The sequence below is a fragment of the Amblyraja radiata genome, chromosome 28 (genome assembly GCF_010909765.2).
Source record: "Amblyraja radiata isolate CabotCenter1 chromosome 28, sAmbRad1.1.pri, whole genome shotgun sequence".
NCBI lineage: Eukaryota > Metazoa > Chordata > Chondrichthyes > Rajiformes > Rajidae > Amblyraja > Amblyraja radiata.
This window is the reverse complement of record NC_045983.1, coordinates 9,457,884-9,568,588: the sequence shown is the minus strand read 5'-3', so window position 1 is coordinate 9,568,588 and position 110,705 is coordinate 9,457,884. Positions and strand designations below refer to the sequence as shown.

The 110,705-nt window shown below is 42.0% G+C and overlaps 1 protein-coding gene across 1 annotated transcript; it reads right to left on the bottom strand.

Moving 5' to 3' along the window:
* Positions 1–2,902: 2,902 nt before the first annotated feature.
* Positions 2,903–100,653, bottom strand: rpa1 (replication protein A1). The gene is made up of 17 exons (XM_033045742.1): positions 100,484–100,653; positions 89,127–89,174; positions 83,930–84,002; positions 80,522–80,630; positions 69,833–69,921; positions 67,665–67,748; positions 67,144–67,276; positions 54,982–55,084; positions 44,322–44,390; positions 37,429–37,621; positions 36,869–37,008; positions 30,798–30,946; positions 26,288–26,417; positions 18,851–19,027; positions 17,982–18,089; positions 14,796–14,882; positions 2,903–3,398 (listed from the first exon to the last, which is right to left on the bottom strand). The coding sequence occupies exons 1-17, from the start codon at positions 100,514–100,516 to the stop codon at positions 3,294–3,296; spliced, it is 1,830 nt and encodes a 609-aa protein (XP_032901633.1). The 5' UTR covers positions 100,517–100,653; the 3' UTR covers positions 2,903–3,293.
* Positions 100,654–110,705: the final 10,052 nt, after the last annotated feature.

The following is a 110,705-nucleotide window of genomic DNA, read 5'->3' as shown; positions in this document are numbered from 1 at the left end:
CATTCAACACCATTATACCATCAAAACTGATCACCAAACTCGGTAACCTGGGCATCGACCCCTCCCTCTGCAACTGGATACTGGACTTTCTAACCAACAGACCCCAGTCTGTTAGGTTAGACAAGCACACCTCTTCAACCCTCACTCTGAACTCCGGCGTTCCACAGGGCTGTGTGCTGAGCCCCCTCCTCTACTCCCTCTTCACCTATGACTGCACACCTGTACATGGTACTAACACCATCATCAAGTATGTAGATGATACAACGGTGATTGACCTCATCAGCAACAACGATTAGTCGGCCTACAGGGAGGAGGTCCAGCACTTAGCAGCATGGTGCGCTGACAACAACCTGGCCCTTAACTCCAAGAAGACCAAGGAGCTCATTGTAGACTTCAGGAAGTCCAGGGTCGGCACGCACACCCCGTCCACATTAACGGGACGGAGGTGGAACGTGTTTCTAGCTTCAGGTTCCTGGGAGTCAACATCTCCGATGACCTCTCTTGGACCCACAATACCTCAACTCTGATCAAGAAGGCTCACCAGCGTCTCTTCTTCCTGAGGAGACTGAAGAAGGTCCATCTGTCTCCTCAGATCCTGGTGAACTTCTACCGCTGCACCATCGAGAGCATCCTTACCAACTGCATCACAGTATGGTATGGCAACTGCTCTGTCTCCGACCGGAAGGCATTGCAGAAGGTGGTGAAAATTGCCCAACGCATCACCGGTTCCTCGCTCCCCTCCATTGAGTCTGTCCAAAGCAAGCGTTGTCTGCGGATGGCGCTCAGCATCGCCAAGGACTGCTCTCATCCCAACCATGGACTGTTTACCCTCCTACCATCCGGTAGGCGCTACAGGTCTCTCCGTTGCCGAACCAGCAGGTCCAGGAACAGCTTCTTCCCGGCAGCTGTCACTCTACTCAACAACGTACCTCGGTGACTGCCAATCACCCCCCCTCCCCGGACACTTAATATTATTTATTCAAATCATTTGTTGTCGCTCTTCCAGGGAGATGCTAAATGCATTTCGTTGTCTCTGTACTGCACACTGACAATGACAATTAAAATTGAATCTGAATCGGATTTGCTACATAAACCTGCGATGCATCTGGATAGGGTGCTTTCTGTGGGGCATCTGCAGAAATTTTCGACGTAACATATTTCCTTAGTCTTTTGAGGAAGTGTATTTGTAATATTTACACCCAAATAACCATTTCCCCATCAGCACCAATAATGCAGACTGGAGCGTGTACTCACTTCTTGAAGGCGATGATCAGCTCCGTAGTTTTGCTGACATCGTGGGAGGGAATGTCATCTTGACAATGTGCCAACAAGCTCTCCTTCTCCGCTCTGTACTGTGTTCATCATTGTTTGAGATCCAGTCGTCTATGGTGGTGTCAACTGCAGGGTTGTAAATGGAGCTACAGCAGAATCTGGCTGCACAGTCACAAGTGCACAGGGAGTAAAGGGCTGAGAAAGCAGACTTGCAGAGGACTGGTGCTGAGAATTATCGTGAAGGATGGGCCACTTAAGAGTCATAGAATGCTGCAGTGTGGAACCAGGCCATTCGGCCTAACTTGCCCGCACCAGCCGACATGTCCCAGCTACACTAGTCCCACTTGTCCGCGCTTGGTCCATATCCTTCCAACCTGTCCTATCCGTGTACCTGTTCAACTGTTTCGTGATTGTTAGGGTAGCCCTGCCTTAACTACCTCCTCTGACAGCTTGTTCCATACACCCACTGTGTGAAAAAGTTACCCCTCAGACTCCCAATAAATCTTTCCCTCTTCACCTTAAACCCATGTCCTCTGGTCCTCAATTCACCTAATCTGGCTAAGAGACTCTGTGCATCTACCCAATTTATTCCCATCACTTGTATGAAATCTGATATCTTGGAAGGATTTGGACATCTTTACGAGCAGATTAACCAAGAAATAGTAACATCAAGTCAATACAACTCAGGTCAGAATTGCTTAGATACAAGAGTAGGCACATCAATCCCAGAAGGTGGATCGCAAGTGGCACTGGACCCGTCTACCTTCCAAAGCTTAGTATTCCTTGGATAGATTCAAGTAAGGATATAAGCTACCCAATCATGAGACAAGATCAAGCATTAGTCTTAACATCAAGCCGTCCTGATAAACGGATTAAATGCAATCAGCTCAGATATTATATCAATGCCTTAATTGAATCTGAAGCAAAGCCACATTTGAGGTAGGGAGGCAATGAAAGAGGTGAAGGCACATGGAATATTACGGCACAGGAGAATTCCATATCCCTCTACTCCGTGCATAACCATGCAGATAGTCTCTAAAATGCCACCATCAGGTCTGCCTCCACCACCACCCCAGGCAGCGAGTTCCAGGCACCCACAACTCTGTAAATAAACTTTAACCCACACATCTTTAAAGTTTGTCCCTCTCACCATGTAGCTCTGCCCTCTTTTATTATTTCGATCCTGGGAAAAAGGCTCTGGCTGCCTACCCTATCTGTGCCTTTTGTAATTTTATACACTTCTAAACTTGAACTTGGTCAAGACTCGTGGCAGATAAACCCCTCACACTGCCCCCACTATCAAATGGCAACGATTAGTCTCTAACATACTGCGAAACACTCTCCCAGCATGGCACTGGACTGGAAATCTGATTATTTGTTCTGGTTTCTCGAGCAGACTCATAAACACGGCTTTCTGACTCACTGAGCCACTGATAACAGAGAAAATAAAGCTGAATAAATAGGAGACCACAGGAAGATTGAGTAGGAAAGAACAAGTCGAAGAGAAAACATATTTTTGATGCCACAAGACATCAACAGCAAACATTACAAAATAGGCTGCTGTACATCATTTTCATCAACAAATCGTTGTTTCGAAACGAGACCATTCAAACAAAAACACTTCAATCTCTTAAGTTTATCATCAATGTTTATTACAGAGTTGAACTGATATAAGTTGTGCAAGTATGAAAGTGGAAGGATGCGAGTGTGGGGGAGATCTATGGCTTTATTGTCCATCCTGCATAGGTTAACTATACCACGGTAGGAAAGCCTATTTACACAGATGCAAATTCCGTCTCGTCATCTAGCACAAGTTGATCAGAATTCGGCACCTCTAGTTCTATAAATCACACGGCTAGCAATTCTACTGTCATTCTGGAAACGCAGAATTCTGCAACCGATCCCAAATTAAAATAGTCTTCCATTTACAAAGCACGAAAGAAAGTATATTTAATTGAATATCTGAAGCACCCGGTTTCCACTGGCGCTCATTCTTCACATCTACTCAGCATTCAGTAAGCTTATGTAGCTGCATGTTTCCTAATATTCATTATCAGCCTCTTGCTGTACTCCTTATGGTCCACTGGTTTCACATCCATCATTGTCGCTTTGATGCGAGATTCATCCTGCAAATACGAACCAGAAACAATTAAAATCTATATCACAGACTTGCTCTCATTGCCTTATTATCATAGATCACCTCCAGTTGTTCAACTTGCAATAAAATCTTCTTAATGCACATAAAAGATAACAAGAGGTGGTGTTTTGTCTCACTCAATCTACTTCTAAAGAGTGGCTGCCGGTGTAAAATGTTCCCGCAAATTGCTGCACTTTAACAAGTTGGCCGAAGTCACGATTTACCCCAAACACTTGTAGTTCCAATACTCTGACATTCCTTAAAGGTTCAAGCTCTGCTATATTCAAAACTTACTAGCCTGTGCAAAAGACTCGTCTCCTTCAAACATTGTAAAGTCAGGTGCAATTAATGCCGTCAGTCAACTTTCTGAACAGAGTTTCTGGTGGGAACAGGAACCAAGCCCATGCCTCCACCACCATTTGCCACATTCAGGTTGTAACAGGGCGCGAGTATAAGGGACAGGGAGTCAAGGAGCAGCTTTATCGGACTTTCGTTTGGATGCATTTCTCCAAGTGCTCTGGTTTCCTCCCACACTCTAAAGACATGCAGGTTTCTAGGCTGGTTGGCATCTGTAAATTGTCCCTAGTGTGTGTAGGATAGAACTAGTATACAGGTGATCGCTAGTCAGCATGGACATTTGGACCGTAGGACCCATTTTATATAATAACCACCAGCAGTTTCTCACTAAATATTAAAGCCATTCTTGTCCTTGTTCTTGTCCTTGTTTCGCTAGTACGACTGGTCCAAATTTAAACCCTTATGTCGAGCAATCTTACATTGTGTATTGCTCTATACAAGCCTCCATGATTCTTTTATGACAACGCACACTAAAGAAAACACAGGATTTTTATTTTACTAAGCAATAGTGGAGAACAATGGCAAATGAGAGGGCCAGAGAGGGAGATTAAGGTCTGGCTTGAAGACATGTTTTCTTATTAGCGTTCTTGGCAAAGATTCATTCAGTGGGACCTATCATTGCTAGAAAACCAGTACAAGGTTTACAGCAATGGCTAATTAACACTTTGGAGAGATACATATATGAATTTGAAAAGTTTTATGAAATAAAACCATTTTTTAAAATATTTTTTATTTATATTTTATATACATTTATATAAATATAAATAAAAATTGTTTTATTTGTTAAACATTTTCAAATTCCTTGAAATTATTATGTTGATGTGTTCTAGGAGCAGAATTAGGCCATTTGGCCCATCAATTATGTGTTCTGTACATACTACAAAAACCTCTAAGCTGTTGAAGTAAAGTGATACACACGCACATAAACTACTTGCAACATGCAAGGAATTGCGTGCATGCACAGATAGGAGTGCTGTAAAACTCCTGTGAGACTCGAGTATAAAAAGTACTGGAAGAACTCAGTGGGTCGGGTAGTATCTGTGGAAGGAATGGACAGGTGACATTTTAGATCGTGACGCTCGAGCAGACTGATAATCTGTTGTCTGAATATTCAGAAATCATGGAAGCGACGAGGTAGGAGATGGTGGTTGAACATATGGCTGTGGTGGCAAATCCGGTTCAGAACATGGTTGTGGAGCAGGAGAGCAGCAGGAATCACCGAATGGCAACAGTAAGGGGGGCTCTCACAACACTTCCATCGGAGAGAGGAAAACTTCTTCACGGTCGGTATACCATGAGGAGATTTCACAGTACAACAGTAAAATGTGAATGCAGGGAACAGCAGATGCTCGTTTGCACAAAGTGCTGGAGTAACTCAGCAGGTCAAGCAGCATCTCTGGAGACCATGGATAGGTGACGTTTCAGCTCAGTACCTTCTTCAAAACCGAAACATCATCTATCCGATTAACGCAGTGGAAAGGAAGGACATTAGCTTGGAGGATGTGGAATCGGTATGGGTAGAACTGCGAAACACTAAGGGACAGAAAACGCTGGTGGGTGTTGTGTACAGGCCACCTAGCAGTAGTAGTGTAGTTGGGGATGGCATCAAACAGGAAATTAGAAATGCGTGCAACAAAGGCAAAACAGTTATAATGGGTGACTTCAATCTACATATAGATTGGGTGAATCAAATTGGCAGGGGTGCCGAGGAAGAGGATTTCTTGGAATGTATGCGGGATAGTTATCTAAACCAACATGTAGAGGAACCAACGAGAGAGCAGGCTATTCTAGACTGGGTATTGAGTAATGAGGAAGGGTTAGTTAGCAGTCTTGTTGTGCGTGCCCCCTTGGGCAAGAGTGACCATAATATGGTTGAGTTCTTCATTAGGATGGAGAGTGACATTGTTAATTCAGAAACAACGGTTCTGAACTTAAAGAAAGGTAACTTTGAGGGTATGAGACGTGAATTGGCCAAGATTGACTGGCAATTAGTTCTAAAAGGGTTGACGGTGGATATGCAATGGAAGGTATTTAAAGACTGCATGGATGAACTACAAAAATTGTTCATCCCAGTTTGGCAAAAGAATAAATCAGGGAAGGTAGTGCATCCGTGGATAACAAGGGAAATCAGGGATGGTATCAAAGCAAAAGATGATGCGTACAAATTAGCCAGAAAAAGCAGCATATCAGAGGACTGGGAGAAATTCAGAGACCAGCAGAGGAGGACAAAGGGCTTAATTAGGAAAGGGAAAATAGATTATGAAAGAAAACTGGCAGGGAACATAAAAACTGACTGCAAAAGTTTTTATAGATATGTGAAGAGAAAGAGATTAGTTAAAACAAATGTAGGTCCCTTGCAGTCAGAAACAGGTGAGTTGATCATGGGGAACAAGGATATGGCGGACCAATTGAATAACTACTTTGGTTCCGTCTTCACTAAGGAAGACATAAATAATCTGCCGGAAATAGCAGGGGACCGCGGGTCAAAGGAGATAGAGGAACTGAGTGAAATCCAGGTTAGTCGGGAAGTGGTGTTGGGTAAATTGAATGGATTAAAGGCCGATAAATCACCAGGGCCAGATAGGCTGCATCCCAGAGTACTTAAGGAAGTAGCTCCAGAAATAGTGGATGCATTAGTGATAATTTTTCAAAACTCTTTAGATTCTGGAGTAGTTCCTGAGGATTGGAGGGTAGCAAACGTAACCCCACTTTTTAAGAAGGGAGGGAGAGAGAAAACGGGGAATTACAGACCAGTTAGTCTAACATTGGTAGTGGGGAAACTGCTAGAGTCGGTTATTAAAGATGGGATAGCAGCACATTTGGAAAGTGGTGAAATCATTGGACAAAGTCAGCATGGATTTACGAAAGGTAAATCATGTCTGACGAATCTTATAGAATTTTTCGAGGATGTAACTAGTAGAGTGGATAGGGGAGAACCAGTGGATGTGTTGTATCTGGACTTTCAGAAGGCTTTCGACAAGGTCCCACATAAGAGATTAGTATACAAACTTAAAGCACACGGTATTGGGGGTTCAGTATTGATGTGGATAGAGAGCTGGCTGGCAAACAGGAAGCAAAGAGTAGGAGTAAACGGGTCCTTTTCACAATGGCAGGCAGTGACTAGTGGGGTACCGCAAGGCTCAGTGCTGGGACCCCAGCTATTTACAATTTATATTAATGATCTGGATGAGGGAATTGAAGGCAACATCTCCAAGTTTGCGGATGACACTAAGCTGGGGGGCAGTGTTAGCTGTGAGGAGGATGCTAGGAGACTGCAAGGTGACTTGGATAGGCTGGGTGAGTGGGCAAATGTTTGGCAGATGCAGTATAATGTGGATAAATGTGAGGTTATCCACTTTGGTGGCAAAAACAGGAAAGCAGACTATTATCTAAATGGTGGCCGATTAGGAAAAGGGGAGATGCAGCGAGACCTGGGTGTCATGGTACACCAGTCATTGAAAGTAGGCATGCAGGTGCAGCAGGCAGTGAAGAAAGCGAATGGTATGTTAGCTTTCATAGCAAAAGGATTTGAGTATAGGAGCAGGGAGGTTCTACTGCAGTTGTACAGGGTCTTGGTGAGACCACACCTGGAGTATTGCGTGCAGTTTTGGTCTCCAAATCTGAGGAAGGACATTATAGCCATAGAGGGAGTGCAGAGAAGGTTCACCAGACTGATTCCTGGGATGTCAGGACTTTCATATGAAGAAAGACTGGATAGACTTGGCTTATACTCGCTAGAATTTAGGAGATTGAGAGGGGATCTTATAGAAACGTACAAAATTCTTATGGGGTTGGACAGGCGAGATGCAGGAAGATTGTTCCCGATGTTGGGGAAGTCCAGGACAAGGGGTCACAGCTTAAGGATAAGGGGGAAATCCTTTAGGACCGAGATGAGAAGAAACTTTTTCACACAGAGAGTGGTGAATCTCTGGAACTCTCTGCCACAGAGGGTAGTTGAGGCCAGTTCATTGGCTATATTTAAGAGGGAGTTAGATGTGGCCCTTGTGGCTAAAGGGATCAGGGGGTATGGAGAGAAGGCAGGTACGGGATACTGAGTTGGATGATCAGCCATGATCATATTGAATGGCGGTGCAGGCTCGAAGGGCCAAATGGCCTACTCCTGCACCTATTTTCTATGTATCTCTGTATCCATGTTCTCCAGAGATACTGTCTTGCCCGCCGAGTTAATCCAGCACAGCGCGTCCTTGATTTGCAATCCAGCATCTGCAGTTCCACGTATGCACAGAGATTAAAGAGGGTAGATCCAAGGATAAGAAAACTAGTTGATCAGAAAAGCTAGTAGAGGCATAGAACTTGGCTAAAACAGACATGTTACATTGAGACCTCAAAGGGATTTGGAAGTAAAATAAAAAGATTCTGAAACTGATATATGAATAAATGAGCTATAATGTAGGGCTCCAAGTGAGTAAAGATGTGGATGGTAGCAGCATTCAGAATGAGTTGCGCTGTATGGAGCTGGAAGCTGAGGGACTAGTTAGAATGGCATTAGAGAAACAATCTCTGTTTTAAAAGGTATGGATTATAGTCAAGACTACAGTAAGGCAAGGGAAAAGAAAAGAGGAAAGGAAGAGTCCATGCAGCACGGAAACAGGCCCTTTGGCCCAACTAGTCCATGCTGCCCAAGGTGCCTCTAAGCTAGTCCTAATTACCCTCTAAGCCCTTGCTATCTATGTATAGTGCATTCAGAAAGTATTCGGACCTTCACTTTTTCCACATTTTGTTACGTTACAGCCTTATTTTAAAATGGATTAAAATCATTTTACCCAGAATGAAAAAGCGAAAACAGGTGTTTAGAAATGTTTGCAAAGTAATTAGAAATAAATAACTGAACTATCACATTTACATAAGTATTCAGACCCTTTGCTATGACACTAAAAATTGGGCTTAGGTTCATCCTGTTTCCATTGATTATCCTTGAGATTTTTCTACAACTTGATTGGAGTCCACCAGTGGTAAACTAAATTGATTGGACATGATTTGGAAAGGCACACACCTGTCTATATAAGATCCCACAGTTGACAGTGCATGTCAGAGCAAAAACCAAGCCATGAAGACGAAGGAATTGTCCGTAGACCTCCGAGACAGGATTGTGTCGAGACACAGATATGGGGAAGGGTGTAAAACAGTTTCTGCAGCATTGCAGGCCCCGAAGAGCACTGTGGCCTCTGTCATTCTTAAATGGAAGAACATTGGAACCACCAGGATTCTTCATCGAACTGGCCGCCCGGCCAAACTGAACAATCGGGTGAGAAGGGCCTTTGTCAGGGAGGTGACCAAGAACCCGATAGTCACTCTGACAGAGCTCCAGAGTTTCTCTGTGGAGATAGGAACACCTTCCAGACAAACAACTACATCTGCAGCACTCCACCAATCAGGCCTTTTTGATAGTGGCCAGACAGAAGCCACTCCTGAGTAAAAGGCACATGACAGCCTGCTTGGAGCTTGCCAAAAGGCATGAGAAACAAGATTCTTTGGTCTGATGAAACCAAGATTTAACTCTTTGGCCTGAATGCCAAGCGTCACGTCTGGAGGAAACCAGGCACCGCTCATCACCTGGCCAATACCATACCTACGGTGAAGCATGGTGGTGGCAGCATCATGCTGAGGGGATGTTTTTAAGCGGCAGGAACTGGGAGACTAGTCAGGATCGAGGGAAAGATGAACGGAGCAAACTACAGGAGAGATCCTTGATGAAAACCTGCTCCAGAGCGTTCTGGACCTCAGACTGGGGCGGAGGTTCACCTTCCAACAGGACAACGACCCTAAGCACACAGTCAAGACAACGCAGGAGTGGCTTTGTGACAAGTCTGTGAATGTCCTCGAGTGGCCCAGCCAGAGCCCGGACTTGAACCCGATCGAACATCTCTGGAGGGACCTGAAAATAGCTGTGCATCGACGCTCCCCATCCAACCTGACAGAGCTTGAGAGGATCTGCAGAGAAGAATGGGAGAAATTACCCAAATACAGGTGCGTCAAGCTTGTAGCGTCATACCCAAGAAGACTTGTGGCTGTAATCACTGCCAAAGGTGCCTCAACAAAGTACTGAGTAAGGGTCTGAATACTTATGTAAATGTGATATTTCAGTTATTTCTTTTTAATTAATTTGCAAACATTTCTAAAAACCTGCTTTCACTTTTTTAAATATGGGTATTGTGTGTAGATTGATGATAAAAAATGAACTTAATCCATTTTAGAATAAGGCTGTAACGTAACAAAATGTGGAAAAAGTGAAAGGGTCAGAATACTTTCTGAATGCACAGTTTTTGCCCAAATGTCTTAAATGTTATTATACCTGCCTCACCACTTGCTCTGGCAGCCCTTTCCATTACGCAACACCTTCTGTGTGAAAGCATTGCCCCTCAGGTTCCTATTAAATGTTTCCCCCATCACATCAACCCTTGCTTTTTGTTCTAAATTACCCAACCACACAAAAAAGAGCATGTGCAATTACACTAATTATACTCTTCATGATATTATACACCTCTCCATAGTCACCCATTGGTCTCATATGAGCCAAGGAATAAAATATTTGGCTGCCCAACCTCTCCCAATAATTTATGCCCTCAGGTCCGGACAACATCCTCAAATGTTTTCTGCCTTCTTTACAGCCTGGTAATGGCATTGCTCCTATAGCAGGGTAACCAAAACAAAACACAATACTCCTTATGCGGCCTTGCCATCATTTCACTCAAACTGCAACATAACATCCCAACAACTGCACTCAGTGCCCCGATTGATGAAGGTCAGCGTGCCAAACGCCTTCTTCACCACCCAGTCTATCTGTGATGCCACTTTCAGGGAACTATGTACACATGTTTCTAGGTCACTCCATTCTACAGCACTACCCAGGGCCCTACCGATCAGTCCTACCCTAGTTTGACTTCTCAAAATGCAATACTTCTAACTTTGAATTAAACTCCATTTGCCATTCCGAGGCTCAGTTACTCAGCTCAAGAAGCTGCTGTAATACCCGATAGCTTTCATCGCTGTCTATGATGCCATCTATTTTAGTGTCTTATTAACCATGCCTTTTGTGTTATCATCCAAGTCGAATTATATAGATGACAAATGATAAGCTCACGAGACACACTCTGTCACAGACCTCTGGTCTGAAGAACAACCTTTCACCATCACCCTCTATTCTTACCATCAAGCAAATTATGTATCTAATTCACGAGCTCTCCCAAGATGCCAAGCAATCTAACCTTCCAGAGCAGCTTACCATGTAGGGCAGAACACAAAACAGGCAACATTTCAAACACCGTAAAGGACATTGATTTAACAGATCTGATATAGAAAGCCAAGCTCTGAATTAAACAACAAGGTCCCAAATTAATGGGCTTAGCCCAAGAGAGTCATTTGGGATATGGATGCACTTAAGAATTGGCACATTATAGGATCTGACAGAATTGTGAAAAAAATGTTTTGATTCATCAAGTGCATTTGGAGATCCGTGGAGCAGCCTTTGAATTAAAGGATGGAAAATAAAGTGGATACCAACATAACCTCGAACCCTGATTTTGCGCATTACAATCAGAGTACATTCTAAAATTGACAGCATTGTTTGAAGACAGTAAAAAACATTTTTCTTTATATATCATGGCATTGGCAACATTGCACGTGGGATTAAAAATTCATACTGCATCTAATTAATTTTGATAGGATACTATATGGTTTAATAATTTTATTTAAATTAGTTGCCTACCGCGGGCCCAAACCTTTCGGTTTGTTCAAGGTGTTTTATAGTGAGCAGCCTGCAAATTAATTCTTATCAAAGTTGAGTTAGTGCAAGTTCACCAGGTAGCTTCCACGAAGATGAACTGCCATTTGATGCGTTTTAGACATTACTTTAGAGATACCACGCGGACACAGGCCCTTCGGTGCACTGAGTCCGCGCCGACCAGCACCGTACACTAATTCCATCCTGTACACTGGGGCCAATTTACAGAAGCCAAGGAACCTACTGCTCTGGAGAAGGGTCTCGACCCAAACAGTCACCCATTCTTTCTCTCCAGAGATGGTCCCGCTGAGTTACTTCAGCTTTTTGGGTCTATCAACAAATCTGCACGTCTTTGGAGTATGGGAGGAAACCCATGTGATAACATGGAGAATGTGCAAACTACATACAGAGCTTCCCTAGTCAGGAACGACCCTAGGTCTCTGCCGCTGTAAGGCAGCAACTCTACCGCCATGCCGTCTTGGTGCACTTGGAGAAAGTGATATTTCACAGTAGTTATTAAAGGCATGTTGTTGGCTTGCAACTATTCAATAAACCTTTGGGAGTTAGAGCTGAATTCATAGTCTACCATGGTGGCGCCTTTTAATGTCAGGATGATCACTCAGGGGCACAATAAAATGAGAAAGGCACAATTACAGTGGAGTCTTAGCTTGATTGCTCACTATGCTACCGGCTGTCTGTTAACCTGGGTATGCATTAACATTATGGACACAGGATGAAAAACATGAAATCCAAAACAAGAATAAATCAAGGATAAAAGCCCGAATATTATTCTGTGACCAATGGCGGGAACCTGGAGGTGATAAACTGGTGGCGACAATGTAGGCACGGGTGCAGAGAGCAGCACAAGATAAAACAAATCGTTATCAGTACAAGCAAGAGCAAAACCTGGAAGAGGCAGCAACATCTAGATGGACTGCAAAAAAACACTACAAAGATTGAAAAATCAATACAATTAAACATAGCGAGGAGATAAAAGATGAGGAGGAAAAAGCCATAAACAAAAGTTTGAGGGTAAAGTGGAAAACAGATTGTAGAATCTCAACTTTTAAATCAACTGCTCAATATTTGAGGTCAAATATGACAAGTCTATTTTCCTAGGTAGACAAAAATGCTGGAGAAACTCAGCGAGTGAGGCAGCATCTATGGAGCGAAGGAAATAGGTGACGTTTCGGGTCGAGACCCTTCTTCAGACTATTTTCCTACATTTCTCTTTGACCAAGGTAGTGGAGAGGGAGCCATTTTGAGCCTCCTAAACTATAAATGGTTGATCTTGTAGCTCAAATCTTCTTTCCTGCTCCATTTCCAAAATCCGTTCCCTTGATATTAGGCAATACTTTTGATTGCAGTTATACATATTCATGATCGAGTAACTATTGCCCTGAATGCTAAAGGGACAGAAGAAATTTCTCAGCTCTAAACAGCTGATCTTGTGCTCTGAGTCTCGGATCTTACTGGGTTCACCGCATCTTCAATTTAAACATTCAAGATTCACTGAGATTCATCTCCGTCTTTTGGTTAACTTATGCTAGCAGCAATTTCAAGGACAGTTGCTGACACTAAACATTCAGCAGGACTCTCCAGCAAAGTTAATGCAATCCAGCAGATGCATAGATTTCCCAGCAGGTGGTGGAAACTGCAGTTGGCAAAAAAAATTTGCACAATGGTGAAGATTTCTTTTCAGAGCTACTTCCATAGTTAATATCTTGTGCTGAAAACGGTCTTTTCAAATCGCATCATAGCAGAAGACCTTTTCGAACACGACAAACTATGAAAGGGAGAGGAATGGGAGGAATTTACTCATTTCAAAGAATGATCGTCTCAAGGTTCTGAGCATCTTGACAGAGTTGATGCTCAGTGCCATATCCTCTTGCTGGAGGAGGGTGCATGCTCAGAGCTAAGTTTCAATTATTAAGGATTTTGATTAGCTTTTTTTTCAAACCACATCCAGCATTATGAACCTTTGTCTGGAGATTTATGAATGCTGCATAAGGTACATGCAAACCAAAGGAATTACTGATATGGGAATTCTCATAAGGGCGGCACAGTGATGCAGCTGGTAGAGCTGCTGTCTCACAGCGATAGACCCTGGGTCAATCCTGACCTCAGGTGCTGTCTGTGTGGAGTTGGTACATTCTCCGCGATTGCGCGAGTTTCCTCTGGGTGCTCTGGTTTCCTCCCACTTCTCAAAAACGTGTGGGTTTGTACGTTAATTGTAGGCCTCTGTAAATTGTCCCTAGTGGGTAGGGAGCGGATGAGAAAGCGGGATAACGTAGAACTAGTGTGAACGGGTGATCGATGGTTGTCGTGGACTCATGGAAGGGTCATGCTGCATTTCTAAACTCAACAAGGCAGAAGAATGGACGTGAGATGGGCAATCAATCTACTCACACTTGAACAGAGAAACAGGCTTGAGTAATAACAGTCTCCATTTACTTCCCCAATAGTTATTTGTTAAAGGTGAGAGGATGTCAGACAGGAATGATGGAGTGACCCCGCAGAGTAATCTTCAACAAAATCAGAAGTACATAAGAACTGGGATAAAAAGACTGGCTGTTGGTGCGTGGGAATTAATGTAAAAATTACAATATTGAACAGACCTAGTTTGGTTTAGAGGGCTTGTAGAAGATCTTAGCAATGGGATAGTCAAATAATTTGGGAAATTGTTACGTGTCAGACTTTAAAGGAATGGAGTCGAGTTGAGCATGCACTCTCTCCATGATATCCATCTGTGGAACTAGGGGTAATAAGCAGAAATGTAACCTAGAACAGGCTCTTTGACCCACAATCTCTGTGCTGAACATGATGCCAAGTTAAACTAATCTCATCTGCCTGCGCATAATTCTAATCCTTCCATATCCAGGCGCCTACCCAAATGCCACTATCATATCCAAGTCCACCAACACCCATGGCAGCATATTCCAGGCACTCACCACTCTCTAAAACAAAGCGTACACCTTTAAACCCCCCCACCCCCACCCCCACCACAAGCTATGCCCTCTAGTCTTCGACATTTCCATCCTGGGAACAGATGCACAAAATTCACAAAATTAATGAATTATTGTTAATTTGATTCCAATCAATAAAATGTCACAATCATCTCTTCATGTCAAATGCTTGTAAACTCAACTGGGAAGTTAAATCATCAGGCGTTAGCATTACAGGACTCCTTTACTGCTATTTTCATCACAGACTACCCTGCCAATAGTACATCTTATTGAAAATATAAATCAATATTATTTAAAACCTACTCTAGATTAAGATACTTACATTGTAGGTTTCAAGTTTGACACGGATTCTGCAGATGTAGGACCGGAAGTTTGCACCCTGGAAAATTTCTTCAAAGGCTTGTTCATTCTGTAGAGAAATTTTAAAAGTATAGCACAATTAAATCATGAAAAGTTCAAAATGTTGACGACCCAAAAAAAAATGCAACTTGACATAACAAATAGCATCCTGGATGTTGGGCAGAAAGGCAACCAAATGAACCATATTTTAGAAGATTTTGAGCATGTTGATTAAGTTTCATCACCATGAGCTTTGAATATGTTGAGGATGCATCTAGACTCCAGAGTACTGGGAAAGAGGGGACAGAAAACAACAGACCAGGTACATCTTGCAAATCCTCTCTCGATCTATTCAAAAACCAGTGGGAATCTACAAGGGCCAGCCATCCTCGTTATTTTTAATGCATTGTGATAAAGACTCTAACCCCAGCCCCAAACCAGAAAAATATCACCGAGCAGCTGGATATACTTCTCCTGCACCCACTACAATCATATTTCACTTTAATTATGTTTTATTTATTACCCTGTCATTTCTGCCTCGTTGGCTTTGTATTTATACGAGCATGAGCGCTGAATGCAGAAACTATAACTCAAGATCATACTGACACCCGTTATTCCAGTAATGCCACCAAGCTAAAAAATATTCAACTATTTGCATGAATGCCAGAAAACACTACTGAATATTTTTTCCAAATTGTTCAAATAAATGAAGGAAATGCGTTATATAACTGGAAAACTTTACCCACATAAAATGTATTTCCAGTTTAACTCGGTTGGTGACCAATGCCAATTTGAGATCAATAGCTGTTTTCCCTTCTTGAATCTTTTCTGACCTTACATCTATCTATACCCAAATGTAAAGGCACAAGTTGGGGGGTGGAATATCACAAATAGAAAGTACACTTTAAAATAACAATACAAGTTGGGCGGCACGGTGGCGCAGCGGCAGAGTTGCTACCTTACAGCGTCAGAGTCCCGAGTTCATTCCCGACTATGGGTGCTGTCTGTACAGAGTTTGTACATTCGCCCCATGACCTGCGTGGGTTCTCTCCAGGAGCTCCGGTTTTCTCCCAGACTTCAGAGGTACAGGTTTAGGTTAATTGGCTTGGTAAAAATTGTTAATTGTCCCTAGTATGCGTAGGATAGTGTTAGCGTGCAGGGATCGCTGGTTGGCACGGAATCGGTGGGTTGAAGTGTATCTCCAAACTAAACTATCTCCACAATGTATCTCCAAACTAAACTAAAACATGTGAAGATACAAGGAACTGCTAATGCTGAAATCTCGAACAAAATACAAAATGTTGGAGTAAGTCAAGCTGCATCTATGGAGGCAGTTTTGGATCGTGACCCTTCTTCAGATCTGATACTCCCCCTAACTATTCCCTTCACAGATGCTGATTGACCCATTGAGTTACTCCAGCACTTTTATGTATAACAGAAGTGGACATATGTGCAGGGATTTTGCAACAGTTTGAACAATATTTACTCTGCAATTCAATCCCAAACTATGCCAAGTTAAAGGTAAGAATCCAGAAAAATAAGAGCTGAAACTAAGTGCCAGAAGTACAATACCGAATAGCCAAAGGGAAGGAGAAGTTGACAAGGAACCTTTTGATGGAACTGCCTTGAATATACTCTTTAAAAGCAGTCCTTTTATCAGTGCTCCATTTTCATTTACTATTCGCTTTCAAGAATTCAGCAGGAAGAGAATTGGGCTCCAGCCATTTTTGATGTTAGTTGAAAAAGGAGGTACTAAGAATGAACACCATCTCACAGAGGGGACAATATCCACTCTGGCATCAGTTCCACATATGTATACACAGAGAACCTTAAAATACTAGGCTAGAAATATTGTTTTATTTGCACTGGTTTGCCATGTTTGGATTTCATAGACTTAGAAGATTAGAGGGCTGCTCCCAGGAGATGAAAGTAAGCCAGAAAGAAAGTGGCTGACACTTTACGATCCGACTGTACGCTCCTTCCCTGGGTAACGAATGGATTCCGCTTTTACAGATATCCATGAATTGATTTTTCACCCCATAAATCAGAAAATGCACAAATATCACTCAATATGGTAACCACACCTTGACAGTATTGTCATGAACCAAAAGTACATAATAAAATTGATGAGAAAGAACAACTACTAGTGGTGGTCGGCGTGGACTAGTAGGCTGAAGGGCCTGTTTCCACGCTTTAACGCTAAACTGAACTATTAAAAATGGAGAGTAAACTTTGGCTATCTATAAGAATAGCATGCACATATATTGGACTTTGAATTGAACAATATTATGGGAGTTCATTTGTATGTAGGATGTCCATTTGTCAGGTGTTCATGTCACAGGGATCACCAGCAAGATATTTATCTGTGCCCCTGGCTACTCCTTAGCAACAGAAAAAAATCAGAAAGGATATAAAATCATTTATCATTAGCATCATAAAATATGTTCAATTTATCAAGTTTGGATGAAATTGTCATTGACTCAAAACATTAACTCCTTTCTCTGTGATGCTGTATGCCGTTGAGCTATACCAGCATTTTCCCTCTATGTCTATGGCATCTGACTAGTCAAAGAATTTAACCAATAATCCACCAAATGATGGGAGGAAGCAAAAATAAAAATAAAAATACACGCTGAGAGAGCGCAAAATGGTCTTGAGTTAATTAGTTGAGGAATGTTCAACAGCAAGTGATGTTCAAGTAATAACCAGAAGACCCAGGAAGAATTACTGCCTTAACTTTGCGAAGTAGACCACCTTTCGTACATGAAAATACAGGAGAATTTCTGCATCGTTTCGAAATGCTGCATTATCATACCAGCTTACTATTATTTGCAGAATTTTCATGTGCAGGACCAATTGTTTCAATAAATTAGCACATTTGAGGCCTTTAAAACCTGCAGGAACAAATGGGGACAAAGCTTCGAAATGCCAAAAACACTCATTCAACGATAGTGGTTTTAAAAAAGCAAATATTCTCAGCCAAGAGCTCAGTTTTCAGCACTGGTACTCAGTGCCTTGGGAATGGAAAACTAGTGCAAGTTGATAGTTTCTTCAAAAGCAAGAAGTGTAAAATAATTAATGATCCAAAAAAAGGAAAAAATAGAAATTCAGCTGCTCCTGTCCAAAAATTGAAACTAAAATATATTTAAGAAATCTAATAAACACTCACCTTGTCCTTCAACTCTCCGAGATAATTGGCATTCTGACCAAGAATTGCTTCTCCTGTTTCCTGGAAACATGTTATCCATTGATTTTCTCCAAAATCTGCGAGATTTACCTTCAGGACATAATTGGAGACTGATTTACATCTAAAATGCTATTATATATTTTAAAATCTTTCATTGGGAAAAATTGTTAAAACGAAAGCTTTATATAACATTTCAAAAGTTTACCACATCTCTAATTAATCTGGATGACATTAAGAGAAAAGCCAAAGTTCCCATCAGTTACTGTAAAGTCTTGCACCAATTTCCAGCTCTCATTCTCCAGTCCAAAAAATTATGCAGCAATTACAAGAATGTTTAACAGTTGTGTGTAAAGGACACATCCATCCTGTAGCAACAGACTGACAGTAAAATTGGTGAGTTACTTGTACTCTACATGGTCAGCTCGTCTGAATTATGTATACTCATCACCTTGGAACTAATTATAAGCATTCAGAACCTTAGAAATTGCTGACACTTGGAACTGCAGATGCTAAAATTCTGGGCAAAACAAAGTGCTGGAAGAACTTAGCAGGTCAGGCAGCATGTGTGGAGGGAATGGACAGGCACCGTTTTCATTCATGACCCTTCTTCACACTGATTGTAATGGGGGAGAAAGCCTGTCTTCTCTCTGATTCGCTGAGTTCCTCCAGCACTGTGTGTTTCGTTTAGAAAATTATGCCGTGCAATAAGGGTCTCGACCCGAAACATCGCCCATTCCTTCTCCCCACAGATGCTGCCTCAGCCGCTGAGTTTCACCAGCATTTGTTGTCTACCTGTGCAGGAATTAAATTATTTACCTCGGGGAGAAAGTATGTTCTTAAAGTATACTTACTGACAAGATCATTCGATATTTGAAGTTGGGGAACTCACGATCACACTTCTCACACCTGTAAAGGCCGTTCTGTTGATCCACAACCTTTTTATTGCAATCTGCAGTCGGGCATGCCTGGTACATGCAGTTTTCCTTCCTTAGGTACACAATGGTACCTACAGTTGTGTAATAATCAGGCTGTAGAAGATATACCATTTGAGTGATTATGAGAGAAAAAATGACCAATTGATGATTGAATAATAAAACATGGAAAAATATATTTTTGCCCATCGAGTCCACGCCAGTTCTATGTGATCCCATTTTCGCCTCCACTCCCCATACACTAGGGAAAATTTACAGAGGCCAATTAACCTACGAACCCGCATGTCTTTGGTATGTGGGAGGAAACCAGAGCACACAGAGGAAAGCCACGCGGTGAAAAGGACAGCGAGCAAACTCAAAACACCAAGCACGTAAGATCAGGATCGAACCCAGGTCTCTGGCACCGAGGCAGCAAGTCTGCCACCTGCGCCACAGTGCTGCCGAGAAACAGTAACATTACAAAATGCTTGGGTGCCAATTCTCACGGCACAATCATAACATCGAATTGAACTAATAGTATATACAAACTTCCAAAGGACTGACTATCAGAGTGCAACTGTTTAAATTAGAAGTTAATACAAGATGTGCTCAACAGGACACACTGAATCATCTGCACTGGATTCTAACTCTGGCCTTTTGAGCAGTAATATATGCTTGGTGGGCCTTTCCTTCCACTTCATTTCCACTTTCTCAAGGGCAACTGAGGTGAATAAAGGCAATTCCCTCGTGCAGTTATTGTCCGTGAATCAGTTGCAAGGTGTGCTGCAAGGCAGGGCTGCCAACATTGGGTAAGCGTAGGGAGTGAGAAATTACAAGAGACCAAGCCCGAGGGAGCGTAGTGACCGGGGGTGGGGGGGACAGGGACCCCCTCCCATTGGTAGGGAGCTTTTGAATTTTTCAGCTTGAAATTGTGCAATCTGGTGCATACTGTAGCGAGTCTTTTAACTTACACTTGAATGCAATATTTATGCTTTAAATTGGATTAGCTATAACTAAGGTTAGGCCAAATTATATTCCTAATTACATTCCACAGTAGAGCCAGGCTCTGATCAACGGGTGCAGCACATGAATGATCTTCGTATATTCATGTATGGAAATCAGATTATAATCAAACACTTGGCCCAACCTGGGTCTCACTGCACACCTGGTACTACTCCTGACCCTGACTCCAGTTGCATACCTTTTCTCATTCCTGACATTGAGTCCAGCCTTACACCTGGCCCCCTATTCTACCCTGATCATAGCGGCTTACCTGCTTAGGTTCCCAGTGCTGAACACTCCCATTGTCCCAGCTTTGACTGCACACCTAGTACTATTCCAGACCTTGACTCTGGATGTGCGCTTAGCCTTGCTCCTAGCCCCTCTGCACTGAAAATATATATGGCCCACACATAAACCTATTACGTTCAAGTCCTCAGGTGCTTATCTAATGCGGTAATCTTTTATGGGGCATTTCACAGACCAAATTTTGTATAACAAAATTTGCTACATCCACTGGCTTCCTTGTTATCTAACATGCTAGTTACGTTGTCAAAGAAGTCATCAATTGGTTGAACACAATTTCTCATCCATGAAATTATACTCATTCAGCTGTATAAGCATTCTGTTACCATTTCCTTCATTTTCCTAACAGACTGGCCTGAAATCATTTTCACCCCCAATATTTTCAGTACCTTGCCGTCTTCTTCTCTGCTGGTACTTTTCCGAAATGCAAAGTTCAATAACTATATATTCACGCAATATTATTCACTTAAATGTGATCTTCAGAGAACATTCTTGAAACATATAAGATTGTTAAGGGCTTGGACACGCTAGAGGCAGGAAGCATGTTCCCGATGTTGGGGGAGTCCAGAACTAGGGGCCACAGTTTAAGAATAAGGAGTAAGCCATTTAGAACGGAGACGAGGAAACACTTTTTCTCACAGAGAGTGGTGAGTCTGTGGAATTCTCTGCCTCAGAGGGCGGCGGAGGCAGGTTCTCTGGATGCTTTCAAGAGAGAGCTAAATAGGGCTCTTAAAAATAGCGGAGTCAGGGGATATGGGGAGAAGGCAGGAACGGGGTACTGATTGGGGATGATCAGCCATGATCACGTTGAATGGCAGTGCTGGCTCGAAGGGCCAAATGGCCTACTCCTGCACCTATTGTCTATTGTCATAACATAATATTTTCTGTGGTATTCATAACACTACAATGATAAAAAGATCATTGTTTTGATTGCACCTACCAACATGCATACATTATTATATTACAGTTAATATGTACCGAGGGCAAATTTTTGTTCCAATGCTCTCCATTCCCAATTACTTTTACATTGAAGTGATTGAAATCCAAGTGAAGTTTGAATGTCATCAGAAAAATAAAACCTCCGGAATGGATGATATTCATTACGTGGTTGGTTGGAGTCAGTATCAGCACAATTACTATATTAAACTTTGAATCTTCAGATGTCCTGGTTCAAGCTAAAATTAATGACAAATAATAAACTGCTCACACATTCCACTGCAAGTATCTCTGTCACTCCTTTAAAATATGCCCCTTCTTTGAACAAGCTCTTAAACATCGCATCTGAATCAGTTTCCATCTGATTACACTCCTTGAGGATGTTCATCTACATGTTCAATTTATAAAAAAAACAAGATTGGGGACATTTCTATTCAACCTGTCAAAGGAATTTGGGGAGGTGGGGGTTAGAAATAGTCAGTGAGGTAAACAAACATAATAGTTGAGTGGCAAATGACAAGTGCTACCTTCCCAACATTTAACTGAAGGAAATAATGAGTTATCGGGGCTGTATGTTGTGAGAGACAGCCTGACACCTTGCATGTCATTTCAATATTACACTTATCCCATGCCCCTGGATATTCCAGAATAATAAATTAAGGTTTTGTCAACTAATTACAAATCAGGCCAATTACAAATCAATAACATTAGCTAATTCCGAAACACGAAGTGCTGAGCATTGGGATCCAGACATCACGGACAACAGTTCCCCGCTCACATCTGGCAGTGCTCTCTGTCTGAACCTGAGGCCACGGCGCGTTTTTCAAAGTGGGGAGGCTAAGCGATCACAGATCACTGGCCTTGGGGGTACCCGGCGATGGAGTGGAGCAACCGAGTGGGGGGAGGGCGTGGGAGGGGTTGTTATCCCTCCAACGGTAGGGCCTTTTTGAAATTTGATGTATTAAAATCATGTTTTAGTGCATTGTAGAAGTATGGTTTCAATGTTTGTTGTTTGAAGTATTTTTAAGAGGTAACTTTTTAAGGGGTAACTTTTTTCACACAAATGGTGGTGGGTGTATGGAGCAAGCTGCCAGAGGAGGTAGTTGAGGCAGGGACTATCCCAACATTTAAGAAAAAGTTAGACTGATACATGGATAGGACAGGACTGATACATGGAGGGATATGGACCAAAAGCAGGTAGTGTAGCTGGGACATGTTGGCGGGTGTGGGCAAGTTGCGCCGAAGGTCCTGTTTTCACACTGTATCACTCTATGACTACATTATACCTCCACCATGCATGAATGCTCAAAATCAAGTGGTCGAGTTTTATTGCCATATACTCAAGCATAGAAACATAGAAAATAGGTGCAGAAATAGCCCATTCGGCCTGAGCCCGAGTCAATATGATCATGGTTGTTCATCTAAAATCAGTACATCTTTCCTGTTTTTTCCCCATATTTTCTGATTTTGCGAGCCCCAAGAGCTAAATGTAACTCTCCCTTGAAAACATCCAGTGAATTGGCCTTCACTGCCTTTTGTGGCAGAGAATTCCACAGATTCACAACTCTCTGCGTGAAGAAATGTTGTCCTCATCTCAGTGCTAACTGGCCTACCCTTTATTCTTAAAATGTGACCCCTGGTTCTGAACATCGGGATCATTTTTCCTGCAGTTACAGTAAGTGAAAATCTAGCAGGCAAGCAGGATGCTTTCTCCAACCACCCCCATTTGAAGGCCATTATCTTCCACCGTTTCTAACCAGTGCTGGATACTTACTTCCAGCAGCCACTGGTTGACCTCCAGGATGCACCGAGCCGCAGCCTGGTCCATGCCGGTCACCTGGGCGAATTCGGCACAGAGACTCTCACGGCAGCAGCGCAACGCTTCCGATGCCTCAGACAGCCCGGGACTCTTGCACTGAGGCTGCTCCATGGCCAGAGCTGCAGCGGGCAAACACTCGCCAGCCCCGCAAACACTCGCCAGCCCCGGCTCCCCGTCCGCATCTGTCCCCGCCGCTGCTTCTGCTTCCATCCCTCCCTCAGCCCCGGCTCTCCAACACATGCGGCCCATACAGATGATATAAGTTTTTTAATTTTCGTTGATCACAGAATTTCTCACGACATAGCGTGAGAAATTTGTGATCAGTGTGAGAATGTGAGAATTTGGCGAAATGCGCAATTCCCATGCTCAATGCGTGAAGGTTGGCAGCCCTGTGCATGGTTTGAAAAAAAAAAAGTGTTATCCTCCACGAAAAGCAGAACTATAATTAATGTCTTCCTTGAAGTAAACCAATCCAAATGAAAATTTCCGAGGTATGGGTGCACAGCATTAAAAAAAGCAATAACATTACACCTACATGGATTTCTTGTCAATAAAACTACTTCCAGCAGCCCCATCACTTAGCCTGCATTTGTATCAACTTCATTCATTATTAATGCCAATGTCTACAATTATAGCAGAGAAACAAATAAAGTTGTCAGTCTGCAATTTAGTAGACTTCAATAAATAACACTATATTACCTTTTCCCACTTATTCACTGAAGATATCTACATTTGCCACTTATCCCTTGGAAACTGAAACTTTAATGCTCGAAATAAGAGCTTAACAGAAAGAAAAACAGTACCTAAACAAATGAATTGTTTGAGCCTTTTACTGTCTCTATAAATATATTTGAATAAGCCTTTCAAAAGGCAATTGCTTCATACTTTTGTGCAGAACCAAGTAGAGTATGGTGTACAATGCAACCTAACCATGTAACCATTCGGTAACGGACTCTCGTTTATGCCTAATTATTTTAGAATATTATCTGGAGGAATGCTGGATAATTATTTTTTAAATTGTTTGGAGAAAAAGATGTGTTGTATAAAGTTTAATGGAAATGGGTGGGATGGGCAGTAAAGACTACCAAATAAACTTATATAACTTTTATTTTGCATTCTATAAACCTCAAAGTGCATTAGCTGGGAGAGCGAGAGCCAGATGCAAAGTATAACATGCTACATTAACAAACAGTCCTCCCATTTTAGCACAGTGGCACAGCGGTAGAGTTGCTGCCCTACAATGCCAGACTATGGGTGCTGTCTGTACATTCTCCCCGTGACCTGCATAGGTCCTCTCCACGATCTCTGGTTTCCTCCCACATTCCAAAGACATACAGGTTTGTAGGTTAATTGGCTTGATATAATTGTAAATTGACCCTAGTGTGGGTAGGATAGTGTAAGTGTGTGAAGATCGCTGGTTCGTGTGGACTTGGTGGACCGAAGGGCCTGTTTCTAAACTAAATTAAAATTTATTACAAAGTAGATGAATTTTAAAGCAATGTTAAATCACTGTTTTGTATTGTTGTGAAAATGCAAATATCCAGGTATCAAAAGCAGACACGCAGAACAAGTTTCATCGTCTATGAGTTCACTCTTTCCTCTTCCAAAATAAAAGTTGGATGTTGAAGGCTTTTACAATTACCTTGTTTGGTTGATAAAATCAAATGGTTTAGATTTTCAAATTGCACTTAGATCATGAGAAACTGATAAACACGAACCAACGACAAAAAAAATCTCCCTTTCTTCACTGCCGACCAAGTTGTCTAAACTGGTCCTACTTGCCTGCATCTGGGGCTCTCCGACCAAACCTTTCTGTTTGTGTAGCTGATCAAGCATCTTTTAAATATACCTGCCTAACCCCCTTCTTCCTTGAGTAAGTAGTACTCCCTCAGGTAAATCTTTCCTTTCTCACCTTAGACTACTCTCTAGTTTTAAACTTTCCTACTGAGGAAACAACTATGACTATTCACCTCATGTGTGTACTTCTTGATACCACTATTGTCATTTCTAAGCATCCTGCACTCCAGGGAAGGAAGATGCCTCCACTTATAATGCAAATACTGCAGACCCAGCAACATGTCAAACTATGTTTGCACCCTTTTCCAGCTTAATGAAATCCTTATTGCAGCAAAGTGACCAAACTGTATAAAGCTCTGCAAATGTGGCCTTATCAACATCTTATACAGCTGTAGCACAACAGCCAACCCCTGTAGTCTTCCCCCTAACCAATGAAGGCAAGAGTCCCAAATGTCATCTTCACCACCGTCCACTGTGTCGCCACTTTCAAGGAACTATGTACTTGCACCCTCAGGTCCCCGTTTTAGAACACTCCCCAGGATCCTACCATTTATTGTAAATGTCCAGCCCTGGTTTGCTTGGCCAAAATGCAACACGCTTGCATTTATCCAAATTAAACTCAATATGCTATTCTTTGGCTCACTGGCCCACTTGATCACGATCATGTTGGAATCATGGATAACCTTCTTCACCATCCATTCCAATTGCAGTGTCATCAGCAAACTTATTAACCTGTGACACCAACATTCACACCCAAATAATGAACTACAGTGGACAGCACCGATTCCTGAAGCACACCACTTGTTTTAGGCATCCAATCTGAAAAACAAGTCTCAACCACCTGTCTCTCTGTATCCTGCCTTTAAGCCAATTTTGTATCCACTTGGTTAGCTATCTCAGGATCCCATTTGATAACTTTTCAGACCAGTCCACCATGTATTACCTTGTTAAAGTCCATGTGAACAATATCAATGTCCAGCCCTCATTCATTGCAGCTGCAAACATGGTCAGACACAGTAAGCTTAAGCATCACAACTTTGTAGTATTTTGTTATAGCAGTGTGTTAATAGGCACCGACCTGGAAACAAAAATCAAGTTTGCTTGCCAGCCTGCACAAAAATCATCATTAGTTGTTTTTGGGTGGATGGGTGGAAAAAGCATAGATCAGGTAAGAATGGCTCAGTATGACTACAATATTCTTGAGGCAAATAGCATGCGATGCACAGACCAATCTCCCAAACTGTTACCCGGGCAGTACATTAATGTGCAGAGGCATGCACAGAAATTAATTTAAAACAAACGAGTTTAGCATTCAGGAGGGAAGGGGACAAGAAAGGCTGAAGTGAGAGGAACACAAAATTAGTTGGATAAGAGTGTTCTGGTGCAGCACAGGCCTCAAAGTCATACAATTCACTCAAAATTCTCAGCAAGAAACTGTTATATAAAGCAACTTGTTGATATTTGGAATTACCATCATGACGGGTTGGGGCTCATAACAATCAGCCCATCTTTGAACTCACCTTATCTCCATGACCCAAATTTTCATTTTTAACTTCAAGCATCACTTTCCAGTTTGCGTTTCCTCCCATAGAACCACCCTTTACATCAGAAATAGATGTCCCTTCCATCACCCGGCCCTCAGAATCAAACCTGCATGATAAAGTTAACATAGGAAATACTCACATTGAGATATTTTACAATTCGAACAAATGTTAGATGCAAACAATAAACTCTGAAGTACATTAAGCATTCAAACATGGCCATGGAGTGGAAAAATTGAAATATTTATAACCTTAAGAGATCACCCTACAATCTTTTAAGTTTCAGCGTGTAAAGCAAAAACCTTTTACAGGAATCAATCTTCCGAGTCCATGCTGGACTGACTGCATGGCAAGTTTAATCCACCACACGTTGGGCCAACAGCAAATGACATGACCAGGTGACACAGAACTCAGGGAAAAATAACAATCTTTTCATGCCCATTTTCTACAATATTGAGTCTTTAATGCAACATAACTCCACAGGCACTAGTATCCTGCATTTCCTAAATTCAGTTCTCAGTTTACACTGACACCTTCATCAACATGTTTAAAGTGGAAAGAAGAATTGGAATCTTGGGAGTTTTTTTCAATCCAACACCAAAATGCCATTATGCCATTGTGTGTGTGTGTATGCTGGTGGGGGGGAGAGAAAATAGACCGAGAGAAAAAATAACAGTAAAGAGAAAAAAAGACAAAAGACAGAAAAAAGCCAGAGAGGAACGGCAGAAAAAGACAAAGATTCAGGTGAATTCGATACTCCGATAGACACATTCCTCAGCACACACCACATCCTCAGTGAAGTGGAGTCTTGATTCAATGTATCAGATAATGGTAGGCAAACGATATTCTTTTATCACTAGGAAGCAGCAAATGGTGGCACAAAACAAGTCTCGTGGATCTTCACCCAAATCCCAGGAGTCTACAACTGCCCACGAGTCAGCACTAATGTCCCTGGAGTTTGTTGGGTTTGAGTGTGGTGGAAAACAATAGAACAGCTGTCGATACTTCAAGTTCAAGTTCAAGTTAGTTTATTGTCATGTGTCCCTGTATAGGACAATGAAATTCTTGCTTTGCTTAAGCACACAGAAAATAGTAGGCATTTACTACAAAACAGATAAATGTGTCCATATACCATGATATAAATATATACACACATGAATAAATAAACTGATAGTGCAAATAACAGAAAGTGGTTGGTAATAATCAGAGTTTTGTCCGAGCCAGGTTTAATAGCCTGATGGCTGAGGGGAAGTAACTATTCCTGAACCTGGTTGTTGCAGTCTTCAGGCTCCTGTACCTTCTACCTGAAGGTAGCAGGGAGATGAGTGTGTGGCCAGGATGGTGTGGGTCTTTCATGATACTGCCAGCCTTTTTGAGGCAGCGACTGCGATAGATCCCCTCGATGGAAGGAAGGTCAGAGCCGATGATGGACTGGGCAGTGTTTACTACTTTTTGTAGTCTTTTCCTTTCCAGGGCGCTCAAATTGCCGAACCAAGCCACGATGCAACCGGTCAGCATGCTCTCGACTGTGCACCTGTAGAAGTTAGAGAGAGTCTTCCTTGACAATCCGACTCTCCGTAATCTTCTCAGGAAGTAGAGGCGCTGATGTGCTTTTTTGATGATTGCATTAGTGTTCTCGGACCAGGAAAGATCTTCAGAGATGTGCACGCCCAGGAATTTGAAGCTCTTGACCCTTTCAACCATCGACCCGTTGATATAAATGGGGCTGTGGGTCTCCCTCCTACTCCTTCCAAAGTCCACAATCAGTTCCTTGGTTTTGCTGGTGTTGAGGGCCAGGTTATTGCGCTGGCACCATATGGACAGTTGCTCGATCTCTCTTCTGTACTCTGACTCATCCCCATCAGTGATACGCCCCACAATAGTGGTGTCGTCAGCGAACTTGATGATGGAGTTCGCACTGTGGTTCGCTACGCAGTCATGGGTATAGAGTGAGTACAGCAGGGGGCTGAGCACGCAGCCTTGAGGTGCTCCCGTGCTGATTGTTATTGAGGCTGACACATTTCCACCAATACGAACAGACTGTGGTCTGTGGACGAGGAAGTCGAGGATCCAGTTGCAGAGGGATGCGCAGAGACCCAGTTCTGCGAGTTTGGTAACCAGTTTGGAGGGGATGATTGTGTTAAATGCCGAGCTGTAATCAATGAATAACAGCCTGACATATGAGTTTTTGTTGTCCAAGTGGTCCAGTGCGGAGTGGAGGGCCAGCGAGATCGCATCCACCGTTGATCTGTTGTGGCGGTACGCGAACTGCAGTGGGTCCAGGTTTTTGTCGATGTAGGAGTTGATTTGCTCCATGATCAACCTCTCAAAGCACTTCATCACCACCGGCGTTAGTGCCACTGGTCGATAGTCATTGAGGCATGTCACCTTACTCTTCTTGGGCACCGGTATAATTGATGCCCTTTTAAAGCAGGTGGGGACCTCAGACCTCAGAAGTGAGAGATTGAAAATGTCCGTAAAAACTCCCGCCAGTTGGTCCGCACAGGTTTTTAGAACACGGCCGGGTATACCATCAGGACCAGGTGCTTTTCGGGGGTTCACCCCTCTGAAGGATTTCCTGACATCGGCCTCTGTGACTGAGACTGAAATGCCATCGCAGCGAATGGGGTAGACAAAAATGCTGGAGAAACATAGCAGGTGAGTTTCTCCAGCATTTATGTCTACCTTTAATTTTTCCGGCATCTGCAGTTCTTTCTTAATCAATACTTACTAGAAGCAGTCAGTCAAGCATTTATAGAGAAGATAGACACAAAAAGCTGGAGTAACTCAGCAGCACAGGCAGCATCTCTGGAGAGAAGGAATGAGTGATGTTTCGGGTCAAGACCTTTCTTCAGACTTATAGATTTCAGATTTATAGAGCCGTGTCCCAAATTTAGACTAGAGTGTTACCTGGTCCGGGTGCAGATCAAGCATCAAGTTAATAAGTCAAAAGTGAAAATCTACCGCCAATGGCTTTCAAATACCATTTTGTTTTGTAAAGAGATTTAAATTCAAACAATTTTAAACTACTTTAATCAGTTCCATTAACATTTGATCTACACTTGCATAACCTTTACGTTTCAGTCCAAAGTAAAGCCTTGAAAAAGGCCACAAGGAAATCACACAACTTGGTGTCAACAGAATTAAATAGCACTGCTCCAACTTCCGCAATCACACGTTAGTGTTCTGTAAAGCTGGGTTCACATTAGGGTGATCTAAATTTCAAACCGTCTGGCTCCAAAATGCCCTTTAAGTGCAATTTCCCAAATATGACAGCATCATTTTAAGATCCTTCCAGGTTTGATTTCCATGTCTACATCTATCAATATAATGCATTACACAAATTGAAAACAGTTTTCCTACCCCCACTGTTGCACGCAGGCAGTGGAAAAAAAAAAATCAAGCTAGTGTTGTGTGCCTGCAAGATGAATTATTGATAGGAAACTACAAGAAAGATTTTCACTATTGACACCAACTGCCAGTTGGAGGCATTTTTACAGACTTACTGGCAAGACAAATGGTCCTACTGTAGATTAACACAGATCTAATCTAAAACAGTTGCAGATTATTAAATCAATTCCTGTTACTCATCGTTTAAAGCTGCAAAGTTTTCCCTCTAAAATTTGGAAGGTAAATTTCAGGAATGTATGCTTTTCCACATTACTGATCTGTTCTTTGGCCTTGTGTTGCTCATAAAATCAGCTCCCAAGGAAAAGATAAGAGACCAGCGATGCAAGTGCAGTCTTTGAATTGGAAGCAATGTCTTTGAATATTGCTAAAGAGGTAGAATATTGCTTAGATTCTCAATAAGCAATGATGTGAAAGGAAGCAGAGTTTAGGTGAGAAAGCAGATCTGGTTACAGTCTAATCAGCAACAGACTTCCTGAATGGCAGGCAGGCCTATTCTAGGTCCAAAGTCTAAAATTAATCTCATTCAGAAAAACATCACATACAACCATCACAATTGAGAAAGATCTGTGTTAGCATTGTATGTCGAAGTCAGTAAAGTCAATGCAGCAACAGTGGCACTAGTTACTTGTATAAACCATTTCCAACAGATGAGATATAGCATTAAAAGTATGTACTTTTGAAAGGTATTAAATATACTCACATTTTCTAGTGCCCCACAGCAACAAATTAGAGACAAGCAATTTATTTTTCTCCCTTTTATAATTTTGATAATTGAATCTACATGAATAGGGATCAGCAGTGCACCTGTATGTTAGGTGTCGTAACCAAACATATTGAACACAAAGTGCACAACAGTCTAGCACCAGATTCATTTAAACTATGAACTAAAAATGTTCTACATGGAACTAAAAAAAACAGCGTGGGAGCAACTCAGTGGGTCAGGTAATATCTCTGGAGGACATGGATAGATGACATTTCAGGTCAGGACCCTTCTTCAGACCTGGTAGTGTTCATATAATATATACACAAAACATTTTAAGAATCAAATACTACTATCAAGGAGGGAACAAAAACACACCATGCTCTCAGTTTGAATGCCTCTGGAATGTCAGGGTTAATCAAGGTGGTGCTGGAGCTCAAGATAGACAGAGATCTGCCTCCGAAATCTGAAAGGCGGGCTCCTTTAACAGCCACCACTGGTTGTTCTGATCCATCAAACTTCTCCGCCTGGAAAATAAAGCAAGAATCTTTAATTGAAGACCAGAGACTTCCATCTGTAATCCTGAGAAATTATCAAATGGCCAACACTTTCGTTCTGTGAAATTTATCTTCTTGATTACTATTGTCCAATGCGTTCTCAACATTAAAAGCTAGAAATCATCAACATCCCATCTCAATCAAATACCATCCGATCTACAAAACACAGAACAATGTAATAGCACACAATGTAACAATTTTTTTAAAGTTTAGTTTGTCTCCATCCACATTTCACGCTGCCTTAGTAAGGCCACTATCATAATCAAGGACAAGTCTCACCCCGGACATTCCCTCTTCTCCCCTCTCCAACGAGGCAAGAGATACAGAAGTGTGAAAACTCACATCCCCGGATTCCGGGACAGTTTCTTCCCAGTTGTTATCAGGCAACTGAACCATCCTATCGCCAACTAGAGAGTGGTCGTGAGTTACCATCTACCTCTTAGGAGATCCTCGGACTATGTTTAAATGGACTGGACTTTATCTTGCACTAAAGATTATTTCCATTATCCTGTATATATGCAGTGTGAGCGGCTTAATTGTAATCATGTAGTCTTTCCGCTGACTCGAGAGCATGCAACAAAAAAGCTTTTCACTGTCCTTGGTAAATGTGACAACAAACAAAACTAAAAGCAGAATCAACGTAACAGCACATGGTTACAATTTCTCCATGTTTCTTTGCACAGAAACCTTTAATTACAGATGCTCCCAGATTTACGATGCTTCGACTTACGATATTTTGACTTTAGGTTGGTGCAAACGCTTGGCAATGGCAGCGAGCCGCACATCACTTCCGGTCACGTGATCGAATTGTATTAATTGCGTTTTCGACTTCCGACTTTTTCGATTTACGACGGGTTTGTCGGAACGTAACCCCATCGTAGGTCGAGGAGCAGCTCTACACTTATTTCTTCAGCAATTATGTAATACACTCGAGAAAAAATGTTGGTACTTTAATTTGTGGTAAAAAATGAAACCTACTAATTACTGGCCCTTTTCCCTAAACCTTCAGTACAAGCAACCAGTACGTTATGGGCATTTGGGCAACAGAAATTTGCCCTTAGACAATTCACAAACCACGAGCTGAATATTTGAGATATGGGATAAAATTTGCTCGCAGAATTTGTGGAGAAAGTTTCATGCACGCATCTATGCAGAACACTTTTTCGGAACACATTTCTCTACCTCCTTCCCAATGGAGGTCACCTGTAACCTTAAAGTGTGGATTCATTGATTATTGAAACGATCTATCAGTGTACGTACACCATTTTATAGGCACTCCACAACTCTTTTCAAGGTCTTTCAACTGCAATCCCTATTCATGTTAACACATTGGTGAACCCACAGCTGCATTTTATCCTTGCTATAAGTGAATGCTGAATTCTGCATACAATTCTGGTGTAGCAAGCTCAATGTGACAATCTTTACTCCTTTTTCAATCTTTTTTTCCTAGAAAACATGCCTCCTGCTTTCCGAAATGCTCACTAGACCAACACCACAGTTCCACAATCCACGTTCTCATGAATGCAGATAATTCCCAGACTCCTAACATTTAAAAACATTTAGTGCCCTCCATAATGTTTGGGACAAAGACCCATCATTTATATATTTGCCTCTGTAATGCACAATGAGATTTGTAATAGTACAAATCACATGTGGTTAAAATGCACATTGTCAGATTTTAATAAAGGCCATTTTTATCCATTTTGGTATCACCATGTAGAAATCACAGTAGTCTTTATACATAGTCCCTCCATTTCAGGGCACCATAAGGGTTGGGACTCAACAATGTCATGTAAATGAAAGTAGTCATGATTAGTATTTTGTTGCATATCCTTTGCATGCAATGACCGCTTGAAGTCTGCAATTCATGGACATCACCAGTTGCTGGGTGTCTTCTCTGGTAATGCTCTGCCAGGTCTGTATTGCAGACATCTTTAGCTTATGCTTGTTTTGGGGGCTAGTCCCCTTCAGTTTTCTCTTCAGCATATAAAGGTCATGCTCAATTGGGTTCAGGTCAGGTGATTGACTTGGCCACTCAAGAATTGACCATTTTTTAGCTTTGAAAAACTCCTTTGTTGCTTTAGCAGTATGTTTGGGATCATTGTCCTGCTGTAGAATGAACCGCCGGCCAATGAGTTTTGAGGCATTTGTTTGAATTTGAGTGGATAGGATGTGTCTATACAATTCAGAATTCATTTTGCTACTACTATCAGCAGCTGTATCATCAATGAAGATATGCAAGCCAATACCTTCAGCAGCCATCATGCCCAGGCCATAACATCCCCACCACTGTGTTTCACAGATGAGGTGGTATGCTTTGGATCTTGGGCAGTTCCTTCTCTCCTCCATACTTTGCTCTTGCCATCACTCTGACATAAGTTAATCTAAAAGGTGAAACTAAAATGTTTAAAAACACCCGTTAATAAAATCTGACAATGTGCACTTTAACCACATGTGATTTTTTTTCTTTTACAAATCTCAAACTGTGGAGCTCAGAGGCAAATAAATAAATGATGGGTCTTTATTAATCTTCGTCTCATCTGTCCACAAGACCTTTTTCCAGAACTGTGGTTGCTCTTTTAAGTACTTCCTGGCAAACTGTAACATGGGCATCCTATTTTAGCGGCTAACCGATAGTTTGCATCTTGCTGCGTAGCCTCTGTATTTCCATTCATGAAGTCTTCGGCGGACAGTGGTCATTGACAAATCCACACCTGACTCCTGAAGAGTGTTTCTGATCTGTCGGACAGGTGTATGGGGATTTGTCTTTATTATTAGAGATAATTCTTCTGTCATCAGCTATGGAGGTCTTCCTTGGCCTACCAGTCCCTTTTCGATTAGTAAGCTTACCAGTGCTCTTTTTCTTCTTAAAGATGCTCCAATCATTTTGGTAAGCCTAAGGTTTGGCTGCTGTCTTTAACAGTTTTATTCATGTTTCTCACTCATAATGGCTTCTTTGACTTTCATTGGCACAACTTTGGTCCTCATGTTGATAAACAGCAATAAAAGTTTCCAAAGGTGATGGAAAGACTGGAGGAAAGACTAGGTGCTGAGAGCTCTCTTATACCTGCATTAAGGAAGCAATTACAAACATCTGTGAAGCCAAATGTGTCCCAAACATTATGGTGCCTTGAAATGGGGGGACTACAGGTGCTCCTCAACTTACGAAGGGGTTATGTTCCAATAAACCCATCGTAAATCGAAAATATCGTAAGTTGAAAATGCATTTAATACACCTAACCTACCAAACATTCTCTCTCTTCTGCTGTGCCATGTCCGTTTTTTTCTTGGGAAGCAGCACGATCTTGATGTTGAACACTTCTGCTAACATTTTGTTTAGCAATATGTATTCGAGATGCGTTTCTATGCACACAGTATTCCTTTTCATCAGCACATCGTAGTGATCAAGTGAGCGCAGCATTCTTGTCACTTTGAGAGCACTACTCCAGCAGCAGCGAGAGAAGTTTACTTCTCATTTTTAGAGAAACATTCATTTTCGTATGGGATAATTTAATCTCAAAGATTGACATTGCAAAAACATTAATTGGAGATTTTTAACATTTAATGATTTTTTTTTCAGCAGTTGCTGGACTAGCACTGTCAAAGTGACACAAATGTTGTGGTGTGTGGGGAGAACCGCACAAAAACGGCTGCTGGCGCTCATCGCTCCACTAGTTTCGACCGACCTAGTGAGAGATTGGAACCGAGAGAAAGAGAAGGAAAGAATGAGTTCCGAGCTACTCCGGCATAGTTGAGGAAGCCGGAATTTCCCGGCTAATGGGGAGGCGAGGGCGCAGAGGGAGGAGGAGGCGGCGGTGGAAACAGCACCATCCCGCCTCAGGCTGGCCCAGTGCCTAATAAGGGAGCAACGGCCTAGATGGGGCGTCGACAGCAACAATAATCGGCTCAGCCACAGCCGGTGCAGCTGCCCAAGAAGGCGTTGGTCAGCCAATCGTCACAGAGCGCGTCTTGTCAGTGGCGGCGTCCAAGCAAGCAGCAAGCAAGCCGAGGCGCGGCATCTCGCTGGCCGCGCTATCGGTTTAGTTTAGAGATACAGTGAGGAAACAGGCCCTTCGGCCAACCAGGCCGACCAGCAATCCCCGCATATTAACACAATCCTACGCACAACAGGGACATTTTTTAACATTTACCAAGCCAATTAACCTGCATACCTGTACGTCTTTGGAGTGTGGGAGGAAACTGTAGATCTCGGAGAAAACCCACGCTGCTCACGGGGAGAACGTACAAACTCCGTACAGACAACACCCGTAGTTGGGATCGAACCCGGGTGTCCGGCTCTGCACTCTACCGCTGCGCCATCGTTGTTTACACTCGTGATCGCGTGGCTGATTGGGAGCTGCTGCTCGCTGCCATTGCCCAGCATAACGAGAGTATCGTACCGCATATCCCTAGCCCGTGAAAAGATCAATATTCAAAACTCAAAGTACGGTTTCTACTGAATGTGCATCGTTTTTGCACCATCGTAAAGTCAAAATATCGTAAGTTGAAGCATCGTAAGTCGAGGAGCATCTGTATGTATAAACACGGCTGTAATTTCTACATGGTGAAACTAAAATGTTTAAAAACACCCGTTAATAAAATCTGACAATGTGCACTTTAACCACATGTGATTTTTTTTTCTTTTACAAATCTCAAACTGTGGAGCACAGAGGCAAATAAATAAATGATGGGTCCTTGTCCCAATCATTATGGAGGGCACTGTAGCTATCCCATTTTTACTGATCGAGTGATTAGTTTCATATTCCTCCATATTACAATCTGTCTACCAATTTTTGCCCACTCATTAAATCAGTCTACATTGTGGTTGAGTCTGAGTTCAATCTCACATTTTCCCATTCAAATCTGCTCCATTTAAAACCTTGGAATATCTTATCCATTTTTAATTCCAAACTTTTTTTTCCCGCTATTCTCTCTTTGTCTCCAATCTATGCATCCCGTTTGTGAATCTTATATTCATGATAACCCTGCCAGAAAATCTTGGTATTGGTTTATTATTGTCACATCTACAGTTAGGTGAAAAACTATGTTTTGCGTGCTATGCAGGGAAATCACAGCATACAAGGTATAATTATGTCCTTGGAGGTATACTGTCAATTATGCTAATAATAACCATGTTTCCACCCATTCCTTAAACAACAATCGATGCTGATGTTGTTGATATTTCTGATGTTACGGAAATGTATGAAATTTGACACAGAACCTACAAGTAATAACAAAGCTATACTCCAGCGATGATTTAGAATCAACTTTGTTGCATCCTCCTTGCCGTACAGGTCAGGGCCCTTTCTCTGATTAAAAGTTGGCGGAGGCACAGTGGCAAAGTTGCTGCCTTACAGCGCCAAAGACCCGGGATCAATCCTGACTATGGGCGCTGTCTGTAGGGAATTTGTGCATTCTCCCCGTGACCTGCGAGGGTTTTCTCCGGAACCTCAGATTTCTTCCCACACACCAAAGATGTACAGGTTTGTAGGTTAATTGGCTCAGTATAATTGTTAAATTGTCCCTAATACGTGTAGGATAGCGTTAGTGGGCGGGGATCACTGGTCGTCAGACTCGGTGGGCCTATTTCCACGCTGTATCTCTAAACTAACCTTAATCTCAAGTGATTTATTTTGCTGAGCTATGAAGGTCCCCAGGAAAAGTTAAAAAGCAAATTCCACAGTACGCGCTTGGTCACATCCTAGTTTCGAAAAATTGGTTTAAGCTGCAATCAGAAGATGTGTGCACACTGCTTCATTCAAACCTTGAGCACAGTTTATGCAAACAGAATTAACAGGGTATAACTGATTAGCATAAATTTAGTTGTAAGAATATTCACATTATCTTAAAAGTCTGCAAAACTACTAGTCAATTCTGGAAAAGGGTTCTTACATATTCTCCCCACAGTGTAGCACTGACAACTTTCCCAGACATGTCCATTAGGTTGATATTTCTCTTGGATACCTCGCGATTATTTGACCTCACTGTTATCTTACTGACGTCTTCAAATGACTTGCAGATTCCAATTACATCTGGAATGAGATTTTTTTGAAAAGTGAAAATTTAAAATAAACAGCACAGCATGAGAGAAAAAGTCAACATTTTTTAAATTATATTTTTTAATTCAAGTGCCCAGAAATGTTGTGTTTCAGAACCAACATGTATTGGAACCTCCTTTTCTCCATTTTCAATTCACATTGGCACTCTTAGCATCTCAATTTAATTTGTTTTACAGGAACTAGCGGCCAAATTATTTTCCATCAATTTAACCCATTTCCATATTTATAGATTTAAAAAAAACTATTTCAGCGGAGACGAGCAAAGAACGTCCAAAGCATATTTTCCATTAACTTATTTTCAGGCAGCACCATCAGTGACCAGAAGCAGTACTGTAACAGTCTGTTGTATTGTTAAACTACCCCACACCAACATTTCCCACCATAATTCCTCACCAAGCATTGTATCTTTGTTCATGTTTTCCAGCTGGTTAATCTGTACAAACTCAAATTGTACTGTGGGCAAGTCATCTGCGTCATCACACGGGATCACGGAAGTTTCATTGTTAAATGTCATCTCATAATCGTTCTTCACGGACGTGTACTGTTTGTTAGCAGTCTTCAATGTTCCTTTTGATACCAAATATACCTGGAATAACATAACAAGTCAACATTTTTAGACTCAGCTTGATATCCTGTCTCAAGTTTGACCACACACCTTCGATTCTTATATCTGGAAACAAAAAATTCTGCAGACAGGTTGTATATAAAATAGTGCCATGGCATGAGCGAAGCTTCAGTCAAAAAATTGATCATGATTGCTCACATCTTTAACGCTTGCAAGATTTTCATTTCAAACGGGGGAAACTGGTAGAAAAGGGAAAGCAATGCCTTTCGTACTCCCAAAAGGTCTTTACTCAAGAGGCACGCTGCATCGAGTGAATGAAGTGCTCCTACTCGATTTGACACTAGTGCCCAACAAATGACCCACACTCAGTAGATTACTTAAGATAGACACAAAAAGCTGGAATAATTTAGCAGGTCAGGCAGCATCTCTGGAGAAAAGGAAGACCTTTCTTCAGATCAGACCCGAAAAGTCAGCTATTCCTTTTCTCCCGAGATGCTGTCGGTCTCGCTGGGTTACTGCAGCATTTTGTGTCTATCTTCGGTGTTAACCAGCATCTGCAGTTCCTTCCTACACATCGAGTAGATCACTGGCCATGAATCAAAACTGATAATAGAAACAAATGTGCAAGCAGCAAGTCCACAATTGGGTAACATACTCATTGTCACTTTATTATATTTAAATTTTTTCCACCGGTTCATGCAAGGAAAAATAGTGAACAATTTCAAGAAAACATTTTCTTGGTAATTAACATCATAAATGATCGGAGTAGAATTAGGCCATTCGGCCCATTGTCTACACCGCTATTCAATCATGGCTGATCTAAATCTCCCTCCTAACTGCATTCTCCTGCCTTCTCGCCATAACCTCTGACACCTGTACTAATCAAGAATCTATCTATCTCTGCCTTAACAATATCCACTGGCTGCAGCCTTCTATGGCAAAGAATTCCACAGATTCACAACCCACTGACTGAAGAAATTTCTGTTCATCTCCTTCCTAAAAGAACGTCCTTTAATTGTGAGACTGTGACCTCTAGTCTTTGACTCTCCCACTAGTGGAAACATCCTCTCCACATCCACTCTATCTAAGCCTTTCACCATTCTGTATGTTTCAATGAGGGTCCCCCCTCATTCTTCTAAACTCCAGCGAGTGCAGGCCCGGTGCCAACTAACGCTCATCATAGGTTAACCTATTCATTCCTGGGATAATTCTTGTAAATATTCTCTGCACCCTCTCCAGAACCAGCACATCTCATAATATTCCAAATGCGGCCTTACCTGCACCTCGGAGCCTCAGCATTACATCCCTGTTTTGTACACAAGCCCTCTTGAAATAAATGCTAGCATTGAGTTTGCTTTCTTTACTACTGATTAGTCTTGCAGATTAACTTTTTGGGAATCCTGCACCAGTACTCCCAAGACCTTTGCATCTCAGATTTCTGGATTCTCTCCACATTTAGAAAATAGTCTACATCTTTATTCCTACCACCAAAATGCATGACCTCACACTATGCTACATCTGTCACTTCTCTGCCCATACTCCCAACCTGTCCAAGTCCTTCTGCAGAGCCCCTGCTTTCTCTACAATACCTGTCCCTCCACGTATCATCCACAAACTTGGCCACAAAGCCTTCAATCCCCTCGTCGAAATCATTAATATGCAACGTGAAGAGTAGCGGCCCCAGCACCGACCCTTGAGGAACTCCACTAGTCACTGGCAGCCAACCAGAAAAAGCCCCCTTTATTGCCACGCTTTGTCTATGCCATCCAGCCAACCTGCTATCCATTATAGTATCTGCCATCCCTCTGCAATTGGATCCTCGACTTCCTCTGCACATCCCTCTGCAATTGGATCCTCGACTTCCTCATCCACAGACCACAGTCTGTCCGTATTGGTGGAAATGTGCCATCCTCAATAACAATCAGCACGGGAGCACCTCAAGGCTGCGTGCTCACTGCTTTACTCACTCTATACACATGACTGCATAGCCGGACATTGCGCAACTCCATCATCAAGTTCGCCAACGACACAACTGTTGTGGGACGAATCACTGATGTCAGAGTATAGAAGTGAGATTGACCGATTGACCAAATGGTGCCAGCACAATAACCTGACTCTCAACACCAGCAAAACCAAGGAACTGTTTGTGGACTTTAGAAGGGGTAGGACAGGGACCCACAATCCTGTTTATATCAATGGGACGATGGGGGAAAGGGTCAAGAACTTCAAATTCCTGGGCGTGCATATTTCCGAAGATCTTTCCTGGTCCCAGCACATTGATGCAATTATAAAGAAAGCACATCAGCGCCTCTACTTCCTGAGAAGATTACGGAGAGTCGGTATGTCAAAGAGGACTCTCTCGAATTTCTACAGGTGCACAGTAGAGAGCATACTGACTGGTTGCATCGTGGCTTGGTTCGGCAACTTGAGCGTCCAGGAGCGGAAAAGAATGCAGAAAGTTGTGACCACTGGCCAGTCCATCATCGGCTCTGACCTCCCCACCATCGACTCTGACCTCCCCACCATCGAAGGGATCTATTGCAGTCGCTGCCTCAAAAAGGCTGACAACATCAAGGACCCACACCATCCTGGCCACGCTCATCTCTCTGCTGCCATCAGGTAGAAGGTACAGGAGCCTGAAATCTGGTACATCCAGGTTCAGGAACAGCTTCTTCCCCACAGCCATCAGGCTATTAAACTCGCCATCAAACAAACTCTGAACTAGAACAGCCTATTGCACTTTATCTGTTTATTTATGTGGAAAAATATGGCCTATTGTGGCGGCACCCGGTGGTTGGGCCACTAGCTACACTAACCCTCAGCAGTCGGGGGTAGGGTCACGTGACTGGGCAATGGTAGGGAGGAGTTGTCGCAGGGTATAGGGGTGTGTCCTGGTATATAACGAACCCTGGGACAAGCCCCCCTCTCTCTCTCTCTCTCTCCTTTCTTCTCTCTCTTACTTCGAGCTGACCAGCTCTACTCTCTCTATGGGTGAGTGTCCTTCCACCTCAGTAGGGGCTCAGCTCCAGCCCATGAGGCAGCCTCTCAGCAGTAACAACAACTTTGTGTTAGAGGACTAACGTGCATGTATAACAAACCTATTATGCCTGAATAAAGTAACCCATTTGTTCACCATGTTTGGTGCCTCTACACTATGCTATATAGACACACTGAACTGTTCTGTATTTATGCTTGTGCTGCAGCAAGCAAGAATTTCATTGTCCTATCTGGGACACATGACAATAAACTCTCTCGACTCTTGACTTGACATTTGATACCGTGGGCTCTCTTCATGACATAATTATGTCACGAAATAAGGAGATTGTCTGGAAATAATTAAATAAGCTCTTTTGATAAACCTTGCTTTAGCAATTGGCCAAACATCACTCAAAAACATCTGGGGTTAATAAAGTGAATGTTTATTCAAATGAAGAAATTTCATGATTTACAATGTGAAAGAAGCTAAAAATAAATGTTGCGCCATGGGATTAACTGGAAATATCTATTCTTACAGCTTTTATTTTCCCTATTCACAAACGATAAAATTCCTTCGAAATTATGCTTAAATAGTCAGTGCCTAAACAGCAACTGAGCTTTAATGATTCTGGTGATAACAGACGTTAATCCTTGTCCTGTTACAATTCGCCAATTGAGAGATCCAATCTATCACTATTTTGTCCTTTTCAAACCTTTCATATTTCTGAGAATCTTGGAGACTCTACCATAAAAAATACTTCAATAGCCCGAGACTCTCTTCACAATTATAACCCCCAATTAAAGGAGTTCAATTCATAAAAGTAATCATCCTCCTCTTCCAATGCACAAGACAAAATCACAACTATACATCTGGTTGGATGAGCTAAGAGAGTGAATAACTAAACTGATATGTGCAGGTGCAATTCATTTAATATTCTGAAGTCACACTGTCCTCATATTATTTAAATTTCCATTATAAACTCTCTCGTCAGTGTTTATAGGTAAAGTTGACAGGTGGAATAAATAGTCGCAAAACCCTTTAAAACACATTTATATTCAGATTTGAATAGGAGTTACAATGTAGTCAATTGAGGCAAGGCTTCAGCATTCAACTCTCAACTTTATCTTCGATTGTGTGGTTGATGATCAATTTCCCCCAACCACTGCTATTTTTGTTTTCCAATGTTGAGGCACTTTTGGGCAAGACAAAAGCATCCATGACATACTAAGTATTTCTTTCCCTCAAAGAGACATTTGATCTTGGGCTCATAACTTTCCAAGGGAGTCTGCCAACACAAATGTTGGATGCAGGAGATCCACTTTCTCTTCATACTTCATCCTGGAAACATTTCTCTTTCTCTTTCCAGGCCTCCTTAGCAAATGGAGCAGTACATTTCAGCAGTAATATAAAGCACACCCACATTCGCACCAGTCTTCAATTAGATCAGTGTTCAAGAAGGAACTGCAGATGCTGGAAGATCGAAGGTACACAAAAATGCTGGAGAAACTCAGCGGGTGCAGCAGCATCTATGGGGCGAAGGAAATAGGCGACGTTTCGGGCCGAAACCCTTCTTCAGACTGATGGGGGGTGGGGGGGAGAAGGAAGGAAAAAGGGAGGAGGAGGAGCCCGAGGGCGGGGGGATGGGAGGAGACAGCTCGAGGGTTAAGGAAGGGGAGGAGACAGCAAGGGCTAGCAAAACTGGGAGAATTCAACGTTCATGCCATCCGGACGCAAGCAACCCAGGCGGAATATGAGGTGCTGTTCCTCCAATTTCCAGTGTTGCTCACTCTGGCAATGGAGGAGACCCAGGACAGAGGTCGGATTGGGAATGGGAGGGGGAGTTGAAGTGCTGAGCCACCGGGAGTTCAGGTAGGTTATTGCGGACTGAGCGGAGGTGTTCGGCGAAACGATCGCCCAACCTCCGCTAAGTCTCCCCGATGTAAATCAGCTGACATTTAGAGCAGCGGATGCAGTAGATGAGGTTGGAGGAGATACAGGTGAACCTTTGTCGCACCTGGAACGACTGCTTGGGTCCTTGAATGGAGTCGAGGGGGGAGGTGAAGGGACAGGTGTTGCATTTCTTGCGGTTGCAACGGAAAGTGCCCGGGGAGGGGGTGGTACGGGAGGGAAGGGAATAATTGACAGGGGAGTTGCGGAGGGAGCGGTCTTTGCGGAAGGCAGACATAGGGGGAGATGGGAAGATGTGGCGAGTGGTGGGGTCAAGTTGGAGGTGGCGGAAATGGCGGAGGATTATGTGTTGTATTTGCCGGCTAGTGGGGTGAAAGGTGAGGACTAGGGGGACTCTGCCCTTGTTGCGAGTGCGGGGATGGGGAGAGAGAGCAGTGTTGCGGGGTATGGATGAGACCCTGGTGTGAGCCTCATCTATGGTGGCGGAGGGGAATCCCCATTCCCTGAAGAAAGAGGACATCGGAAATTGCTTTCTCCAGGTTGTTGGAGATTGAGAGGAGCCTTGGAGGATGTTTGTTCTCATGCTATTATTCCTGCAGTCTCAATACTCGCATATATGTACCCCAACCTGTACTTTAAACAAGACATTTGGTCAGGCTTTGTGCTAGAAACGTGACAAACACCTTCCACCTCTGCTGGTGCACATTTCTGGTGCACCGAATCAGAATTGAGAGACTTCATGTGAGTGTCAGCTGTGTGTACTGGAGGTTGAAGGGATAGAAGCATGAAAAGTCATGAGGCATAATGGCACACTGATCTGTTTTGTAGTCAATGCCTACTATGTTCTGTTGTGCTGAAGCAAAGCAAGAATTTCATTGTCCTGTCAGGGACACATGACAATAAACTCTCTTGACTTGGCATAGACAGGCAAGACAATCAGAACCTTTTTTTCAAGGCTGATATGTCAAAGAGAAAAGGGCAAAGCTTTATTGTGAGTTGGGCAAAGTTTAACATTTTTTAATTTATTTTTTACAGGGCAGTTGATGGGTGCCTGGAATACAGTGCCAGGGCTGGTGGAGGCAGATACTAGAGGGGCATTTAAGGTACTTTTAGATTGGCTCATGGAAACAGAATGGAACATGTGCAGGCAGATGAGACCAGTTTATCTTGGTATCATGTTCAGCACACACATTGTAACTCTTGATTCTCTTAGCATTATGGGCCAAAGGTCCTGCTCCTGTACAGTCCTGTGGCTATGTCCTGTGTGTAGGACTCTCCCATTTGTGTAAACATTCCAACATTCCAACTTCCATACCATGTGTAGAAAGGAACTGCAGATACTGGTTTAAACCAAAGATAGACATAAATGGCTGGAGTAACTCAGCCGGACAGGCAGCATCTCTGGAGAGAAGGAATGGGTGACGTTTCGAGTCAAGATTATTCCTTCTCTCCAGTGATGCTGCCTGTCCCACTGAGTTATTCCAGCTTTGAGACCAGCCAACATTTACGATGTCAGGCACCCTCTCATCATCACCCTTGGATTCTCATGTTTGAATGGGATCCCCACTCATTCTTCCAAACTCCAAGAGATGCAAACTAGCTCAAACTATTTGGTCTCTGTGGCAGGAATAACCCTTTCATCCCAGGAATTAGCCTGGTGAATCTCCTTTGTACTGACTCCAATGTTATTATAGTATTTTATCATTTCCAAAGTAACCTTATCTGCAGTTTCTCCAGCACCAGCTGAAAGGTATTTTAAAAATACAAAACTGTCTATTATTTCCATGTATTAAATGCTATCATGGATTATGAATTTCAAAGTAAAGGTATCTTTACCTTATTTACTTCAATGAGCGGGAAAAACCTGTCCACTTGATCAGTGAAAACCGTGGCTCTAATTTCACCCTGTAAAATAAAGCAATTCAAATCAATAGGAATTCCGCATCCATTTAAGAAGAACAAATTAAGCACAAAATTAATCAGCATTTATTGAAGCCATTAATAACCACCAGCAGGTAAAACAGCATTTCACTACACCCCTCCAAGTGTACAAAACACTATTCCTCAGTCAGGAACTGTCTCAGAGAGGTTGAGACCAATAAATTACTGTGCCGGTAAGTTGGCGAGAAATGACACTTCATTTGTGTGATAACTTTCAAGCACAATTTTTTTTAGTGCTGTTCATTAAAATACAATGGTTAAAGTACAGTAAAACTTTAATAATGTGACATCTGATTGTTCAAAACCATAGTGTAGAAAGGAACTGCAGATGCTGGTTTACACCGAAGATGGACACAAAATGCTGGAGTAATTCATCTGGAATATCTCAGCTCCCTCTCCCCTGACTCTCAGTCTGAAGAAGGGGCTCGACCCGAAACGTTATCCATTCCTTCTATCCAGAGATGATGCTCGAGTTACTCCAGCATTTTGTGTCTATGTTCGAAACGGTGACTGTTTGACATCTGGTTCACATATCGGCCATCTGGGAACTGGGAAGTGAATAGGGTGGCCTGCCAGAGTGGCGCAGAATACAGGTGAGGCTCCGGACTGTGTGCACAGAGACAAGGTTTGGGTTTGGAACACCAAGGGTCAGGAACATAGGTAGTTTATGATACGATAGAACTTTATTTATAGGCAACGTTTCGGGCCGAAACGTTCCTTCACTGATGCAGGGTGGGGGGGGGGGGGGGGGCAGGAAGATGAAAGGAAGAGGAGGAGCCAGAGGGCTGAGGGAGAGCGGTGAAGGGGAGTAAACAGCAAGGGCTACCGGAAATTGGAGGTCAATGTTCAAGCCGCTCAAGCCTTTAAAAGCAGAGTTCCTGGAAAATATATTATACAACGTGTAGCTTGTTTAAAAAAAGTGGGGGGGGGAGATTAATAAGTATCATTTGACAGTCCAGAAAATCTGCTGAGCCTGTATGGCCAGTCAAAGGTGCCAGACTATTAGTTCTACTCTATTCCAATAAATAGTGAACTTTGAAAATCACAGCAGCATCTAAAACAATATATTTGTATTGATCATTGAAAAATAATTTAAGCTATTGAAAATAAATGGAAGCTTTTTTTCTCCCCTCAAAGTTTCCTATTTAATGATAACATGTGTTGGAAGAAATTAAAAGAGTAAAAATAGTTTAATGCAACACATACAAGTATGAAAAGGCTCCCGACAGCTGAAAGTACCAATATTTGCCATCCCTAGTACATAAAAAGACAATATCCAGATCTGATCACTGTAAATCCTTCTGTTGAAAGCTTCTAATTAGGATGGAGAATGTTCAGAGTAGTAATGGAATACCCCTGATGATTCAATCTAAAATCAACATTGGAGACACAAGAGACTGCAGATGCTGGAATCTTGAGCAAAAATAATCTGCCAGCACCCACCCCCCACAGCTGTGCTACCATGATCTACAAAATTGAAAAGCAGCATTAACAGAAGGCAAGAACATTTTGTTTAAGTTAGAAAATAAAACTGAGATTATAGTGTTGCTAATGCTGCAATCGCAGAATAAATGAATCTGCAGATTCTATCATGAACTTGTAAGGATATAAAGTTAAAGTAGCAGTAAAACAGCAAATGTAAAAAAAAGCTACAAGTGAAAATCTCAGTTTAGAACAAGTTCAAAAACATAGTAAAAACTGAATGCTGGAACATTCAGTAAGACTGCAGCATCTGTGCACAGAAACAGGGCTAATATTTCAAGCTGATAAAGCTTTCGAAAATTAGGTGGATTCTATGAAGAGCGTACAATCCACTTTAAAATTATAGCCCAGTTGATAGCGGTGAAAATCCATACCCAAATGCAAAAATGCTGAACTCAAAACAGTATGAATCAGATGCAATACATCAAGACCTGTCAAAGGGAGAGGTGCTAAACTGACTGTGAACACATTTAGAACATTAACGCTAAGAATGCTTCAGGCTTACTTAGATTGGGAAGAGCACACTGTTAATATACCACATTATTTAGTTTCTGTATGACTTGCATCAACTGTTCAGGATGAAACAAAAAAAGATTCTGTACCAGATAAAGACGTTGCTCGGACTTGACCTGTAGGAGTCCGATTTTTTAAAACTTAGGTTAGACAGATACACCAGCGTGATTGCTGAGAGTTGGGGTGTGCCCTGGCCGAGTTACTTTTTTGGGGGTTAGAAAAGCTGGGAATTGCCAAACATGGAAGGATAAATATAAATTAGCCACATACAGGTCAAAAACTGACCATACCTAATCTCAAAGCAACCACGTACAAATTATAAACATCAAAGTATATCCAGAATATTATCCCAAAGAGCAAATCAGACCTGATATCCACACCCAAATTAAAAAGGCACCCACAGGCAGGGTACAACCCAACTCACAGCAGCCACCTGGATGTATATGTACAACATACACAAAATAAACCCAACTTGTACAGTTCAAGTTCGAATGGGCAGCAACTCGTTACCTGCTTCCCAGATACAACAATGGTATTTAAGAGACTTTTGGAGGAGGCACATGGATTTGCAGCGAATTGGAGGGAAATGTGCAGGCAGATAAGAGTTGGTCTTAGCATCAAATTTGGCTGAGACATCGTGGGCCGAAGGGCCTGTTCCTGTGCTGTTCTGTTCTACTATATAGAATGGAAGAAATAAATAAATTTCAGAGATCTGAGGGGCGGCCTGATTTATGCACAGGAAAGAATAGACGAAGATGAGTCTAATTAGAGTAATTAGATTAGGAATTAGTAATTAGAGTAAGTGAAGTCTTGTGTTGAGGATAAACACCTGCATGTACCAGTTTTGGGATGTAAATTCCATGCGTGTAACTTCAACCCCAAACTCTTCCTTGCTGCATTAATCAGATCCCTGCTGATATATTTCAGAATCTATAAACGGCAGTGAAGATTCAGGTGCACCCCTAACAAGGCTACACACTCAATCCTCTATCTGGATTGTATGAAAAATTCAAAATTACTCCAGGAAATTAAACCATGTCTACAATTTATTACAGACTTTAAAATTTGCAAATCAGAAGATCCAAGATTATACACAATTTATTATTTGCATCTCTTATTATAATAAAAAGATATAAATGCAAATTTTGAATGTCTGCCAAGAATCCTGTTGTTACCATGTCACCAGAAGTAGCATAAAAAAATCCCAGCAAAATTGTAGTCAACGGGAATGCGGATGAGGTGCATGTAAATCCAGTACAAAGGAAAATGGTGGCAACATTTGGTGGTTATTATCTTGATATCTTTTCTGGAAGCCTCATTACAGAAAGAATGTTGAAGTTTTGGTGAGGGTGCAGAAGAGGTTTAGGAGAATGCTGTCTGGATTAGAGGTTATTAGCTCAAGAATAGGCCGGACAAAATTAGATTGCTTTCTCTAGAGTCGGAAGTTGAGGAGAGACCCAAGAGAAGGATATAAAATTGAGGGGCATAGATAGCAAGTCAGAATCTTTTTCCCACGGGGGAAATGTCAAGTACGAGAGGGATCAAGGTGAAAGGGGGAAAAAGTTTGGTCGATGAGGGGAGCAACTTTCGTTAAACGACACAAGAGTGGTTAGTGCCTGGAATATGCTACCAGGGGTGGTGGTGAAAGCAAATACGATAGTGGCATTTAAAAAGCTTTTAGATAGGCACATGAATATACAGGGAATGGAGGGTTATGGATCACTTGCAGGCAGAAGAGATTAGTTTGATTTGTCATATCTGGCTGACATCATGGGCCAAAGAGCTTGTTCCAGTGTTATATTATTTTATGTTCTAAATTAGGATATTGTTGCAGGGATTATTCAGGACAATGTACTATAATGATTACCTTAGGTGCTTTTTCATTGACATTCACTTCATCAGAGGATCACTTGCAAAAATATTCGTTGAAGAATAGTATTATCTTAAAACTCCAATTCCAGAGACAAAGTAACCCTCGTCCAGTAACAAGAGGGGGGTCAAAATTATACGATAGATGAAAAACAAGGTAGGGTAACAAAATGACTACTGCCTGGTGGCTTTGACACCCTCATGAAGTGCTTCAACTGACTAATTATGGTCACAGATAACATTGATTCACTGCAATTTCTGCAACAAGACCACAGAAGACCTATCTTCATGGCCTTAACATTCATTCCTGGAACATATGCCAACACGGACATCTACGCCAGACTCCTTTGCCTTCAAATCATTATTCCAACCAAACTTATCTCCTCACTCCTGGACCCACAAAAATTCAGCACATCTCAAAATGACTTACCAATTTCTACAGATGCACCATAGAGATCATCTTATTGGATGTGTAACAGCTTGGTTGGCAACTGCTCTGCCCAAGGCAACATGGAATTGCAGAGCTGGGAACACAACCCAGTGTGCTACGCAAACCAGCCTCATCCCCCCCCCCACCCCATTGATTCTATCTTGACATCACGCTGCCTCGGAAAAGCAGCCATCAATCAAGGACCACTCATATCCCTTGTCGTTCCATCTGTACACCTCTCCCATCAGGCAAAGAAAGGAAAGCTTGAAAGCATGAACCACCAAATTCAAGAACAGCCTCTTCCCGCTGTTATTGGACTCTTGAATGGACATCATACTTGGGACACATTTTTTGATCCTCCAATCTACCTTTTTACAGCCCTTGCACTTTTTTAAAATCTGAGCTTTCTCTCTCTCTCTCTCAATACAATAATATACAATACCATTTATTTGTCATTTGAACCTCACATGAGGTTCAAACAAAATTTGGTTTCTGCAGCCATACAAGAAAAGAACCAAGACACACACCAACACAATTTACACAAACATCCATCACAGTGAATCTCCTCCTCACTGTGATGGAACGCACAGTCTTGTCTCTCCCTTGCTCTCCATTCTTCTCCCGATGTCAGAGTCAAAGCCCCCGGCGGGCGCTAGCAAGTCCGCGGCCATTTAAAGCCACGCTGGGCGATGTAAGGCCCCGCTCCAGGTCACTCTCAACCCCGCAATTCGAGTGGGAGAAGTCGCCGTTGCCGGTGCCCCGCAAAGCGGTCTCCCAGCAGGGACCCGCGAGCTCCCGGTGTCACCATCGACACATACATACATATTATATATACACACACACACACACACACTATACAAATGACAATAATAAACCAATATACTGAGCATTTAATGTCACTCAGAAGACCATCTAAATTTAAAGAGTTCCCTTGACATTCAATACAAGTCAGATTCATCCGCAGATGGAAACAGGCCCTTTGGCCCAACTTATCCATGTTCACCAAGTTGGCATTCCAGGCTAGTCGCATTTGCCTGCATTTGGCCCACATGCCTCTAAACCCTTCCTATCCATATACTTGTCCAAATAAATTCAATGTCTTTGCCATTCCCGAATCTCACGTTCTGGAGATCTCACCACTGACTTACTTGATCTAGCCAGATGGCAGAAAACATCTTGCCTTCTGACTCTCCAAAGCCTTCCCACAAGGTAGGCCAGGAGAGTAACAGAATGTTTTCCACTTGCCTGGATGTGTACAGAACCATCAACAAATGAATAAGCTTGACATCACCCAGATAACACTCAATGCTAAACAGTCACTCCAACCAGCAGTGGACTTCAAAAACCCGCCTCAACTCCTTTCACAGTATCCCAACTGAACACCACCACTCCAGAGGATTACGCCAGAAGACACATAGGAAGAGCATTGCTTCTAGTCCTCTCTCGTTGAGCTGCTGGTACATTGCCCTTATGCCCTACCTTCATGGTCACTGGATCAAATCCTGGTGGTACCTCCCCAACATGGACAGCATCAATGTAAGACCGTTTGCCAGAGAGCAATTTGGAACGGGCAGTAAATGCTGGTCTCGCTGGTGACCACAGACTGAATAATTAATAAAAATTACTGGAAGAGTCAGGGACAAAACTCATCTTGAGTTGTTTCAGGGTCTAAGGTCAACTGTTTAATGGAGACTATGATCCATTACGTTCCGCTGTGTACATTGCTCTTAAAAATCTGTTCAAAATTGTGGTAGACTAAACTTTAACGATGTTGCACAAGGACTCCAGAACAAAAGGAATCTTATCCTGTCTGGCAACATTTTTAGTCTTAAACACTTGATGGTCCTGAATGAGGTGAAATTTTTGAATTTCTTTATGAAGTGCCCCGACCCTACCACAAGCTATTCATTCTGTGCATCTGAGTGGGTATAAAACTTTCTCTTAAATATGTCTGTTCTATTTGCCTTATTCATTCCTTACATTAGTGAGTGAATGGCCATATTCTCCGCACTTGTGAAGTAGAGATTTGCACAGAATTCTTGCACTAGTCATAGAGCATTGAAACAGGCCCTTCAGCCCGACTTGCCAATGCTAACTAAGATGCCCCATCTACACTAGTCCCACCTGCCCGCATTTGGCCCAACATCCCTTGAAACCTTTCCAATGCATGTACCTGTCCAAATGTCTTTTAAATGCTGTAGTACCTGCCTCAACTACCTCCTCTGGCATTATGTTCCATATATCCTCCACCTTCAGCGAAAAACTTGCGCTTTGGGTTCCTATTTCCCCTCTCATCTTAAACCTATGTTCTCTGGTCATGATACACTGACTCAGGGTAAAATACTACACACTCACGTATCTATTTCCCTCAAATGTAGGCATCTTATTTATGTTTAACCTATCGATGCCTTATAGTTTTATAACCACCTGAATTTGGTTTATTTTGTTTCTGCCTTTCCCATTCCCAGATGGAAGGAACCCTGGAACTCAGAGCGAGTAATAACCTTTCAGTATTTGGAGTTGGGGGCTCCCAAGGAAGGCAGCAGATTGTGGACCAAAAGCTTGGAATAAGAGAAGGCAAGAAAGCGGTGCTATTCAATCCAATCATTTGTTATCTTTAGCCACAAATGTGTTCCAACTACTCTGGATGGCGAGAAAGAATTGGAAGGCAATGAGAAAAAGCAAATTAAAGCTGTGCCCAGGCAACAGTTTGAATAATACTTCCTGCCAAGGAAGTCATGTCAAAGCAGACTGCCTACCCACACTCAGCTACAAATTGTGGGCTCTCCAGCCAAGACCCAATCCAGGTCTGTAACAGCAGCACTAGCTGATCTTTGAGGGAAAAACGAGGAATCGCCATGTACTTAGCCGTGCCAGTCCATTACCATGGCAATGAGCACAACCATGGAAGCTGACCAAAGATGCACATAAAGTGCTGGTAGACAAAAATGCTGGAGAAACTCAGCGGGTGAGGCAGCATCGATGGAGCGAAGAAAATAGGAAATCTCCTCCTCTCTCCATAGATGCTGCCTCACCCGCTGAGTTTCGCTAGCAATTTTGTCTACCTTCGATTTTCAAGCATTTGCTGTTCCTTCTTAAAAATAAAATGCTGGAGTAACTCAACAGGTCAGGCAGCATCTCTGGAGAAAAGGAATAGGTGATGTTTCAGGTTAAGACGCTTATCCTTACATTCACCTACAGTGCCCTCCATAATGTTTGGGACAAAGACCCATCATTTATTTATTTGCTTCTGTACTCCACAATTTGAGATTTGTAATAGAAAAAAAATTACATGTGGTTAAAGCGCACATTGTCAGATTTTTATACATCTTGGTTTCACCATGTAGAAATTACAGCTGTGTTTATACATAGTCCCCCACATTTCAGGGCACCATAATGTTTGGGACACATGGCTTCACAGATATTTGCAATTGCTCAGGTGTGTTTAATTGCCTCCTTAATGCAGGTACAAGAGAGCTCTCAGCACCTAATCTTTCCTCCAGTCTTTCCATCACCTTTGGAAACTTTTATTGCTGTTTATCAACATGAGGACCAACGGTGGGCCAATTAAAGTCAAAGAAGCCATTATGAGACCGAGAAACAAGAATATAGCAGTTGGAGACGTAAGCCAAACCTTAAGCTTACCAAAATCAACTGTTTGGAACATCATTAAGAAGAGAGCACTGGTGACCTTACTAATCGCAAAAGGGACTGGCAGGCCAAGAAAGACCTCCATAGCTGATGACAGAAGAATTCTCTCCATAATAAAGAAAAAGCCCCAAACACGTGTCCGACAGATCAGAAACACTCTTCAGGTGTGGATTTGTCAATGACCACTATCCGCAGAAGACTGCATGAACAAAAATATAGAGGCTAAACTGCAAGATGCAAACTACTGATTAGCCGCAAAAATAGGATGGCCGGGTTTCAGTTTGCCAAGAAGCACTTAAAAGAGCAACCACAGTTCTCGAAAAAGGTCTTGTGGACAGATGAGACAAAGATTAACATATATCAGAGCGATGGCAAGAGCAAAGTATGGAGGAGAGAAGGAACTGCCCAAGATCCAAAGTATACCACCTCATCTGTGAAACACAGTGTTATGGCCTGGGCATGTACGGCTGCTGAAGGTACTGGCTCACTCATCTTCATTGATGATACAACTGCTGATGGTAGTAGCAAAAGTTCAAACAAATGCCTCAAACGCATTGGCCGGCGGTTCATTCTACAGCAAGACAATGATCCTAAACATACTGCTAAAGCAACAAAGGTCAATTCTTGAGTGGCCAAGTCAATCACCTGATCTGAACCCAATTGAGCATGCTTTTATATGCTGAAGAGAAAACTGAAGGGGTCTAGCCCCCAAAACAAGCATAAGCTAAAGATGGCTGCAATACAGGCCTGACAGAGCATCACCAGAGAAGACACCCAGCAACTGGTGATGCCCATGAATCGCAGACTTCAAGCAGTCATTGCATGCAAAGGATATGCAACAAAATACTAAACAAAATGGCTACCTTTATTTACATTATTGTGACCTGAAATGGGGGGACTATGTATAAATACTGCTGTAGTTTCTACATGGTGAAACCAAAATGTATAAAAAATACCCTTTAATAAAATCTGACAATGTGCACTTTAACCATGTGATTTTTTCTGTAACAAATCTCAAATCTGTGGATACAGAGGCAACTAAATAAATGACGAGTCTTTGTCCCAAACATTATGGAGGGCACTGTATTTATTTCCTCCAGAGATGTTGCCTGTCCCGCTGAGTTACTCCAGTTTTTTGCATTAATCTTCAGTTTAAACCAGCATCTGCAGTTCATAGAAACATATCAAATAGGTGCAGGAGGAGGCCATTCGTCCCCAATCAATAACCCGTGCCTGCCTTCTCCCCATACCCCTTGATTCCACTAGCTCCCAGAGCTCTATCTAATTCTCTCTTAAATCCATCCAGTGATGTGGCCTCCACTGCCCTCTGTGGCAGGGAATTCCACAAATTCACAACTCTCTGGGTGAAAAAGCTTTTTCTCACAGTCTTAAATGGCCTCCCCTTTATTCCTTCCTACACATGGAAGTTTGCCACCAGCCTCATAAAATGCACGTTTTAATGGTTAACACACGTTTTCCTTTTAACCTTCTACATGCAAGAAAGAATTCTAAAATATAAAAAGCAGCAATTGTTTAGATAGCTAATAAGTGGAGTATCATAAGTTACTTCCACATTGAGAGTTCCGGGTGAGAGGAGCATGAAGTTTGAAAAGATTTACATCACTGCTCTCCCATTGCGATCCGAACAGATGCCACCTGTCAGTTAAAACGCTTTCACTCAATCCACAAACTGTCAGCAGCTGAAACCAATTCACAAATAACTTAGCAAAACAAAATGGTTTTGAAATTGGAAATTGGATTATTCAAAACCATTCTGGGATTAGCAAAAGGGTTAAAGACTTCTTACATAAAATAGATCCTGTAAACAAAAGTGATAATTTTTTGTAGCTGTTAAAATTATATTCTAAATCAGCAGGGATGTACTAATGCAACATATGCACCAACCTTCAGAAACTTAACAGGCAGGCAACAGCACTGGATCAGCTAACAAGAGCTCGGTTTTTTTTGCAGGTATTTTTAGCAAGGCTGGATGAAAATGATACTTGAGAGGCGGTTTGTCAAATCAATTAGAGAGTAGCTCTAAACCCCTCCGTTAAGTGCTATAACCAAGATGGCACAAAACCAAATGTTGGATCAGTGCTGGCTGTGGCAACCGCAGAAAATCCAGATGATGGCATGTCTTCAAAAAGTGTGGGACAGTCTGGTGCCAGGCCGTGACATTTTTTGGCCTGTGCAGGTCCCGAACGTACAAACAAATATTTCAAAATCTATTACAATAATTTTAAATAGAATTTAATTCCACCCTTTCCACAGAGCTCCAATGATAATCCTAATACAGCCCATTAAAAAAAAATTAAAACAAATCAATGTGCAATTTTAAAAGTTTAATAAAATAAGTCCATCAATTCAATCAATAAGTTGACTAATTGTGCTAAGTATAAACAGACCAAACAAAAATGGATCGGTTTGGTAACCATTTGCAAAAGATCTCCCTATAGGACCACTTGAGTAGCAATGGAAGATTGCCCCCTGTTGACCATCGCAAGGTTGGCTGCTTAAATTGGAGAAGTTTGGCACAAACACCCCCTATTGGTGAACAGAGCAGAAAACTGATTGAACAGAAGCATTCATGCCGAGTAGGATTCTTACACTTTCATCCAGCAGCTCCATAGAAAATAGTTTCCCTTCTCCACGGGAGTTGCTCCACGTTCTAATCTGACTTTTATTGGTAACACGAGCCCGGATTGTCCACCTGGGGAAAAAGCAAGATTTAATAGAGCCTTGTTATTTCGCAACTTAAGCCAATTCAACAAAATAGACTCTGTAGAGATTATCCTAGCAATCTTGTTAATACCTTGGCACGTTTAAAAAAATAAAATCAATTTGTAAAACATTCTAATCTGTTTAGATACTTACGAAACATTGGAAGGAATTGATGCAACAAATTCAAGAGATACATGACTTTTCCCCTACAAAGTCAAAGAGATAATCTTTCTGCTGCACATTGAAAACGTTCAGAAATACGAGCAAGTTTCCTACCAAGATAGTCCCACTTGCCTGCACCTGGCCCAAGTCCTTCAAAACCTTTCCTAATATGAATATTCTCTTTATACAGTAACCACATTACTACTGTTCAATGTTATCTCAACAATAAAAGCTAAAAATCACCAACATCCAATGTTAATCAAATTCCATCCCATCTATAAATCACAGAAACAATGTAAAGCACACATTGTAACAAGTTATTTCTAGTTCAGTTTGACTCCACTCTATATTTCATGCTGCCTCGGTAAGGATCGCAGGTAAGGAACTTCAAATTCCTGGGGGTGCACATCTCTGAAGATCTTTCCTGGTCCGAGAACACTAACGCAATTATCAAAAAAGCTCATCAGCGCCTCTACTTCCTGAGAAGATTACGGAGAGTCGGATTGTCAAGGAAGACTCTCTCTAACTTCTACAGGTGCACAGTCGAGAGCATGCTGACCGGTTGCATCGTGGCTTGGTTCGGCAATTTGAGCGCCCTGGAGAGGAAAAGACTACAAAAAGTAGTAAACACTGCCCAGTCCATCATCGGCTCTGACCTGCCTTCCATCGAGGGGATTTATCGCAGTCGCTGCCTCAAAAAGGCTGGCAGTATCATCAAGGACCCACACCATCCTGGCCACACACTCATCTCCCTGCTACCTTCAGGTAGAAGGTACAGGAGCCTGAAGACTGCAACAACCAGGTTCAGGAATAGCTACTTCCCCTCAGCCATCAGGCTATTAAACCTGGCTCGGACAAAACTCTGATTATTAGCAACCACTTTCTGTTATTTGCACTACCAGTTTATTTATTCATGTGTGTATATATTTATATCATGGTATATGGACACATTTATCTGTTTTGTAGTAAATGCCTACTATTTTCTGTGTGCTTAAGCAAAGCAAGAATTTCATTGTCCTATACAGGGACACATGACAATAAACTCACTTGAACTTAAGGCCACCAGCATAATCAAGGACAAGTCTCATTCCGGACACTCACTCTTCTCCCCCTAACATCAGGCAAGGGGTAAAAATGTTTGGAAAAGCACACCTCCACAATCTGGGATAACTGTTACCAGGCAACTGAACCATCCTATCACCAACTAGAGAGCGCTCCTGACCTACGATCCACATCATTTGAAGGCCTTGGACTATATGAATCGAACTTTACTGGACTGTATCTTGCACCAAACGTGTTCCCTTTATTCTGTATCTGTACATTATGGATGGCTTGATTGTAATCATGTATAGTCTTTCCACATACTGGATAGCACGTAATAAAAAAGCTTTTCATTGTGCCGTGGTGCACGTGACAATAAACAAAACTGTTCATCTATCTCTGCCTCTCATGATTTTCTAAATCTCTAAGATCACCCAACAGTTTCACCATCAGTTTCTTTGCAATAACCCCACTTTGTAAGAAAGGAGGGGGAGAGAAAACAGGGAATTATAGACCAGTTAGCCTGACATCAGTGGGGGGAGGGAGTGAGAAGATTATTAAAGATGTAATAGCAGCGCATTTGGAAAGCAGTCACAGGATCTGTCAAAGTCAGCATGGATTTAAGGGGAAATCAAGCTTGACGAATCTTCTGGAATTTTTTGAGGATGTAACAAGTAGAATGGATAAGGGAGAACCAGTGGATGTGGTGTATCTGGACTTTTAAAAAGCTTTTGACAAGGTCCCGCACAAGAGATTAGTGTGAAAAATTAGAGCACACGATACTGGGGGTAAGGTATTGACATGGATAGAGAACTGGTTGGCAGACAGGAAGCAAAGAGGTGGAATTAACAGGTTCTTTTCAGATTGGCAGGCAGTGACTAGTGGGGTTGCCGCAAGGCTCAGTGCTGGGACACCAGTTATTTACAATATACATTAACGATTTTGCTGAAGGAATTAAATGTAACATCTCCAAGTTTGCGGATGACACAAGGGTGGGTGGCAGTGTGAACTGCGAGGAGGATGCTAGGAGGCTGCAGGGTGATTTGGATAGGTTGGGTGAGTGGGCAAATGCAGTGTAATGTGGATAAATATGAGGTTATCCAATTTGGTGGCAAGAACAAGGCAGCAGATTATTATCTGAATGGTGTCAGATTAGGAAAAGGGGAGGTGCAATGAGACCTGGGTGTCCTCGTACATCAGTCAATGAAAGTAAGCAGGCAGACACAGCAGGCAGTGAAGAAAGCAAATGGCATGTTGGCTTTCATAGCGAGAGGATTTGAGTATAGGAGCAAGGAGGTCCTATTGCAGTTGTACAGGGCCCTGATGAGACCTCACCTGGAGTATTGTGTGCAGTTTTGGTCTCCTAATTTGAGGACGGGCATTATTGCTATTGAGGGAGTGCAGTGTAGGTTCACCAGGTTAATTTCCGGGATGGCGGGACTGACATATGATGAAAGAATGGATCAACTGGGCTTATATTCACTGGAATTTAGAAGGATGAGAGGATATCTCATAGAAACATATACAATTCTTAAGGGATTGGACAGGCTAGATGCAAGAAAAATGTTCTCCATGTTGGGGGAGTCCAGAACCAGGGGGTCACATTTGAAGAAGGGGTAGGCCACTTAGGACTAAGATGAGGAAAGACTTCACCCAGAGAGTTGTGAATCTGTGGAATTCTCTGCCACAGAAGGCAGTGGAGACCAATTCACTGGATGTATTCAAGAGAGATATAGATATAGCTCTTTGGGCTAACGGAATCAAGGGATATGGGTAAAAAGCAGGAACAGGGTACTGATTCTGGGTGGCACAAAGGGCTGAATGGCCTACTCCTGCACCTACTTTCTATGTTAAGCCAAAGTCCCAATCCCAGCACATGAAAGACCCGAGTCAGAGAAATTAATTTTGCTCCAGTATTGGTGCTCAGCATACTGATGGGTTACATCATGGCATGGTTCGGATACTCGAAAGCATGCATGGGCATGCAGTGGATGTTTCCACTTGTGCAAGAGTCTAGTACCAAGGTCATAGAAGTTTGAAGAAAGATCGACCCGAAACGTCACCCATTCCTTCTCTCCAGAGATGCTGCCTGTCCCGCTGAGCTACTCCAGCTTTTTGTGTCTATCTTTGTCATAGAATTAATGGATGTTCATTTAGGAAGGAGAAGAGGAGGCATTTATTTAGTTAGAGGGTTGTGAATCTGTGGGATTCATTGCCACAGAAGGCTGTGGAGGCCGTTAATGGATATTTTTTAAGGCAGAGAAAGATTCCAGAATAGTACTGGTGTCAGGGGTTATGGGAAAAAGGCAGGAGGATGGGGTTAAGAGGGCAAGATAGATCAGCCATGATTGGTGGCCCAAATTGCCTGTTTATGCTCCTGTTACTTATGAACTTATGAAGGAAGGAGGTGGCTTTTTAATAACAAGGAAATTCAGATGTTGGCTTATACCAAAGACAGGCACAAAATGCTGGAGTATATGAAGGTGACATTCCGGGTCAGAAGATGGGACCCAACCAGAAACTTTGTGCATCCACATTCTCCAGACATGCTGCCTGGCCCGCTGAGATAATTCATCATTTCTTCGACTATTGAAGGTGGTGAATATTGCCCAGCCAACACAATTATTGACCTTCCCACCATTGAAGGGATCCACAGGAAGTGCTACCTCAAGGCAGCAAATAATAGCAGAGACCAATACCACCTTGGCCACACCTCGCTGCTACCATCGGGAAGGTACAGGAGTTACCTCCACATTCAAGAATAGCTTCTTCTATCCAGCCCTTAAACCACCTTGCACAACCCCACCTCAGCAACATACTATACAATTGTATAGGTTGCACGACATTCTATGGTTTGCACTATTATGGCCTGGTTACTTAATATTACTCATAAATTATTGTAATATTGTACATTTATTTGTGGTGGTGTTGTATTTTGTGCCTGTAAAGCTGCAGCAAGTGAGAATGTCATTGTTCCGTTCCCAGTGCAAATGAGTAAACACGCTTGTCCCTCAACTGTCTTTCCCTTCAAAACCTCCCCTTTTCTCTCCCTCCTCCCATGCTGGTCGTTAAAACATGCCTCTTTGACCATCTGTTTAGTCCCATTATCATGCAGGCTAAGCAGCAGAATAACAATCTCAACCATGAATCAGCACCTTTTAAAATTGAGACCCAGATATGAAGCAGGTAGTTTTATGAAACCTTTTGGTTCAGTAGTGGTTCTTCTACATCAGTAATAGGTTGCAAATCCATGTTTCTCCACAGAATTTCAGCATAATATCAAGGATAATATTTCAGCATTGTGCTTAATTAGTGGCGCTGTCTTTTGAATTACCCATGAACAGCGTGTGCTGAACAGCGTGTACTGAAAACCTGTGCTTGTTTCTATCTACATGCTGAAGCCGTAATATCTTATATTTGAGGATGCTGATCAAGTGCAGATAAGAGCACAAAACAAGGGCATCCAGGAACGAAAGACTACCTTTCCATGAACTGAAATTGGTCCTAAAGTTTATGAAACTCTCACTAACATCCTGGCCCCAGAGAAAGCAAGGAATGTTTCATTTGAGACCGTTCTCTCAAAACCTGATGCTCACTTCAACCCTAAGCCCATAGAGATTGCAGAAAGTTACAAATGTCACACAAAAAAACAGAAGTCTGGTGAGGCTGTGGGTGAGTACATTATCTCATTGAAGAAGTTGGCTCTACACTGCAATTTTGCGACATTTCTGGATCGAGCTTTGAGTGATAGATTTATAAGTGGAACGCTGGATGTGCGAATCCAATCAAAATTACTAAAACACCAGCCCTTACCTTTGATTTGGCATGCAAACCTGCTTTGGGCACGTAGATGGCATGTCAAAGTGCACATGAGTTTCGACCAACACATGCTGGCACAGTCAACAGTCAAAAGACAGTTCCAAAACACAAGCATGACAAGACAGGGAAAAGGCCTTCACAGCAAAGTTCTGGGAAAAGCGCAGATATGTGCTAGCGATGCAATGGTCAACACAAAGCAAATAAGTGGCAGTTCAAGGACTAAGTGCTACAACTGTCAAAGGAAAGGTCATATTGTAGAGCACCATCACAGGACAAAGCAAAACAAAAGGCTCGATTAAACCAAATGCGTGGGATTCACAACCTCGAAAAACAGTCAGGAAATAATGAACTTGGACTATATGGCATCTACACTACGAACAGTGGGTCTAGAAAGGAAGACTTTCAGACAAAGGTCAAAGTGAACAATCAATACATTATTATGTGTATTGACACCGCTGCTGATTGCACAATTATAAGCAAAGACACCTATAAATCCAAGTTTAGCAACATGCCTATCACAGAAACAAACGTTCAGCTGAAAACGTGCTCTGGAGAAGTATTGGAGACATGTGGACAGATAGTTTGTGATGTACAACACAAAGGCAAGATTTTGAAGTTGCCGCAGTTATGTCAATAGGCCAAGGTTGACGGGCAAAAATTGGCTCTGTTTACTAAAACTGGACTGGAAATCCGTGTTCCAAGTCGAAGCGCAAACACAACTGGATCAGTTGTTGCAGAAACATCATGCTGTGTTCAACGGCAGCTATGATGGCATAAAGGGTGAGCAAACACACATCAGGATTCGACCCGATGTGGAGCCTGTCCACTGGTTAAAACAGATCGCAGTGATTGGGCTACTCCAATAGTAGTGGTTAAAAAGTGGACAACACAGTGAGATTGTGTGGAGACTAGAGAGTGACCGTCAACCAGCCAGTAGATGATGAACAATATCCACAACCAACCCCACAAGATTTATACGCTGAACTTGCTGGTTCCGAGGTATTCTCTAAGCTAGATCTGTCACATGCATATGCTCAGCTAAATGTTGATCTTAAGAGCCAGCAGTACCTCACAAATAACACACACATGGGGCTGTATTCCTACACAAAACTACCCTATGGTGTGATGTCAGCACCAAAAAACATCCAAGCTACAATGGACAAGATTCTGCCAGGAACATCACATTGTTTGAGCAATCAAGATGACTTGCTGATTGCGACTGTTACTGAGAAGGAGAATCTAGAGACTCGGTGAAGTGTTGAAACGGCTTGATGATCACAATATAAAGTTGAAAAGAAGCAAATGTGCATTCTTACAGACGGAAGTAGTGTATCTCGGTTTGAAAGTGGATCAACATGGACTACAACCAGTGAAGGAAAAGATTGAAGCTTTTGCAAACGCACCAACACCACAGAATGTGTCTCAACTCTGCTCCTTCCTGGGTATGGTCACTATTACTCACGCTTCTTACCAGCGTTAGCAACAAAGCTAGCTCCTCTTCACAAGCTGTTGAACAGGATAAACATTGGGAATGGTCCAAAGAACAACAAAATGCTTATGATGCATGCAAGAGTTTGACCAGTGATGCATTACTTGTTCACTACGATACAAATCGCGAGTTAAAGTTAGCTTGTGATGCGTCTAGTTGTGGGGTAGGAGCTGTGATTCCACATGTAATGGAACACGGGCTAGAAAAACCTATAGCATTTGCATCACACACACTTACCAAGAGTGAGCGTAATTATGCACAAATCAAGAAAGAAAGAAGACCTTGGTATCATCAAGTAATTCCATCAGTATCTGTTGGGTAGGAAATTCACCCCGGTTATTGATCAGAAGCCACTTCTCGCTATTCTTGGTCCTCGGTCAGCAATACCTACGACGGCAGCCTCGAGGATGCAGTGCTGGGCAGTTCTCCTGTCATAGTAATGACTACAGTATTGAGTACCGCAGCTCAAAAGAAAATGCTATCGCTGATGCATTGTCGCGTTTGCCTCATGAAGAATCAGATGTGGGCAGTGAAGGTGTTGTCTACGTCACAGAAGTAGTGGACAATGACTTTCCAGTCACAGCAGCTGAAATTTCTGCTGAAACTCAAGGACACAGTGCTAAAACAAGCGTATGAACAAACTTTGTGTGGATGGCCAGAAATAAAGCCATGTACTAATGAACTAAAACCTTATCACAAAAGACAACATGAACTGTCATGTGTGCAAGGGTGTATTAAATGGGGTCACAGAGAAGACAAAGATTATTTAAAGAATCTCCATAGTGAACTCACAGGTATTGTTGGAATGAAGTCTACAGCCAGAGGTTGCAGGTAATGGCCAGGATTGGACAATGACATAGAAGCAATGGCAAATGTAGCATCTGTCAGAATTGTAGAAGTAGACCTGCCCAAACCCCTTTGCAAACGTGGTCTTGGGCTACTAGACCTTTTCAGAGTTCATGTGGATTTTTGTGAACACAGGAATAATAATGTTCTTATTTTGGTAGATGGCCACTCAAAGTGGATTGAGGTGGTTACATATGGGTAACAACAACAGAAAGAACAATAAACGCATTGCGGTCTATCTTTGCGTGTCATGTAATACCTGAAGAGCTTGTCTCTGACAACGGCCCCCTATTTCATGCTGCATGGTTCCAAACTTTCATGTAGCTAAATGATATCAAGCATACCCTTAGTGCCAACTTACTATCCGGCATCTAACGGCGCAGCCGAAAGGTCAGTCAAGATAATCAAAGCTCTCAATAAACAAGTTCTTGAAGGGAATTCAAAATTCAGTATGTCACAGCAGCTAGTTTCTTACTGAAATATTGTACCTCACCACAATCTACCACAGGGTATACACCAGCTGTACTTTTCATGAAAAGAAGGCCCAGAACTAGACTGAGTTTAGTTCTACCTAACCTATTTCCTAAGGTTGAACGCAAACAATTTGATCAGAAATGTAAAAAAGAACGTAGGTTCAATACACATGATCAGGTACGTGTTCCTAGCCCCCCTTACAAAGCAACCGAATTGGAGGTGGGAACAGTAGTTGAAGTGTGTAGTCCCAGGAGGTAATTGGTAGAAATTGGAGGACGTGTTAGAAGAGTGCACATAAACCATATGATCCCATCATGGGATGAACCGGAACAAGAGCAAAGCATAGACAAAGAAGCAGATCTGTCAGACTTTGGTGTTATTCCAAGTTCAGATGTAAGAGCAGAATCTCAAAAGAAAGTAGAGGCAAAGGTAAATGATCCTGATCTTGACTCTCATTTGGAACCACAACCTGATACTACCCCTAAACCACTCAGATCGGAAAGAGTACGTAAACCAGTCGTCAGATTAAATTTATAAAATTATTCTTGTTTGTCTAATTTACAAGTTATTTTGCTTTCTAAGGGGTGAGCAGTGTAGTGTATATAATGGTAACTGTAACTTTAAGAACTGAGTACTGGAATGATATGATTTGTGTCACGTGATATATTCTATATCTTATCAGTCTCGTGAATATGTGTGAGCATGCGCAGTGTGCTTTTGCAAAATAATGACGACCCACACAGCGTGTACTGAAAACCTGTGCTTGTTTCTATCTACATGCTGAAGCCGTAATATCTTACACTTATTGTCACAAAGGATGTACTAATTCCTAGAATATTGTTTTGGGCATTGTAGGAATCTCCCTAGTGCTCCAGGTATTATTAATCTCTTAAAAAAATAACATTGTGTTTCTGCGTGCAAATTAGATCTTACATTTCCCATATTAGGTTTGAAAGTTAGACACATAATAAAGTAATATATAACCATTGAGCATTGAGCTAGTCTGTGAAAGATAGACAAGAACAGCTTCCTTTTTTTTTGGCTACCCAGATGACAGGAGGAAAGTTACGTTTTGTTGCCAAAAGATATAAATGCAAAAAAAGTTTCAAGTAGGGAAGGACAAGATTTAAATAAGATGGAATACGGTTTTATAGATCATTTAGTTGGGTAAACTGGCAGAAATAATGAACTGTAAACATGACAATAAAGTCATGCCTCAGAAGGTGTAAATGCATAATTAGCAGGCCAGGCAGCACATGTGGTGAGAATGGATTGGCAATGTTTTGAGACGGGACCCTTCTTCAGACTAAAGGAGGGCAAGATGGGAGAGAAAGCTGGAAAGGGCGAGGGGGGATGAGGTGGGGGACAGCTTGACAGCTGATAGAAAATATGTGGTCACCTTTTAATGTCTATGGTCAAATATCTGGAGCCATGGAGACAATTAAGGTAACAAAATTACAAAAGCCTAGCGTTGCAGTGCTGCAGTAATTTACCTACTCTGGATTAATATTAGAATCAAAATCAATACATCAGTGCTGAAAATTACTCAAATTCTTTTGATGGCAACAAAATCAACAGATAACCATTGAGGCAGATTTGCAAAGGACATTTAATAATCTCTCCATGCAAGACTCAAGTTAGAATTAGTTGCAAATCAGTTCGGCGAATTGAAAACTGGCTTAATGATATGATTCAGAAGATAACGGGTCTTCATTTATAGCGCCATGACTCTAAAGGGAACCAAACTTAAATTGAGAGCTCAGGAATTTAGCAATAAGAAGAAACACTTTGATCAAAGTACTATGGAAACCTGGAATTTGCATCCCAAAAGATTGAATGCAAGGCTCAAAACGGGAGTGCATCACGATATAATTAGCAAATCCACAGGAATAGTTCCATTGCAAGATAAGTCATCTTCAAAAACGACACCATTGTACTCGAGGCAGCACACAAAACTGATAAGAATTCATGAATTGGGAAATGGAGAATGACAAACACATTTCATCATTGGGGAATTGTTGAGTATTGTTGGTGGGGAAGGCATGATACAGGCAAAGCGATGTAGTTATAATTACATTATCTGGTGACACAGACGTTAAATTTAAATTAGCAGCTTTCCCTTGGTGCTGTCTACTCCTTTTTACAAATGACAGTTGTGTTGCATCATGTTTCAGATGACACATTATATAACAAAGGACATTTGTCTTGATCACCTTTAGGTACAAAAAGGCGAGTATTGAGCAAAACTGTCCACTACCAAGATGCTGGACTTGGTCTTTGCCCTTTAGAGTACAAATTATAGTGGAACACTGCAATCTAGCTTTATCCCATAACCACCTTTGCGATGAATTCCTCACTTTCCAATCTACCTCAATATGGCCCTTGGACCTTTTTTAAATCTCTGCACTTCCACTATCGATGTAATACTAAATTCTGCACTATATTTTCACTTTTGCCCTAGCTAATGTATTCATGTAGGGTATAATTTGCCTGGGTAGCATTCAAAATAAAGTTTTTCCTCTCTATCTTGGTACACATAAGTAAGTAAGTAAGTTTATTGGCCAAGTATTCGCATACAAGGAATTTGCCTTGGTGCTCCGACCACAAGTAACAACATGACTTAGTGACAGTTACGAATGACTCAGAAAACACTAAACATTAATAATAATAAAACATTGATGATAAAACACCATTGATCAAGCATGTGAACCAACAAAATACCAGATCAAAGGGAGGCTACAGATTTTTGCTGTTGAGTAGAGCAACTACTCGTGGATAAAAACTATTTTTATGTCTGGCTGTGGCAGCTTTGACAGTCCAGAGTCGTCTTCCAGAGGGAAGTGATTCAAAGAGTTTGTGGCCAGGGTGAGAGGGGTCAGAGATGATCTTGCCCGCTCGCTTCCTGGCAATGACAATAATAAACTAGATGGAATGATTTCAAATAATGCGTATAAAGTTTAACTGTGGAGGACCTTGTGTGTTTTTGTTTAAGATTAGTCGCAGCACCTAGTTTTCCTGTCCCACTTTCACAACCTAATTCACAACCTTTTTTACTCGTGGACATTTTTCATCATGCTCGAAAAAACACCCCGACCTACTTGATGCCACGAGTACCTGCGAATAGCATCACGGCCTGCTACGACCTACCTACGATCTCGTGACGACCATGCTGCGAGTAGGAGTCATGGGCAAACTCAGCAGAGGTCGTGAATTAGGTCGTGAAAGTGGGACTGCACTCTTAGTAGGAGATTGCTTTCATTGGTTCTTTAACGCATGGGATCAGTGGTTGCTTGTAAATTCACATCATTGCTCCTTGGGGTGAAGTCTGCCTTCTCAGGTCAGCAGAAAGCAGCGTGACCCATCTGCATAATTCAGGTGCAGCCAAATATCAAGAGCAGTATTATAGAATGTAAGGATGGATTTAACATTATTGGAGGATACTGAAAGATAACAGATTACATGAAATCGCCCTCCAGCAAAAAGCAGCTCATGATAAATTTGATTAAATGGATAAATATTTGCTTAAGACAGTTAAGGTTTCAGGGCCAAGTGTAGACAAAGGTGATCAAATACTCATGTATTCCTGTATTGCTGCAATCATGGAAATGTCAGCTATGAAATGCAACTTGAATAATGTAATGCCATATTTATTTCCTACAATTCTGCAGTAATATTCTTGGGGAGTTAGCGATTAGCCAAACATATTGATTTTTCTAATTTTTTTTCTTATACCCGTTCTTCATATCCCTTGTGAGAATAAGCTTCACACAAACCATGAAAGAGCAAATTATATCCGCTTCTGTGAAAGATTGAGCTTGATGAGCCAAACCACCTCTCTTTGTGTCTTATGTTTTTACTTATGGATATGGATTTTGCAACTATCGCGACATATATTTGATAATACGTCATCCACAACTGTTAATTAAAAGCTGAAATGTTTCAGAGCGGAACAGAGTGGAGAATGATATAAACAGATTAGACGTCTAATGCAGAGAAGTAACAAAGTGGATTCAATTGTGCACCTGCATTAATTTATTTGCATTTGAGAGAGGCAGACATCAATATTCATCCATTTCCTCAGAGACACATTTACACAATCAAGCACAAGGCCAAATGAACCTCAAACCAAGTGGTTTACCAAACCTGCCCACAAGAAGATACAAGGTATAAACCGTGATCATTCAAGGATGCACCTTGAACAAGTTGAGTGTACTCACTTAGATTGGTAGGGGTTCAGGCTGGCGATAGGAACCACTTTTGCCTGTGTTCCTGCAATGCTATTTGGTTGACTTCTGAAACTCCCAGGTCTACTAGGCAGCTGGTTCTCAACTTTGGCAGGAATACTGTGAACTACAAGCATGATATTTTGTATATTAATACTATAAAACAGAAAAATTATATTTATTCAATTCTGCAGAATAGATTGTTTTCTCCCTCAAGTGGACAATTAAAATCAATAACAAAGCATCGTGATTATTAATTAAAACCAATGCATTCCATGACACTGTTGGACGCAGCCGTGTATCCAATCATGCAGTTCTCTCAAGAGATTTTCACTTGCTCCTATTCCTTAATTTTCTAATATTTTGAGGAAAATAATGAAGTTTGTATTATTTAGCTGCAAAATGTTCATTGGTACGTTTTGAAAGGAGCTCCAGCATTTATAACACAAAAATCAAAAAGGAGCACTCTTAAAAAGATAGACTATTGCACCTAATATGTACCCTCAATGTCTTACCTGAAGCAGTACCCAATGTAGAGTCATTCTGCACTGATTTGGTTGTTGATTGGTTGGCAACAGCAGCCGACGGCTGTGTTTGACCTGTATGTAAAGAAATGTTTTTGAATGAAACCAATTAGGAATCAATTGCAAAGAACATTTTCACAAGCTTAGACACCAATCAGTTTGGGTTCAAACAAGTCCAAATTGTAGAGATGTCACTTTAATTGGAAATTAGCACAAAGTGGAGCATGCAGGCTTATAATATCATTCAATCAGATAACTTACTTTAAATGCCGACTGCTTTAAGTGCATAGAAATACAAAAGATTTCAAGTTTCAGGTCTAATCCACAGTCTGAGTCACCCTGGCCATTTCCTCTTCTCCCCTTGGCTGATGGTACAAAAGCTTGAGAGCACGTATCACCAAATTCAGGAATGAGCTTCTTCCCCACTTATCAGACCACTGAATGGTCTTGCCATAAGTTAGGCTGTAGTCCAAAATTCCCAACCTACCTCATTACAGACCTTGTACTTTGTAAAAATCTGCTCCTTCTCTGTAACTGCAACGTTATATAACACTATATTCTGCCGCTAGTATTTTTATCTTTGCACATGCATATGGCTTGATTGTACTCTGTATAGTATAATTTGACTGGATAGCACACGAATAAAGCTTTTCACTGTCAGTAAACCCTTGTTATAACAGACCACAGTGGTGGCGGGATGGGTGTCCGTTATTACCGATTGTCCGCTACAACCGAGTACGGTATTAACATTGTATGTAGTTGAAAAAAAGAACTGCAGATGATGGTTACACAAAAGAACACAAAGTGCTGGAATAACTCAGCGGGTCAGGCAGCATCGTTGGAGAACATGGATACGTGACATCGGGATCCTTGTTTACACTGATTCAGTCTATGAGTTACTCCACACTTTGTGTCATTTGCCCTTACAGTACTGAGCTGCAGCAGTGAGCAGTTCTTGACGAGCTACAGCAGGGTCGGGTGAGAGGCCTGTTGTTGTGGCTCATGATGTAGCCCCTGGCAGCTGCACTTTCTTCAGGCCGCTGTCACCGTGGGGCTCCCTCCCCTCTCACCTGCTGCTGCTGCTTCCAAGCTGGAGTATGTTGGCGACGGCAGTGGAGGGAGGGAGGGGGGGGGAGGAGATAAGAGGCAGAGTGGACAGAGTGATGGAAGGAGCAGAATTTGGCTACGAGTGGAGGGGAGGGGGGGGGGGGCCGAGTGGACAGAATGACGGGAGGTGGTGGTGGTGGCAGCAGTGGAGTGGGAAGTGGACAAAACAATGGGCTTACAGGTAGATGCGGATATGACTGAGCACGTCCTGTCGGTGGCGGCAGCCCGAAGAAAGCGCTGTCCCAGGGGGTACAACACGAGCTGCAAAAACAGCAGCGTCAACCAGACAGTACGGTGAACGAAGGATGGCTTGTCAGTACATGTTGGGAGTCGGGAGTAACAGGTGTAAGCGGCCGGGGACGTAGTGCGAGCCGGGGGTCGGGTTGGCAGGTCCTTCCGCAAAAATAACCAAAATCCTTTATAAAGGGGTCCATTAAAACGGAGGTCTACTATATTTTGGTACACGTTACATAATAAACCCAATCAATGCTGATACTACAGCAGAATGTTACAAATGGACCAACATCCTTAGCATAGAAGAGAAATCGGGGCAGAGCTCCACTCCTGATCACAATTCAGCAAACGCTGCACAAACCACATATTCAGGCACAAGAAATAAATGTAAGATAGACAAAAAATACTGGAGTAATTCAGCGGGATAGGCAGCATCTCTGAATAGATGGAGTGGGTGACCGCTTCGAGTTGTGACCCCTGAAGAAAGATCTCGACCCAAAACGTCACCCTTTCCTTCTCTCCAGAGATGCTGTCTGGCCCGTTGAGTTACTCCAGCATTTTGTGTCTATCTTCGGTTTAAACCAGCATCTGCAGTTCCTTCCTAATAGAGAAATAAATGTATTTCAGTTCATTTTACAATGACCTGCTGACACAAGCATCTGGGCTGGCTGCATGCATTAAAAAAAACAAATGCATGCAAAGACGTATGCCAGGGTAGGTACGCTGGAGGAAGAGAAAAAAAGGAAAAGTGTTCACAAACATTCACACCAGACAAATTAACCTAACTGTAGGGACAAATTCTGTTAGATGTCACTTGCCTTCATTGATAGGCGTTGGATTACCGATCTTTCCATTCACTTGATCGGCTGTTTTAACAACTTTCAAGTCAACAATCACCACTGCACGTCTAGAACGGAAGCAAATCAAGCACATTTTAAAAACTTGTTGTCAAACGGTTACATTGCTAATATTTTAATTATATGGACCATCACACTTGATTTCATTTTGCTAAATCCCAGCAAGCCCTGAATCACATCAACTGCAAAAGTTCAAAATTCGTTGAGATGAGCCTCCTCCAAATTACAACTACTTCAGCAGAAGATGGAGTTTCAAAAATTAAACCTGATATTAAGACATTAAATTCCTTACAGAAAATAATTATAGCAACCTAATGGAATAGGAACGTACTAGAGGGAGGTCATTTCAGAAATCAAATGAGTGCCATACCATTAGCAACATTACATGCCTGTAGGACTGCCAACATTAAGTGCAATGATAATACTTTCCCCAAGTTCCTCCTTCCAATTTTTGCACAGCTATGCCATTTAACTCTTGCTAGATGACTATTGCCCATAAGCTCGGAAATCGGCCCTTTAGACCATTTCACTTTATGAACGAATTAACCACGCATGGCAAGCCATGCAGTGTTAACTTGTTTATATTGTGCTTGAAGATCATGATAATTTTTATTTGAGAATACAAGTGTGTAATTACACAACACTTCCTATTGTAAATACAAGCAAAGGAGTTTTTACTTGACAAAGTTTACAACCACAGCTATCCAAGGGGGCAAATTAGGGCAGGAATGAGAGGAAAAACTTCACGGGGAAAAAAAATATTTCTGCGGCACAGTGGGACAGCTGGTAGAGCTGCTGCCTCAGTGCCAGAGACCCAGATTCAATCCAGACCTCAGGTGCTGTCTATATGGACTTTGCGCATTCTCTTTGTGACCGCGCGGTTTTCCTCTGGGTGCTCTGGTTTCCTCCCACATTTCAAAGATGCTTGGGTTTACAGACTAATTAGCCTCTGTAAATTGCTCCAAGTGTGCAAGGGAGTGGCCGAAAAAGTGAGATAACATAGGACTCATGTGAACGGGTGATCGATGGTCGACGTGGTGTCAGTGGGCCCATTTCCATGCTGTATCGCTCATTCAAAAAGGGAAAACATTCAGGGGGGAAAATGGTAAAAATATATAATTCGACCTACAGTGTCCTCCATAATGTTTGGGACAAAGACCCATCATTTATTTATTTGCCTCTGTACTCAATTTGAGATTTGTATTAGAAAAAATCACGTGGTTAAAGTGCACATTGTCAAATTTTAGTAAAGGCCATTTTTATACATTTCGGTTTCACCATGTACAAATTACAGCAGTGTTTATACATAGGCCCCCCCATTTCAGGGCAGCATAATGTTTGGGACACAGCAATGTCATGTAAATAAAACTAGTCATGTTTAGTATTTTGTTGCATATCCTTTGCATGCAATGACTGCTTGATGTCTGTGATTCATGGACATCACCAGTTGCTGGGTGTCTACTCTGGTGATGCTCTGCCAGGCCTGTATTGCAGCCATCTTTAGCTTATGTTTGTTTTGGGGGCTAGTCCCCTTCAGTTTTCTCTTCAGCATACAAAAGCATGCTCAATTGGGTTCAGATCAGGTGATTGACTTGGCCACTCAATAATTGACCATTTTTTTAGCTTTGCAAAACTCTTTGTTGCTTTAGCAGTATGTTTGGGATCATTGTCTTGTTGTAGAATGAACTGTCGGCCAATGAGTTTTGAGGCATTTCGATTAGATTAGATTAGATTCCTTTATTGTCATTCAGACCTTTCGGTCTGAACGAAATTATGTTGCCTGCAGTCATACACAGAACCAATAAAAACAAAACATACAATAAACCCAAATTAAGCATCCACCACAGTGAGTTCACCAAGCACATCCTCACTGTGATGGAGGCAAAGTCTTAGTCTCCGTCTCTTCCCTCCTTGTTCTCCCTCTGCGCTGAGGCGATCGATCCAGGCCGGAGATGCTGCCCTCCAGTCCAGCGTTTGTTTGAACGAGCAGATCTTGGGCAGTTCCTTCTCTCCTCCATACTTTGCTCTTGTCAGCACTCTGATATAAGTTAATCTTCGTCTCATCTGTCCACAAGACCTTTTTCCAGAACTGTGGTTGCTCTTTTAAGTACAGGTGCACAACCTTTTATCCGAAAGCCTTGGGACCAGACACTTTTCGTAATTCGGAATTTGTCGGTCTTCGGAATGGAATTTTTTTAGCGTAGATTTTAATGGCTGGCTCAGTGGTAGAGTGCTCGGCTCATATCCGCAAGGTCGCGAGTTTGCGCCTTGATCCCGGCAGTAAACTCGGTCGCGAGTTTGAGTCTTCAATGTAGTTTTTTCTTGCAGAATAAATGTTTGTATGAAATGCAGTGTAGGAGAGGTGTACTGACTGTGTGGGCAGAACTTTGGAAGTGATTGCCCACCAGTCTAAAAAGCCGCTGTGTCTCCCTGTCCCTGGGATAGCAGGGGGCGATCAAACAGCACAATACCCCCCTCCCCCTCCAGAGGATACCGCTCCCCGATGGGCCGCTACGGCGACAAGTGGCAGTTTGCCCACAGCCCGAGCTGCGCCCCCTCATCCGCCACCCCAAGAACAAGACGTACCTTGCACACCATCAGCTTCTGCCCCTACGTGTTCCTCTGGAGTTGGAGCGGGGCTGGGCTGGAGCTGCTGCTGGCTGTGGGTCTCTGGGATCTCCGTGCTTGCAGTGGGCCTGGGGGTCGGTGTCCCGTTGGTCCTGACGTCTCCGGCCACCCCCCTGGACTGGAGCTGAGACTGGAAACTGTACCGCCCTTGCCCCCTCCCTCTGCAACAACAAACAACCCCACTCTCCTGCAAGGGCGGTACAGTTCCCGGAGGATGGCAGGTGGCCGGAGACGTCAAGACCAACAGGAACCCGCTCCCCGATGGGACCCTACGACGCCCCGAGCTGCGCCCCGTCATCCGCAACCCAGGTTCCTCTGTAGTTGGAGCGGGGCTGGGCTGGGCTGCTGTTGGCTGTGGGTCTCTGGGATCTCCGTGCTTGCAGTGGGCCTGGGGGTCGGTGTCCCGTTGGTCCTGACGTCTCCGGTGACTGGCACGGTCCTGCTGCAATCGCCGACTTGAAGACAGTGCAAAGCCCCCGCACCGGTGCAGTGGGGAGGGAAGGGGACACACACATGGCCGGGAAGCAGAGGGGTGTAGGTGGGGTGAAACTGAAGCGAGCGACAATCTGCTGCTGCCTGCCCCGCTGAGTTAAAAAGTTCCCACGCAAGACTCACGAAACACTGTGTATCGTGAGTCTACCGTGGGAACTTTTTAACTCAGCGGGCAGGCAGCAGCATATTGTCAATTATTAACCCTCCCGCGCAATATACCCTCACCTTCTCTTTTATGAATGGGGATTTAGTTCCCCTTTCTTCGAGGACCGACCGGAGGTTCCGCTGTCACCTCTGCGGGCCGCCCTCGGTGAACGTTTTCAAGGACCTTTCTTCAAGGACCGAAAAAATGGCCGCTATTCGGAGGTTTTCGTTATTTGGATCTTCGGATAAAAGGTTGTGCACCTGTACTTCTTGGCAAACTGGAACATGGCCATCCTATTTTTGCAGCTAACCAGTATCTTGCAGTGTAGCCTCTGTATTTCTGTTCATGAAGTCTTCTACTGGCAGTGGTCATTGACAAGTCCACATCTGACTCCTGAAGAGTGTTTCTGATCTGTCGGACAGGTGTTTGTGGAATTTTCTTTATTATAGAGAGAATTCTTCTGTCATCAGCTGTGGAGTTCTTCCTTGGCCTGCCAGTCCCTTGGCGATTAGTAAGCTCACCGGTGCTCTCTTTCTTCTTAAAGATGTTCCAAATAGTTGATTTTGGTAAGCCTACGGTTTGGCTAATGTCTAACAGTTTTAACAGTTAAACACACCTGAGGTGTTCACAAACACCTGTGAAGACATGTGTCCCAACATTATGGTGCTCTGAAATGGGGGGACTATCGGCCAGCTCAACACTGCAAAATCCTCTGATTCTATGGCGCAAATTTATTTGTATTTTGGATAATTACAACGCTGCAAAAGAAAAAGTTATCCAGTGGACAGCAAATATGGATCGAGAATCAAAACCCAGGCAAGTTGTTCACATTGTCAAATACGGCATGGTATGGAGCAGACATCGTATTAATGATTGGCACATAACCCCGCAGTGGAGCATTCTCCATTACAAAAAATTAGAAAAAGCCCAAATAAAGATTCCTAAATTACCAGGCAAAATAAGGTAAATTAACAACAAAAAAATCAATGTCTAGTCTAGTGCGGTTAATCATTTTCTCCGTACTTAACAACTCAATTCGTCTGCTGCAATCTGCCCTGTCTTTCATAGAGCTGGGATTGAACAATTTTGGACTCTACTCAGCAACACCTGGGAATTTCAGGATTGATACGATTATTCGGAGATTAAATCACTCCTCTGCTTTCAATAAGGGTTCCGGCCTGAAACATCACCCATCCTTTTTCTCCAGAGATGCTGCCAGACTCGCTTTACTCTAGCACTTTGTCACTGTCCTCTGCATCCAATAGTTGGTGGCTGGTCTCAGAAAATGTATTTTGATATTGCATATATTTATGGATGGGTGATAATTGGAGCCGATCCCCCATTTTCTCCATTATTTAAATATAACTGGTCAAGCTAAGACCACATAATCCAAGAAGGGGAGATTTAATAATGAAAATACATTTCCTTAACTTATCTAAACTGATAAAACAATCTGCAGAAGGAATACTACTTTAATGTATTGGTTTCTGATTTGAAACGATTTATCCAGTTTGTTCAATTACCTGGATCACACGCACATATAGGATAGATCATTTTGTTCAAATTCTCATTTATCAGTCAAAGGTATTAAGGACAAAGCCACCATTTAAACCCCATCCTAAGTTATCCTTGAGAAAATGGTGGTGATTCAAGCTCTTAGACAACCACAGCTCCTGTGATGGAAACAATGCTGTTGAAACTTGTCGGCCTCTTGAATCCATTTTTTTTCTCTATGGCAAATCATGTTAATTATAAGGGTTTGACAGTAACTCCCACCTCCCCCAGAAAGTTTTTTAATGATGTATTAAGCGATTGTCATATTGTTTAATGTGCAGTGGAGATGATAATAACTACATGCAGATATATACAGTGTCCTCCATAATGTTTGGGACAAAGACCCATCATTTATTTATTTGCCTCTGTACTCCACGATTTGAGATTAGTAATAGAGAAAACAGGGCTCGAAATTCACGGTTGCCCGGGTGCCAATGACCACTCAAACTGCCGCCGGGCAACCTAAACGACGAGTCATTTTGCCCGGCTTGGCAACTTGGTTTATACCGAAGATAGACACACAAAAACTGGAGTAACTCCGCGGGTCCGGCAGCATCTCTGGAGAAAAGGAACGTGACGTTTTGTGTCGGCGACGGTTGTGGGAAAGATGCTAAGTGTGGCGTGACGGAGGGTCGGAGCTAAAGACGGGCAGCAGCGGCGACGGCTCCATCTCCTCATCCCGCACCCCGCCCCGCCCGGCGTGTTAGCGGCAGCTGCTGCCACTCCGCCAACGGCTCTTTCAAAACAGACCCTTGGAGAAGGGAGGTGTCGGTCAGAGGCGGAAGTAGAGTAGGGGTAGGGAGGGGGGTGATTGGAGAAGGGAGACGAACCAAAACACTCTCGGCAGACCTGCACCGCAGCCAGGATCGATCCCGATCTCCGGCGCTGCAATCGCTGGACCATCCCCGTCCCCACCCGAGAGCCTCCACACGCCCGGGGATGGCCAGAGGCGTCGGGAGTCAGACGGGCGCGGCGTCCCCAGGCCCACAGCCAGCGCAAAATCCAGCTTAGCTCTGCCTGTCCCGCCAGGTTAACCAGCAGCCAGGTCTGGATTGAGACGGGGCTGTAGGCGAGGCAGGCAGCTGAGCTGCATTTAGCGCTGGATTGAGCTGTGCGCATGCGGCCGCCAAGATATTCTGTCCGCGGTCCCCTCCATATTTTGGTTGCGATTTCTGTGCCTGACATGTGTTGTATGAGGAGCGCTGGCCTTCCTTCCCACCTCCTCTGCCCCTTTCTCTCTCTCTCTCTCTCTCTCTCTCTTACGCCCCCCTCCACTCCCCTTATCCTGAGAGCCCTCCTCTTCATCCCGCACTGATCCCCATTCCTGTCTCTATTCAGTCCTCACTGACATCCCCTGTGCTCCCCACTCCCCCCCCCAATCTATTTATCCTGCACTGATCTCCCTAGCCACCTCGCATTGATTCTCCTGCCACTCCCCATCAATCCTACACTGGTCCCCCAATTCATCCTGTACCGACCCCCTTCCCATCCATCCTGCACTGCTCACCCCATCCATCCTGCACAGATCCCCCCCATTCAACCCCACTGACATCCCCCGCGCTCTCCCCTCATAATTTTACCTACTCCAACCAACACTCACTAATTCCCCTGCCTCAATCCATCCAATCCACACCGATTCATACACTCCCCCCCCTCTCCCCCACGACCCTATTGTGCTGGAAATGTCTTCAGAGCTAACATTGACTATGTTTGATAACGGAATGCAATCAAATATGTTTTAATTCCCAATGTTATTATTTGTTTTAATCCATAAAGATGGATTAATTAAATTTTGAACACGTGAAACATTAAAACCGCAGTGTTCGATTGTCACTGACACGTTATTACAGAATTCATTTTAATGGCAAATCAATGCTGTTAATATGGAGTATCAGTACTGTAGTTATTTAATAGGCAACATTCACAACTATACGTTGGATTTATCCAGGTTTTACTTCTACAGTCAGTCATATACATCACAAATTTGGTCGGGATATTTCAGTTCAAATTTTAACGTTAATTCTGAAGTGGGAATGTTGGAAAAAGCAATTTTTTTAAAAATGGTGCTTACAAACTGTGTATCTTCATTGCCACATACATCTAATCTGAATGTCTGGTAATGTGGCGTCTTGACACCTTTAAATATATTACCAAACATTTACTGCATTTATGTCCTTTGGCCATCTCTTGTTAGTTAGTGTAATGTCAGATGGGTATAGTCAGTTTTGTCAGCTATTATCATAAAATGCCTTTAGAAAATTCCTTGCAACCTGTATATTTTGTTGTGGATAAATTATGTGGGAAGCGAGAGTGTTTCTGTACCAATAGCAATAACGACCCATGCTATGGCGATGTCATGATAATGTTCGGTCCTTCACAGAAAACATGCTTGTAGTGTGCATGGTTAAGCATATATGTTATCAAGGTCCAGGATTTATTGACACAGGTTGATCATACGCTGAATAATCCAACCACATTTTTGTTTGGAAGTGTAAAGAAATAATAAAAATTGCATTAATTGCAATGTGTAAAATGAGTTGAGATACCGTATTATAATTTTGCTGCATGTCATTGTCGTATATATCATGTCTTGATTGGTGAATATGTTAGTTTGTGACTTTATTTGAAGCAGAAATAATATGTGAATGCATAATTCCGACTGGTAACTGCGCACTTCGTCCGAGCACACTTCATGCAAGCCATCTTAAATGACCACCTAAAATGTCATTTGGCAACCTAAAAAGCTGCCAAGGTTGCCCGGCTGGCAACAGGGAAAAAAAGTTAAGCAAGAGCCCTGGAAAATCACATGTGGTTAAAGTGCACATTGTCAGATTTTATTAAAGGTTTTTTTTTTATACATTATGTAGGTATGTTGCAAAGCCTACCTGAAGCGTCGCTGAAAATCTGTCGCTGCGGGTGTGCGCGATTTTGGCGCCGTTTAGAGGGGGGCAGGTTGAAAACGCGATTTTCTCTAGGCTGTTCAAATCGAAGATGTTCAGCCTAGTTAATTATTAACGAAAAATCGCTGGAAGACCCCGTCGCAAAAGCTATTATTAGTTTTAAAGGCCTCGTATAATAGTTATAGTAGTTTAAAAATCAATCTCTAAACCCGCGACCACCGGCAGCTGTCAGGGTCGTATAGAGCAAATAACAAAAGATATGCTGCTTATTTTTACATTAAAAAGGGCTTCTTAAGATCCCTTTATACAAAGTTTAATATTGCGAGTAGCTCATTTTGGGCCCAGCTCATTTTGGGCCCATTATATCCCGCAGTATTTTTCTGGGCATTTGAGGGCACAAATCTACCGCAATGTGAACGTTCTAAACCAGCGCGTTCACAGGAACCCACTAGAAAGCTGATTTAAAATGGACTTTAATTTACAGCAATTAAACACTAAATTCCTTCCATTTGGCCTATAAATTAATGTAAATGAGTTTTAAAAATCATGTTTTATTGTGAATTATTTATGAATATTATTTGGACACTTAGGCTATTTAAAAATGTTAATCATTTATTAAGAGATGGATAGATGTTTAGATCTAGTAATTGAAGTTTGAAATTAGCTACACTTGGGTAACTAACTAATTATATGCTTTAATTTCAGGTCATCCAAGTAAGATTATTTTATATTTGTTTCAGAATGGTTCAATCTACGATAACTGAAAATTTCATTCAGTTCTCTTAATTTTTAAGAAGGTTATGGGCTTTTGACTGTCCACGATTACAGCTTTTTTGTTATGTCCATAGAAAATCAATAGGGAACAAGATGCTAATTTCCGAGTATGAAAATGGCCATAACTTTTTAAATACTTGAGATATGAAAGTGAATTAGGTGTCAAATTAAACTTATTTTTATGCTTTATCTGATGGGATAAATTACAGACTTAATTTTTTAAATCTCAAAATTTTGTAACATTGCTACATTATGGTTTCAGAATGCAGAAATTACAGCTGTGTTTATACATAGTCCCCCCCCATTTCAGGACACCATAATGTTTGGGACACATAGATTCACAGGTGTTTGAAATTGCTCAGATGTGTTTAATTGCCTCCGTATTGCAGGTACAAGAGAGCTCTCAGCACCTCGTCTTTCCTCCAGTTTTTACACATCAGCCAAACCTTAGGCTTACCAAAATTAACTGTTTTGGAACATCATTAAGAAGAAAGAGAACACTGGTGACCTTACTAATTGCAAAGGGACTGGCATGCCAAGGAAGGCATCCACAGCTGATGAATGAAGAATTCTCTCTATAATAAAGAAAAATCGATAAACACCTGTCCGACAGATCAGAAACACTCTTCAGGAGTCGGGTGTGGTTTTGTCACTGACCATTGTCTGCAGAAGACTTCATGATCAGAAATACAGAGGCTACACTGCAAGATATAAACCACTGGTTAGCCACAAAAATAGGATGGCCATGTTCCAGTTTGCCAAGAAGTACTTAAAAGAGCAACCCCAGTTCTCAAAAAAGGTCTTGTGGACAGATGAGACAAAGATTAACTTACTGCTAATGCAACAAAGGAGTTTTTTTAAGCTGAAAAATGGTCAATTCTTGAGTGGCCAAGTCAATCACCCGATCTCAACCCAATTGCGCAAGGCTTTTATATGCTGAAGAGAAAACTGAAGGGTACTTGCCCCCAAAACAAGCATAAGCTAAAGATGGCTGCAATACAGGCCTGGCAGAGCATCACAAGAGAAGAGACCCAGCAACTGGTGATGTCCATGAATCGCAGACTTCAAGCAGTCATTGCATGCAAAGGATATGCAACAAAATACTAAACATAACTACTTTCATTTACATGACATTACTATGTCCCAAACATTATGGCACCCTGAAATGGGGGGACTGTGTAAGCACTGCTGTAATTTCTACATGGTGAAACCAAAATGTATAAAAATACCTTTCATTAAAATCTGACAAAATGCACTTTAACCACATGTGATTTTTTCTCTTACACGTCTCAAATTGTGGAGCACAGAGGCAAATAATTAAATGATGGGTCTTTGTCCCAAACATTGTGGATGGCACTGTATATCGTGGCACTTAAGCGGGAAGTAACATTTGCAGCTCTTAGCTGAATTTTCCCAACCACAATAAGACCTGGATAACAGTCACATGGAGGCTGATGAGTGGCAATTATATTTGCTTACTCAAGAGCACTTCAATCTCACTTTAAAACATTTTTCCATTCCTTTCAGTTTTTGACAAAAGAAACTAACACTCAAGGCCACCCAGATCATTTTATAGTCAATGAAGTACTCGAAGTGTAAAGTTATGATGTGGGGAAATGCTGCAGCCACTTTAGGCACAGCTGGTTTTCAGCCAGAAATGTGTTTTAGTGAGCAAGGGTAAATATTGCCAGAATACAAGAGAGAACTATTTTGCTCTTATTCATATTGTGCTAACTGGATCTTTTAAATCCACGTGGCAAGTGGCACGAACAATGTTTAATGCCTCATGTACAGAACAGCCTAGGTGCTCCACTCCCGGAGTATCACATTGATGGCGGATTCTGTGCTTATTCCTGGAGTTGAACTTAAGAACCACACTGCCTGATTGAGATGCATGACTGCTACTGTGCTCTGATACATTGAGAACTTGAAATGGGCTACATAAATTTAAATTTCTTTAAACTTTGTTCTGACTGCATCTACTTGCCTTTGCCAGATTTTCTGTTTATTTTCTTTTGAATTGGACACTTGGAAATGTATTACTACTCAGCATCAAATTATCGCCTCCCCACTTGGCTGGATCCTTTTAAACCGAAAGCCTCTATCATTTTAGCATTTCATAGCTCATAAATACTAGACTTAATTTATGCTCCTTACCTTCCATCCTTCATTGTGTTACAGATGAACCGGTTGATTTGGCAGACGCAGTTTACTGCAATAAGGCCCTCATCTCCCATGTAGTTCAGTTGAGTTGCGAGGAGGAAAGCTAAAACAAGAAAAAATGTCTTGAATTTACCACTTCAAAGTTTAAAAATGTAATACTGTATAAGTTATTCTCACAATAGAGGGATATCTCAAATGAGATGGAATATCTCAGACAACTCAAATTCAAATAATGCTAATTAATTTTCTAAAATCTGTAATTATATTAGTAAAGGGGTTTCCCATGGTACAGTTACAGAATTGGGCAGAAAACTTTGGCAATGCCATAAACCATTTTCTGCACCAGCAGTTGCATTGTCTAGCAATTCAAATACAGGTCTATGGGATTTCTTCTCAGCCTCTGATGCTCCAGAGATGACAATCTGAGTTTGTCTAACCTCTCCTTACAACCAATAATCCAGCCAACATCATGGTCCACTGCACCCTTTCCAAAGCCTCAATATCTTTCCTGTAACAGGGCGACCAGAACCACACACAATACTCCAAATTTGGCCAAACCAAAGTTTTACACAGCTGCAAAATTACTTCTGATTCTTATACTCCACATCCCAACCAATGGTGTAGGAAGGAACTGCAGATGCTGGTTTAAACTGAAGATAGACACAAAATGCTGGTGTAACACAGCGGGACAGACAGCATCTCTGGAGAGAAGGAATGGGTGACATTTCAAGTCGTCTGTAGAATGGTCTTGACCCAGAAACGTCACCCTTTCCTTCACTCCAGGGATGCTGCCTGTCCCATTGCGTTACTCCAGCATTTTGTGTCTATCACAATCAATGATGGCAAGCCTATAAAATAATACAATTGTGCAGTTTAAGACAATTAGATGTGTTAATCTGACAAGTAATATGACTTCTTTATCATGCTATCTATTTGTGTAGATTTCAGGGAACTATGGATTTGGACCCCAAGAGTACTATATACATTGATGTTGTTTAAAAGGTCCTGCCACTAGCTGTACACTTTCCTCTTGTATTTCAGTACAACATCCCACACTTCCCCAGAGTAGACTCCATCTGCCATTTCTCCTCCCATATCTATAAATTATCTTTTTCCAGGTGGGGGAAGGAACTGCAGATGTTGGTTAAAACCGAAGATAGACACAAAAGGCTGGAGTAATTCAGTGGGTCAGACAGAATCTCTGCGAGACCTGAAACGTCACCTATTCCTTTTCTCCAGAGATGTTGTCTGACCTACTGAGTTACTCCAGCTTTTTGTGTCTATCTTTTTCCAGGTGGATCCTTTAACAGGTTTAATTGTCCACAATTCTGTCAATGTTCTTATCTGCAAACTTACCAAACAACTTAATTAACCGGAAGACTGTAGATCACAGACCTCCAGTCAGAATAGCACAACTTCCACCACTTCTGAGTCTTCTATATGTAAGCCAGTTCTAAACCCAAACTACCAAATCACCATAGATTCCATGCATCATTAAGTCAAGTTGAATTCAACCGCGGTGGCAGCAGGAGCCCCAGCAACGCTTGATGAACGTGAGGGGGGGGGCGGGCGGAGGCGAAGACAATGGGGACCCGTCGTGGGGGGACTGCCGTGAAGAACAATGGAGGACCCGGCGTGGGGGGACTGCCGTGAGGGACGGTAGGAGAACAAAGGGGGACCCAGTGTGGGAGTTTTAGAATCTTCTGCCCAGGGGATAAGCCTGCGTTTGTTTGTTTGTTCATTCGTTCCGGTTAAGGCGCTGTGCACACAGCAGCCAGCCAACAGTCGCTTGTCTTTTTCTTTTTTTTTCCACTTTTAATTTAATTTTAACATCAAGTATTCGTGAACCTTGTTGTGTGTTATGACTGTTGGCAGACCAATTTCCCCCCGGGAATGAATAAAGTTCTACCATATCCTCTCATATATACACTCATGCAATGCACAAAAAACAAACTATGCATAAATCTTTGCTTCTGGATCTGCCAGAGATGGTGGTAAAATCAAATGCAATAACAATGTTTAAGAGATATTTAGACAGCGATTTGAATTGGCCAAGCGTAGAAGGTAATAAATGTAATGAGGACAAACAGTATTAGTGTGAAGGGTAAAAAGATCAGTATGGATATGGTGGGCCAAAGAACAATTCTATGTTGTACAACACATTCATTTGGATCACCACCTCACTGACCAGAATTTTCTGCCACTGCTCACCGATATCCTTAGCTGAAACTTGGAAGCGAGTATTCCACTTAATCACCTCTGCAATCAAAGAAACACCTTTCTTGGCTTTTCTCCTCACTTCCTCGCTCCCTCCCTGTATAATTGAGGCAGCCATTTGTGCCATGAACCTGGCTCTACTTGTACTCCCTGGTGTAAATCTATCTACCATCAGCAGTCAGTAATGAACACTAGTGAGAGAACAAGTTAACTTTAGGGTCTCCTGAACTCCCTGCCTATTCGTTTCAATTCCTGTTCTCTTCAATCGCCCTGACTGTTGCTCATTCGTGCTCCACCGGCACTCTATGGTAGTGAGGTGACCATCTCCTGAAACGTACCACGAGCAAAACATCACCTTTTGAATGTACCGCCACAACATCGGATACCATTTCCTGCACCAATAGTTGTCCAAATATGAAAAGGCTTCTGGTATTCTATGGGTCTGAAAAGCCTGCCATACCTCATTAATTATTTAAACACTACTAAACAATAGTAAATACCTAAAATTCCAACTGACCCAAAGTTATTTTAACCTACACAAAAAACAAGTTATCATACCAATCCCGGGAAAATGTGATTATCTGTACAAATATAGTAACCTCTTATAATACACTTCCCATCCCTCAACCTGTTCTTTTAGATAGACTCAAAATGCTGGAACTCAGCAGGACAGGCAGCATCTCTGGAGAGAAGGAATGGGTGATGTTTCGGGTCAGGACACATCTTTCCGAAATGTCCGTTCCTTCTCTCCAGAGATGCTGCCTGTCCCACTGAATTACTCCAGCATTTTGTGTCTATCTTCGGTTAGGTTTTGTGTCTATCTTTTAGGTTCAGGCATGCATTCTCCTTTTCTCCCATTTCCTTTGTAAGATTGCCTTTCACTGTGCTACTTTATGGAGGAGGAAATTATTTTTCATAACCTTGGCACATACCTTCCATTATTTAAAGCCTTCTCAAAACCCAAATCTATCAGTTATCTTTATCCCTGCTCTGCATTTGCAAAATAACTTCTCATTATGTTAAGAGCACCAGACAAGTGGTTGTAGTAGTTCCAGTTTAAAATTGGAATATATCCATAATCCATAATTAGCATACTAATACCTTGCATAAAATTCCATAAATTGGATGAACAATTAAATCATTTTTATTTAGCTAATGCAAATAAATTATTTCTTCAATACTTACATGACAGTGTATGGATTCCATCACTCATTAGTACGCGATACCTTGGGGGCCCATTTGTAATTCGTCGAATACTCTATAAACAACAGGATGAATTTACTTACAGCGCAGAGGTAATTTTGTCCATTAATAACTATATATAACAAATGCACCAGCAGATGAAAGGAGCCTATTCCAGTAGAGTCACCCAAATGGACTGCGATCATTAAAAATTTCAGCAGTTCATTTCTGTAGTCACAACAGGTGCTGGACCTCAATTTTGAGCTTACACTCAAATAAAAGGACAAATTACATATGTCGCAATTCAGCCTTATTTACCATAACGAGGCTGAAATTTTTAAAGTGCAAATTGAATTTCTACAATCTTCTGTGCTAGTTTAAAATATGTTTTGCTCGAAGACAGCACCACCCATAAATCTGGCAAGCTCTCAGGCGGAATTAATCACCATAGCGAATTCCTGCTAATTGTGTTTGCTGTTTGTTTGCAGGCCTTTGAAGCGGTTTTAAAAATTAAGCTGCCTCTTTTGAGCAACAAAGACACCTATGGATACGTTTTAAATGTATTAAAATGTAAATTTAATTTACAAAGGACTGGCAACTGCACTACCAGTGAACCAGCAAATGGTTCCTTATTTTTGCATTGTAAACTAAGTTTTAGTAATACTTAATTAGGTTACACACAATATATTTTCAGTTGTATTACCACAAAACAAATATTTTTTTTTAAATTATATTTTTTTACTGAACTGGATCATGGAGTTTGCATTTACCAAATTGTAAATAGGATTGCATGGAAGTGAGAGAACAAATGCTTCAAGGCTACCGAAGTAGCTGGATTATGAATTGTACTCAAAATAGAGAATAAACCAAGCGTGGGGGGGGGGGGGGGGGTGAAGGGAGATCTTGAGCAAAAGGGGAAATGGGGCAGAGGGGTACTCTTATAAAAAGTTAATACAATTATGGAGCCTAGATAAGGGAATAGCCAGTCCGTCCGTCCGTCCTCCACTTTGAATAGAATAGGGGAGGGGAGTCTAAACGTAGAGGGCATACTGTAGGTTTAAAGTAGGTGAAGGATTTAAAACAAACCTGAGAGGATGCTACTTTTTCCACACAGAAGATGATGCATACATGGAAGGAGCTGCCAGAGCAAACCGTAGAAGCGAGTACACTTAGATCATTTCAAAGACACTTTGACAGGATCATGGATAGGAAAGGTGGAGGGATATGGGCCAGGGACAGCTTGGTTACCCAACTTTTTAGTTTTAGAGATACAGCATGATAAAGCACCATATATCCATTAAATAAAACACCAAGATACATGCAAGAAAGCACAAATGTGGACATCCCGAACTGTCTCTCAGTTGATGAGCCAGTTAATGTTAAACGCACTCTGCTCTTCTTGCAACATGAACTTCTTACAAGGTCCTGACAGTTCTGCTGAAAAATATGGCATCAGAGTCTGTGCCCGATTTGACCAAGTGCAAGTTTAGCAATAGCATTCATTTCAATAGAGAGTAATAGTAGTAAAGGATAGAGGCATGTTTAAGGTAATTTATGTTTCGGTTTGGAATCATATAATTTAGTTTTTCATGATTTAAATATTTTTATTTTTTTTAAATGTCAGTAGTTAACACAATTTAATATTTTAAATACTTTTGAATTTTGCACGCTTCAAAATATCCAAATTATTCCATCAGCTGCTTCACCAAACATGACTTCACCAGTTAAGAGTCATCGTGTCCTACAAAGTGGAAACAGGCCATTCGGCCCAACCAGCCCACAATGGTAAACATGTCCCTTCTACACTAGCCCCACCTGCCTGCATTTGGCCCATATCCTTCTAAACCTGTCCCATCTGTGTACCTGTCTAAATGGTTCGTAAACATTGTCAAAACATTTCTAAGAGATTCATAAATCGGGAGGCCATCACTGATCAGGGCAGAGGACCTTAGAAAACAAGTAGCCTATCATTCAGAGGAAATTTTGGATCATTATGGAAGGAAGATTCCCCTCTGGAGATAGGACATATCCCCTATGAATTGGACAGGTTTGGAGGGATATGGACCAAGCGCAGGCAGGTGGGACAAGTGTAGCCAGGACATGATGGCCGGTGTGGGCAAGTTGGGTCGAAGGGGCTGTTTCCACACCATATCACACAATAACTCTATGACTATGAGAAAGAAACAGGTCACTCCTACACTCTGCATCGGTGCCCTACAAGGAACATAAAACTCCTACAATGGCCAGGGATCACTGCAGCTTGATGGATTACAAGATTTGGATTTGTGATATGGAAATTATTCATTCTGCCTTCTTTGAGAGGTGGTTCCCAAAGTATAAAAGATTATCCACATTTTCCAGGGATCTCATTGGGAGTGGGAAAGATCAGCACAGAATCTTTAGAATTTGTAATAAACATCTACAAATCATTCTTGAATATGCTTAAATGCCAATGATCAAACAGAGGCACACACAAGTATCGTCTGGCATACAACAGTTTGATAATTGTGGTCGAGTGATTTTTGGTTCTGCAGTCGAAGCTGAACAGTTTCCGATCAATCCTGTAGCTTAGCTTCACTGTAGCGGCAAGGTTATTGGAGGCAAGATACAACATTGCAGCGTGATTGAGAAAATAGAGCATGCATGCAGCCTTGCTTGACATCAGTCTTTGAAGCTCGGGTCGACGATGGTCCCCTTGGTTAAAATCAGTTTGTATCCCATTAGGAAGACATAAGACAGATTTCTGAGGGCAGCAAATTTGAAAGGAACAAAAGGCTTACGAGGTCAAAATCAGCCACATACACTGGCTGATGCTGTAATTTTTCTGCTCAAGGTGAAGATTACATCCATTGTTATTCTAGACTGACAGAATCTATAATGATTTGGGGACCAACTGTTCAATCACCGAGAAAAAGCAATTGAGGAGGACACTTGTGACGGCTCTGTCATTCTCATCAAATAAGCCCTTATGTTTTCTGGCAAAGCAGCCAAGTCTCTTCACAGGTATGAAGCCCTTATGTTTTCTGGCAAAGCAGCCAAGTCTCTTCACAGGTATGAACCCATGATGGATCCCACAGCAAACTGGGCATTCCACCACTGAGGTTTGTTAAAATTTTATAGGGCCATACCTAAAATAGTGTGCTCTGGTCTGCCGACCTAAGGAAGTGCCATGAAGACTCGACAGATGATTGATTCCTGGTAATTCAGATTTATCCAATGAGAGATTAAACAGAACAGAACAGGCCAATACCCACTCAAGTAGAAACACATGGGGTGGCAATCTTATACCAACATGAAGAACCCTTACGTAATTTGATTACTTTTTGGGAGGGGGGGGTGGGGGGAGTAAATCATGATAATGTTTGCCATGGTTGAAATCCAAATAAAGGATAGGTCATTTCGGACTGCGATGAAAGAAATGTTATCACCAACACAATAGTGAAACTTTGGAATTCACTAACCCAAGGCACAAGAGGATCAGTTGTCAAGTATATTCAAGGACATAGAACTTTAATATTATCAAAATTATTTGTCTGTAAGTGAATAAAGTCCCTTGCAACAAAAGATGGATCAAGTTAAAAAAAAAAGATGATTTGGCAATTGATATGCCGTGACAAGTGTTGATGAAGGCAGAGCTGTAGACATTGTATATATGGATTTCAGCAAAGCATTCAACGAGGTTCCACATGGTAGGCTGCTCTGGAAGGTTACATTCCATGAGATCCAAAGAGATAGATGAATGGATTGAAAAGTGGCTTCTGGAAAGCTGAGGGTGATGGTGGAAAATTGCTTTTCAGACTGGAGACCTGTGGCTCATGGTGTGCCTCAGGATTCAGTGCTGGGCCCATTGCTGTTTGTCATCTATATCAATTATTTGGCTGAGAAAATACATGGCATGATTAGCAAGTTTACACACGACACAAAAGTGGGTGGTATTGTAGATAGTGAAGATGACTGTGAAAAATAGCAAGAGGATCTTGATCAGTTGGGCCAGGATGGTTGAGAAAATTTAATACAGAAAAATGTGAGGTGTTGCATTTTGGAAAGACTAACCTGGGCAGAACCTGCACAGTGAATGGTAGGGCTCTGGGGAGTATTATAAAGCAGAGGGATCTAGGAGTGCAGCTACAAGTAGTTGTTAATTGAAAGTGGTACCACAGATAGAAGGGTGGACAAATAGGCTTTTGACACATTGGCCTTCATCAGAGTATTGAGTATAGTAGTTGGGAGGTAATGTTGCAGTTATAGAAGTTGTTGCCGCATTTTGAGTATTGTGTTCAGTTTAGGGCACCACGTTATAGGAAAGATGTTGTCAAGGAAAGGGTGCAGAGAAGATTTACAAGGATGCTGCCAGGACTCGAGGCACTGATCTATAGGGAGAGGTTGAGCAGGCTTGTACTCCGATCCTTGGCACGCAGGATGATGAGAGGTGATCTCAGAGGTGTACAAAATCGTGAGATGAATAGATCGGGTAGACACACAGGGTCTCTTGCCCAGAGCAGGGTAATTGAAAACCAGAGGACATCGGTTTGAGATGAAGAGGGGAAAAATTTAATAGGAATCTAATAGGAACTTTTTCCACACAAAGGGTGATGGGTATATGGAGTGAGCTATCTTAGGAGGAAATTGAGGCAGGTACTATCGCAATGTTTAAGAAATATTTGGACAGGTACAGGTTTAAACTTATATAGGCCAAACACAGGTAGGTGGGGCTAGTGTAGATGGGACATTGGTCAGTGTGGGTAAGTTGGGCCAAAGGGCCTACTTCCACACTGTATGACACTCTCCCTCTATGACTTCTACAGCGGCGCAGCAGTAGAAATGCTGTCTCAGCGCCAGAAACCAGGGTTCTGTCCTGACCTCGGATGCTGCCTGTGTAGAGCTTGTACGTTCTCTGTGAGACTGAGTGGGTTTTCTCAAGGCACTCCGGTTTCCCACCACATTCCAAAGATGTGCAAGTTCATAGGTCAATTGACCTCCATAAATTGCCCCTAACAAAAGTGATGGTCGGCGTGAACTCGATGGGCCTAAGGGCCCATTTCCATGCTGTATCTCTAAACTAAAGTGGCATAAAGTTCACAAATCGTTATTTTCTCTGTTACAGGACTTACTTTTATGCATAGCAATACAACTTTCCATAATGGCTAATCAGTGGATCTAATTATAAAGTCATTAGCTGAGCACAAATTAGGTTACTTACAATAACTTGTAAAAGTGGCTGTGAAGGAGTTCCACCTTGAACTATCGACTGCAAAACAAAGTTGAAGAGTTATTAGTAAAGATAAACTTTGCTTTTACTACAGGAATATACAATCCAAGACATTTGATTTAATACACATGCGAACATTTGGATTCTCAAGTACTTCATGTCGATGTTGGTAAAGGAATTTACAACACATGACTCAAGCGTTACACCGCAGTTTTACAACTGTTGCACCATTTCTTTGACATTATGGAAGGTTGTACTATTTAGTACTGCCCCCAAAATAAATCTCCAGAATTCAGACTGCAGTCACAAAATCAAAGTTACTCAGCATTATGTGAAGGTATCCCTCCCATCTTTACATGATACAGTCACATTATGGTTACATTACAGGGATTATTATCTAAAGGTATGTACCATTGACTGCAGAGTTCTGTCAATCACTACTTCGATCTCACTTGTGGACAATCCAGCTCAGAATTTTCCTTTCCCTTCTCTTTCTTTCTCTACTTCCATTTCAGTGGATAGTTTAACGACTTATATCCATTACAAGCGCACAGACTCCCACAGCTATGTTGACTACATTTCTTCCCAAGTACTTTGTCACAATTCTTTTTCATTCTCCTGTTCCCTCTGGGTCTGTCATATCAATTCTGACAACTACAACTTCCACAACAGTGTTTCTGAAAAACCTGGCCTTTTCTGCAGCGGTTTCCTTCCCACTCCACATTTAATCAAAACCTTAACCATGCATGGCCCAATCACCACGTTTTTCTCTCATTCCAACTCCTCTCTTCCAAAATTGAGGCAGTAAACAGATACCTTCACTCCACCAGTCTTCACATTCAATCGATCATATTACATAACTTTTGCCACTGTCAATTTGACGTCATCATGAGACACATCTCCCCCTCTCGAGACTCCCTGGTTCACTTATCCATTCCTGAAAATAGCAATCCCTTTCTTACACAATCACAGATGATGCAATACATGCACTTTTACCATCTCCCCTCCCATTATACAAGGAGATGCAGCAAACCATTTGTACGTCTTCCCTTTTAGTGTCTTCCTTCTCCTACTTCCTCCCCAGCAGTACTTTGCAATCGGGGATGCTCATTTCCACCCAGTTTTTCCGGGTTCTAAGGTGACTAATCGGGCCAGTGTGGGAATTGCAGTCTTCCACAGGTGGAGAGAGTGGGTGGGTAGTTATGAGATGAACCACTCCTTCTGCCACTTATGCTCCAAACCTCCAAATTCTCCATACTATTCCAAATGGTCCCTCTCCACTTTCATCGGTGAAGGGATAAGGATTCGCTAGTCAGTGAGAATGTTTCATTTCAGAAAGGCTTTGACTATATCATTGAACCATCTCATATCTGCCAGAAATCTCTAGTCATAAAAGAGCACAGAATAGAGTGTGCCACTTCCAGCATGCATCTCAAGCCAAAATAAAAATGCCCCCATGTCTCTGTAAAATATCTCCAGATTCCTTGGAAAAATAAGTGGACCGACATCGACACTCAATTGAAAATCCCCAGTATTGAAATTTTGGTTACACTCAGTTGATGATCTTCTGCAGGCCACACCTTTGTATACTTAACAAAGGAATCCCATAACAGACTCTGGTGTAGTGTAGAGAAACATAGAAAATAGGTGCAGGAGTAAGCCATTCAGCCCTTCGAGCCAGCATCACCATTCAATATGATCATGGCTGATCATCCAAAATCAGTACCTGTTCCTGCTTTCTCCACATATCCCTTGATTCCGTTAGCCCAAAGAGCTATATCTAACTCTCTCTTGAATACATCTTTTAAGTGCTCACAACTCGATCGTCTTTTAACTGGAAAAACAAACGCAGATTGGGTGATCACTTTGCGGATCCTCTTATGTCATCTACAAGCGAGCATTTACTTTAATTCTTCATCCCATTCAATTGTCTTTTGCCTCCTATACTGTTTCAACAAAGCTCAACTCAGTCTCAAAGAACAGCATTTCAGCTTCTGACAATTACATTATTAGTACTTAAATACCATCTGATGATTGGCTTTACTAGTTCCAATGATACTTGACAAACTATAACCTTAAAATATTTTGTCTTTCCACATAGGCTTCCCACTTATGTATCACCAGCTTTTTTTCTTTCATTAACAAAATCTGCCTGCATATGGTATCAAATCCAACAACTTGACTCATGAATATTGTCAATTTAGAGGTAATTAAAGAATAAATGGCAATCTTTCCAATGACATCCACATCCAATGTAGATTTTCACTGTTCAAAGGAAGCAGGAAAAGAAGTACGAAAACATTTTCAACACTGGAATGTACCTAAATATTTGATTTTAAATTATGTTTTCTTGATAATTGTATTCTTTATTGCATATTTTTTGTAATTCTCCTACTAGAATGTCAGTCACATACAGATTTTTGTTTACTATTGACATACTACTTGGTTTCAGAGTAAAATGTCAAGAGAATCAAGAGCTTTTAATTGGCATATGCACCGACAACAGAATAATGAAATTCTTACTTGCATGGCATAACAGGCCTGTAAACACAATGCCTTCAGATAATAAAACAAACCAAAATTCAATAAATTAATAACCACAATACTAGTGCACAAAACTACCTAGTCTTTAGTGCAACCAAAGATGGTTCAGGTTAGTGTGCATGGTTGTTGGGAAGAAGCCATTCTTAATCTGGTGGTCATGGTTTGCAGGATCCTATACCTTTCCGCTGATGGTTGGAGTGAAGCGAGAGCGTGGCCAGGGTGTTGTAGGTCATTGATGAAACTGGCTATCTTGTTGAGGAAGCGTATCTCATAGATCCCATAGGGAGATCAGTACCTGTGATGGACCAGGCGGGGTCCATCACTCTTTATAATCTCCTTCTTCCTGGGCATTTGAGTTGCCGAACCAGGGGATGTGATTCAACCAGTCAATATCCTCTCTGCTGTACACTTGTACAGGTTAGAAAGAGTATTCATTGACATACCAGATCTCCTCATTCTTCCAATGACGTAGAAGGGTTGATGGGCTTTCTTAATGATTGCATCAATGAGCTGGGCCCAGATCAGATCGTCAAAGTCCTGCATGAGTCGATCTCCAAAATTGTTGACTCTCTCCAATGAAGACGACATGTTTGTGGTTCCTCTGCTTTCCCCTTCTAAAGTCAACAATTATCTCCTTCACCTTAATGTTGCAAGCAAGATTGTTGTTCTGTCACCACTCAATCTCCATCCTATATTGAATCATTACCCATTATTCATCTCGCTGTAGTATTGTCAGTGAATTTAAAGACAATGTTGGAACTATATCTGGCTGTACAGACTTAGGTATAGGGTGAGTAGAGCAAAGGATTAAGAACACAGCGTTATGTTCTCCTGTGCTGATGGTTACCAACGAGGAAGTGTTGTTGCCAATTTGTACTTATTGTGGTCTGCCGATGAGGAAATCGAGGATCCAGTTACACTGGGGTGACTCAAAAAGGGAATACCAATAACACACTTCAAATAAAAGGCAGAGTACGAGTGCTGGGAGCAACAGGACCAACATACAAAACCTGGAGCACCAACACAAAGACCGATCCATGCTCTAGCTCTCTGAAACCATGAGTGATGGCATACAGAACACTGCATGCCAGTACTGGGAATCCAGGAACAGAAATCTTGTAATTAAATGTGAATGAAATGGGTCTTCCCCAATAAAGCCACACATTTCTCCAGATTGGAAATCTGCAGCTGGAGAGATCAAAACCTGTACCCAGTTCTGGTACACCTTGCACATGCACGCCCTGGGAACGTTGAAACAACACACCTATTATGGTACAACTTTAAACAGTCCATTTTAATCACTAACAATAGTTTGTGCAATGTCAAAAGCATTATCCACCTTGTTGTGACCTTCAGTTACCTCACAAAGATGAAAAGCGAGCTGCTCTTTTAGCCAGGGTGTGGATTACTGCCCCTTAGCATTAATTGGCAGTGGTCACAATGGTGACCTCCACGGCAATCAATCTGATCAGGATGCAGCAAATTGTTCCATTGGCTTGAGTATTCTGTTGAAAGGAAATAACTTGTTCATCACTGAAGACAACGTGATTTTTATTTTCCTGTTGGCGCTGACAACATCCAGGCCAATTATCTGGATGATTTCAACTGCAGAGACATCAGCAAAACTCAGTCATACCCTAACTATTTATTGGAACAGTAAAAGATGTCAAGTTGCATAAAATCTTCAGTAACCCTTCAGATGGAGCACCACTATAAAACACAATCTAAAATCGATCTGGAAGGCCAGTGTCTTTCTCTGATCACTGTCTCTATTACCTAAATATAGTTCAGGGGGTGACAATGGGTTATGGAAGCTGCATATGAAACCATTGATGCCAAAAAACATTAATCTAAGAGGGATTATGCAAATTGCGGAATTGAGATTGGTGCACTGGTGGCAAACTGGTAGGAATACTCTCTTGAACATCTGCAGGTGTACAGCAGAGAGCATATTGGCTGTTTGTGTCTCGGCCTGGTTCAACAAGTCGAATGCCCAGGAAAGAAGATTTAAAAAATGGTGCACACCACACAATCCATCACGGGTATTGACCTCCCCACACAGATGGAATTAATAGGAGGTGCTGCCTCAAAAGGACAGCCAACGTCAGTCCCACACCAATCTGCAAAGAGTAGTGCGTTCGGCCGAACGCACTATGGGAACTTCACTCACCCCCCTGCAGGAACTATACATCAGGAGGTGCAACTCCAGAGCCAACAATATCATGAGAGACCCCTTCCACCCCTGCAACGGACTGTTCCAGCTGCTATGGTCAGGCAAACGCCTCCGTTGCCATGCGGTGAGAACGGAGAGGTTGAGAAGGAGTTTCTTCCCAGAGGCCATTCGGACTATAAATGCCTTTCTCACCAGGGACTAACTCTACTGAACGTTTTTCCTTCCATTATTTATTATGAAAAAGAATATGTGTGTTATGATTGTGTTTATAGTTTGTTTGGTTATTTGTCTTTTTGCACAAAAGTCCGCGAGCATTGCCACTTTCATTTCACTGCACATCTCGTATGTGTATGTGACAAATAAACTTGACTTGACTTGATCTGACCACACTCTCATTTCACTCCTACCATCGGGAAGAGGGCATTGGAGTCTGAAAACCGTGACCACCTAGTTCAAGAATAGCTTCCTCCTGACAACCATCAAGTTTTATGGACTGTCCTTAGTTGCACTTTGGAGGGTTTTTTTGCACTTTTATTGGAGTTATTAATTTATTGAAGTTTTGTATTTTGTTAAGAGTGTATTATGCTATAGGCCTGTCATGCTACTGCAAGCAAGAATTTAATTGTTCCATTATTGATACATATGACAATTAAACACAGTTGACTCTTGAAGCAACGAGTTCTTCATCCACAAAAGGTTTCAGAAAGTAAGAGAATCAGAGGGAAAAGTGCCAACTATGTGAAACAATGCAAAATTACACAGAGCGAAGGGTCAGGATGAATTGTTCCTTGCCCAAGAATTGTCCAAGATCATCATCTGATCCAGAGCCGATTCTGCAGAGCAGAACAAGACATGCTCGTGTTCCTTCTAAAAGGTTCACAAAGAGAATTCTGTGATCAACAGCATGTAGTAAAAATGGCTCAGAAATGTTCTGCCAGTGTGACAAATAAGAAATCTATAAATCCTTTCATCTTCAGCTGAACAATCCTAAATGCCATAGAGAGCACAGCATCCTACAACCATCTCTTCTGGAGGTTTTAAATGACAGCAAGCAGAAGAGTCTTGACAAACCATTAACCCTAGGCAAGGCAAGGCAACTTTATTTATATAGCACATTTCATACACGAGGCAGACTCAAAGTGCTTCACATAAAAACATGTCATACAATAAAATGAAATAATAAAATGAAATAAAATAGAAGAACTAAAAGAAAATCAAAATTAAAAATGCATTATAAAAAGTGCAAAAGTTAAAAGTGCAATGTAGTTAAGATTTAGCTGAAAGCTAAAGTAAACATAAAAGTTTTCAGTCTTGTTTTAAAAGTGGTCAAAGTTGAGGCAAGTCTTAAATCTTCAGGAAGTTTATTCCAGCTATTTGTTGCATAGTAACTAAATCCTGCTTTCCCATGTTTTGTATTTACTCTGGGGATCACCAACAGATTGGTTTCAGAAGATCTTAGCGGTCTAGAAGGCTTATATAGTGGAAGCATGTCAGTGATATACTTTGGTCCTAAACCATGTAGTGATTTATAGGTGAGCAGCAGGATTTTAAAATCAATTCTCTGACATACAGGGAGCCAATGTAAGGATTTAAGAATTGGTGTAATGTGTTCAAATTTTTTGGTCTTTGTTAGAACTCTAGCAACAGCGTTCTGAACAAGCTGTAGCTGCCTGACAGTTTTTTTCGGAAGACCTGCAAGGAGACCGTTACAATAATCTAGCCTACTAGTAATAAAGGCATGTACAAGTTTTTCTAAGTCTTGAGCTGACATGAGTCCTCTTGCTACGTTTTTGAGGTGATAGTAGGCCGATTTTGTTACTGATTTGATGTGACTTGTCGAAATTTAAATCTGAATCCATAATGACCCCAAGATTTCTGGCTTTGTTTGAAGTTTTCAGGAACAGAGAGTGAAGGTGTTGGGTTACTTTAACCCTTTCTTTTTTAGCACCAAAAACAATTATCTCCGTTTTGTCCTTATTTAGTTGGAGAAAATTTTGGCACATCCAGTCTTTGACTTGCTCAATGCACTGGCACAGCAGATCTATGGGGCGATAGTCATTTGGTGATAGCGCTACATAGATTTGAGTGCCATCGGCATAGCAGTGGTGGTCAATATTATTATTTCGCATGATTTGCCCTAGTGGGAGCATGTAGATGTTGAATAAAGAGGGCCCTAAGATCGAACCTTGAGGGACTCCACACGTCAAGTTGGTTGGTTCTGATACAAAGTCGCCAATGGAAACAAAATAGTTCCTATCTTGTAGATATGACCTGAACCCTAGATGAACTGATGAGGTCAATGCATTCCTTCAAAAAAATGTAAGACTCTTGAAAATGACAGCTCGCCAGTTGTTACACTTGGCCTTATGGAACTGCAAGTGTACGGCTCTATTTGGCAACATTTCAGAATCCACAAGGAAGGGAATTATCACCCTTATCTAATAGCAGAAGGGTCAAGAGTATGGTCATAAAACACTCAATCTCATGTCTTGATGTCGATAACAAAATTTTATCCAAGGTCATTGCCAATCATGTTAAAGCTATTTGAAGGCTAGTGATTCAACCAGTTCATCCTTGAGCCATAACCATTAGGAAGATCTCTGATAGCCTTATGCTTCAGTAATCAAGTGAATGACTTGGAGATTGGTGTTTGAATATTGACATTCATAGTGACATCCGAGTTCTGGAGCGTTACCGTCTCGATTATCACATTGCCATTTATGGGATCTTACATAATACGCACAACAGTATAGCACACGAGTGGTCCTTCACCCCACAATATTTGTATCAAACATGATGCCAAAGTAAACTAATATTTTTTTGACTGCATGTGATCCATATCCTTCCATTCTTTGTATATCCATGTGCTAATCTAAAAGCCTCTTGGAGATGCCACTGTTGAATCTGCTTCCATCACCACCTCTGGCAGTGCGTTTCAGGCACCCACCAGTCTTTGCAAAAAACTTACCTCACACGTCTCTTTGCCCCTCTCACCTTATAGTTACACCAGCTTGCCTTTGTGTTTAAGAAGGAACTGCAGATGCTAGAGAATCGGAGGTAGACAAAAGTGCTGGAGAAACTCAGCGGGTGTAGCAGCATCTATGGAGCGAAGGAAATAGGCAACGTTTCGGGCCGAACCCCTTCTTCAGTCTGAAGTTTTATAAAGCTGCAACATAACTTCCTGACTCCTATTCTCAATGCCACAACTCAAAGGCAAGCAAATATATATGCCTTCTTTTTCACTCCATTTACTCATGTTGCCACCTTCATGGAGCTATGGATTTGAACCCCCAAGATTCTGTATATCAATGCTGTTCAAGGTCTTGCCATTAATCGTATACTTTCCCTTCACATCCAACCATGCGAAGTTCAACACCTTATGCCTATTCGGATTAAACTCCATCTGGCATTTCACCGCCTGTAGATGATCCAAACCCCACTGTATCCTTTCAATCACTATTTGCAACTCAACCAATTTTGTTGTGTGCAAACTTGCTAACCAACCCATTTTCATGTCAAAATAGCTTATAGGGTGATTTCACGAAAGGTCACTGGAGCGTAAATCCCCACTCACGTGACCGAAATTTTTAACTGGGGGACAAGCGTCACTTCCGGTACATGTTAGTGAATGGGAAAACGCGCACTTTCACACCCGTTAAAAACATCGAAAACGGCCAGTTTTTGAGCTGCAATTAAGTGAGCCGGTCGGGGTGACCGTGAGGAACAGCTACCTAAATTTACAGTCCAAAAAAAAGATAGAAACTAAGGTAAATACAAGAGCGAGTTGAAGGTGTAAAAAAGGCGGAAGTGCTAGCGGACTTTTTTCTTGGAGATTTAAAGATCCAAAATATCGGGAATTATCGCGTTTGCTCGCCGCATTTCATCAAAAGTGGCATTATTGACTTTTTATCTTTATTCATTTGTTATATGAAAAGTATTAAAAGTTAGAAACCCGTCAGTAAAATTGCAAAATCGCCCATGGTTCTCAGGTGGGTTTTAACATGCAAAATGAACACGCTTCTGAAGCTCCATTTACCATTTAAATAATCGTAAGCTTGCATCTCAGTAAAATTTATTTCAAAACGCATAGTTTACGATTATTTAAATGGTAAATGGAGCTTCAGAAGCGTGTTCATTTTGCATGTTAAAACCCACCTGAGAACCATGGGCGATTTTGCAATTTTACTGACGGGTTTCTAACTTTTAATACTTTTCATCTAACAAATGAATAAAGATAAAAAGTCAATAATGCCACTTTTGATGAAATGCGGCGAGCAAACGCGATAATTCCCGATATTTTGGATCTTTAAATCTCCAAGAAAAAAGTCCGCTAGCACTTCCGCCTTTTTTACACCTTCAACTCGCTCTTGTATTTACCTTAGTTTCTATCTTTTTTTTGGACTGTAAATTTAGGTAGCTGTTCCTCACGGTCACCCCGACCGGCTCACTTAATTGCAGCTCAAAAACTGGCCGTTTTCGATGTTTTTAACGGGTGTGAAAGTGCGTGTTTTCCCATTCACTAACATGTACCGGAAGTGACGCTTGTCCCCCAGTTAAAATTTTCGGTCACGTGAGTGGGGATTTACGCTCCAGTGACCTTTCGTGAAATCACCCTATACATCTCAAGAGGTCCCTGCATAAATCCCTGTGTAACATCACACATCACTGACTTACACCCGGAATAATGCCTTTTCACAACTATGGGCAAGCCAGTTTTGAATCCAAACTTTCAAGAAACCGTTGATCCCATGCATCTTAATCTCCTGGGCCATCCTACTAATAGATCTTTTGTCAAAAGCCTTTCTAAAATTCATGTAGGCAACATCCACTGCCCTATCTTCAATCGCCTTCATCACCACTTAAAAACCATCACTCAGGTTAGTAAGGCTTGACCTGCCATGGACATGCTGACGGTCCTTATTTATCTCCTTCTCTTCCAAAAGGAAGTAAATTCTATCCCAAACAAATCTCTCCAATGGCATCCCTACAATTCACAAGGCTCACTGGCCTAACATGTTGTGGATTACCTCTAGTTTCCTTCTTAACAGGAACAACATTTGCTACTCCACAATCCTCCGGAAACTTGCCTGTGGTTAGGGAGCATTGATCTTCATTAAGGCCTGTACGATCTCCTGTCTTCTGTCTCAATATCCTGGGATAAATCCCATCAGGCCTTGAAGATTTACCAACCTTAATGCTTTCCAAGAAACTCAACAGCACTTATTTCTTCATCTCAAATTGCCCTAGCATATTAGTAAACCCTACACTGATCTCACTATCCTCCATGACCGTATCCTTGGTGAAGACAAATGCAAATTAAGCACTTGGTACCATGACTCCAAACATAAACTCCCTGATTTATCCTTTTGGTCCTATCCTCTCCCTACTTACCCTCTTGATTTTAACGTATATAATGACTCTTTAACGCATGTTCCAAACATTTCATGGTCCCTTTCACCCTTATAATTGCTTGCATAATTGCTTTCCCACTTGCTTTATTTCCCGCAAAGGTCCTGTCTAATTTCGTCTTCCTCAACCTTACTTACACTTCCTTTTCAGACAACTTTACCACCTGTCTGGTCATCCTTCCATTCTCATCCCTCAGACAATCAGGTCTTTAAATGACTCCCACATATCTGATGCGGACTTACATATAATAGCGGCTCTTAATTTACTCTTCTACGCCTGCCTAATATTGAAGTAGCATTGTCCCCAAACTGCATTTCCACTGAAACATCAGTCACCATGCAAACAAAGCCAGCTATTTTCCCACAACAAAGTGTACGTTAGGAGTGAATCCTTTACTAGAGTACTTCAGTAGCAGAGTTATATACCAAGTGAACAGGCCCTTCAGCCCAACTCATCCATGCCAACCAAGTTGCCTAACCAAGCAAGTTTCACTTACCAGTACCTTGACAATATTCCTCTAAACCTTTCCTACTTGTGCAAGTGTCCAAATGCCTTGTGTACTTGTTTCCACTATTTCCTCAGCAGCTTGTTCTCTATATGCACCATCCTGTGTCAAAAAGTTATCCCACATGTCGCCTATGAATCTTTTTCCCTTCTTACATTAAACCTATACCCTCTAGTTTGTTTTCCCAACGTTGGGAAAAATACTTTGATCGTCTCCTTATTTAAAACCCTCATGATACAAACTTTGTAAAGGTTTCCCCACAGCCTACCCATCCAAATCATAAAAGCAAAGGCACAATAGAAATGCAACACATTCGAAATTTGAATTATCCAGATTCTGCTCACTTATGAAAACATTGACCTGGAAAGAGCAGCTTCCCTGCTCATAGATACTCTGCCATATTTACATTTCACTCCATGTCTGGGGAAATATGGCAATACCAGATCTGCAGTGTTTTACTCCAGCTGAAGGTCTGGGGCCTGTTTGGTATGTAGAGGCAGTTCCATACCATTCACAGAACCTTATCATACCAAACAGGGCTTATTAAAGTACTGTCCAGTGCATGGCTGCTTTACATGTCACTTCTCTCAAACTAGCACTAAAGAACATGAGGAAATGTTAATTAGAAAGAAAATGCCAACTGCGATGCTGGCGTGTTGTGTAACCAGCAACGTAGCCACTGTTTCCAAGAAGTTAATAAAGACGCTGCAGACATACCGCAATAGCCCCCTCGGACAGTCTGACCGCCATCTCTCCGGCCTCCAAACAGATTTAATATTTCAGCAGCCGCTCTCACTCCCGCTCTGGCGCCAAAAGCTTCTCCACAACTCGCGCGCGTTCTCTCCGGTTACCGCAGCCACGGCCCATGCGCGCTGCCAACACTTCCCACGCAACTCGGCTTCACCACGCTCGTTGCGCGTGTGCGGCGCACGCACGGCCAGGGTTGCGTGCTGACGCCGGCGGCTCCGCGTGCGCGCGGACCGAGCTTTGGGAGCGCGGCGATGGCGCGGGTCAGAGACGTTGGCACCAAAGTTGGCACAACACGATCGAAGCCCTGATTCTCTCTCTCTCTCTCTCCAGGTAGTGCTGTTAGTTACACCGGTTGGATGATAAACATGATCAAATAAACGTTGGTGAACAGCCCCGCTCTGTTAAACCATCTAAGAGAGAGCTTGATTTTGTCAGAATGTGCTGAAGTAGTTCATTGTCTGGCAGCATCTGTGGAGAGTCAATAGTGTTTTATTGTCATGTGTCCCGAAACAGAACAATGAAATTCTCCTTCTCCACTGCCAACAATGGACCATTGTGGGCTCCACCTTTCCTTTATCATCAGGCTGGCTTTGATTTGTTATTTGCATACCTTTCATTCGTCTGTTCTTTGCACCTTTTCTTATCTCTCGTTCCCATCTCCCCTGACTCTCAGTCTGAAGAAGGGTGTCGACCCGAAACATCACCTGTTCCTTTTCTCCAAAGATGCTGCCTGACCCGCTAAGTTACTTTTTTGTCCTTTTTTCATACACCAGCATCAGCAGTTCCTTCTTACACAATGGAATTATTACATGCAGCAGTTTGTAAACATATTCTCAATAGATAACAGTATAAACAAACAAAATTGAAGGGGATTCTATTAAGTGCAATTGAGAAAAAACTAAAAATGCAAAAACAAAAGAAAGCCCAAAATCCCAAGTGCAACCGTCCCAGGCAGATCATGTAGGTGGTAGGTACTGCAGATGCTGGTTTAAACCAAAGATAGACACAAAAACCTGTAGTAACTCAGCGGGGCAGGCAGCATCCCTGGAGAGAAGGAATGGGTGACGTTACGGGTCGAGACTTCTTCAGAATAGTTAGGGACAAGGGAACCGAGAGATATTGACGATGATGTAGAGAGATAAAGAACAATGAATGAAAGAGATGCAAAAAAGTTACGATGATAAAGGAAACTTTTCTGTTTGGTTATTTCTTGTTTGTGGACTGTTCAACAGATTTTGGGTCCATTTGTTCCCATTATTTTGTTTTTCCATGAAAATGTATAGAAAATAAGAGGGGGTAGGACCAGAAAAGTTTTCGAACTTCTTCTTACCCCTTTTGAACATGAACGATATTATTTGTATTATTTGAGTTACTTATTTGTTTGTTTTCCTTTGTGATTTATTTTCTTTTTTTATTGTTTACAAGTTTATTTGTGTTTGTATTTTTTAACATGTTCAATAAATTAATAATAAAATTAAAATAAAATTTTAAAACAGGCATGTTAGCTGTTTGTTGGGTGAAAACGAGAAGCTGGTGCAACATTTTCATCCAACAAACAGCCAACAATGGCCTCTTTTATCATCGTTACTTTTTTGCATATCTTTCATTCATTGTTCTTTATCTCTCCACATCGCTGTCTGTATCTCTCCTTTCCGTTATCCCTAACTAGTCTGAAGAAGGGTCTCGACCCGAAAATTCACGCATTCCTTCTCTCCAGGCAGATCGTAATTAGAGGTACTGTAAGTGTTCAATAAGGTGATTTCACGAAAGGTCACTGGAGCGTAGATCCGCACCCACGTGACCGAAAATTTTAACTGGGGGACAAGCGTCACTTCCGGTACATGTTAGTGAATGGGAAAACACGCACTTTCACACCCGTTAAAAACATCGAAAACGGCCAGGTTTTGAGCTGCAATTTACTGTACCAGTCGGGGTGACCGTGAGGAACAGCTACCTAAATTTACAGTAAAAAAAAAAGATAGAAACTAAGGTAAATACAAGAGGGAGCTGAAGGGGCAAAATAAGCGGAAGTTGATAGCGGACATTTTTCGTGGAGATTTAAAGATCCAAAATATCGGGAATTATCGCGTTTGCTCGCTGCATTTCATCAAAAGTAAGGCATTATTGGCTTTGTTATTATTCATTTGTTAGATGAAAAGTATTAAAAGTTAGAAATCGTTCAGTAAAATTGCAAAATCGCCCATGGTTCTCGGGTGGGTTTTAACATGCAAAATGAAAACGCTTCTGAAGCTACATTCACCATTTAAATATCCGTGAATCATAAATGCGTCTTGAAATAAATTTTACTCAGATGCAAGCTAAGGAATGGTATAATTGTCAGCTGTTCATTTGACAAAATCAGGACATTTTTTGGCTAATAATAAAATGTCCTGATTTTGTCAAATGAACAGCTGACAATTATACCATCCCTTAGCTTGCATCTGAGTAAAATTTATTTCAAGACGCATTTATGATTCACGGATATTTAAATTGTGAATGTAGCTTCAGAAGCGTTTTCATTTTGCATGTTAAAACCCACCCGAGAACCATGGGCGATTTTGCAATTTTACTGAAGGATTTCTAACTTTTAATACTTTTCATCTAACAAATGAATAAAGATAACAAAGCCAATAATGCCTTACTTTTGATGAAATGCAGCGAGCAAACGCGATAATTCCCGATATTTTGGATCTTTAAATCTCCACGAAAAATGTCCGCTATCAACTTCCGCTTATTTTGCCCCTTCAGCTCCCTCTTGTATTTACCTTAGTTTCTATCTTTTTTTTTTACTGTAAATTTAGGTAGCTGTGCCTCACGGTCACCCCGACTGGCTCAGTAAATTGCAGCTCAAAACCTGGCCGTTTCCGATGTTTTTAACGGGTGTGAAAGTGCGTGTTTTCCCATTCACTAACATGTACCGGAAGTGACGCTTGTCCCCCAGTTAAAATTTTCGGTCACGTGGGTGCGGATCTACGCTCCAGTGACCTTTCGTGAAATCACCCTATAGCCTGATGGTTGTTGGGTAGAAGGTATTGCTGATCCTGGATGTTACAGTTTACATTTATTTCCAAGAAGGAATGCAACGTTTTGGGTGGGAACCAGCATCCATTACAAAATCTGCAGTTTCTTGAGTCTCCTTTGGTTTTATCAATTGCAATTATGTTGGCACAATTGTGCTGCTGGGTTTGATTCTGACCTCTGCCATTGTCTGTGGAGTTTGCACGTTCACCCTGTGACTGTGGGTTTTCTGCAGATGCCCCGGTTTCCTCCCACATCCCAAACAGGTGCAGGTTTGTAGGTTAATTGACTTCTGTAAATTGGTCCTAATGTGTATGGGGTGGATGCAAAAATGGGTTAGATACAGAAACATAGAAAAATAGGTGCAAGAGTGCGTGGAAAAAATTAACTTAGAGGGAAATTAAAGGAAAAGCAGAGTCTTTGAGGTTTCCTTCAAGACACTTTATTGCATGATATGGAGAGATGGCCGCAGTTAACTGCTCACTATTCTCTTGACTTTGCAGCAGATTTAGCCGACAGTTATTCTGTGCAATAAACAACGTTTTGTATCTACTACATGGGTACCAATTATTTAATTAGTCATAACATACTTTTTGTTTATGTCAATCTTATTTACCAACAGTTGGTTAATACAAGTCAAACATAATACAAGGGCACACAAAATTGCTGGAGAAACTCAGCGGGTGCAGCAGCATCTATGGAGCGAAGGAAATAGGCGACGTTTCGGGCCGAAACCCTTCTTCAGACTTCCAGCATCTGCAGTTCCTTTTTGAACATAATATAAGGGCATCTTGACATTATTCTATCTTATCTTTCAAGCAGACCGCGCCACTTCCCCCTCTTCGAGCCATTTCTAAGCCCCCATTTACTGCAATGTTTCTACGCAACTAACGGTAACAGGCACGGGTGGTCTACCAGCTATTGCTGCGCTGTTTTTTTTTTATCACAATAGCTACCGACATTACAGGGTTATTGTGATCCAGTATTCAGTAACTTTCCACTGAGAAACATGCTTCCTTAATTCTATCGCATTCCCAGACAAGAGAAAAACAGGTACAATGTCAATTCTAGAAGGGATAATGCATCTAAAACTTCGTTACCTTGTATAATTGCGATCAAAATTAAGTAAATGAAGATTTAAAAATTTTCTTCTCCAAGTAGGCCATTCGGCCCTGATGGCTGATCATCTAAAATCAGTACCCCGTTCCTGCTTTTACCCCATATCCCTTGATTACTTTTGCCCTAAGAGCTAAATTTAACTCTTGAAAACATACAGTGAATTGGTCTCCACTGTCTTCTGTGGCAGAGAATTCCGCAGATTCACAACTCTGGATGAAATTTTTTTTCCTCATCTCAGTCCTAAATGGCCTACCCCTTATTCTTAAACTGTGACCTCTGGTTCTGGACTTCCCCAACATTGGGACCATTTTTTCCTGCATCTAACCTGGCCAATCCCTTAAGAATTTTATATGCTTCTTTAAGATAACCTCTCATCCTTCTAAATTCCAGTGAATACAAGCCTAGTCGACCCATTCTTTCATCATATGTCAGTCCCGCCATCCCGGGAATTAACCTGGTGAACCTAAGCTGCACTCCCTCAGTAGCAATAATGTTCTTCCTCAAATTAGGAGACACAAATTGCACACAATATTCCAGGTGTGAACTCACCAGGGCCCTGTACATCCGCCAGTAGGACCTTCTTGCTTCTAAACTCAGCAATAGAGCTGGTGTGAACGGGTGATTGATGGTCGACATTGACTCGATGGGCTGAAAGGCCTGTTGGCATGCTGATTCTTTCAATCAATCAAGACAGCTTTAATTGATCAATCAATCTGTACACACCCTCTGTACTGCATTGGAATGTCAGCTTGGAATCTTGTAGTCAAGGTTGAGCTGTCTGAAATAGCACAAGCAGGTTCCTCATTCCAAATGCCAAATACAAAGTGCTGGAGCAACTCAGCGGGCCAGGCAACATCTCTGGAGGACATGGATAAGTGATGTTATTGGGTTGGGACCCTTCTTTGGACCGAATGATATGTTCTCAGTTCTAGCTTGAATTCTACTTTATTCAAAATATAATGTTTGCCCATTTGAAATTCTGCTGCCTTTTTCCTATCTTGCTGCATGCTTTGCTCACTTGTTCTTGGTTCCTTCACTGATCAAGGTTGCCAAATATGGTTGGGCCTCTTTCCGGAGATTTCAGCAGATGACTTTCTGCCTCTAGCCATCCTGCACAGACAAGCAATTATTTTCCCCGTATCCAATTATTTTTACAAGTAATAAAGTGTACAAAAAATAAAAGAACATTCCATTTTTATTACAGCACAGTGAGCTTTTGTTTTACAGATAGCAAGTCAAGGTGTCAAGAGCTGAATCTAGTGCAAGGGAGATGGTATCTTTTGTTGATCTATTTTTCCTGTATGCAAATTGCAAGGGATCAAGAGTCAATTGAGTCAGAGTTTTTGTGTAGGAAGGAACTGCAGATGCTGGTGTAAGCCGAAGATAGACACAAAAAGCTTCTGGAGAGAAGGAATGAGTGATGCTTTGGGTCGAGATCCTTCTTCAGACTGGTTGGGGATAAGGGAAACAAGAGATATAATAATAATAATAATAAATTTTATTTAATGGGCGCCTTTCAGACATCTCAAGGACACCTTACATAGTAATCCGAATAAAAACATATAATCGGAATAGAACAGGTAAAAAAGACATCACAGAGACACAAATTAAAAACAGAATTCAATCCAAAAACAGAAAATCAAAAACACAGATATAGACGATGATGTGGAGAGATAAAGAAGAACGAATAAAAGATATGTAAAAAAATGACGATGATAAAGGAAACAGGCCATTGTAAGCGGTTTGTAGGGTGAAAATGAGAAGCTAGTGCGACTTGGGTGGGGGAGGGATAGAGATAGAGGGAATGCCGGGGCTACCTGAAGTGAGAGCAATCAATATTCATACCACTGGGCTGTCAGCTGCCCAAGTGAAATATGAGATGCTGTTCCGCCAATTGCGTTTAGCCTCACTCTGACAATGGAGGAGAGCTAGGACAGAAAAGTCTGTGTAGGGAGGAGAGCTAGGACAGAAAGGTCTGTAGGGAGGAGAGCTAGGACAGAAAAGTCTGTGTAGGAATGGGAATGAGAATTAACGTATCTGGCAACCAGGAGATCACGTAGGTTCAGGAGGCCTGAGCTAAGGTGTTCCACAAAACGATCACCCAGTTTATGTTTGGTCTCGCCGATGTATAAGAGTCTACATCTTGAACAATGGATACAGTAGATGAGGTTGGAGGAGGTGCAAGTGAACCTCTGCCTAACCTGAAAGGACTGTCGGGGTCCCTGGACAGAGTCGAGTGAGGAGGTATAGTGACAGCTGTTGCATCTCCTGCGGTTGCATGGGGAAGGTACCTGAGGAGGGGGTGGTTTGGGTGGGAAGGGATGAGTTAACCAGGTAGTTGCAGAGGGAACGTTCTCTGCGGAATGTGGAAAGGGGTGGATATGGGAAAATGTGGCTAGTGGTGGGATCACGTTGGAGGTGTTTAATTGTCATGTACTGACCACGGAACAATGATATTCTTAGTTGAAACAGCATAACAAGCCTGTAAACACAATACTCGTAGACAATATAATAAACCGAAAAAAAATCAATACATTAATAACCCCAATACTAGTGCAAAAATGCCTGAAGTGTTTAGCGTAACTAAGACAGTTCAGAGTTTAGTTAATGTTTTGAAGTGTTCAAGAACTTGATGGTTGTCGGGAAGAATCTGTTTGTGAATCTGGAGCTTTGCCATCAAGACTAAACTCAGCAGTTAACACATCTCCCCAAGGGGATTAATGAAAGGATTATGACTCTACAATTCACATTGAAGGATAAACAAAATGCTCTCTGGTCAGTGGCAGAATGATGGCGCAGCGGTAGAGTTGCTGCCTTACAGCGTCAGAGACTCGGCTTCGATCCTGATTGTAGGTGGTGGCTGTACGGAGTTTTTACTGCTCCTCGTGACCTGCGTGGGTTTTCTCCGGTTTCCTCCCATATTCCAAAAAAGTACAGGTTTATTGGCTGATTGGCTTGTTAAACTGTAAATTGTTCCCAGTGTGTGTGGGATAGTGTTAGTGTGCGTGGATTGCTGGTCGGCGTGGGCCTGTTTCCCAGTTGTATCTCCAAACTAAACTAAATTAAACATAACAGTGTATATGCCCCCACAATGTCAAATGACAATGAAACCAAAGACAAGTGAAATGAAGATCTGAATTTGGTGATCTCAGCTCTAACTAGGTCACAGACTTCTATGCAAAAGTTGGAAAAGAAGACCAAGCCTGGAAAGAAGCCATTGGCCAAAAATGGAGCTGGAAAGTGTAACAATAATGGCCTGCTGCTACTCAACTGTGCAACCTGCATGGTATAATCATAACTAACACCATGTTTCATCAACCAAATCATCACATATTCACTTGGATAAATCCACACTCGAAGCAATAGTGTCTAATTTATTATGTTGTCGCTAGAAATAAAACACAGCATGATGTGAGAGTGACTAATGCCGTATGTGGTGTAGAGTGCTGGACAGATCACAGGCTCATTATCTCCAAACTCAATCTTCACACAAATGCACAATAAATTACAGATGCTGGAATCTTGACCAAAATACAAAGTGCTGGAGGCACTCAATGTGTCAGGCACACCTGCCGAGGAAAATGGACAGATGTTTTTGGGATGGGACCCTTCTTCAGTATGACCCAAAATAGTCGTCTCTCCATTCCCTCCACAGATTCTGCTAAACCCGCTGAGTTCCTTCAGCACTTTGTGTTTTGCTCGACTCCACATCCTTACTAAGAGGCATCCACGAAGCACGACTTTGAAGCAGTGAAACAAGAGTTTGTGTCAGAACTGAATGACCAGCTGGCTAATCTGAACTGGCCCCTACTTAGAGAGATTGTACACAGAACTGTCTATGAAAAATATGGACTCAAGACATGGAAACAACCAGACTGGTTGAAATGAAAACGAAAAAGAAATCAAGTCTCTGCTTGACAAAAAATACCAGAGCGATCCTACATTCATTTCTTAAAAGGATGCCTTTTCCAATATTTGCAGAGTGCCCAAAAAAAACTCCATAAGATGTAGGGTCCATGGCTCAGTTACAACGCAGATGAAACACAGAGCCAAGCTGATCAGAAAGACTAAAAATCTGTATATAGTGTAGTTCTCAGCCAGCTGGTGATTCACCTCTACTAAGTGCAGATGGATTGGCCCCCATCACTGAAAAGCAACAGATCTTAGAGCACAACCCAATGGTATGAATATTGAATTCTCCAATTTTGCCACTCACCCTTCCCTTTAACCTCCCCACTCCCTCTTTTTCAAATGGAGATGAGGAAGAATTTCTTTAGCCAGAGGGTGGTGAATCTGTGAAATTCATTGCCACAGACAGTAGTGGAGGCTAAGTTATTGGGTATTTGTAAAGCAGAGATTGATAGGTTTCTAGGCGTCAAAGGTTATGGGGAGGTCAGGAGAGTTGGGTTGAGGGGAAAAAAATAGTTCAGCCATGATCAAATTGAGGAGAAGATTCATGGGCTGAATTGCCCAATTCTACTCTTATGTCTTATGATCTTTCCGAAGCACCACCTCCCCTCTCCATAGCACACACATTTCAACTACTGCACAGTAGTTCTGCCCCTCTCTCTCCCCCTCACCCTGCACTTTCACCTACAGTGCATTCAGAAAGTATTCAGACCCCTTCACTTTTTCCACATTTTGTTACGTTACAGCCTTATTCTAAAATTGATAATAATTTTTTTGTAATCATCAATCTACACACAATACTCCATAAAGCAAAAACAGGTGTTTAGAAATTTTTGCAAAGTAATTAAAAATAAATAACTGAAATATCACATTTACTTAAGTATTCAGACCCTTTACTCAGTACTTTGTTGAGGCACCTTTGGCAGCGATTACAGCCTCAGGTTTTCTTGGGTATGATGCCACAAGCTTGGCACACCTGTATTTGGGTAATTTCTCCCTTTCTTCTCTGCAGATCCTCTCAAGCTCAGTCAGGTTGGATGGGGAGCGTCGATGCACAGCTATTTTCAGGTCCCTCCAAAGATGTTTGATCGGCTTCAAGTTCAGGCTCTGGCTGGGCCACTCAAGGACATTGACAGACTTGTCATGAAGCCACTCCTGCATTGTCTTGGCTGTGTGCTTAGGGCCGTTGTCCAGTTGGAAGGGGAACCTCCGCCCCAGTCCGTGGTCCTGAATGCTCTTGAGCAGGTTTTCATCAAGGATCTCTCTGTACTTTGCTCCGTTCATCTTTCTCTCGATCCTGACTAGTTTCCCAGAGCCTGTCGCTGAAAAACATCCCCACAGCATGATGCTGCCATCACCATGCTTCATGGTAGGTATGGTGATGGCCAGGTAATGAGCTGTGCCTGGTTTCCACCAGACATGACGCTTGGCATTCAGGCCAAAGAGTTCAATCTTCGTTTCATCAGACCAGAAAATTGTGTTTCTCATGGTCTGAGGGTCCTTTAGGTGCCTTTTGGCAAACTCCAAGCTGGCTGTCATGTGCCTTTAACTGAGGAATGGCTTCCTTCTGGTCACTCTACCATAAAGGCTTGATTGGTGGAGTTCTGGAGATATAATTGTCCTTCTGGAAGTTTTTCCCATCTCCACAGAGGAACTCTGGAGATCTGTCAGAGTGACCATCGGGTTCTTAGTCACCTCCCTGACCAAGGCCCTTCTCCTCGATTGCTCAGTTTGGCCGGGCGGCCAGCTCTATGAAGAGTCCTGGTGGTTCCAAAGTTCTTCCATTTAAGAGTGACGGAGACCATTGTGCTCTTCGGGACCTGCAATGCTGCAGAAATTGTTTTATACCCTTCCCCAGAACTGTCCTGTCTCGGAAGTCTACGGATAATTCCTTTGTCTTCATGGCTTGGTTTTTGCTCTGACATCACTGTCAACTGTGGGATCTTATATAGACAGGTGTGTGCCTTTCCAAATCATGTATAACCAATTCAAGTTGTAGAAACATCTCAAGGATAATCAATGGATACAGGATGCACCCAAGCTCAATTTTGAATGTCATAGCAAAGGGTTTGATTACTTATGCAAATGTGATATTTCAGTTATTTCTTGATAATTACTTTGCAAAAATTTCTAAACACCTATT

Excerpts from the sequence above, each read along its gene's own strand:
- rpa1 (XM_033045742.1), bottom strand. The coding sequence starts at position 100,516 with ATGGCGGTCAGACTGTCCGAGGGGGCTATTGCG. Across the intron at positions 67,277-67,664 it reads TACATTGGGTACTGCTTCAG|TTCACAGTATTCCTGCCAAA; the intron begins GTAAGACATTGA and ends TCATGCTTGTAG. Across the intron at positions 37,622-44,321 it reads CGCTCATTGAAGTAAATAAG|GTATATTTGGTATCAAAAGG; the intron begins GTAAAGATACCT and ends ATGTTATTCCAG.